At 41.7% G+C, this 131,398-nt stretch overlaps 2 protein-coding genes across 2 annotated transcripts; one reads left to right on the forward strand and one right to left on the reverse strand.

Moving 5' to 3' along the window:
* Window positions 1-7,259: 7,259 nt before the first annotated feature.
* On the reverse strand, window positions 7,260-26,884 carry Actr6 (actin related protein 6). The gene is made up of 11 exons (XM_051206297.1): window positions 26,783-26,884; window positions 24,600-24,717; window positions 23,231-23,299; window positions 21,538-21,661; window positions 20,527-20,662; window positions 20,366-20,422; window positions 16,775-16,873; window positions 16,616-16,694; window positions 12,057-12,228; window positions 10,136-10,274; window positions 7,260-7,833 (listed from the first exon to the last, which is right to left on the reverse strand). Exons 1-11 carry the CDS (start codon window positions 26,848-26,850, stop codon window positions 7,704-7,706), a joined length of 1,191 nt encoding a protein of 396 aa, XP_051062254.1. The 5' UTR covers window positions 26,851-26,884; the 3' UTR covers window positions 7,260-7,703.
* A 7,647-nt stretch (window positions 26,885-34,531) lies between these two features.
* Bltp3b (bridge-like lipid transfer protein family member 3B) lies at window positions 34,532-100,343 on the forward strand. Its single transcript, XM_051206337.1, has 21 exons — window positions 34,532-34,846; window positions 58,769-58,931; window positions 60,014-60,052; window positions 61,684-61,775; window positions 63,944-64,133; window positions 65,630-65,770; window positions 67,146-67,316; window positions 70,193-70,373; window positions 75,425-75,508; window positions 76,992-77,174; window positions 77,802-77,905; window positions 81,289-81,430; window positions 86,691-86,884; window positions 88,724-90,225; window positions 90,582-90,754; window positions 92,847-92,989; window positions 93,993-94,143; window positions 95,470-95,723; window positions 96,168-96,276; window positions 98,788-98,981; window positions 100,098-100,343. Exons 1-21 carry the CDS (start codon window positions 34,803-34,805, stop codon window positions 100,215-100,217), a joined length of 4,374 nt encoding a protein of 1,457 aa, XP_051062294.1. The 5' UTR covers window positions 34,532-34,802; the 3' UTR covers window positions 100,218-100,343.
* The last annotated feature ends 31,055 nt before the right edge of the window (window positions 100,344-131,398 follow it).

Raw genomic sequence — 131,398 nt, forward strand, 5'->3', positions numbered from 1 at the left:
ACACTGCATTGATGCCACATTAAAGAACAAAAGGACTCTTTGTCTTGGAATAGTTTAGAATACAATTTTGAATTCTCGGATTCTTTCTTGGTATCACCTACCTGTCTCTGTTTCTGTGATGTGTGTTGTGTCTTTCTTGCCTGTCTCTTGTATGGTCTATCTGTGCGTGGTATTGGGAGGGTGTTATAGATGGATGTGTGTGTGTGATGTATGCCTGCCTTTCTGTCTGATACTAACAAAGAATTTTGTTCTATATTTATGGAATAACCCAGAAATCAGTATGAAGAAAGAATGAGGAATTTCTTGCAGGAAAATTTTAACAGAATTTTGCAAGGGACTGACTTCTACTGACCCAGAATAGCACTCAAAACTTCAAACAAATGTTATTAACCTAGAGCCACGTGATGTTTCCAAAATTTATGGTGCATTTTGTTTCATTTCACATTGTTTTCAACCTAATGGCTGGTTTCAGTGAATGATTACCACAACACACACACACACACACACACACACACACATACACACACACACCTACCTCTATTCTGAGTCCAGGCATGTCAGAATAAATACATAGTTAAGCTAAATGTTTAGCTTAGGTTGTAAAAGCTGCTAGGCTGTAAAACGTGGCGTGTCCAAACAAGGCTGGTTACATTGTTTTCTGAAAGGCCAGTTAAACAAGTTGAATATACAGGGGGGAAACTGAGTACATAGTTTAAAATGGTTCCAAAGCTTCTTTTTAACTTGGTTGCAAGGTCTGGCAAAAGCTCCATTTCGGAGGGAAGAGGTCTTCTCCGAAAACCATCCCCACCATTTATTTTATGAAATACTGTGCATATGCATTTTCCTACTATCATCCAGATTATCAGTGGAAACTGGGATTGGACTAAAATCGACAATGTGGTCTCTTCAGAGATACAACAAAGGTCTGAACACACACACACACACACACACACACACACACATTTATATTCAAACATTGCCTTCAATTTGTGCATAAATTATTAATCTAATACCAGATTTCCATTACAATAAGAACATTAAGCTATAGGATTTCTGTGTTTCTTCCAACTTGAAAAAGCAGAAAACAAAGCATAATAATACTTTGGTAGTAAAAGATTAACCTTCCCTATGGGTGTGTGGTTCTTTTCAGAATCAGGAAGACTATTAGTACACTTCCAATGGGTCACCTGAGAGGCTAGCTCATGAGAAACCGGGAGAACATTGTAAATGTGCAGCCCTAGCCTCACCCTACCCCCCAAGGAAGGAGCAGGAATTGGTAGAAAATTGTTAGGCAACACTATGACTGACAGACACTTTGACCAATACCCTATGGTATCAGCCTGCCGTTGAATCCACTACTTAAAATATAAAAGCTTTAGGCAGATATCTTCTCTTTGAGCCTCAGTTTTGTATTTTCAATTTCTAAATTAAAATTACCCCAAATTTGATCTATCATCCCTGGGAGGAAAAAAAAAGTTCATAATGAATAAAACTAACAAAAAATAAAAATAGGGCTGCCCATCTTTAGTTGCAACACTTGTGAGGCAAAGGCCAGCCTGCTCTACATATGAGTTCTGTGACCGTCAGAATTATAATTAATTAATTAGTTAGTTCATTGAAATAAAAATAGTGATGATGGGACTGGAGAGGTGGTTAGGGGTGTCTACACAATCAGGATGGCAGGAATTTGAATCCCAGCACCCACATAATAAGCCGGGCATCTTGCACACACTATAACCCAGTTTCAAAGGGAATGAAGATAAATGGATCACTGGGGCTTCCAGCCTAGCTGGGAAAACACGAGTCCCAGTTCAAGGAGAGACTCTGCCTCAAAAAGAACAAATGAAGAGACACAGACACAAACTTACCAGACTGAAGCCTGTAAATCCCAGTCCTCGGGAGGCTAAGGTAGGGTTGCCATGAGTTTGAGGCCAGCCTGGGTCACGTGGTAAGTTCCTTGTCATTAAAGGCTGCAGAGTGAGCCATATTTCAAAACAGCAACAAAAAGTGGTGTGTGTGTGTGTGTGTGTGTGTGTGTGTGTGTGTGTGTGTGTGTGTGTGAGCACATCGATTTGTATACAATAGCAAAAGTACCAACATGGTTAGAATCTGAAGTGCTTATGTTCTGAACATGTTTCCCACCTACTTGTGCTATTGGGAGGAGCTATGGAACCTTCAGGAAACCAGGCCTGGATACGGGAAGTGTATCATGTTTTATATAAATGCAATGGTATTTAAACTTAATGATGTTGTGTAAAATGTCTAGTAATGAAACTCCAATTAACTTATTTATAGAGAAAAACTTACTTCTCCTGAGTGGTTCTTTTGGGTTCTTGGACATGATGCCTAGACAGAAATTCCTGGAACAGCAAGTCCTTGCCACTAATGACTGCTGTATATATCACTATTATTAGGCTTAAGAGGAATTAAAATCCTAAGGATAATGTCATTCAGTTTAAGACTAAATATTTTGGAGCAGGATGCTTAGAGCTTTTTCTTGTAAATTTTTTTTTTTTTTTTTGTAAATAAATAAGTATTGCATGATGTTTTGCTCTTTTGGCTTATTTTGCCTTTTTTGAGGGCATGCCACCCAGTTCCCAAATAAATATACACATGGAGGCTTAGTTTTGAACGCCCAGCCTTAGCTTGACTTGTTTCTAGTCAGGTTTTCTTATCTTAAATTAACACATCTATCGTTCCCTCTGGGCTTTTATCTTTTTTTTTCTGTATATCTTTCTTTCCTTCTTACTCCATGGCTCTCTGGGTGGCTGGCCCCTGACGTCCTCTCCTTGTTCTCTTGTTCTCCTATTCCTCCTTTCTCCTTCAATTTATCCTCTCTTCCTGCCAGCCCTGCCTACCCTTGCTCACTATTGGCTGTTCAGCTCTTTATTGGGACCACCAGGTGTTTTAGATGGCGCAGTAACACAGCTTCACAGAGTTATAAACAAATCCAGCAAAACACAAGTCACTCACCTTAAAATAATATTCCCCAAGAAATGAATGTTTCCTTCCTGGTAGAATAGTAAATAAGTTTCCACAAGAATTTATTCTGATTTGTAATGCTTGAGCAATGTTTAAACTGTGATTCACAGATCAGGGCATGACAATGATTCTTTGCTTGGTTAAATTTGAGATGTCTAAGCTTCCTCGTAGGCGCATCTGTGTACTTCCTCATCAAATCCCATTGTAGCAGATAACCCTGCTGAGTCAGTTTAGCAAGAAGGCCCCCTCTAGGTATGTGGTCAAGATTCTTATGCCCCATCATGAGTCAGATGTTTCTGACCACCTTGGTCTTGTCTGAAGACCCCACTTCCCAGGAGCACTTGCGCTGGGATTTGCTGGGATTTACACATAAGCTTCAAGAACACACGCAAGCCCCCACTTTCTTCTCTGCAGAACACCCCCCTTCCCTGTACCAGAGGCAAAGTTAAGTCATTATCTTTCTGCATTGCTAACTTCCACAGCACAGGTGCCTACACCTATCGCGATGGTCCAGGCAAGTCTCCTTTAACAAGTAACGAAACAGTTTTCTCTCTGCCGGGTAAACCAAGTAATGATTTTCTAATGAAAAGAAATTGTTTAGAGGTAAAATATTTATCCTTTCATATTCCTTAAATCATGCAGGAGACACTGATTCTCCGACTTTCTTCTTCTGGAAGCATCCCTCACCCCCCCCCCCCAAAACCTCACCCTGTTTTTAAGTGGATTGGAAGAGTTTTATTTATGATGATTGTGTGTCAGCAAGAACTTTGGCCTGATGATGGTGGTGCACACCTTCCACTTGAGCACTCTGGAGGCAGAGACAGGCAGATCTCTGAGAGTGAGGTCAGCCTGGTCTACAGAACAAATTCCAGCACAGCCAGGGCTACACAGAAAATCTGTCATGAAAATCTAGACCAAAACAAAACAAAAAAGAATATTGAACAGAAAAACCCAACATTGGAGGTACAAACCCAGCCCAACTCTGTCACTTAACTTGATGACCAATGATACTACCATTGTGGGTATAAAAATTTCACACTTCCCTACACCTGTAATGATGCTGGGGATATAAATGGTTGAGTCATGGTTCTACTCCTAGAAAAGTAAATCCAGTGGAAGAACCATGAACATGAAGTTACCAATATAGAGTTGTGACTACAACTCTGGAGATGATTGATTTCCTAAGACATCTGAAAGGCTTCAGAGGAGACACAGTATTCAACCTTGGGCACACACCTTTAATCCCAGCACTCAGGAGGCAGAGACAGGGGAATCTCTGTGAGTTCAAGGTCAGCCTGGTCTACAGAGCTGGTTCCAGGACAGACTGCAAAACAATATAGAGAAACCTTGTCTCAATAAAACAAAACAAGTGGTCTGAACTAGAAATTGGTAGAGAATCATTTGTGAGAGATTTTCTAGAAGTAGAACTTTAGAAGTAGTTCAGATGGGGAGCTGGAGAGATGCCATAGGGCACTGGCTGTTCTTCCAGAGGAACCAGGTTCATTTCCCAGCACACACATGGCTGCTCACAACTGTCTGTAACTCCAGTTCTGACACCCTCACACAGACACAAAACCTTAATGTACCTTAAAAAAAATAGTATATAAGATGGTGAGACTTTTTTTTTTTTTTTTTTTTTTTAAGAGAAGAAGGATTTATTTTGGCTTGTAGTTTCAAAGCATGCAGTCTACCATAACAGGTTTGCCAGCATGGTGGAGTTCAAGGCAATGGAGAGGTGCAACTGGGAATCTTCCCATCTTGGCAGATCAGAAATAGAAAAAGCCAAGAAAGAGCCTTGGGCTCTCCCCCGGACAGTACACCAAGAGCTTGTCTCAAAGGAGACACACGGGCACACACTGTCTGATACGAGGTAGCCTAGTTTAGGAAGTGCTTCTTGGTAGGTTAGCATTGTTGAAAGTGTGGCACCACAGTTACCTAGAATGCTAGTTATACAGTGAAACTCTTCTAGACACGAATCTACTCACTGCAATACAGAAGCTTGAAAATTATAAACATTGTGTCTCCAGAGTTGTGAAACACATAGATGAAGTTAACCTAGACACAAGAATTCTTTCAATTACATGAGCATGCCCTAACGTGAGTCTATAGCATGTTCTCTTGCATTAATGATTTGAAGCCACAATCTTGTTTTATTTTGTTTTGTTTTCAGAAAGGACATAGCATTTCCAAAGTATCAATGGACACACGAGACATTTTTCTAATTCTTAAAGTTCAAATCAATCACTTTAACCTAATCAATCACTTTAAAGATGGGTAGAGGAGGGTGGGGGAGATGACTCATCCCCTCCGGCGTCCAAGGAACATTACAAAAGAAGGAACAAAAAGGATATACGAGCCAGAGGACAAGAAGTACTACGACATGTTGTCTTCTCAACACAACATAGCTGATATACCCATGAACTCATGGCAGCAATGACTACCACACGTGACTGGCCATCTACATTCCATCATGGATGTGGGAGGGGCTCATAAGGCCTTCGTCATCCCCAAGGAGTTGTAGGCAGTTGATTGAAGGGGGACAGGGGTCATATTTCTGTGGTGCTGATGGACATCTCGGTTGTTTCCATTTCTTAGCGATGGTTAATTAAACAGCTGTGAAGGGGAATGGGCAAGTAGTTCTATATGATGATGTTTGCAAACAAGCTGAGTGTTACAGCTGAGCCCTGTGGTGGTTCTGTTTCTAGCTATTTCAGGGACCTCCATACTTCCATATTGGCTAAACTAGCTTGTGCTCCCACCAACGTGAGTAAGTAACATTCCTTTCTCCACATCCAGTCCTTGTTGTCATTTATTTTTCTTCTGTTGGGTTTTTTATCTTAGCCGTTCTGACTGTGAGAAAACAAAATCTCAAAGGAGTTTCAATTTGTATTTCCCTGATGGCTAAGAATGTTGAACAACAAAAAAGGCCAGCCATTTTTTTCTTTTGAGAATTCTTTTAGTTCCATGCCCCAGGTTTTAATTGGCTTTTCTGGTTGTTTAGGGTGTTATTTTTTTCTGGAACTCACTCTGGAGACCAGGCTGGCCTCAAACTCGGAGATCTGCCTGCCTCTGCCTCCCAAGAGCTGGATTAAAGGTGTGAGCCATCACCACCTGGCTTTTTTTTTTTTTTTTTAAGTTCTTTGCATTACTAGCTTTGACACTAACCCACTGTCAGACATACACCTGAAAAAGGTGGTCCCCCCCCCCCATAGGCTACCTCTTCATGAGATGATGGTGGCCTATGCAAACAGAAGCTTTTTAATCACACAAGTTCCCATTTGTCAGTGGTTGGTTGAAAGTTCTTTCCTATGCCTCTATATCCCTACTTTCTGGTCTTATGCTGAGGTCCTTGATCCATTTGTACTTGAGTATTGTCCAGGGTAAGAAAGAGATAAGCTTCTAGTTTGTTCTTCCTGTCGTTATCACCTTGTGTTAGGGCACTTGCGTTTTGTGTTCTCGGCAGTTCTGACCTCTACAGATACAAGACCCCACGTATTATTCTTGTCTGTCACACATGTAGTCCAAGCAACCTATCTGATCCATTTGTTAATGTCACTGTGTTGTATTACAGTATTTGGGAGAGGCATAAACAAATGTGTAATCACCCAGATAGGGAACGGACAACATATCAAAGTAACAACATTATCAATGTCCAACTTAGTGAACCAATGAATTTATTGGGGTTAATTAATTCCACTAACATGGGTGAGGAATACATACAGCAGCACGGATGTCTCAAAGGTAGCTGTGTCACTGGAAGCCCACCCCAGCATGACTAATAACTCATGAAAAGCTGATTGGAATGCTTTACATGACTTGCAGGTCAGAAAGTATCTTCTCAGCAGGCATTAGTGTTTATACATTCTCGGATGGAAGAGGCCTGGTGAATCTGCTAAGTAAAACTTGGAGTAAAACTCTAAAAGAGACTTTTTGAGACTTTTGAGTCGTTTTTGAGTCGTAATGAACCTCTTTAGTTATTGAGTTTTAAGGAACTTGCCTCCAGGATGGTATGTTTTAACTCAAGGAAACTGACTGCTCATTCCTCAAATTGGAAAGCAATTGCTTGGCAGTGCAGAGCCCACACCCAAGGCCTTAAGTATGGTAGGCAAGTGTAGGTCACTAAGCTTCGGATCCTAATATGTTTACTGTGGATCACATAAAAGAACTTCTAAAACAAAGCACTGTGTTTTTGCAGAACAGCGGTGGTGACCACAGATACCATGAATGTCTTCACTCTCTCAGACTTATACTAAATAAAAAAGAAACATATGTACATATTTAATACTGATCTTTCCAACTTTATTATGTACAAATAAGAATAACAAACTGTAAATAAAATACTTAGTTCTAAGATAAGAATCTTATCAGTCTGCAAACTCTTCAGCCAATCACAGTCAAAACTATACAAAAGTCTTTTAGGCAAAACTGACTGGTGAGATATTTAAATCTGTGTTTTCAAGTATGAAGAATTAAACATTTACTCTTCACTTTCTCATGACAACAATCTATATTGGTATAGTAGTCTAACTACTAAATGAAATGTGGGCTGAAGTACACTTGGCAGTATTAACCCACATTAGAAGCCTGTGAACATCAGCCATGGCTCAGAATATTTATATTAGTTTGAAGACTTTCTCTTACGATGAAAGGTAACACAATCCTCAGCCTCCTTTAAGAAACTTTGAAATCAACTTCCCAAGACTTTCATTCAGAAATGTTTCTTAAATATCAAATTTCTCTTCACAGACACTGTGTCCATTTTCTTCATAATCTTCTCTTGTAACCACCATATCTTCAAAGTCATCATTTTCTGATATCAACTTTCCACCTTCCCAGGAGTAAGTAATAGGGCTGAAATAGAGATCACACAAATGAACACAGCCGCCAACGTAACATTTATAGAACAAATGTCAATTGTGGACTGCTTCTGCTCATTTATGGTGTAGAGATAAACTCTTCCTCGTCAGTCCAAAGCAGTGAGTTCACTTTCCCCTTGCCCCCTATTTAATGGTCCCCCTACTTCTGTGAAAAACCCCAGAACACAAACAAAAGCTGGAGATGAGTAAGGGGGGGGGGGGATGTTCTAACTTTGGACCTAAACTGAAGTGAAGATGTTAACTTGATTCTCACAGCAAGCCACGAATAGCCATGGGTCAGTCCGACTTTGGAGCTGGGAACAGGAGGCTCCGAGGTTGCTCTGCAGCTGTGCTGTAGTGTGAACCTAGCAACTGTCTTCAGCACCACTCAGTCTGAACTGTTGCTGCTATAAGACACTGCTCATAGTCACATGGTAGGATGGACAGGAGGTAAAATCTGACCAAGTCAGGCAGTCGTTTTGGCTCTGCTGACTACAGTCCTGAGGGCTCTGTGCTGACTCAGCTCTATTCCCCCTCTCCCCAGCTGAGCCCAGAGGAGGTGGAGAGAACGGCCTTACCTATTGCGCTTGCAACCTTTTATTAACAGGGTTATTTATGTCTTTATATTTGTGCCTGCATTTTTCTTCGGAAAGAAAAAATGCACAATCAAGATTCATCGAATTACAGAACAAAAGCTATTTGTGTCAGCTGGACCTCAGACCTGTATGTGCAGGACAAAAACCCAGTGTTAAGAAGTATGTGTATGTTACTGCTGACCAAGAATAATTCCAGAAGTTACCAATTCTTTAATTCTTTTACCCAATAATTACAAATGGAAATTGTATAGGTGGTGCATGGGTATAATGATGCCAGTTTAGGGTCTGCTGGGACTACATAACACGCAACATTGGGTCTCAAAAAGCAAAAACACTGGAAAATAAAAAGTAATGTAGATGAGGGCCTTCTACTAACTACTACAGAGTTTGAAAATAGCACCTTAGTACAAAAAAAACCTTTCAAATAGGATCTTATTTGTAACTCTGTCACTTAACACGAGGCAAGCTTTGAGTTAGCCATGGTATAGTGGTGCAGGCTTTGAATCCTAGCACACAAGAGGCAGAGACAGAGTAATCTCTATGCATTCAAGGCCATCCTGGTCTACATAGTAAGTGCCACACCAGCTAGCAAGACAATCTTAAACAAGGAAAGAAAGAACTATTGTTTCGGAGAGATGATGTAGCTGGCTCACCAGACAAGTTTTTTTCTACCTCAGCCTGAGAACAGAGTTTAATCCCTGGGACCCAAATAAAGGAAGGAAAAAACCAACTTCATGGAGTTGTCCTCTGACCTCTGCACACATGCCTGTAGCATACCCCCCTCCCCAACCCACACCCTCCCCTCCACCTAAGAACAATAAAATAAAAGCCCTTCTGATTCAGGCAATATAACTGGGCTTTGCTTTGGCCACTGCTATGAACTAACCATAAGGACTCAGGGGCTCACAAGGCCTTTTCTCTCCAATGGCCAATGCAAAGCTCTGGGTAGGATGATAGTAGAACCTATTCCCACAGCTCCAGAATTCTACCGTAACTGCTTATGGTGAAATGATACTATCTGCCCTTTTTTCATAAAAACAGTTGTAGACATTAAAACAGATTTTTCTCAGTTATTTTTTTCTTTTTCTTTTTCTTTTTCTTTTTTTTTTTAAAGTCTCACATAGATCAGGCTAGCTTCAAAACTGCTATGCATCTGAGCTTAGCATAAAACTCCTGATTTTTCTGTCTTTAAATTCCCAGGCTGGGATTATGGCCAAGCACCACCATAACTGACTTCACAACAAATTTTAATAAAAATACAGCCTAGTAAAATCTAAAGGTTCACCTAAAATATTTACAACTTATAATTTTCAAAAGATATGAACTGATATACTTGATCTTAATAATTCCATCTTTAAACTTCTATTCTTGATAGAACTTTCACAAGGTGGTATGGCTAAGGTAAGTCCAGGAATAATTTGGCTTCTTTGCCTGTAAAAATCCTTGGAAGCAGAACTGACATAAACATCGAAAGAGCGGGTGTTACTGAGCACCTACCATGCGTCACACATGATTGGCATGCCACATGTCATTCCTTCCAACTCACTTAAGATTTAAACTTTCATTTTCCGGACGAAGACAGTGAGGATCCCATGGGGACTAAATGAGCCAGCATCTATACAGAGCCAAGCGTGGCACTCACATCCACCACAAGCCAACTTCCTGCAAGACGGCTCTGCTTCTTTATAAACCGACACTTACTTTTCAGGCAACACGACAGAAACATCATAATCTGTTGGTGTCAGACAGCGGACTTCTGAGTACACCCGATCTCTGAATCCTGGGAAGAGGGAGTTCCCTCCTGTCAAAACGATGTTCTTAAAAAAATGTGGCTGCATTTCTTTAAAGGAGAAAAAGAAGAAACCCAGTGTTAGGAAACCTACTTGCCCTGGAAAGACTCAGCTGGGCACAAAGGTAGGCAGCAATCATGGCTATGGCTGTGAAACACCTTGGGGTCCATTATCAGGATTTTCAATTTTTCCTTGTTTTCACTATTAAGGTTTTCTTGTTGCTGTTGTTGAGACAAAGACAGGATAGCCTTGAGTTGTAATCCCCCTGCCTCACTCTCTAGAATACTGGGATTATGGACATGCACCACCACACCTAGCTACACTTGAAGATTTGTGATAAGGCGACAGTTTACATGGGCGAACACACTAAAGACAGCAAAAAATGACCTCACAAATCTTTAATATAAAAATTAAGGTGGGTGAACTACTGACTACTGATTTTGTATGCATGGAAGCCACATGCAATAACTCTCTGCACCAGGAAGACAATGGACCATATTTATCATCTTTCTATCCTAAACTGAGGGAGTTTTGCTAGAGATGAGATTATAAGCTCTTGCTCTAAAATAGGCTTTTCTACGTATTTTTAACTTCAAGTCTAAATTTTCGTGTTCTCATAGTAAAACAGATATATCTATTACACAATACTTACCTTGACGGGGAAAATCTACAGCCTTTAAATGAAGAATCCAGGGGGTGAATGAACACACTAAAGGTATGCTGATGGTAAACACCAGGCATAAGTTGAACCAATATCAACCTACAGAGCAGCCAGGCATGGTGGCGCACACCTTTAATCCTAGCACTTAGGTAGGCAGGTCTCTGAGTTCGAGGCCATCCTGGTCAACAAAGTGAGTTCCAGGACAGCAAGGGCTACACAGAGAAACCCTGTCTCAAAAAACCAAAAACATAAATAAAACCCTATAGAGCACAACTTGAAACCCCACCAACAAGTAATGGACACTAGCCATCCCATACCTACTGTTTCTATTCATCAAAATAAAGTTGCCTTATATTACCACTGTATTGATATATGTATATGTCCTGACTGGAACTTCATATGAAATGTGAACCAGGAAAACAGTTGTGAAATATATAGCATTATTGACTTTCCCTTTCATTGTGTTTTTAGTGAAAGTACACTGTATGCATTAGATTTCTTCTAATGCCTTAACTGTTCCTTGTAATGTAGGAACGGAGGGCTAGAGAGACAGTTCAGTGATCAAGAGAACTTACTGCTCTTGCAAAGAACCTGGATTCAATTCCCATATCCAGCAGTTTGAAACTGCCTGTAGCTCCAGGGCATCCAATGTCCTCTTTGGCTCCTGAGAGCACCTGCATGCATGTCGTACACATGAGCTCACATAGACAGACACAGACACACACACACGACATGAAAGTATTCTATAACCTCAGGACACTAATTACATATGCTTCAGAAGAGTCCAGAAGTTACCATGAAATACTATACTCCACTCACTTTAAGTTTGTTTTTATTTATTATTACTCAGAATCCTGAAGCAGGAAGGTCATGAGTTCTAGGCCAGGCTGAGCTACATAAGAAGACTGTGCCTCAATAATAAAAAACAACAACAGACTTATCTAATATGAGTGGAGCAATTTAATACTTAAGGAAAGATATATTCATGCTTAATAGACCATAAATACAGTTTATGACCCAGAACAAATAAATCAAGAATTATTTAAGTGCATTATAGGATCTGGAAACTTCTGCCAATAATACAGTTGGCATTATTTGAAATTACTTAGGAAACAATATTATTATTATGATTTTTCAAAACTTCAGCATTTTACTCTAATCATTAACATACCTTCAGGCAGGTTTTGAATTGAATAGACGATAGCTTCCGGGATCCCCATCTCCTGAATGCCAATGTCAGAGGGGTTAAAGAGTATTTCTGGAACAGCAAACCTCTCGTTGGCCAGGCGAAGAATCTGTTCCCCAGACTTATAGGTCCCACTTAGCACCATCTCTTCTCTCGGCTTAAAGGAAAGGAAGACAAAGAGTATGAGCCACAGTTTCCTGTTCACACGACAAATAGTAGTTAGAAATATACAATTCTAATAGGATAACCATGCTCTTGATAGAAGTCTCAGGAATCTCAAACGTCAGAAAAATGTTTTCTGTCCTGTTGCCACAGCATACAAATCAAAATTAGCTCAAGAGACAGAGACGGGAGGCTCTCTGTGAGTTTGAGGCTAGCCTGGGCTACATAATGAGTTCCAGGACAGCCGGGGCAAGGGTGGGGTGGGGGGGCTGCTTCAAAGATAAAAATCAACGCTACTGTGGCCATCCAACCCTGCAGACAATCTACCAGCTTTACTCGTATTTTTTAAAAGAAAGGGAAGGAGAACACAGGAGAGGAAGCCATAGCTGACCTACAGCAGTGAGTGAATCCATTGCTACATAAAAGACTACGCAGAGACAGCATCTACTCTGCTGTGCTCCTGACCCACGTAGCTCATTCCTTCTTCACATGTTTCTTCACATGTGGCTACCTGTGCGCCCATGGATGGTCCTATGCCCGTGCACACATGGGAGCACAAGGTAGACTCGGCAGCTAAAAGAAAAAAAAAAAAACACACACACACACACATTCTGTTGGGAAGGAAAAGTGGCAGTGAGGAGCAGGAGAGGAAGGAAGGGGGTTTGAGAATGCATCGTATGCCTGATGAAATTCTCAAACAGTAGCAAATCAACCCATTCCAAGTAACTAGGCGAAGACTAGACTTTCATCACTGAAATGCTCCCTACAAAGCCAACTTGTATTGGGTCTACACAGCAAAGGCAAGCTTTACACGAACTAGGTCCATTCTCTTCTCCACGTTCTAGCCTGCTCCCTCCGTGAGCTGTGACCCTGAAAGAGTCTCCTTCGGCAACATCCATGTCATTAAAATGCAGTCCTGGTCAACCTTAGACTCATCCATTCTTCTCTAGATTCAGCTATAGTCCCTCACTTCATCCAGCCAACAGATCCAGTTTTCCAACGCAACAGGAGTACATAAGTATAAGCATACTTCACATGTGAAAATCTACGGATTACCAATGAGTAATATATGTAAACATTTGAACAAAAAAAAAAACGTGTGTGTGTGTTTCCTTACTACACATGTGGTACTTCCCAACCTACAGTGCTTATCACATAGCCACTACCTAGAATATGATAGCTATTCAATAAATTCCTGGACAATGGCATGCAAAATAATACATGCCATTAACTGTATTATTAGACATTTTATGTGTACTATTCCACAAGTTTCACTGTCATTTCATTCATGATATAATTAGGCTCAGGAAGGTCATGTGACTTGTTCACATTCTAACATACAAGCCCAAAGCATGCTAGAAATACTCCCTTACATCATAACCTGGATATGACTGAGTCACCTTGCTAACATTTAGGAACACTCTGCTCATAACACAAATTTTAAACAAAGCTTTCCAGATAATTACACAGTGTTCCTAGGAACTGTAAATATAAACCACTTCTAACCCAATGAAATAACTGCTATAGTAAGAAAAATAGTATCACTCTCCATAGAAAAATGATCTAGAAGGGAAAATATTCTTTATAAATTTACAAATTAACTTACAACTAACATTAAGTCTGGTATAATACATACACCTGCAACCCCAGCACTTGGGAGGCTGAAGCAGGGGAACACACACACACACACACTAGATTTAGTTTAAGAATAAATCATTTTGCCAGCACAGGAAAACTACCAGACCAATATAGACTAGAGGACGTGCAAGTGCCCAGCTTGTTTAAAGCCGACTGAGCAAACAGCTAGCCTGGGAAAAGAGCCAGCACTCGGTGTCCCTGTGAATGCCAGCACTCAGGCTACTAGTCAATGTGTAATCTGGAAGTACAAGTAGTTTCTTTCTGTTTACGAATGCAACTCAAAACTTTTTTCAGACACAGACACATGAAGAGATTTATAAGGCTGTGGGGAGCTAGTCAGCAAAACCCATGATTTACTGGATGACCCTCACACATTTATTTCTAGTACCATTAAAGCAGAAAGGGGTAATCACTAGTGCTAAAATGTATTCTCAATGTAGGTCGGACAATTTACACTTTAGCAGGCATCCTCTTTCTGAGAAGAGATACAATTAGAATTTCTGTTGTTCGCCTTCCATACTATTGATCTTAATTGCCCATATGTTGTTTCCCTCCTTCTATCAAGCAGGAGACTATCAAAGCTTCAGGTCTTCCAAGCATTCGTGACTAATACATCCCATCAAATGAACAATATCCTAACTGTGATGACTTAAATAGGAGCAGCCCCCATACGTGCATACGTTTGAATAGTATGTCACCCGAGAGTGGTCACCCGAGAGTGGTCCTACTGGGAGGCGAGGCCTTGTTGGAGGAAGCTGGTCACTGGGGGTGGGGGTGGGGTGTGGCTTTGAGGTTTCAAATGCTCAGGTCAGGCCAGTGTCTCAGGTGTAGAACTCTCAGAACCTTCTCTAGCACCATGCCTGCTTGCATGACACCGTGCTTACTGCCATGACAATGGACTAAACCCCTGAACTGTAATCCCGTCCCAATTAAATGTTTTCTTTCCAAGAGTTGCTGTGGCCATGGTGTCTTTTCACAGCGATAGAAACTCTGACTAAGACACTAAGTATGAAGGTTCAAAAACATCTTCCTCATTTCATGCAACAGTGTTTCTCCAATGTCATAAACATTTGTTTTCCTAGCAGGAAACAACAAAATAAAGTACTAAAGAAATTCAAATTTTATAATTAAATTTACTGTATATATAACTTTCATATAAATGACTAAGCATGACTGTATAAACTTTAACAGTAATAAAGAGTAAATAATTCTTTAAAAAAATATACTATTGCAATAGTTCATATAGCAAAAGTCTAATTCAACTAACTTTTTGTTCTCATCTGATAAAGTGCACATTACATATGACAATCACTAACAATTAGTATGGGGCCTAGAAAGCCCTGAGTGTGTCAAAAGCGGATGAAGCCTTGAGCGTGTACTGTGGAGATCAGACAGTCATGTCAAGATCAACGCCTCAGCACATGGGAACAGGCGACGCCTTCCCCATACGGGTCAGGGTTGGAATGCCAAAGCCTTCCTCTGACCCCAGCAGGAGTGTTTCCTATCGACTGACTCATGTGCAAAAACTAGCAAGTACAGCTCCCTCCCCACCAGTGTTTCCAGACCCCTCCCCCTGAGAATCCCTGTCTCCTGGCTGTGCTGTTCACACTGAGGCTCCAGACTGCTGCGGCAGTTGGTACCGCTCCATCAGAATGCGCAAGCCCAACTGACCCCAGCTACGTTTCTGCACATTCCTCACTCCCTTACCACCCCCACTCAGGCCCAGGCACCAAGCCCTACGGGCCACACACAGCACAGTCATCTATACGGAGTTAAAGGAGTAGACTCAGCTCACAAGGTCACAGGTCAACAAAAACCTGCAAACAATCCCATGCACACCCCATCCCCAGCACCCAGCAGAGAAAACGTGTAAAACACTGAGAGAGCAACCTCAACGATGCAGCCCCCCCCACCCAGGTTCTGGTAAAGGAAGAAACGGGCAGAGCTTAGATGATGTCTGATGACCTACTGCATGTCACTCACAGGGAGAGGGAGGAGAAAAGGTCTTTTTATTTTTTTTTTGGTTTTCAGAGACAGGTTTTCTCTGTAGCCTTGGATCCTGTCCTGCAACTCACTCTGTAGACCAGGTTGGCCTCCAATCACAGAGATAGACTTGCCTCTGCCTCCCGAGTGCTGGGATTAAAGGCGTGTGCTACGGGGGCCCCAGATCTCATTAGAATGGTTGTGAGCCATCATATGGTTGCTGGGAATTTAACTTCAGGACCTCTCAAAGACCGTTAGTGTTCTTAACCACTGAGCCATCTCTCTAGCCCTGACTAAAATTCTTAAAAAGAGAAAGATCCCTTCCTAGTTGTCCATTATCCAGAAAAAAAAAATTAAGTTTTTCTGACTTAGGAACTAAAAATTTGTAGCATGAAGAAGAGAAACCATACAAATCTTAATATTTACTTTTTAATTATGTATATATGTGTGTTGGGGAACTATGCACATGAGTACAGGTATTTGGAGGCCAGAGGTCTCTGAGATTCCCTGAAGCTGGAGTTACAGGTAATTCTGACATGGATGCTGGGAATCAAACTCAGGTCCTCTGGAAGAGCTGTACATGTTCTCAACCACTGAGCCATCTCAGCAGCCTTGACCATAGAGATTGTTAATGCCCTCCCGATCCCAGACAATCTGACCACTGTGGGCACTGCAATGTCTGCCATGCAGACAGGCATACAAGCAAAGCACCCATATGCATCAAATAAAAATACAAAACCAAAAAGAAATTTAAAAATTACCTTACAAAAGCCCTTCTTAATTGTACTGAAGTCAGGCAAAACGTAGTCAATCATCACCGTATTATCTTCTCCTTTTAATCTGAAAAAGGATATTTATAAAAATTTGTTAACATCAGCTGAAAATCAGCTTCCCACATAACAGATTGCCATTATACATACTTTGCGATATCCATGTCCCTGTAGAAATCCTGGGACACATAGCACACATCTTCTTTCACTTGATTTATCACATGAGTTTCATCCATAACATGCAGCTGCCTAACAGAGACAAAAATATGCATAACGTGAGGGCTGGCAAGGGTTCCGACATGTTATGACACTTGCCTTGAAGCTTGATGAGTTCCATCCCTGGGACCTACACGCTGGAAGCAGAGATGGGCTCCCACAAGCTGCCATCTGAATTCACGCTGGCATGCCCATGCATATATATCACCCACCCCCCAAAACAAAACAAATGTATTTTATAAATAGGTACAATCTGAAATGAGAAGCAACTGAACATTAAAGTACCATTTATATCCCTTTTAAAGTTTATCCCATGTATTATGCATGTCGCTTGTATGTATGTTTGTAAACTCATGTGCAGTGTCCACAGGGGCCAGAGGAGGGTGCTGGAACTAGAGTTTAGGAACAGTTGTGAGCCTACATGTGGGTGCTGGGAATCAAACTAGGGTCCCTTGGTTTGGTTCCAAATCTTGGAAGAGCAGCCAGTGCTCTTAACCACTGAGCCATCTCTCCAGCACCTACCTTATTTTTCTAGGGACAATAAACACACACACACACACACACACACACACACACACACACACACACACACCAATCTAGAATATAAAAATGATTTTTAAGAATTGTTAAAGCATTAAAGTACCATGTTTTTTGGTGTGTGTGTGTGTAGGCGTCCAAACAGTTTTAGTTTGGGTTTGTTGCTGTGATGAAACACCATGATCAAAACCAAGTTGGGGAGGGAAGGGTTTATTTGGCTCACACCCACTATGGACTAGGTGCTCCCCCACTGATCACTAAATGAGGAAATGCCTTACAGCTGGATCTCATGGAGGTATCTCCTCAACCAAGGCTCCTTCCTCTCTGGTGACTCTAGCTTGTGTCAAGTGCACACAAAAAACCCAGCCAGTATAGTACAGAACTAACTATGTAGCCCAGGCTGGCCCTGAACTCATGGAAATCACCCTTCCTCAGTCTTTTGAGTGCTAGCATTACAGGTGTAGCCAACAGTGCCCTGTTTGAAATGTAAAACTCTTGGATGTGTAAAACAAATCTTAACCTTACAAAACATTCTCACTTTGATTACCATATTACATCTGCACATTATTCTTTAAAGGGTAAGTGTTAGTTTAGCTACAGAGAAGGAAATTCAGAATGGGTGTTAGGTGGTCTTATCTGCTGACCACAGAGTGAACTGTCCCTCAGTTCTTCTGAACTGCCTCTCACCAGAATGTCTTCACGCCTTATCGTCTTTTCTGATTATGAAGTATTATGAATCAGCACAGTACACAAAATAGATGATTCGATGAGTAAATCAAAGAAAACATAGAAAATGGGAGTTCATTTGTTTGGTTTTGAGACAGGGTTTCTCTGTGTAGCTCTGGCTGTCCTGGAACTCACTGTATCATAGAACAGGCTGGACTTGAACTCCCAGAGATGCCTGCCTCCTGAGTGCTGGTACTAAAGGTGAGTGCCACCACTGCCTGGGTAAGGAATTTTTTATGAGGTATTTTTCTTTAAATATTTGTCTTTGCATAGATTTTATTATATGCTACATGTTTATTTTATATTTGCAATTAAATATTACCTCACAAACATTTTCCTATGCTATTATTCTTTTTTGTTTGTTTTCAGACAGGGTCTCTTTACATAGCTCTGGCTGTCCTAGAACTCATTGTACAGACCAGGCAGACTTGAACTCAGAGTCCTACCTGCCCCTGCCTCCTGAGGACATGCACCAGCTACATCTTTCTGCCGCCACTGGCTAAGCTACCATGGAGCCAATCTCTGGGAACTGCATACAAAATGAACCTCCCCGATTATGTTGATTATCTTGCATATTTTGTTACACCAACTCGAAGCTGACCAACACAATGTAGCACATTTGTTTCAATTTGTTTCTAAGATCTATAGCCAGCTCAGTCCTTTGTCTTTCTAAAGCCTTTGGCTATTAGCTGGGCGTTGATGGTATACATGAAGAGTAAAGCTTTTCTATACTTAAAAACCATCAAAATCTTTCCTGAGGACTATTAAGATGGCGCAGTGAGTGGATAAAGATATTTGCTGTGCAAACGCTACAACCTAAGAGCAATTTGAGATCATACACAATAGAAGAAACTCTGCAAAGCTGTCCCTTGACCCCCCCCTCCTCCCACAAACAAATAATAAAAACAAAACACCTATCCTGAGAGTGGTTAACAGAGCCTGGGAAGGGTATGTAGGAGTGGAGTAAAGACAGTTAATGGAGGTGATGGTGCAGTTGGGTAGGGGGAATAATTTCTAATGTTCTAGAACAATAGGGCGACTATGGTTCAAATATTTCAGTTTTTCAAAATGGTCAGCAAAAAATTTAAAAATTCCCAATCCAGTGAAACAACATTTCTGGTGATATCCTAACTATCCTAATTTGAAGTAGGGTGGTGTGTGTGTCTGATATACATGTATCAAAATAACAGTCTACCACTGACTATGTGTAACTACTATATATATATATATATACATATATATATATTATATATATGTATATTTAAAATTTAATAGCAGATAGCTATTATTTATTGATTGTGTGTGTATGAGCAGACACACCCAGGTGTGCCATTGCATGGGTGTGGAAGGCCAACTCTGTGAAGTCCGTCTTCTCCTTCCATCATTTGGTCTTGGGGATCAAACTCAGGTTCTCAGGCTTGGATTGGAGGCAAGCACCTTTTCCATCCGAGCCATCCTATTGTGCCAGCCCAAAATATATTATCTTACCCTGTTCTTCTGCTTTGACTACTTTCTGATCACACAGACATGGTCACGTTTACATTTTATTGCATCTTACCCATGATTTGCATACCTTACTGTATGCTTTTATTCAATTATTTCAAGTTGCTCATAGGAAAATATACACTTCCTTACTTTTACTTCAAATATTTTCCTGTGTGTGTATTTTGAAAGTAAGTGTTTTGTGGAGGATGGAGTTGAGACAGGACCTCACTATGTTGCCCAAGCTAACATTGAACTCTTGATTCTCCTGCTGGTCAACTGCTGGGATTATAGGTATGTGCCACAGTACTCGCCCCTGTCATCTGGAATCCTCCTTTGCCCTTTCTCCCCTTTCCAATTTGTTTCTCTCCTCACCTGATTGGGGAAGAGAATTCAATATCATAACATTCGGAAATCAAGCCCAGCTGACTTGGTTCAATAGTACATACACTTACATAAACAATATTGTGAATGCTGTTCACGAGGTTTGAGCTTTCAGGCTTACTTAAGCAAGGGAAGACAGACGGGGTTAATCATAGCAAAATTATGGCAGCTGGGTGGTGATGCACACCTTTAATCCTAGCACTCAGGAGGGAGAGGCAAGCAGATCTCCATGAGGTCAAGGCAAGCCTGGTCTACACAGTGAATTCCAGGATAGTAAGGGCTACACAGTGAAATCCTGTCTTAAAAAAAGAAAGAAAGAAAGAAAGGAAGAAGAAAACTAACCTCTAGCTGGGCATGTGGTACCGCACCCTCCCCAGGTTCAAAGCCAATGATTACCTGTAGGATATGATCTCTTTTAGATGGTTTGTTAAGAGTTTTCCGCCCACATTTATCCTAAAAGGAGAGAATTCAACTTTGATTCATTTGTCAGACATTTTATCCTAAGAACTAACATGAAATTGACGTAAGATGAAAAATAAAAACTACACATAGCTCACCGAATAATTGCTTCCTTTTTCTTTTTACTCCGACAGTAAGGAACTATGTGCGTGAAGGAATATCCACTATCTACAATGATGCAGCATAACTCAGAAGGGTTATCTCGGAAATACCTGTGTGCGCTGAGAGCACCGGCTGTTAGAAAGGACAAAGGGGAAAGTGAACACATTAAAATATGCCATTACTTTAAATAATAAAGGGAAGCGGCAAAGCGGGCAAGCACGAACAGCAACAAAAACCTCTCTTTAAGCCAAGTGCAATGGCTCAAAGTCTCAGCTCCAGCAAATGGGAGGCAGAGTTCCAGGGTAACAAGGACCAAAGAGAGACCTTGCCTCAAAACAAAACACAACAACAAAGCCACACAAATAAACAAGCAAAAAAGCCCTTAATTTTTAAGGAAATTGTTAACTCATACTGTGGTACTTATAACTCTTTTTTTTTTTTTAGGATTTATTTATTTGATTGGTTGGTTTTTGTTTGTTTATTTAGGTTTTTTGAGACAGGGCTTCTCTGTGTAGCCCTGGCTGCTCTGGAATTTGCTGTATAGAGCCACCTGCCTCTGCCTCCCCAGTGCTGGCATTAAAGGTGTGCTCCACCACCACTGGCTTAGCTCTTATTTTTAATTACTTGCATGTGATTGTGTGTGAGTGTATGTGAGTGCAGGGGGACACAAGACAGAATCTAATCTAACTACAGTCTGGGTAGACCTAGAACCCACTACTTGGCCTCTTTTTACTTTAGGGCAGACATCACTCAATTGCTTTGGTTGGTTTTGAACTCAGTCTGTAGTTGAGGCAAATCGTGAATTCTCAGTCCCCCTGACCCTCCCTCCCAACCTGCCACAATTACAGGCCTATGCCACCAGACCAAACTAAAGTTCTATGCTGAAAAGAAAAATTCTATGTTTTATTTCCTTCAGACCTAAAACCTGTCAGCTACTTCTCAGGATCTTAAGTTCTTTATCCCATTCATAACCACACTCTTAATTTAAATAAAACTTTTTAACTTACCATTTACTCTTAATACTGCTTGGAACTGATATTCCTCAAATAGAATTTCATTCATTGACTCTTGAATTGAAGTGAAGTTAAAATAGGGTTCTGTTATAATAATATTAGTATCTAAAAAATCAACCTGTGGGAGAAAAAAAAATCCCAAAAGTTTTATAACCTATATTGATCATCATCAAATTTGCTTTTATATATATGTGTGTGTGAATATATAATAAAAGAAATTATCTAGTCCTCATAATAATAATATTAACTATAATCCTCATTTAATATATGAACTGAGTCACAGAAAAACTGAATATATTACCCAGGTTTATATAGCCACTTAGGGTTAAAGCTAATATTTGAACTTGAAAAATCTAGTTACAATCTTACCTCAATAAAATAAAAACTAACAGAGGACTGCCAAAGTTCCAAACTCTTAAAGACAAAAGCAAAGGCTGATATAACCCAAGTAGTGGAGCCATTGCTACTTTGTCAGCCACAGAAAAGAGCAACAAGTTTCCAGAGATCTTCTGCAGAAAACCCAGCAGGATTCACAGAGCCATGTTTGCAGTACTGGCAATTCAAAGCTCGGGCTCTGGGACCAGGACGCCGCCTCCCCAGGGATGCTGCTCTTACGACAGCATCTTAGATAAGCTTAGCCAGGGCTCCTGAGCCTTCAGTGCTAGCTGAGGAAAGGAGGCTGGGATGCAACTAGACATCTCAGCTTCATCTTTCGCTTCGGCTTTTTGTCCTTTCAGCATTATATTCTTCTTCTTCTTCTTCTTCTTCTTCTTCTTCTTCTTCTTCTTCTTCTTCTTCTTCTTCTTCTTCTTTTTTTGGTTTTTCAAGACAGGGTTTCCCAGTGTAGCTTTAGACGCTGTGTCCTGGAACTCGCTCTGTAGAGCAGGCTGGTCTCGAACTCACAGACATCCACCTGCCGCTGACTGCTTCCCAAGGGCTGAGATTAGAGGCGTGGGCCACCAACGATGGCTAACATAAAATTCTTGTTAACTGCCATCTATTCAGATGTGTAGGCAAACACTCTCTTTTTGTGAAACAGAAAGGGTTTGGTATATATGTCTCAGATAGCTATATAGCTGAGACGAGGAAGAATCAATCACCTACCCAAAAAAAAAAAAAAGCCTCTGGTTTGATTCCCTAGCTTAAGGAAAGCAGAGTAGAAACAGGAAGTAAAAGTTTCTATTGAGCTTCACATAGGTTATCTGCAGTCCACTTAGTCTTCACCTGGATGTTTTAGTTATTTGCATTTTCTAAATATTTAGAAGATCATACTAAGTGTGGTAGTGCATGCCTTTAAAACCAGCATTCAAGCCAGGCAGTGATGGCGCACGCCTTTGATCCCGGTGCTTGGGAGGCAGAGGCAGGTGGATCTCTTGAGTTTGAGGCCAACCTGGTCTATAGAGTGAATTCTAGAACAGCCAAGGCTACAGAGAAACCCTGTCTCAAACAAACACACAAACAAAAAAACACCAAAAACCAGTACTCAGAAGGGAGAGTTTGAGGCTACTCAGTTCTGTATAGCAAGTTCTACCCCAGCCAGGGCTACACAGTAAGACCCTGCCTCCAAAATTAAATAAATAAATAAAATCTAGGAAAAGCTATATGGAAATTTATAAATGTAAATCCTGATTTTTCATTTGAATTAAGATACGGAAATAGAATTTTAATACATACTCTAACTTGTTACCTGATACATCTCTTTTCCAAAAAGATAATCCCAAACTTGTCGTTGGACATCCCAATTCACCAAGTAGCCCTAAAATAAAAAAATAAACCCAACAACAAAATCATTTAATTATCAAAACTATTTTAACGATTTTTAAACATGAGGCTAAAGGCAACGGTTCAGGGAGTCGAGGAGCTTGCCTCACGAGCCTGGTGACCCACGCTCTATTCCCAGAAGGGGCACAGACACAGAAGAGGAGGACCACCTCTACAAGGCCATCCTCTGCCTGCCGCACCCGAGATCTGGGGTGGCATGACGTCCTGCTCATGCCACATACTCCCCCATGCAAACTTACAAAAAAAAAAAAAAAAAAGATTTACATGTGTTAAGATAAAGCTCGAGGGGAACCTCGTGGACGCCATGTCGGGCATGCAGGGCAAGGGTGACTGAGGCAGGGGGACAAACATGCCAGGCATGAGCTTAAGTGAGAAGTTATTAGAAAGGAAAGGGTGGTGTTGTAGAGACACTGCCAGAGAGAGGACGAAGAGAAGAGGGAGACAGCAAAGTCCCGTCTGCCCAGGGGAAGGGCGGGAAAGATAGCAAAGGTGGGGAGGGGGGAGTCTTTCTTTTAAAGGGGTCCTTTCACCTGCACACAGACTGTGCAACCATGGAACCCTGGGCTGACCAGGGTACTGCCTGAGTGCATTCTGGCCGGTGACAGAGGCAGGCCAGTGTAATGCCTGAGTCCGTACAACATGTTCTAAATCCCTGAGCTCTAGCTCTGAATGGTCATCTTTTCCTATCTAGTGCCGTGTGTGGCTGTCAACCAGGTACAGCGGTGGTGATCTTATAAATACTCAAAAGCTTATGATGAACAACAACTAAGATGTCAGCACACCAACAGACGAGGACTGTGTACCACCTGTTTTAATACAACTAAAATCTAATACAAAGTCTCTTAATGAGTAACTACGTCATGGTTATTTTTACTAAAACAATTTAACTTCAGTTTGTCATTTTAATTAGATCCTAATTAAAATTGAAACAAACTTTTTCAGACCCTGGAGCTCCAGGGGCACTGAACCCTCTGACTGCGGCCAGCAACTGCCTAGCTTGCCCATACACACACAAGATAAAAATAGCAAGTCCGATCCCCAGAACCTGCAGTGGCCCACACACGTTTCTAGCATCCCTATTGCGGAGATGGGAGGGGGAAACAGGACAGTCCTGCCGCGGAAGCTTCTGAGTCGGCCAGCCTAGAGTCACAGCACAATGGTGGCAATGAGACCTGCTTCAACATGATAGAAAGTGAGAAGCTCGGAAAGCTGTACTCTGACCCTACTCCCCTCACACAGTTTATAATATCAGAAATCAAACGTGAGTGCATTACCTTTTGAAAAGGAAGAATGTAAAAGAGTCCTGAAGGGTCTTTTATTTCATCAATCTGGTTAGCAGTAAATGTTTTAAGACGCGCTGTTTTTGATCTGAACTGACAATTGGGAATAACCCTAGACAAAAAGAAATAAAGACTTATCTTCCAATACTTAGTTCCTAAAATGCACTAGTATTTAGTCATCACCCATGTGTTAAAAGATGACTATATTCAGCACTCAAGAAGCAGAGGCAGGCAGATCTCTGTGAGTTCGAGACCAGCCTGGTCTACAAGAGCTAGTTTCAGGACAGTCTCCAAAGCCACAGAGAAACCCTGTCTCAAAATAAATAAGAGCGAACTGAAGAATAACACATAAGTATATTTTAGTATTTTATAACTACAGCCAGTTAGTATAGAGGCTACCCTATATAAAACATCTGAAGATTCAAAAAGAGATGTTCTCGTAGCAAGACTGAAGATTTTGGTCTCTGGCAATACATATTTCTACCTTTTTTTTTCCCACCTTTAAAGTAGACATTCTTTAAAAAGATAAAACTCAAATTTTTGTTTCCAAGAAACTAGATTCTCAATCACCACCTATTCCAGGAGCCCATACTTTAGACAGGAAGACAAATTCTGGTCAGTATTTTACAAGTATGCATTCACTCATACACACATGCTGTGGAGATAATACCAGTAAAAGGTTGTGCCTACTTTCACTTACTATTTACTAACAACATTTTTTTCTTCATGTTTAAAGGTTCTTGGAAGGTATGCTTTTAAGATCAGCATGGGTTGGGTTCAGGAGTGGTAGGTCATGCCTATAATTCCAGCACTCAGGAAGCTGAGACAGGAGGATGGCCATGAGTTTGAGGACAGCCTAGGCTACACAATGAATTCCAAGGGAGATTGGGCCACAGTGTGAGACCCCATCTCAATAAAGAAATACAAGAGAAGCAGGCTATAGTTAAACGGTAAATCACTTGCCTCAAATTTGTTAGGTCCTTGATTCATTCTCTAGCACATTAAAAACAAAACACAACAAAAAGAATCCCTTTCTATGTGTATGCTATTTGCACTCATCTGTTTATTTGTTTATGTGTATGGCTATTCTTTCCTGGATGTGGGATGCCCTAGGACTGGGGTTACAGACAATTCTTAAGAGTCCATGTAGGTGCTGGGAATTGAACCTAGGTCCTCTAGAAGAGCAGAAAGGGCTCTTAACCACTGAGCCATCTCTCCAGCCCCATGTATCTGGTTCTCACCAAAAACAAGCAAACAAAAACCCAACGTACATAAAAGCCTTATTTTATGGTTGTGAGCCTAGCCTTTAACGGCTGAGCTATCCCTCCAGCCCAGAAGGCTTATTTTTTAGTGTCTTCATCAGCATTGAAGCTGTATGAATTCAGTCACATAGACTGGGCTAAGCAATGTAGTGCTTGCTCACCTACAAAGGTTTCAACACCTAGCTTTAGGAAAAAAAAAAAAAAAAAAATCAGTCAGATGCCTACTTAGGCCCTCAGCTGTAATCCTAGCACCCAGGAGGTGGAGGCAGGAGGGTGTGAAGTTTAAGGTCATCCTGAATTACACCTAGTGCTACAGCGCAGCTGGGGTGGTGGCTCTGTGGTACAGTATTTAACTATGCAAGGTCCTGGGTTTGAGCTCCAGAACCGAGAAACGTCTATTATTTATTCAAACATACATTTTATGAAGCCCATCTTGAGATGCCACGGCAGTGTTCCTGGTTTTACCAACCAAGTCATTCAAGCCTGCAGACTGCATGGGTTCTAATGCTGTTGTTGGCTTCACAACTCTGGCCGTTGGGCGGCACTGAACCTTTTGGGGATCCGATGAAAACCTGTAATTACGTTTACCCAAAAGGCGAGTATGCCCAAGACGCTGCCCACTATTTCTGAAACTTCACGAACTCTTGTCTTTGGATCCCTTACTCAATCTCCAGAAACCTATTTGCTGTTAACTAAATGAAGCACACACTCCAGTTCCGGAGCTCGCAGCCCTAAACGAAAGCCAAAATCACTTTCAGTTCAGATCTTCGAACCCGGCACCCCAGCCCCAAACGGATCCATCCATCCATCCATCCATCCATCCATCCATCCATCCATCCATCCATCCCTCGGCTCGCGCTGCAGCCGCGCGAGGGCGTCTGCGGGTCGGTCGAGGCGGGGACGACGGGCACTTACGAGACACTGTCATGGCTGTAACCGATCTTGGCGTTGTAGGCTCCGTTATCCAGAACCAAGGTCGTCATCTCGGCACCCACCAACGCCGCAGCCGAGCGGCTCCAACCCCCCGAGTCGCCTCTGCTCAGGCTGCTTCCGGTACTCTATGGTTTGTGGGGGCGGGGCCGAGCGTAACTTCCGGTTACTCTGGCAACGGACTACGCCGGAAGTAGGCAGCGAAGCCGAGATTTCTTGTCCCCGGAGCAAGCAGTTTTCAGACCCATCCTTTTTTTCTTTTTCTTTTTCCTTTTCTGTTCTTTTTTCTTTTCTTTTTTTTAACGGAGCAACGATTCCCAGTGATAGAAACCGCTAAGTACCTTCTCTCCCGTTTCTTGTTTTTCCGCACACTGGCGAGTGAAAGCTTTCTGTAACCCCGTGGTGCGCTGTGCGTGCGTGCCTGTGCCTGAGTTCAATTGGAATGGCGGAGACGCCTGTGTTCTTGAAGAAAAGTACAAAACCATACGCAGCGTGGGGTCGGAGATGGCCTTTCGCATCAAGTTGTAGGAATTGGTCACGATAAATTATATATTTGCTGTCTACTTATCTGTCTCGTTAGGTCACATTCGCGCTCCCCGGCTAATCCCCCCAGCCCACTGGCTCTCCGGGAAGCTCAGGATCATAAAAATAGGAAAATTTCTTTGAAATGTCTAAAGTTAATTTTGTTCAACATCATCATTCTATTTTATCTAATCCAACACAGGCGGAGGCAGGAGCATCACCTCTTCCAGCCCCAACCTGAGTCACATAGTAAGTTCAAGAATGGCACTGCGCGTGGAGTCCTGCTTTCGAAACCTAAAAAATAAAAACTCCCACCCAACAAAGGAGGGATAAGCTGATTTACTGGAATCGAGTAACACATTTCTTTTAAGTATTATATCACACAGCAGTCATCATTTCTATCTTTCTCATCGTTCAAGTCTGCTCTTCTAATCCTGTTTCTACCGTGCTTCAGCCCTTTCTCACTTAAACGTCATTCTGGCTTTTCTCAACATTTATGTGCTTCTTGATCAAGGTTCTTCTTGTTCTTGGCTTTAGTAAGCATTGAAAACAGATGCTTCCTACACCAGAATTCTCTATCGTACACATTTCCACCCTCAAATCCTGAGGCAGCCTTAGACACAGAACATTTAACACTAAATGCTGTCTTCCCATACTCGCTCCACCCGCTTTACTCATCTCCATTATTGGTGTTCCTTCAGACTCCACCCAGTGCTTCAAGCTAGAAACCTCAATTGCTGTCATCTTTGACTAGATCTCTGAAATCTGTAATTGATTTTACTTCATCTCAACTGACATGTCCTTATCTCTCACCTGAAATAGTTATGCCACATGGCCTTATCCATGCCTTTCCAGCCTCCACTCTTTGTCTCTTCTGAAATGAAAGCATAGTGATTAGCAAGCATTTTTATAAATCAGAGATCTGGTCAACCTCCTGCGGTGGTTTATATTGACTGCCAACTTGACAGTTACCTTGGAGACAAATTTCTGGGCATACATGTGAGGGATTATTTTAGTTTGGTCGTGATGTGAAGACCCATCCTAACTTCCAGACTGAAGTGATTGCTTTCTGGTTCCTGACTATGGGTATCATGTGGATGGGTATCATACTTACCCCCATGACCTGCCAACATGACTTTCCTGCCATGACTCTACCCTCCAACTGTGAGCCAAATGTGAACACTTTCTCCCTTAACTGGATTTTGAATTTTTTTCCCCCCAAGACAGAGTTTCTCTGTGTAGCTTTGGAATCTGTTCTGGAACTCCCTCTGTAGACTATGCTGGCCTTGAACTCACAGAGATCTGCCTGCCTCCGCCTCTCTAGTGCTGGAATCAAAGGCATGTGCCACCACTGCCTGGCCCTGAATTTGGAATTTTGTCAGTTATTGCATACAGCAATGCCAAAGGTAAGTAATACAGTGCCAGGGGAGGGCACCAGAGACCCTGGAACTGGAGTCATAGTTGCTTATGCATAGGGGTGCTGGAAATTGCAACCTGGGTCCTCTGGAAGAGCAACTGGTGCTCTTAACCTCTGAGTCATTTCTCCAGCTCAACGATTGAGCAAGGTGAACCAGCTTCAGCATAAATTGTTTAATAAAAGCCCAGTCTCTCCTCACCTTCACACTTTGCACACCCCCTTTAGGACAAATAATTTAAAGTCGAGAAACCCAACTTTTCTTTTTTGTGGTTTTTTACATTTTAAACTATTTTTATACACATTAATGTTTTCCTTGCATGTATGTCTTCTGTGTGGTGGTGCCAGATCCCCTGGAACTGGAGTCACAGTTATGAGCTGCTGTGTGGCTGTTGGGGATTAATCCCAGGCCCGGTGGAAGAGCAGCCAGTGCTCTTAACCACTGGGTCATCTTTCCAGACCTTTAAAAAATGTAATTTTTTCCCTGATTTTTCAAGATAGGGTTTCTCTATGTCTTAACTGTCCCGAAACTTGCTTTGTAATATGAGACTGGCCTGGAACTCAGAGAGATGTGCCTGTCTCTGATTAAAGGCATGTAAATCCAATTTTTAAGCATGTTTAAGCATAAACAGCATATGTTTATAATGAATTCATATAAGACTTAAGTTCTTGTGTTAATATTATTTAACAAATCTTTGATCTATGTGCCAGTTTTTGTCTACTTTGCACAAGAAGAGGGAATCTCAATTGAGGAATTGCTCCCATCACATGGGTTGATGAGCCCATATGTGCAGCATTGCTTGATTGCTGACTGTGGAATGACCCAGCCCAGTGTGAGTTGTGCCATTCCTGGGCAGGTGGACCCATATTGCATAAGAAAAGTAGTTGAGCAACCCAGAGGAAGCAAGCTGGAGGAAGGTAGGCCATAAGCAGCATTCTGCTTCCATGTTCTCTGCTTCAGATCTTGCCTTCAGGTTTCTTCCTGGAGTTCCAGCCCAAGCTTTATCAAGCTTCCTTCCCACAAGTTGCTTGTGGTCAGTGTTTTATTATACCAACAGAGAGGCAAATGAGGAGAATGTTCACTTTGAATTTATTAAGGCAATCATGCTTCCAACCTTTTAAAAATTCATACTCTTTCCTTTTCTTTTTTGTAGATCAAATCCAGAGCCTTATACATTCTAGGCAAATGCTCTGCCACTGAATTTAAAATTTGCAGTTTGCAAATTGAATGCCAATTACTAACCATGCTAATAAATTTTTAAGCACTACTAAATTTGTAGTAGTTTGAAGTACTGTGCATTCTCTCCATCAAGGAAGAGCAAGTGTGAAACTGTTATCACTTATTTTCCACAATGAAATTGTGACTGTAATCAATGACATGGGCTCTGTAACAGTTACTATTTTGAAAAGGGACTTTTATGTTGCTCTAAACACAACATTAGATCTGCAGCCATTTATAGCTATGACTTTCACACTTCAGTGTTTTGTCATACTTGTGTCCCATCTGCTTAAATCACTTCTAGCGAGTGAGTCACCAATAGCTGCCATTCTGTGGTGTAGGCAACTTTTCTGAGTGGCTTTGACAAGCTGTCTTTCAAACCCAAGTCTTTGATTTCAAAGTCAGTTATTCCCCCCCCCCCCAGGAAAATTAAAGTGGCTCATTCATCTTCTGAAATATCATCTCTGGAGGAAAAAGTGAGGGATGAGGACATGGTGGTTCCAGGAGAAAGTTTTATTGTAGAGATGAGGAAGAAAACAGCAAGAGGGTTCAGACCGTACTGGGCCTTGAGAGGAGACAGGGACGGGACGGGAGGGGGGGGTAGTCAAGGATGAGAGGGGGAGGGGTACAAGCAGACTACTTAGCCAAAATGGCTGAGGTGATAATAGAGCAGACGCTGGGGGAAGGCAAGCAAAGCCCAGCCCCTAAGATGGAGAGGTTTAGGGGAGGGGGAGGGGGAGAAGTGCCCGGAGGATCACCAGTGTGAGCGTGAGACTAGTCCTGACACCCAGCAACCTCTATTGTAAACCCTCCTGAATCTGGTCTCGCAATGCTTTGCTCTCTTCTAATAACAATAACAAATCGGAACACCATTGTGTGTTAAACTATGTGCATAGTCTCATTTGGGCCTCACAAATTACCTAAATTAGATGCTATTATCTCCTAACAAGTGAAGTAACAGGCTGGAAAAGCCTTTCAAAACAAACAAACAAACAAAAACCTTGGCCAAGTTTACACAACGAAAAGTTGAGCTACAGTCAAGCAACAGAACACTGGGGTCTTTGTCGATGACCCTACAATCACACCAGGACATTTACAGTTTTTACCCTTTCGTTTAGGCAACCCTCGTTTTGTTTTTAATATCCAAAACATGTCTTATGGGATGGTTTCCCACTTATCTCGGGGTGCTTTTTTAATCCTGCTTCCTCCAGAAGGAACATCCTGTCTGCCTTGCCCCTCCTCCTCGAGGCAGGCAAAGGAGAATGGAGGAGCCAAAATAGAAAACGTCCTTATTCAGGGCTAAGGGCTGTGATGACTCTCCAGCAGCCTAGGAATCTTACAGCCATGATCTAGGAGCTGGGGCTCTGCAGCAAGAGTTGGTCTTGTTTTCTCTCTCCTTTCTGGGGAGGGATGGAGGCATCCCTTTGGGAAGGTGTATTCTTATAGGGAGGTTGTCATCATCAGAAAGCCCCAGATGCTTGTAAAGGCCTTGTTTTATAGTATGTGATCAAATGTTAAAGTCAACCCGCATGCTATCTTTTCCATTCACAAGGGTGTACCATTCTGGCTCTCTCTCTCTCTCTCTCTCTCTCTCTCTCTCTCTCTCTCTCTCTCTTCTTCTTCTTCTTCTTATTATTATTATTATTATTATTATTATTATTCACACACACTTTCTCTCATTGTCCTCAAACTCCAGGTCTCACCTCACGCGGTCCTGCTGGTCCAACCTCCTCATTAGCTAGTATTACAGGCTTGTGAAGCCATCATAATTCCACATTCTCATGCGTTCTTCAAAACAGGTCAGGTTGTTAGATTATGTACAAACTATTCCCCCTTAACCCACATACCTTCCCTACACACCCTCAGGAGGTAGTGCAATTTCTTTTCCTTTTTTAGACATAGCTCTGTGGTCACTTTTGTCTCGGAAAAACACTTGAGTTGTGACTAGGTGAAAGGAGGCATAGAATGTAATAGAATGTAATAGCTTTTCCTATTTCAACAATTTCCTTTTTTTTTTTTAAAAAAAAGAGAAAATTTCAAATGTCTTTTATATGCTCATTTATTTAGATACAAAAACTTAACCAAGTAGACAAGCTGATATGATTACTCTATATCCTTTAGCTGCTTTTATATCTCAGCTGTATTTTTATAACTCCCTAGTTTATTTTTATTTCCCTAGCTTATTTTGAAAACAATCCTTTCTGATATGTATCCATATCTGAGTTAGCAGGAGGTGCAGTGATTACCTGTACCTGCCTGTAACTTTTAAAAATGCTGATTGGGAATGAATAGTTATTAAGTATGTATGGAGGGCAGCATTCTGTCACTGACATACACCCCCAGGTTTTGTTTTGTTGAGCCAAGATCTCACTAAATTGCTCAGTTCTGGCCTTGAACTGGCCTTTTCACTGGCTAGTTACAGGCATGTACCATCATGCATTTTCAACTTTCAAAATTAACTTTTTATACTATAGTCAACTTCTAGCTAACATTTGAGTTTTATGTCCACATAAAACAGCTGTATCAAGTAACTAGAAGATAAATGGTATATAAGTTTCCTTTTAGGTTTGTCTTTAAAAGGTCCAAAAAATGTTAAAGAGGCTAAAGATTAATTTTACCCGTCTCTTTCTTAACTTTTACATATACATGTGTGCACTGCGTGCATATAAACTAAAGCTTCTAACGTAGGCTAACATTGCTACAGTCAGAGCTGTTGTGACTCTGTAAGAAGCCCAGGGCAGAGAAAAGGGACCTATGGGTGTTGGTAGCTTGAATTACACTAGATCATCCAGTTGGTTCTGTGCTCCAAGTCTGACCTGGGCCTTAAGAATATTTTAACTTCCTTGCTTTTTGTTTTGTTGTTCTATATTTGTTTGTTCTAATAGTTCTTAATCAGTACAAGGCAAGAGGTTCAACTATCCTCCCCCCCAATAGCTTTTGTAACTTGTAAAGGCCAATCAAAAGTTGCTTTTAATGTTAATCTTCTGTAAATACAACTGGTTTCCACCTACAATTACTCTGAAGATAAGACAGGTACTGTGTCAGCTGAGGAAAGGTAGGGCCTGAGGACAAGGAACATTATCTTACTGAAGCATGGGATCTGAGAAAGGCGGCGTTCTGGGCGGAGACTGTGGATGTGTCACTTGGCCAGGGACAGGACTTGGCCAGCACTAGGTGGCCTTCTCCTGTATAGTAAAGCTCTGATAGGATCCATGACTGTCATGCCAGCCCCTAAGTAGGAGTCAGTCCCATAACAGGCATTTTTGTTTGTTTGTTTTTCAAGACTGGGCTTCTCTGTGGTTTATAACAGGCATTCTTATAATGAGTTGTTAAGGGTCATATGTCCAAGTAGTTCAATATTTGCTTTGTATGACCTTTGTCAACACACCCAAAGCTTGATTACTTTAAAATATCTCAGACTGCTTTCATCCAAACACATTATTTGTGGCAAATTCTTGTTTGCCAACCTGGCATGCTTCATGCATTGCTAACTAAAACACCGTTTTTCCCCACCTCAATGGGCTGCACTGTCTACCTGCCAAGCATCTTAGAGATTTATATCTTTTCCTAAAACCTGTTTCTGTAACAGGTGACCAGCAAAATGGCCCGGACAGACCAACAAGTGCCTGCCTACTTAGGCTCCTGTTCAGACACATGCAAGAGATGATTAAAAGTGAGGTGAACTGGCTGGAGGAGCGGGCTTGGACAACACATTTGTCCCACAAGCATGAGGACTAGAATTTCAATCCGCAGAAGCCACATAAAGCCAGGTGTCTGTATCCCCAGCTCTCTTTAGGCAAGATGGGAAAGGCAACAAGGGGTCAACGAGGGGTCAGTTAACTTGCAAGCAGTGGTTAGCAGAGATAGAAGGTGAGACCTGATGCCCAGGGCTTTCCCTGACCTCACTTCTGTGCCCAAAGTCATACACATATTCATACACGTACACCAAGTAAAGCTAAAAGTGGAAACTATCTTTCCAGGTTAACGCAGCTAGAAAAATATTAGAACCAGGACTTCAATGTGGGCTTTCCATTTAAAAATTTCTATCATGCCTGTGCATGTGTGGTGAGGTGGTGTGTGTTTGTTTAGGGATGTCAGAGGACAATCTTCGGCCATCAGTTCTCTCCTCCATGATGGTTCGGTTATCAAACTTAAGTCATCAGGTTTGCATGACAAGTGCTTTTACTGGCTAAGCCATCTCCCTGACCCCAGACCTTCTCACTTCTAGGACATGCTGTCAATTTTCCTCCCTTTAAGGCTAGAATAACTAAGGGAACCATTAAAGTACAGGTGTTGGCTAAGGGCACGAACTTAGCAGAAGGAAACTGAGTAATAAGCTGCGATGGTCCAAAGGGCTACGCCAACAGAGCTATTTGTGGAGCAGAAAGTTGAGTTCGGAGGAAAGGAAGGTAGACGAGAAAGAGAAAGTCAGTGATGGAGGCAAAGACACGCTTAGGGGGAGGTGAAGAAATGATCAGAGCCGCAGCAATGGGGCGCGGCTAGACCCCGGGAACCCCACAGGCCCCGCCCACCCGCCGAGCTCGCCCCGCCCCCGGCCCTCTGCCCGCCCCCGGCTCCTGGCCCCGCCCCCGGTCTCTTAGGTGATGCTGCAGCCAAGATGGCGCTGGCGGCGGCCGCGGCGGCCTGAGCGTCATGCTCCGGGCTCTCGGCGGCGGCTGCGGCGGCTGTGGCCTCGGCCGGGGCCTCGAGTCTCTCCCGAGAGCGAGCGCTCCAGCGCCTCTCCTCCGGCCCTGTCCCTGTGAGGCGGGCCCGAGGGGAGATCGCCGGCCGTGAAGAGAGGAGACCGTGAGGGGCAGCGGAGAGAGCGGCGCTCGAGCCCGCCAGGCGCCATGGCTGGGATCATCAAGAAGCAGATCCTGAAGCACCTCTCCAGGTCAGCGAGCGAGCGAGCGAGCGAGCCGGGCCCTCCGCACCCGGGCCGCTGGCGCCCCCGGCCGGCCGGCCGGCCTCCCGAGTCACGCGGACGCCGGCGGGGCTCAGCGGCCCCGGGTCTCGGCCGCAGTGACGTCCCCGGCCCGCCCGGCGTCACCCCGCTGCTGGCCGGCTGCGGGGGCTGGAACCCACCGGGTCGGGCTCCGAAGCTCCCGGGTTCGGCGCCGAGCGGTTCCGTTAGCCGAGGGCTGCTCGGGCGTGTGTGTGTGTGTGTGTGTGTGTGTGTGTCTGTGTGTGTGTGTAACTGTGTGTGTGTCTGTCTGTCTGTCTGTGTCTCTGTGTGTGTGTGTGACTGTGTGTGACTGTCTGTGTGTCTGTGTGTGTGTCTGTGTGTGTGTGTGTGACTGTGTGTGTGTGTGTGTGTGTCTGTCTGTCTGTGTCTCTGTGTGTGTGTGTCTGTCACTGTGTGTGTGACTGTGTCTGTCTGTCTCTGTGTGTGTGTGTCTGTCTCTGTGTGTGTGACTGTCTGTGTGTGTGTCTGTGTGTGTGTGTCTGTCTGTCTGTGTCTTTCTCTCTGTGTGTGTGTGTGTCTGTCTGTCTGTCTCTGTGTGTGTCTGTGTGTGTGTGACTGTGTGTGTGTGTGTGTGTGTGTGCACTCTTGGGGCTGAGGCTGCTTCCCAGTAAACGTTAACCTTGCAATTGTTCTCGGTGTCCCCTACCTGACGCTCCCGCTCCGCTGCACGGGAGGGTGTGCTTGTTTGCACAGTTGGGATTTGTTTTAGGTAAATAAGCAGAGTTCTCAGCTCAGGCAAGTTCTTTGTGGAGTCGTTTCTGTTCCCGCACCGTTCTTGCTGAAGAGTTTTCTGGTTTGCTACCTAGACCCTTTGGTTCAGGGAGTGAACGTCTCTGGTATTTGAACCCAAGACGATTCATTCTTTCCATTTCATAACACAGTTTTAGTCAGGGACATGACTCAGTAAACTGGCACTTTGTTTCTGCTCTGGGCTTCTCCATATTTGTCTCAAGACACAGGCTAAATGTAGGATCCCGTTCCAAGTTGGTGACAGGGAATTCAGGGCCCTTGGTTACGATGTCTTTCTCTCCTCTGTTATTTGTAAGTTAATGAATACTTTTAACTGATTAAAGGAAGGTACTCGGGTATAATGATAGACGTGTACAGCAAATAAGTCTTCATTCTCCCGATTTATTTATTTATATTACAGGTGATACATTGAGAACACACTGAACAAAAACAACACAGCAGGTGCTGCCCTGGCATTAGATTGAATAACATTTAATATGTAGTATATATACATAAAGTGTTGAACTATAGCAAAGTTTGTGACCACGTATTTGGTTCTTAACATCACTACTTAGAAAGTGTGTGTGTGTGTGTGTGTGTGTGTGTGTATTTGAAACAGGTTATGTAGCTCAGGCTGTCCAATAACTCATGACATGTCCTAGGCTACCTTCAAGCCGGGTGTTGGCCTGCCTTAGCTTCCTGAGTACTTTCTGAGGTCTGTGCTCCCACACCTTGTTGGGAATTTTATTTATTTATTTATTTATTGAAATTTTATTTTAAAACTGTATAGATAGTGCAATACCGAGCCACCTTATTTTGGAGGAAAGTTTTATGTCTTTAAAATAATGTTTATTACTTAGGTAAGTCTGATTTATATGAGATACACTTTACCCTTTCTTAGCTCTGTTTCTATATGAAAATTCAGATCCATAGACAATGGTTTGATTGCCTATTTCTTTCCCAAGGATAATGGTACTTTACCACTGTGTGCCTAGAAGGAAATTTAATTCAGTCGATAAGTGCCTTAGGGCATTATCCTTTAATTCTCTTATACAAGTCCATTTGGAAAGAACTCTTAAGATTAAGGGTGGGAATGTAATGGCTTCCTTTTATCACATAGCTAATATCCACATATGTAGAATTAAGTACTTAGGATTACGTATAATCTTCATGGTTTCTTACACCTGTGTGGGAAAATGGTAATGGATGTTTCAAACGAGAAAGTTTCTAGAATACTAGCGTTTCCTTTCTTTTTAGTGGAAAAATCATTTGCAGCTTCTTTTTTAAGATTATTATTTTAGTTTTACATTACTAGTCCGTGTGTGGACATCTGTATGGGTGTCTGAGGACAGCTTGCAGAAGTTGGCTCTTACCTGCCACCAAGTGTGTTTTGGAGATGGGACTCAGTTTACCAAGTTAGTAGAGTACTTGCATGTCATGCAAGGAGCTCTGGGGTCAGTCCCCAACGTTTTATAATCCGTGTGTGATGACAAATTTCTGTAATCTCAGCACTCAGGAGCTGGGGTGATCAATTCAAGGTCATCCTCAGAAGTTCAGGGCCATCCTTAGCGACTTACTGAGTTTGAGACCAGCCTGGACTACTGAGAAACATTGTGGGGGTGGGGGATGAGGTGTGTGGTTGGTTCCTGTCCTGTTATAGAAAAGAAGAATTAGAAAAATGTCCAAGTCCTTAGGGGCTCTTTTGAAGGGACCTGTCCAGCAAGGAAGAGATCTGTGTAGACCAGTGGTTTTCTGCCTTTCTAATGCTGTAACACTTTAACACAGTTCTTCATGCTGTGGTGACCCCCAACCATAAAATTATTTTCGTTGCCACTTCATAGCTGTAATTTAGCCACTGTTATGAATTGTAATGTAAACACATGGTATGCAGGATATCTGATATACCATCCCTAAGAAAAGATCATTTGACCCCAAAGGGGTTGTGACCCACAGGTTGAGAACCATTGGTTTAGAAAAATAGAATGCTTGCTCTGAATGAACCTTAAGATTTTAAGGTTGAAACTAGCAGTGTTGGAGGCTGGACAGTTCTTTTGAAGTTGGCTTATTGGAAAAGTGAGGATGAGACTGACCCACACTTTAAACTGGGCGATTTAAGTATTTTAAGTCCATATTTCTGTTTGTTTTCTGAGTGCCTCTTGCATTAATGAAATTTGTGTACTTGACTGATGTGAACCCCAGCCATGGGGAGTGTGATGAGAGAAAGGAAGAGGTTAGAAATGCTATATTTTTTAAAAAAGAGAAACGAAACAGGAAATGCCCCTCAAGAAGAGATTACCCAGATATTTTAGACTAGAACAGGGCATGTGTAGGAGGTCGTTACAGGGGAGTCTTTTTCCCCACCTCTCCCCCTAATGAGGGGATATGAAGTTCTTTAAAACGTTCAAACAAATGTAAGAAAGGAAATTCAAGCAGGAACTACCTTTCATTTCACTTTCAGACCCTTTTATTTGTGACTGTGTGTGTGTGTGTGTGTGTGTGTGTGTCCCTGTGTGCAGGTGTGTAGGTATGTGTGCAGGGACAAAAGATACGCATTCAGTTAATCTGGGACCTCAAAGTAATAAGAGAGGTCCAAGTACAAATGTTTCCTTTCTGTCACTTAGCCTTAGGACATAGTCTGTTATGCACAGATTTTTTCTGGAGATGAGTTTGCCTGGTAGATGGCACCTTTTCTGGGTGGGGCCTTTATCTTGTTCCAAGCAGTGATTGCCAATCCCTGACACTGTTCCTGGGGGACCTTTGGCAGTGTTTTTGATTATTATAACTTGGAAGCTGTTCTGTTGGTACCTGGTAGGTGGAGAAGCTAGACACTCTCACAGCACAGTCATGTAAAATAAACACGCATCTGGCCCACATACCATGAGCAGAAAAGCTGAGAAACTGGTTTAAAATATGTAGTAGACGTGTATCAAATAATCGAGCTGGGTAACTTGGCTAGCAAAGGCTGTTTTGTCTGCAGACAAGAGAAATGCGGCTATTTATGTAAAAAGGGAAATGTAGTTGAAGCTGTTGGATGGGTCACAGATTCATGAAGCTCTGACCACAAACGCTGAGACAGGCAGAAGCCAGTTTGGCTTTTTGAAGCCCTGGGCCTTTATCCTAGAGCAAGGTGTATCAGCTTTGGATCTCAGACCAGACACTTTTTGGCTGTGGAGACTATTCCACCAAGTGTGGGTGTGGGGCATTTAATATTTCTAGGAATTTCCAGAAGTTCCCGAGGGATAAGACTGCTCCTGGTTGAAAATTTCACTTTGGAGTGCGGACCTGTTTCTTAGAACTCTTATTCTCTGATCCTTCCTGCCAAATTTTAAATTCTTGGGAGAGAAAAATCTTTATGGCCCAGTTGTAGCTATTCATAGATCAGTTTGTGGTGACAAAGATTTGAACAGTGTCTCAGTTACCTTTCTGTTGCTGTGAGGGGACACCATGGCCAAGGCAACTTATAAAAGAAGTCATTGCATCGGGGGCTCACATTTCCAGAAGAGGTCCCTGCGACCATCATGGTGACGAGTATGGCAGCAGGCACTCAGACACACCACTGCAGTGGTGGCTGAGAGCTTGCATCCATACCTACAAGGAGGAGGCAGAGAGAAAGCTAGCTGGGAATAACAAGGGCTTTTGAAACCCCAGAGCTCACCGCCAGTGACTTACCTCCTGCAATAAGGCCACTCTTCCTCTTCTTCTTTTCTCGTTTTTCGAGACAGGGTTTCTCTGTGGCTTTGGAGGCTGTCAGCTGTCCTGGAACTCACTCTGTAGACCAGACTGGCCTCAAACGCACAGAGATCTGCCTGCCTCTGCCTTCCGAGTGCTTGGAGTAAAGGTGTGCGCCACCAACCCCTGCTGATAAGGCCACACTTGTAGCCCTCCCAACAGGGCCACCAACTGAGGACCAAGCCTTCAGATACAGGAGCCTGCAGCGGGCTTTCTCATTCAGACCACTGCTGACAGCAAAGATCTGGCTATGGAGAGAGTTTTGAATCAAGAGTGCTGCTCATTTTGATGTCTGTGATTGGCTTAACTAAATTAGATTTTCACGGCCTCATCGGCCACGTTAAGGAAAGTGAACCATAACCATACCTGGGGCTGGATGACTACTAATAATCCCAGCTAATAGAAGGGTGTAATGAGCCAAGAAGTCTTGTTTGTGGAGTCTAGGAACAAAATCTAAAGTGGAAACACAGCATCCGCAAACGGACTTGGAGTAACTAATGTATTGAAAGGGGGCTGATATCCTTCAGAACCTAGAATCTGTCTTTTGCTGTGTTTGGAGAACCAGGTTTGGGAAGGTTCTGGGTTCAGGCCAGCTGCTAGGATAGGAAGAGGGGAGAGCCTTCTATGAGTTGTTTTGTAAACTAAGGGGAGACAGTTTGAAGGGGTGATTGCGGGCTGGGGAGATGGCTTGTAGGTAAAGTGCTTGCTACGCAACCATGAGGATCTGAGTTCAAATCCCTAGCACCCCCATAAACACCTGATGGAGCAGCGTATGTCTTTGATCCCAGGGCTGGGAGGGTCGAGACAGGAGGCTCCCTAGAGCTGGCTGGCCAGGGAATCAAGCTGAATTGGTTAGTTTCAGGTTCAGTGAGTCAGTCTATCTCAAAAGATTAAAAAAAAAAAAAAAAAAAAAAAAAAAGGAGGTGGAGTGATTGAGGAAGACATCAGGTATTAACCTCTGGCCTCTACATCTGTGCACACATATGTATATTCACATACACATACATACGCAGAGTTACTTTCCCAAGGAATTTTATCACTATTCAAAGACTAAATTTTAACGTTTTTTTTTTTTGTTGTTGTTGTTAAATTTTGAGAAAGGTCTTATGCACAGCCTTGCTTAGAACTATTAACCATATTAACCATTTTTAAGTATTTGTTTACTGTGTGTGGGGTGCAACCATGCTATGGTGTGCATGTGGAAAGTTAGAGGACACTTGTATTTGTTTATTGTGTGTGTGATGGGTGCATTCCATGGTGTGCATGTGGAAAGTTAAAGGACACTTGTGGGAGTCGGATATCTTCCCTGTGGGTCCTGGGAAGGGTACTTAGGTCAGCAGGGTTGGTGGTTAGCTAGCATCCTTACTCACTGAGCCATCTGATTAGCCCTTGCTTGGAACTCTTGATTCTTGCCTCCAGTTTCCAAGTGCTGTGAATTCAGGTTTGAGCCTGGGCCTGCAGCATGCGTCACTTCTGTGATAAAGCTTGATAATTTGTGGGCCTATTTGTATCCCAGGTCCTGAGTACTTACATATACCACACGTTGAGCATTACAGATGCAAGGATACTTTTAATTGACTATATTCTGGTGTAGGAAGCATAAACAGCATTTTTAAAAGCCTATTTCTAAACTACGCTGCTGTATGAAATTTGTGGGAGTTGGTTTACTTAGATCAGGCAACTGAGAGAAAACTGAGTTACTTTTGGACAAATGAATTTACTTTTGTTAAGATTTGAGATTACTTAAAAGTAATTTTTTTTTGGGGGGGGATGCTGTTTTTTCAAGACAGAGTTTCTCTTTGTAGCTTTGGAGCCTGTCTTGGAACTCGCTCTGTAGATCAGGCTGGCCTCAAACTCACAGAGATCTGCCTGCCTCTGCCTCCTGTGTGCTGGGATTAAAGGCGTGGGCCACCAACGCCCAGCTAAAAGTATTTTTTTTATATTCATTTTAATCTAATCCTTTGTGATATGTATGTTGATATAAACTATACTAGTTTTTTTTTTTTTTTTAAACAAACTAATTACCGAGTGCCTGCTTTCTATGAAATACTGCTCTGAAGTACTGAGAATATGGAAGTGAGAAAGAAAAATCCCTGCGCTCACGGTGTTTGCATTTTAATAAACAGTAACACGTAACAGGGTGTGTTAGGTGCTGTAACGGGGATAGGGATGGGTTTCTAGTCTGGCTGGGCTGGTCCGCCATGCTCAGCTGGACTGTACTTGACCAGATCCCTGGAAGAGGTGGAGGAGCGGATGCAAACAGCCCGAAGGTGGCAGCTTGCTTGTCATTTTGACATATGTTGAGATCTCCAGTGAGGTGAACTAGAGTGGAGTAGGAAAGAAAGCACAGGCCGAGGCTTGGGGGAGCATACCTCAGTGTTGAGAAGCCTGTTTGACATGCTTCAAGCCCTTGGTTTGATCCCCACCTGACAGCAGCCAAGTCCAGATCATGTTGACATATGAATGTGAGAGATGGAGGACCCCCAACTTTGGATGTAGAATGCTGGCTGGTGTGCACAGAGCCCAGAGTTCTATCTAGGCTCCACGTTTGAAATGGGAAGGCAGGGTATGGTGGTGCATGCCTGTATTCCTCATGTGTGTGCTGTGGAGAAGGGAGCTCGGGAAGTTCAAGACCGCTTGCTACACTGCAGGTTAGAGGCCAGTATCCGCTAGGTAGAAGATGTAGGCTCTCATGCCCTTCATCTCTAAAGCTGGGTTCTCACCAGGGTTTCTCTGTCCTTTCTTGTGGGTCCTGGGAACCGAGTCCTCTGGAAGAGCAGCCAGTGTTCTTCACCACTGAGCCCCCTTCAGCTAGTTCCAGGTTTTTGTTTTGTTTTGTGTTTTTGGTTTTTTGAGACAGGGCTTCTCTATATTGCTTTGGGGCCTGTCCTAGAACTCACTCTGTAGATCAGGCTGGCCTCGAACTCACAGAGCTCCACTCACTGCCTCTGCCTCCCAAGTGCTAGGATTAAAGGCATGCACCACCATTGCCCGGCTTCAGGCTTTATTTCTGTAATTACTGGGGCAAAGTTTCCTTTTGTCCAGTGTCAGAGTGGGAGTTGGTAAGGACTGGTTTTTTACACTGAAGTGAGGTTGGAAACCAGTGGCAGGTTTGCAGCCAAAGGTCACCTTGGCAGTCATGTGAGAAACAGGGCAAGAGAAGAAACAAAAAACCAATGAAGAGCCTTAACTACCCAGGTTAAAAAAATATTAGCAAGGTAGATAGATGCTTGAGTTGCCAAAAGTCAGTTTCTGGATGTACTTTGAAAGTAGAGCCAGCATTGACCGCCAGATAAGATCCGGATTAAGAGGAAAGAACAGTGACAAGATGGAATTGTCACTACCTTCATTGGAGATGCCTGCTTCGGGGGTGGAATTGTCACTACCCACACTGGACATGCCTGCTTCGGGAGCAGGCCAGCAGAGATTGGTTTTGAATATGTTAATTTCGATGAGAGTTCTTTATGAAATGGAATGCCCCATGCCTTTTTTTATTTATGGCCTAATTTAGACTGCAACTGTTTAGTCTGGCAGTAACAGTGGAAGTGTTTTTGTGTGGTTATCTTTTGGTTTATGCGTAGATGATTATTATCACAGGATGATTGTGAGTTGAAGTTTGTTGAGGCCATTCAATTGGCTTGAGATTCCCCCCCCCCAACACCCAAATACTTCACTCCCCCCAACCAAACACTTCACTTTGCTACCCCACCCAAATACTTCACCCCACCCCCACCTCCACCAAGTACTTGAGTTTGTCCCTGCTTCCTGCAACTAGGCTGTCTATGTCCCTTTAGTAATGATCATCTCTACTCAAGCTGCACTTTACAAGGACACTTTCTGTGGGCAGTTTGAATGAGGCTAGCTGGTCTTTACTGATGCTTATTTCCAGACTTGTTTGGCATCTATGTATGTATTTACATACATACATACATACTCTCTCTTTCACACACACACACACACACACACACACACACACACACACACACACACACAGAGAGAGAGAGAGAGAGAGAGAGAGAGAGAGAGAGAGAGAGAGTTAAACTAGTTAAATTTAAAAGTTAGACTACTTTGACCTCCATAAAGCACACAGTATATAAATTGCTTGTTCTCAATATATTTTTGGTAGTTTTAAAAAATTGACTGACATTCAGAGAATTTAGATTAATTTTTTTTGATGATACATTGGTTCTCTAACACACTTATTTTTTCAACCTTTTGAAATTCTATTTCTTTTTTGTTTATGAGTGTTTTGCATCCCTGTATGTCTGTGGACCACATACCTGAAGTATTCCTGGAGGTCAGAAGAGGATGTCAGATTTCCTAGAACTGGAGTTACAGATACTTGGGAACCACTAAGTACGTGGTGGGAATTGAACCTGGGTCTTCTGGAAGAGCAGCTAGTCTTTTAACTGCTGGTGTATTTCTCCAGACTCTGTAATACATTTGTGTATGCAGTCATAGTCTATTACTGGAACACTTTCTGGTTTATGAGTTATTTCTTCTTTTCCCTCTCTTCCTCCTTTTCCCTGTCTTTTTCACTTAGAGGCAGGGTCCATCCAGTACCATACCTTAGGCTGACCTGGAACTCACTTTGTAGCCCAGTTTGGTCTTGAGCACAAACAGTAATTCACCTTCCTTTGCCTCCTGAGTACTGGCAGTACTGATGTGAGCCACCACACTAGTTGGATTATTTTTCACAGGTAACATTTATGCTTCAGTATCCTCTGAAATGAAAACTACATTTGTCATTGATTTGGGCAGTTAAACTGATATGATAATTTGTATTTTTAGGTTGTTTGTTTTGTAGAGTGAATTTATTTATTTAATGTTAAGTTATTCAGCCTTTATGTAACCTTTATATGGCATAACTATCTGGTTTTTATTAGTGTGTTTATATACACTAGAAGTCAACCTGGTCTACAGAGTGAGTTCCAGAACAGTCTCCAAAGCTACACAGAGAAACTCTTGTCTCAAAAAACCAAAACTAACCAATCAAACAAACAAATAAATAAAAATGGATGTAACCTGTTGTGGTGGCGCACGCCTTTAATCCCAGCACTTTGGAGGCAGAAGCAGGTGGATCTCTATGAGTTCAAGGCCAGCCTGGTCTACAAATACTGTTCCAGAACAGGGCTATTAAACAGAGAACCCTGTCTCAAAAGACAAACAACAAAATTATAAAACAAAAAAGCAAAACAAAGACAAAAAACAAAAGCAGGACATGACACAGCAGAGTAATGGCAGTGGTCCAGAGGCTAAGGGATTTCTAAGTGGTTAATTTGTTTTCAGATGTCAGCAGGGCCTGCCTGTAAGTAATCTGGTGTGACATAGATACAAGTGTGTTTGTAAGCACATCACAGCTGAATATTTCACTCCTCTCCTCTTCCTTCCCTTAAATTTGCCCCCTTCTGTGCCCCCTGTGTTCCCATTCCCTACAGCGACCCCTGCTGGCTGTGGTGGAGATTGGTATGCTGTGAATTGCACAATCACCTAAGTGAGTACCAGAAGAGGCTAAGAAGCCCTGGCAGCTGGCTGCTTGCTCTCACCAGGAATAGGGACCCTTTGTCTGAATATCCTGCCCAGGTAATAATTCTGTTCCCCAGTTTCCTTTTCCTTTCTATTAGCATGGATTGTGCCCCAGGTAAAGATAATTTCATTTTTTTTAAAACATAAAGATAATTTCATTTTTTGAAAGTAGGTAGCTATAAGTTATGTGAGTCCTCTTTTAGACTGTCTTTTTTTTTTTTTTAAACAAGATTTGGCAACTCAGAAATTTGTAACCATCCTTTTCTAATGTTGCAAAGGGAGCCTTATAATTTACAGCTAGCTATTTTGCAATAGTAATTAGCATTTGATTTTTTAATGGGCACAGCTTCATAGTTTAATGTGATTATTGAGGTCTGAAGACTTTTTATCATAAAAATGTTTGGACAACTTCTCATTCTTCACTGAAGGCCTTAAGAGTTTATGTTGTGTTTAATATTAATTGTAACCTTTAGCCTTTAAATAATCATAATTGTGAAATGGAACCAGTTTGCAGCTTTGCAGCCTTTTCAACTTTCCGTTCTTCTGTGTCTCTTTTGAAGATTCATTATCAGTGTAGGGCACCTAGTCCCAGCTAATTGGGATACTCAGATAAAAGGGTTGTGGAGTCAGGAGTTAAAAAAGGCTAGACTGGGCAGGGTTTGCATACACAGACACATGAGGTCCAAACAAATGACAAAAGAGTAGCTCTGGTGCAATTGTCCAGCTCCTTACATAGTTGCCATAGGGGTGATGGAACAGTTAGCAAGCTTGCTTCCATTTGCTGCCATTCAGCTGTTATTTTGGCACCATGGCCTGGCCCATTCCACATCCTTGCCCATCTTGACTCCATTTAGGCATTTAGGAATCTGGATCTCACTGCAAAACTGCCAAACTTTTAGACACTTTTGAAATTCACTTAAGTGTTTTGGTCATTGAGGTTTTTTTTTTTTTTTTTTGGCATTCAATGATGATTCTGATTTTTATATGCATATCTAGTGAATGGTCTGGGACCGGGCTCATGAAATGCAGTCACACTCACAATCCATTGCATTTTCTCCATTGTATCTCTTTAACTTACATTTGCTCTGCTCAGTGCTTATCTTATTGGAGATGAGGCATTATGATTGTATTCTATTTGTTGTTGTTGTTGTTAAGATGTTTTTATTTTGGGATCAATATGTAAAAAAGATGTATTTTCTTTAAATATGTATGAGGGTTTTGCTTGCATGTTTGTTTGTGAACCATGTGCATGCCTGGTGCCCATGGAAGCCACAAGAGAACGTCAGGTCCCTTGGAACTGGACTTACAGATGGTTCTGAGCGGTCACATGGGTGCTGGGAGTGAGCCAGCACCTTCTGTAAGAGTAAGCGGTGCCCTTGACTGCTGTGCCTCTCCCCACAGCTGTATTCTGTTAAACCACTTTTGTGCATCATTTCTCAGATTATTTCTAGGTTTAGTTCTTGTTCATTCACCTCCCTGGGTTTTTCTTTTCTTCCCAATCTGGGGATGGTCTCCAGGACCAAGTGCACGCTAAGCTTTACCAGTAAGCCCTTGAAAGTTTGTTTTTGTTTTTGAGACAGGGTCTCACTAAGTTTTCAGACAGGTAGGCCTCGAACTGACTTTGCATCCTAGGTAGATCTTGAACTTGTTAGCCTCTTGCGTAGCTGAATTACAGGCTCGGGCCACCAGACCCAGGTGAGCTCCCCCCCCCCCTTTGAATCAGTCATGATTCCTTTTTATTAAATGGCCTTTACATTTGTAAATATTTACTTATTGTATTTATGTGAGTGTTTTTCCTATGTGTATGGATGTACACTCTGCCTAGTGACTGTGGTCCCAAAAGAGGCAGTAATTCCTGGAACACCGTTGAGACAGTTTGAGCTGTCATTTAGGTACAGAACTGGGTCTGGGACCTCTGAAGGAGCAGCAAGTGTTCTTAGCCACTGAACATCTCCAACCTGATGCTGCAGCTTGTCTTCTGGGTCTGAGGTTATGACATAGCGGACTATTTAGGACACATTTAAATATCTGCTCTCTCTACCTAGATTTAATTATCATTCTTGTATCAGTTTTTTCTTTTTTCTTAAACCAAATGTTTTCATTTCCTTCTGGTTTTACAGTTCTTTGTTCTGTCCTTAGCACCTATTGTTAGAACTGTTTCAAATGTTAATCTTACTTAATTTCTTGCCAAATCTTTTGATGGTTCATGTTAAAGTTTTAAAGAAAAGCTTGTTTTATAATACGTTTCCCCGAAAGAATTTTTTCCCCCCTCTCTCTCCTGAAACAAGGTCTTTCTACATAGTCCTGAGTATCCTGGAACTCATTTTGCAGACCAAGCTGTCCTCAAACTCACAGAGATCCAATTTCCTCTGCCTCCTCTGCCTGTGGGGTTTTGCCAGGCTGACAGTTCAATAGTCTAGATACCCAGATTTTAATATATGGTCTATTATTTATTTTTTTAAGATTTATTTATTATGTATACAGTGTTCTGTCTGCATGAACCCCTGCATGACAGAAGAGGGCACTGGATCTCATTGTGGATGGTTGTGAGCCACCATGTGGTTGCTGGGAATTGAACTCAGCACCTCTGGAAGTGCTCTTGACCGCTGAGCCATCTCTCCAGCTCCAGGTCTGTCTATTTTTAATGTTAGAAACATTGTCTTTTTGTTTTGAAAAAAAAAAAAAAACAAAGCACACAAGCAGAACAGGATGTATGTGTGCATAGAACACAGCTCATGGTTTATGGGATGTATGTGTGCATGGACCACAGCTCATGGTTTATGGGTTGTATGTGTACATGGACCACAGCCCATGGTTTATGGGATGTATGTGTGCATGGACCACAGCTCATGGTTTATGGGATGTATGTGTGCATGGAACACAGCTCATGGTTTATGGGATGTATGTGTGCATGGAACACAGCTCATGGTTTATGGGATGTATGTATGCATGGACCACAACCCATGGCTTATAGGATGTATGTGTGCATAGAGCACAGCTCATGGTTTATGGGATGTATGTGTGCATGGAACACAGCCCATGGTTTATGAGATGTGTCGAGCGCTATCGCCTTGCCTGCAAGAACGATGCTCAACAACAGGATTCTTCTGCAGCTATGTTTATTGCGCGGCTCATTACAGCAAGTTGAGGAAAGACCCCGAGGAGGAAAAAGGGCTCTGCTTATAGAGAGGAGCTGTGTCCATTACTGACAGTTGCAGAGGAGCTGTGTCCATTGCTGACAGTTGCAGCCTGCAACGGTCGTAACGGTCACCCCATGACATGGATTGCACATCCGCGCCTTGCTGGCTTATGGACAGGAAACCGGCACCATCTTCGGAAATGGCACCGGTGGCTCTCTACAGAGATGTATGTGTGCATGGACCACAGCTCATGGTTTATGGGATGTATGTGTGCATGGACCACAGCTCATGGTTTATGGGATGTATGTGTGCATGGACCACAGCTCATGGTTTATGCCCCAGCGTCTTCAGTGCTTTAAGTACTTACACTAAAAACCTGGCTATTTTAAAGGTAAAAGATTTATATGATCTGAAGAAAAATGAGAGTAAACCTGGCTATTTAAAAATTGTTTGATTTCCCTAGCATTTCCAAAAATAGCCATGCTGAGCAGACCCTGTGAATTGTGATTGAAAAGCCAAGGGGCTGGAGAGGTGGTTGAGTGGTTAAGAGCACTGGCTGCTCTTCCAGAGGACCTGGGTTCAATTCCCAGCACCCACACAGCATCTCACAACTGTCTAACTCCAGTTCCATCAGTGTCAACACTGTCACATAGACACACATGCAGACAATACACCAGAGCACGTAAAAATAAACAAATTTAAAAACAACAACAACAAAAAGGAAAACCAAGTGGAGAGACATTTTCTGCCATGGTGTAGCCACTGGTAAGGTTCCATGCCCCTGTGATCGTCTCTCACAGTGTGATCGTCTCTCACAGTGTGATCGTCTCTCACTGTGTGATTGTCTCTCACAGTGTGATCGTCTCTCACAGTGTGATCGTCTCTCACAGTGTGATCGTCTCTCACCGTGTGATCGTCTCTCACAGTGTGATCGTCTCTCACAGTGTGATCGTCTCTCACAGTGTGATCGTCTCTCACTGTGTGATCGTCTCTCACCGTGTGATAGTCTCTCACAATGTGATCGTCTCTCACTGTGTGATCGTCTCTCACTGTGCCCCTGTAAGCAACCATTATTAAACTCACTGAGTCAGCAAAACGAGACGTGAAAGTAGAAGAGAGAATGGTTGGGAAGGGCAGGGAGTAGTGAGTGGGAGGGAAGCAAGCAGGAGATGTGAGGTGAGTAGGGTCAAAGTATGTTACATGCGTCTTCATGAAGCCCAGTGTGCTTAGGTAGCGCATGCTGCCTGTCTGCCTCAAGTGCTGGGGTTAAAGGCGTGTGCCACTGCACCTGCCCAGTTTTATTTTCTGTATGGCTAAACTTAATCAGTTTTCAGTGCAGCAGTTATTTGCCTTTTCCGTGTAAAACACTTAACAGTTTGCAAAAATATGGAACTGCCGTATGGAAAAAAGTTTAGTTAGGCAGTTGAATATGTGTTGTGAACTTCTCTGTAAAACCTAGGCTTTCATGCTGTACTGTGCAATACTCATACAAATGTTTGTAATTCCAGCTCTTACTTGATACGGTTTTGAAGATGCAGGAGCTCTCTAGAAGAATAGTGCAGGTGTGACCCTAGAACACCCACAACAGTCAGAAGCGTGCTGTATGAGCATTTAGATTACTTAAGAAATGCACATTCACTGATGTCATCTTAGAACAGTGTCTTGGGAGTGGGTTGTAGCGATGGGAGAAGATGGCAAAGAGAAGGGTGAGCTGTCGGAAGAGGGAGGGAGTGTAAGCCTATGTTCTAGGATTCTTTGCTTCGCTTTTTTCTCTTTTTCTTTTTTTGAGAGGTTGGCGGTGTAGACCAGGCTAGCCTGACATTTCTGATCCTTCTGCCTCTTATCTCCTAAGAATTACAGGCATCAGCTTCTAGATTCAACTCTTTTTCTTTTTTTTTCTGAGACAGGGTTTCTCTGTGTAGCCTTGGTGGTCCTGGAACTCATGCTGTAGACCAGGCTGGATTGAACCCACAGAGATCCGCCAGCCTCTGCGTCTGAGTGCTGGGATTAAAGGCGCGCACCACCCTGCCAGCTTGTAATATTCTAAAATTGATGCTGCACCCTCACATTATATTTAGCTAATATGCTTTGTTTCTCAAATAACAATCTCGTGTTGTTTTAGCAAATAAACACCTATATGATTATGATACTGGAAGTTTGTTTTGTGTTTGTTAGTTTTCATTTTTATTATATCTTTATTCAGGTTCATTCATGCTTATGTTGGGGCACACGTGCTCCTGGAGGCCAGAGACAACCTGTGGGAGTCGGTTCTCTTCTTATACCATGTGGGTCCCAGGGAAAGAACTGCCATGTGCTTAAGATGTGCTCCCTTAAGCAATCCTAATCTTTGAGTATGCCAAACTTTCCCTTGTTGTCCCTAAATCATTGCTTAATGCAGCATTTTAGAGTATAATTGTGCACTGATTATAAAATATAATTTAAATAATATTCACTTGCTTGTACATTTTATTGCTGAAGATTGCATATTTTCTTATACTACGAAGCTAGTAAATTTGTTTTCATCTATTTTGTGTGATCAAAGAAGATACTTATTATCTGCTTTTGTTTTTAAGTATTTTAAAAGTTTACTACATTAAAAATGTGGTAGGTAGGCTGGAGAGATGGCCCAGAAGTTCAATGCACTCCCTGCTCCTGCATAGGACCTGGGTTCAGTTCCCAGCACCCACTTGGTGGTTCCCAGCCATCTGAAACTACAGAGTTCCAGGGAATCCAGCACCCTCTTCTGTCTCAACAGGCACTAAGCATTAATGTGGTACACAGACATTCATGCTGACAAAACACTCATGCACATAAAAAAAAAAATCTTTAAAAATGTGATACATTTATATTAATATTTGTCTGTTATAGTGGCAGAATACATGACTTGTGTACACTTTATTTTAACAGGTGTGTGGGTGTGTGTGTGTGTGTAGGTTAGAGGACAATGTGGTGGAGTTTATTCTCTCCTTCCACAAGTGAGTTTCAGCTGCTAAACTCAGGCTGTCAGGCTTGGCATCCAGCCCTGTCACCCGCTGAGCTGTCTTACTGACCACACACTATTTCTTTTATTCCCCCTAATTTTTACTTTACATTTATGGCTGTTTTGCCTATGTGTGTGTCTGTGCACCACAGGCCCACAAATGTGCCTGGCACCCATTGGAAGCCAGAGGAGGGGGTTGGATCCCCCAGAGCTGGAGTTAGAGACAATTTGCACTGTCATGTGGGAATTGAACCTGGGTCCTCTGCAAGAGCAGCCAGTGCTCTTAACTACTGAGCCATCTCTTCAGCCTGGCCAGATAGTTTTCACGCAAGCCATTTTGCATGCTATAATGCTGACAAAGAAAAGGAAATGAGTAAGAGCTTTGCCGATTTTATCTTTATTTTATGGTGTGACTCCCTTCTGTGAGGCCATTCCAGCTTTGACATATTTGGGCCAGGCAATTTTCCTTTGAGTTCCTGGTAACATGCCTATTTAGGTTTTCACAGCCCACTCTTCACTTTCTGTCTTCCAAATATTCACAGGGTTAAGTCACAGGGCTAGGCTTCTTGCCCCTCCCCCATACTTCAGCTTTAAAACATTTATGTAGCTTTTCAGATATTTAGTGATTATTCAGTAAGCTAAAGTAATTTACTTGACTTGGAATTATAGTCCAGTACTATGCCCCGTTCATTGGTAATGTTCACGAGGGCTACTGTACTGTAGGGACCTCAAATGGAACTTAGGAAAGAGACTCAGCAGCAACACTTGGGAAAGTGTAGGCTGACATGTCACTCTTCCATACACTTATGGACATCTGCAGGTCCTCTTTCAGTCTCACTCAAATGTGGCTGAAAAACCATTTTCCTGAAGCATGGTATTAGCTTACTGGTAAGCATTTGTGTGTAAATGAGTTATATGTAAAATAAGCCAAATGTATGGGTACTAGAACACACATAGCTTAGACTACACACTGGTTACTTAGTGTAAGAAGCCAGCTGCCATATAACTGAAGTGACAGCTGCCTGTGAGTCTCCATCTTACTGACAATATTTAAAGAACGAGCAATATTAATGTCTTCTAGCTTAGCTTCAGAGCTCAGCAATTTTAAAGTCCTTTCGGGAAAGCAGGAGCTTCTGACTTTTCCCATTAAAACGGCAGTGGTAGCAGTCATAATTCAGCAAAGGCTGATGGGAAGACAAGGAATTCCTAACTGGGTATCTGTCTAGTACCAGGCGGTTTATGTAGCACCTACCTGTAAGCACTAATAAAGATCAATTTAGTTTATTTTCCATTCTACAGTTGAGCAAAAGGAGCGTCAGAAAGGCAATACAGTTGTAGCTGAACTGGGATTCAGACCTGTTTGTGTCTCATTTTCAGGCCCAGGCTCCTGGCAGAACTTTACCTTTATTATGAACCGAAGCAAAAACAGAATTTACTGTGAATTACATATATTTTGATCCTTTCCATCTTTTACCTTTTGCCAGGCTCTTCTTTTTGTGTTCTGTTGAAGTTTGTCTTTCTGAAAGTTCTAAATACTCCTTCCAGAACACTTAAACATACTGAGAAGTATGATCATGAAGAACTAAGCCTCCCCCCCCCAACTGTACGTTGTTAGTTTTGATGTGTGCTCATGAGTTGTTTGGGTTCTGGGTTACATAGTGAGTTCCAGGCCAGTCAGAGCTGCATGGTTCTCAATAAAAAGGGTGAGGGGCTTACTAGTTTTGTAGAGGGCCCAGGACCAGTTCTCTAGCACCCACATCAGGAGGCTCTCAACCACCTGTAACTCTTTCAGGCACCTGCACATACATGGTACATAAAGACTCATGCATGCACACATATGCACACATACAAAGTAATTTTTCTGGGTTAGCAAGATGGCTCTGTAGTTATCACTGGCTGCTCTTCCAGAGGACCTGGGTTTGGTTCCCAACACATGGTGGCTCACAACCATCTGTAACTCCAGTTCTAGAGGATCTGTATACCTCTAGAGTCTCTTTGAACACCAGGCAAATTCATAGTGCCCATACATGCAGATAAAATACCCATATAAAATAATAATTAAAAAAAAAAACCAAACCCCAGCAAACTACACTTAAAATGATTTCCAGAGATAAACAGTTTTTCCTGATTTAAAAAAAAACAAAACATGATTAGAGAGTAAACACTTAAGTGTGCCTGGTAACCCATATGTGTAATGTTTCTTGTCTATCAGGTATGCCACAGATCAGTTGATGATAAACTCTGAAAGCTAAGCATCTGAAACATATAACGGCATAGGCCTGAGTGTGTAGCTCTGTTGGTCTAGTGCTTGCCTAGCATGTGTGAAGTTCTGGATCCATTCCACATGAACTGGACATACTGATGCTTGCCTATAATCCTAGTATTCATTCAGGAGGACCAGCCTGGGCAGTATCAAAGAAATTAAGTTTGGAAGTTTTATAGATTGAGAATCTGCTATAGTCTAGAACAGTGCACCATAAAATAAGTGATAGGAAACTATTTCTTAGAAGTATTTGCTCTTAATGTATAAGGGAAAATATTTTTGTGTTTCAGAGTGTAAAAACAGACCTCTTCAAGTGTGGATGTGGAAATGCCATTTCCTCCTGTCCCTAGGATGCAGAGCTCTCTATTGACTTCCCGGACCCCTTAAAGAACTGGCATTTCCTCCCTCAACTATGCAAACACAAGCAGGAGAACTTACAACAGGCTCAGGGTGTCTGATCTCATGTGGAGGTCTCTGATCCATTTGGAGTTGAGTCTTGGGCAGGGCAATAAGTTGGCTCTATTTGAATTCTTTTATGTGTAGACTTCTGGTTTAACCAGCACCCTTTTTGAAGATGCTGTCTTTTTCTCAAGTGTGTATTTCTGGCTTCTTATCATCGTTAAAGCTCACAAACCGGAGTGCCTGATTTAGTTCCTGGCCGTAGCCCTTTGTATGTCTGTGAGCATGTTATTTAACATTTTTAAAAGTAAAAAAATACTTCATTATTTCATATGTATGGGTTTTTGCCTTCACGTGTGCATGCCTGGTGCCCAGTAAGGCCAGGAGAGGGCATTGGATCTCCTGGAACTGGAGGTGCAGGTGGTTGTGAATTGCCAGGTGGTTGCTGGGAATTGAACCGGAGTTCTCTGAAGGGTAACACCAAGCCATCTATCCAGCCCCTTATTTAACTTCCAAATGACTCAGTTTCTCCACTTAAATTTTTAAAAATTTGTTTATTTATTGATTTACTTGCTGTGTGTATGTATGTGCATGTGTTATAGAGTGAATGTGGCAGGTAGAGGACAGCGTGCAGAACTCGGTTCTCATCTTCCACCATGTGGCTTCCAGACATTGAACCCAGGTTCTCAGGCTTGGTGGCAATGCCTTCACCTGCTGAGCCATCTTGCCAGCCCAGCCTCTCCACTTTTAGGATGCAGGCTGTAATTATACACACTTCAGAGAGTTACTAGCTGAGATGAAGTCTATACAACTATTCAAAACAGTCCTTGACGGAAGTGTCAACTTCTGATAACTGGTGCTGTTGTTACAGTGCAAACCATCCGGAAGTAGGCTGACCGCTTGGAGTAGTTGGGAGTGTTTCTGAGTCTTTTAGCTGGCAGTCTGTCACTGTGTCAGAGAACCTGACACAGGCTACGTGGGAAGTACTTAGCTTTGAAGACTCAGGTCCAAGTGACTCCGGATTGATCCCTGGCTGCATCACCAGGTGCAAAGGCAGGAGAATATGTTGGGAACAAGCAATTGAACCAGGAGTAAGAGAGAGTGGGAGCGGGAACAAGAGAGTTAGCTAGATCAGGGGTGAGGGGAGCATGAATTAGTCTGTCACATGGTGGACTAACTGGCCCTCATCTCGGTTCTGGATTTTCCAGGGTTTAGAGAAGTCAATAGAGAGTAGTCCCCCCCTCCCACCCGACTTGGTGGGGGTAGAGTGGGAAATGAGGGTAAAGGGAGGAAGGCAGAATCACCGTGGAGCTGCCTGAAAATCTGTCTCTGAGTTCTAAGGTGACTTCAAGTTATGAACAAAGACCAGAAGCTTCTAGATGCTGCTCCAGGACAGGTAGAACCTGAGATAAAAAACTAACCTTTGAATGTCCTTGCAGATCTTGAAAATACTTTTCCTTTTATCTTGATGACCTTAATCCGGAAGGAGTTGAAAGAGGATGAGTATGTTTAAGGCTGATCAAACTTGTATTACCAGCTTTATGCAGCTACTCCTTAAATGATTGATTTGCCTGTGTGCAGATTTCAGCAGGGATCACATCTGAAATTTCAGACAGGCCAAACGAGAGCCCAGCTGTCAGGGTTTTCATGTTTTTAGCCTCTCTCTCTCTCTCTCTCTCTCTCTCTCTCTCTCTCTCTCAGCAGCTCTAAGTCATTGTGATGCTTCTGTTAGGCCCTGCCTCTTTTGTCGTTATTTTGTTTTGTTTTGTTTTGTTTTGTTATGTTGAGGCATGGTCTCTCTGTGTAGCCCTGGCTGTCCTGGAATTCTCTCTGTAGAGCAGGCTGGCCTCAAACTCACTGAGATCTGCCTGCCTCTGCCTCCGGAGTGCTGGGACTAAAGGGATTAAAGACCTGTGCACCACTGCCCGGGTAGGTCCCACCTCTTCAGTGTCTCAGTATCACACCATGGGAAACATTCACCATCCAGACTATAGTACCACACCATAAAAGAGAAGTAGAGGACTGGAGACATGGCTCAGAGGTTAAGAGCACTGTCTGTTCTTCCAGAGGTCCTGAGTTCAATTCCCAGAAACCACATGTTGGCTCACAACCATCTGTAATGAGATCTGGTGCCCTCTTCTGGCTTGCAGGCACACATGCAGACAGAACACTGTATATTAAAAAGGTAAATATTAGTAGAGTTTGCTTGGTGGAGGAAGATCTAGGCATTCTGGGACTTGAGATGGCAGCCTGGTAGGCAGGCAGCGGTGGTGCAGGTCTTTAATCACCTTTAATTCCAGCACTTGGGATAAGAGGCAGGCAGATCTCCGTGAGTTTGAGGCCAGCCTGGTCTACAGAGGGAGTTTCAGGACAGCCAGGGCTACACAGAGAAACCCTGTCGTAGGTAGGTAGGTAGGTAGATATCTATCTAGATAGATAGATAGATAAGAAAGAAAAGAATGATGTTCCTAGAAGCTGCTGTTGGTCAGTCTGGCAAAGCTACTCCAAAGGGTGAGATGTGCTTAAATATGTGTAACATGCAACTTTCCATCCTTATGTAATTATTCACTAGTTTCTGGTTGTTCTTGAGATTGAGTACTAAATTCTGAATGTGGAATGTAATACTTTTATGACAGTGATTATTGGTTTTGGTCTCCATGAACATTGACCTTCCTAGTGCTGACAAACAAATCACAGCTGTCAGGACCACGGCCCAGGTCACAGACTTAGGGTACCCCAAATACCATGTTCCAGCATGATGCAGTTTCGTGAAGCATTTGAAGTAAAGAAAGCAAAGAAAACCTTAAACCAAGACACATAAATACATTTGTGGAGACACTAGGTAGGCAGATTACAGCAGAGTGGAGGAGATCTCTGCTGTAGGCTGGGCATGATGTGTGATGACATGCTTAGTCTTTGGGTTGGTGGAACTGAGTGGTCTCTGTGCATTCCCATGGATTTACCCAAGAGTTACAGGGCATCAAGTGAAACACAGACATGGACAGTGAATGGATGTTAGGAGGCTTAGCTAGCCCAAGATAATTTTGCTCCCAATGGAATATTCCAGTTCTCCACAGTCACAGTCACAGGGCTTTAAAAATACTCATTCATTATTATTGTGTGTGATGTGTATGCATGGGTGAGAGGCGCACTGGTACCACATGCTTATATGAAAGTCAGAGGACAATGTCGTGGAGTCCTGTCCTGCCTCCTGTGTGGAACTGTAGTAAAGGGTCACAGCATTAGGAAGCTTGAGAGCTACTGGTCTAGAGAGATGGCTTAGCTGTTCCCAAAGACACTAGTTCAGTTCCTAGCAGCCACATCAGGTGGCTCACAGTTGTCTGTAACTCTCTCTCTCTCTCTCTCTCTCTCTCTCTCTCTCTTCTCTCTCTCTCTCTCTCTCTCTCTCACACACACACACACACATACACACTTTACAAAAGACTTTAATTTATGATTGTACTTGTATATATGTGAACTGTGTTTGTGTGAATGCATGAACACATGGCGGGGGTGTGCTTGTGGAGGCCAGCAGAAGGTGGTGGATTTCTTGGAGCCTGAGCTACAAGTGTTTGTGAGTTGCGTATTGTAGGTGCTGAGATCTGAACCCCACTCCTTTCTCCCCCATCCTGTGTAAACTCTTATAACACATTCGCTATTATATTAACTTGTTTCTAATTAAAAATACCAATAAAATGCACTGTTGAAGTACCTTAAGCAATATGTTAAGAAGCAGAGATGAAATTAAAAATGAAAATAGGAAAGGTCCACAGATAACTCGTATAGATGCTTCATTGCAAAAACTGTTGGTTGCAAAGCCATGTGAACAAATCAAACGCATGGTAGGCAAGCACTTGACCATTGAGCACATCCCCAGCCCTTAATACTTCAAACCTTTAAAGAAATCTTCTTAGAAAAAGAGATAATAAAGAGTTTTAATTACGGGTCAAGGTTTGCAGGGTCTTAGCCCAACCATAGAAGGCTGAGCTGGGTCTGAGGAAGGGTAAGTACACAGCTTGCCCGTTCCCCCGCTACCCAGGATCCTGGAGACAGTCAGTCAAGCAGGAATTCATTTATTGCCCCATAGCAAGCATCTTTTAAAGCAAAAAGCTGCAGGTCAGGATAACAGCCGGCTAATGGTTTTAAAGGTCAACCTATGATGGGCTTAGGCGCCCTATGCTTTACCTACTGAACAGGAGCCATTCGTTCATGCAGTGACCTCATTTGGTTTGACCTTGGCAACCAATCACCCTTTTTTGTAAACATCTCAGGACTCCGCCCTCTTGACTTCCCCTCGGCGCCATCTTTGACTGGTTCATGTGCCTTTCAAGGTTTATTGTCCTTTTCGCTTCTAGCACGTTCATAAGTACTTTGCATTTCCACTATCTGAATTCCTGTTGCTAAACCTAGAAAGGACAGTAGTGGGTGCTGCTACAGTTAACGCAGAGTTTAAAATGCTCGATTTTTAAAGAAGTTACCTCGAGGACACTGGAATCAACTTGTAAGTGGAACTGTGTAATTTGCTCCTGAGAAGCTTACAAACACTATGTATGTGCCAGGGTTTATTTCTGAAGTACTGGGTTGGTTTCCAATGCTGGGAGTAGCCAGGTGATGTGAGAGGAATACTGGGACCTTTGAACATTGCTCTGAGGACGATGACTGACATCTGCTGCCATGCCAGCTGCTGTTAGAAGGTCCCCTCAATTCCCTTACCTTGTATCTGGATTAATAGCATAGCATCGCCTCTCCTCTGTGATGGAGTCTACAGTGAACAAAATGGTAGGGCCTTACATAATGCCTGGAAACCAGTGGTATATACTTACTACATTTTCATCCACTTTGACAGGTAGTAAGAACCAGCTGTTTATAAGAATATGCCCCTAAATTGTAGACTTAATATCAGGGAGCTGTGGCTATGAGAGATCAAAGCAACAATGAAAGACGGTGGACATGGGTAAAATAAATCCAGTCAGTGTGGTCTTCTGGTATTTAGTGTTGCTATTCCATTTTAATATTCTGTATTAGCTAGGGTGTGGGGTACATTAACTAACACCAAAATAAATGTAACTTATGTTTTCTTTCAGATTCACCAAAAACTTGTCTCCTGACAAAATCAACCTAAGCACCCTGAAGGGAGAAGGAGAACTAAAGAACCTGGAGCTGGATGAGGAGGTGCTCCAGAACATGCTGGATCTGCCTACATGGCTGGCTATCAACAAAGTGTTCTGTAATAAAGCATCCATCAGGGTAAGGTGTCTGAGGAGACTTCTCCTCATGTTGTCCGATTTTGTTTCTTCTCTGCCCTTTAAAATAAACATTTAACCTCACATCATTCCATAAGGAAGCATTTTACTCCTAAAATTTACACAGAAAATAGCTGCCTAAATGATCATTTATCCCTTATGAGTGCAATTGAGGTAGTATATTAATAACTTGTTTTTATGTTTTGTTTAAAACAATTTTATCGATACTTTAATACAATTAATTTGTTATAAATTAACTACTTCACTTTGGCATAAATTCAGTGGTAGGCCTTCCCCCTCAGGATTCATTGTCAATTGAAACGATTTAAATTTATAATACTTCATTTTAAAGGTAAGATTGATCATTTATTACTGTAGACATCATGGTATTTTAGAGTGTTATTTCCTTTTATGAGTTTCTTTGTAATTTTGAGAATTACAAAGGATTTCTACTTACTTTATTATTGTTAACATTGTTCAAATTATCCTACTGACATTTGTTTCTAATCTTATGTCATTACGTATAACTTCTTGCTGTTAGAGACCAAGCTTAGGTTGAGAGGTTGCTTGGGAGAGACATTTCATGCGAATGTGTGTTTTTATTTTTTTTTAAAATAAAAATAAAGTTTGTATTTCCTTCAGAAAAGTGTTCTGTATCCTTTGGTATTCATTGTTAATTTGGGTCTATGACCCAAATATTAACAAAGATGTGACTGGGTATATTTGAAACATTGTCTCTTTGTTGTAGTTGGCATTTTCCATCAATAATTTGAATTTATTTTGAAAAGCTGCAAAAATACTGGTTGGAATTCTAAGGTTAAAACAATTAATAAGCAGAACAGTTATGCTTTACTGGAAAAATTTTAAAGTATGTAATTAAAATGTATCTTAAGGACTGTTAAAAATGTAAGTTATTTAGATAATTTCAATGATTTTTCCTATGTAACATAGATACTCAGATTTCAATAGTTGAATAATTTTTAGAGAGATGTTGCTGCCTATCTTCTATATACAGACATGTCTGTTGATTAGTATTTCATATTAATTTTTAATAATTCGTTTTAAAGAAAAAAATTTTATTTGTAGATTCCATGGACAAAATTGAAAACACATCCCATCTGTTTGGTGAGTACTGAAATTGTTTCAAAAATAAGCATTTACACGTGTAAATTAACTGTTCTATAAATATTAGTATTTTGTTTCTTGGACTTTCAATCTATTTTTGCTCTAATTTTGGGGGGATTAATTTTTTTTCTGCTGTTATATGAGAACCTTGAACTTTAAATTTAGAGGGATTTTAAAGTTTTTATTTCTAGAACATTGTATCCAGTTGGCATATTGCATCTTGTAATTCTTCACTGACGTATTATAGAATTACTTCAGTCACACTTTCTGTGTGTTTGCTCTCCTTGGTCCAGTAAGTTTAGTCATATGCTCTATAATGTACTTCACTGTGTAAAGAAAATTGAGTAAATAGATAGATCATTTAATCCTTTTTTAACGTAACTTGTTTATTGATTCTTTGGGCATTTCATATCATGTTCCCTAAGTGCACTCACCTCCCAGTGCCACCCAGATCTTCCCCTCAGCCTTGCAGGCTCCCCCAAAAGAAAGTAAAAAAAAATCAAATCAGATGAAAGCAAGCAAACAAACAAAAGCAAAACAAAACAAACCGCTTCTCTGTCTTTTTCGACTCTCCATCACGTTTGCCCTCGTGACGTTGGTCTTTTGTCCAATCAGCTTTACTAGCAGATTTTCATTGCGGTGAACCCTTTAAGTGTTGTTATCTGTGTGTGTGCCATGGCGGGCATGCGGAAGTTTCAGCTGGAAGCCTAGGCTGTCCACATTTTGTGGCAGGTGTTTCTAACTGAGCCATCCTTTTTACCAGTCATTTATTCCATAATGTTGGGGTGGTGTTCTAGACTGAATTGGTGTACTTGAACGTGTTAATTCCTACCCCTAGCCTAGCCTCATTAGATAAATATTGTTTATAAAACCACCTGTTTTGTTTGTTTGTTTTATTGTGACAGGATTTCTCTGTGTAGCCCTGTGGCTGTCTGGAACTCACTGTGTACACCAAGGCTAGTTGTGAACCCACAAAGATCCGCTTGCCTCTGCCTCCTGAGCGCTGGGATTAAAGGTGTACACCGCCACTGCCTGGCTGAAATCACATTTTTTTTTTTTTTTTTTTTTTTTTTTTGAGCTGAAGAAATGTGTATTTTAACAGAGGTTGACTGAACAAATAAACAGTAAAATAAGACAATTTCAGATAGTGATGCATGCTGTATTTAAAATATAAAAGGATGTTCTAGATAATACTCACTATTACAGGCATTAGATACATCTCAAGAAAATAACTATTTGGAAAAGATAACTCTCCTCTTATGGGAGTGTTTCCTCTGCTCATTTCATATTTTGTTTAGTCTCAGGATAAGACCTTTCGATGCAGTTCAGTCCCATTCATTAATATGTACTTTATCGGTAATGAGATGATACAAATGGGACTAGAGATTATGCTTCCATCAAACCTAGTGGCCTCATCAGTTAGTGGCTGCTTCTGTGTTTTCTCCCCCAGACCCTCAGAGTGTGTATGTAACCTTTCCCTCCAGGGTATCAGTGCCTCAGGGAGGACTCAATGCTTTTTTCCTGTTCGCATTTTTACAGTTGTTTGCTTTGTGCCTAAATAAATGAAAGAGAAAATGCACTTCATGCTTCCACAGTGCACATCAGTGTCTGACTCCTGAATTTCTTGTTAGTCTCTAGATAAAGTCGTCATGGAAATGAGTACGTGTGAAGAGCCACGAGCCCCTAACGGTCCATCACCAATTGCAACTGCATCAGGACAGAGGTAAGCCATGCCCTCTGCTCTGTGTGGCTGTCACAGTGTGTTCCTCTCTATGGCAGTGCTCTTATCTGCAGCAGCAGGACAGGAAGAATATAAATTTCTTTCACCTCAGATAGCCTCTGCTTACGCCACCTCCTTATTACAGCCTCCACAGTTAGTTAGTAGCAGGTTATTTTTAAGATTCATCATTTCTCTTGATTATCATATTGTTAAATAGTAATGAATAGCCAAGGGCAGTGTGGAAGAACTTAGGTATTCTGTAAGTCAGATATCTCTTAATTTTTTATTCCTATAGTTAATCGTGGTTTCACTTGCCATGTATTCAGTTAGCTGTGACTGGTGACAGTCTAAAAATACTATATGGAAAACTTTGGAAATAAATAATTCATAAGTTTGAAAATCTATTCCATTATAAATGTCATGAAAGAATGAAATTTAGCTGCAGATACGGATCATTCTTTTGTCCAGTGTGTTTGTGCTGTACAGGCAGTTAGTCCTTCGGCAGCTGCCTGGGTCATCTGTTCATCTGTCAGGTATCAGGGCCTTGTTTTACCTAGTAATGCTCACAAAAATCACAATATATAAGCTGTTTGTTTTATTTACTCTTATTGTATAAACCTACATATTTTTTTACACTGTTACTAGAAGGGTGTGCTAAGCAAAGGATATTTTGACTTGGGGATGTCGCTCAGTAGATGGAATATTTACTTAGCATGCTCCACGCCCTGGATTTATGCAGTATTACATTATAACATATGACTGGAATCCCAGCCGTCAGGAAGCAGAGGCGGAAGGATAAGGGGTTCAGGGTCACCTTGGCTGCCTATTTGAGATCCTGTTTAAAAACAAAATTATCTTAAGAATATCCATATTCTCATAACTTTTTTCCCCTTGGTTTTTCAAGATGGGGTTTCTCTGTGTAATAGCTCTAGCTGTCATGGAACTTGCTCTGTAGACCAGGCTGGCCTTGAACTCAGAGATCCACCTGCCTCTCAAGCGTTGGAATTAAAGGCTTGTGCCACTACTGCCCAGCCTCTCATAACTTTTGTTACCATGTGTTGTTATACTTGCTCTTTGATTATTCAGGCAACCACTAGGGGGTCTTAGAGTATTAATATTTCTTTGCACCTCATTTCCTATGAGCTTTTGTTATTCCTAAAAGTTAAATGATGTGGTAGGCAGAGGCAGGTAAATCTCTATGAGTTTGAGGCCAGCCTGGTCTACAGAGACCTTTGGGTGTACTATAAAATTGGTATCTTGGCTGGTACCAAGCACTCGAGAGGCAGAGGCAGGTGGATCTCTATTCTTTTGAGGCTATCTTGGTGTACAGAGTGAGTTCCAGAACAGCCAAGGCTACACAGAGAAATCCTGTCTCAAAAAACTGGAAAAGGAAGAAAGAAAGAAAAAAGATAGTAGCATGTGGACTATTTCATAGAGCTTTATTGAAAAGTTGAAATAGATTTTTAAGAATAACTTGTTTATGGGGCTGGAGAGATGGCCCAGGAGTACTTGTTGCTCTTGCAGAGGATCCAGATTAGATTGCCAGCACCCAAGGTCATGCCAGCTGTGCATGACCTTCTGAAATTCATGCTCGAACATTGTCTGGCCTCTGTGTACTTACATACATATAGGCAGAATACTCATATGCATAAAATAAAAGTACATCTTAAAAATATTACTTGTGTAGGAGCCGGTGAACTGGCTTACCAGATGAGGGCTCCGGGATGCACACGGGAAGGAGAGAGCCAGCTCAGGCTGACCTGTTGCTCCCCGCGTGGCGTGTCTCTATGATGTCATCCTTCCCATGCTGAGATGGTGGGGGAGCTGTGTTCATGGGCTGTAGAGCTTAGATTTGGACCGTAAGTGACAGTGACAGGCTGTCATGTTAACTTTATAATTTCTCCTCTGTCGAGAAACTTTTGAGATTTTATAGTATGGATTCAATGTTATATTTTGTAGTTTCTTTTTAGATTGGTTAGCATCTGAAAGAATTGGAGAAAGATGAGTAATACTTATGATTATTGAAAGAGGGAAAGAAAAGTAGAAAAATGTATATAGTAAGACTTATTTCTTTAGAAATGTGAGGTAGATATTAGGGAATCGCATATGTGGACCTGTGTGAGACTATTAGCATCATTTTAATGACTTTATTTTGTTTTTGTTTTGCCCAGTGAATATGGCTTTGCTGAAAAAGTGGTTGAGGGAATCACTGTCTCTGTGAATTCCATTGTCATCAGGATTGGAGCAAAAGCTTTCAATGCCTCCTTTGAACTTTCTCAGCTCCGAATCTATAGTGTCAACACACACTGGGAACATGCAGACTTGAGATCTACTCGTGTTCAAGACCCACAGAGAGGAGAGGTAACAGTCAGTGATTGGCAAGATGGTTCAGTGGGTAATGGTATTTGCTGCTAAGCCTTATGGCCTAAATTACATCCCTGGAGCCACAGGATAGAAGGAGAGAACAGTCTCCTGCTGAGGCACACACATGCACACGTAAGCACACATACACACAAAATCAATTTGAAAGACAACTGGATGGCTTGGCAGCTAATTCTTGATGCTGTTGCTGAGTTTGGTTCCCAGGACCTCCTGTATTGGGAGACTCACAGACACCTGTAACTAGTTACAGGGGGAATCTGACTTTTTTCTGGCCTCTATAGGTACATGCACATATGGTACACATGCTTATACTTAGGTGTGTATTTACTGTCTCTCTCTAAAATAAAAAAATAATTACATTTATGGTTGTTCAGAATCACATTGTAGTGGATTTTCTCTTCTGGACTTATAAGTATGCTTTCTATTATTCTAAATAATTTAATTATACAATGTTGGTATTCTAATATTTTACTATATACACCTTTCACCTTATGGAAGTAATTGAAAATTTGCGTGTGTGTGTATGCCTCTGTATGTATGTCTTCGCAAGCACGTGTATATGTGTGTACGTACATGTATGTATATGCATGTGCGAACATGTGTGACTATTTGTGTGTGTCTATGCCTATATAAGTGTCTATATCTTTGCAAGTGTGTGTGTCTGTGTGTGTGCATGTGCGTGTGTGTATGTATGTATGTGTGCACCATGGCATGCATGTGGAGGTCGTAGAACGACTTTGTGGAGTCACATGTCTCCTATATGTGTGGGTTCCAGGGATGAAGTTCAGGCCGGCATTTCACAGTAATTGCCGTTAGCTCCTTTTGAATTTTATTCAGACACTCTTTTCGTCATGATTCTAGTGCTGCTTGTTGTTTATGCTGTTTCCTAAGGGAAAGTGCCACTGCCATACAGGTGACTGTAACCCTGAATGTGTGTTGTTGAATCTGGTGAAGTCACTGCCGTACAGATGACTGTAACCCTGAATGTGTGTTGTTGAATCTGGTGAAGTCGCTGCCGTACAGATGACTGTAACCCTGAATGTGTGTTGTTGAATCTGGTGAAGTCGCTGCCGTACAGGTGACTGTAACTCTGAATGTGTGTTGTTGAATCTGGTGAAGTCACTGCCGTACAGATGACTGTAACCCTGAATGTGTGTTGTTGAATCTGGTGAAGTCGCTGCCGTACAGATGACTGTAACCCTGAATGTGTGTTGTTGAATCTGGTGAAGTCGCTGCCGTACAGATGACTGTAACCCTGAATGTGTGTTGTTGAATCTGGTGAAGTCGCTGCCGTACAGATGACTGTAACCCTGAATGTGTGTTTTTGAATCTGGTGAAGTATACAGGTAGCATGGTGAGTACTTTTAGAATGTCACAAAAATTAGTTGGGAAGCTACATTTTTCATTTGCTTTCATAAATGTACACTTCCTCATTTTGCGTAAGTATGCCCTCCTAATCTCTGTTTTCTCCTTAGGTTCTGACATTTAAAGAAATAAATTGGCAGATGATTCGAATTGAAGCAGATGCTACCCAAAGTTCACATCTCGAAATTATGTGTGCTCCTGTTCGATTAATAACCAACCAGTCAAAAATTAGAGTCACCCTTAAAAGAAGAGTAAGTGTGATTGTCTTTTTGGTTCATGTGTTAGTGTTAAAATAGGCAGGGATGGTCGGGTAGAACAGTGACACTGGAGGGATGTATCAGACAGTGTTGACAGATGGAGGGAGCCTGGCGGCACAGTCAAGTTTGCGGAAAGCTCGCATAGTTATTACAGCACTCCTCATCTGGTAGATGAGCATTTAAGTGCGCAAAGGTTTGGTTTTTATTTATGTTTTTAATAATTTATTTTAATTTTATGTGCATTGGTGTTTTACATATATATATATATGTAAAGCTGTGAGCTGCTGTGTGGGCGCTGGGAATTGAACATGGGTCCTCTGGAAGAGCAGTCATTTCTCTTAACCGCTGAGCCATCTCTCCAGTCAATTTTTTCTTTTTAAGATTCAGATATTTGTTGACTAATTATTATCTTACAGTTTCGTTTCACAGGCTGGGAGTGTAACTTGTGTAGAATGCTTACTTAGCATGAGTAAGACCCTGAGTTCAGTTCTCAAATACAACCAGGAGAAAAAAATGAAGACGTTGAGGAGGAGGAGGAAGAAGAAGAAATTTCTCTTACTGAGTTTTGCTCTACAGTGGTTTTTTTTATTGGTAGCCAACACTTTAATCTTTAAGATTTTGCTGGAAGGGAAGGTATGGTGGCACACACCTTTAGCTCAGCACTTGGAAGGAAGAGTTCCAGTTTTAGTTACATAGAGACTCCATTTCAAACAGACATAAAAGATGTTGCTGATAACTTAGATAAATGAAGAAACTAACATTCTGAGTATTGGAGCCTAAGAGTCCACTGGATATGGTGATGAAATTGAATGAGGAGGTGATACTTTCAAAAACAGGCCTAATTAAAGACTCTGCAATGTGCTTTGTGTCAGTATCCGGTAAATCGTAATTCCACTTTCTCAAGTAGAATGAGTTCAGTTAATAGAAGTGGTTATGATTTGTCAACCACACATAGAAATTATACACATGTTATATAACTTCAGAAACTTGTCAGTCTTTTTTAGCTATCATCTCTAGCTTTGGGAAATTTTCTATCTTACAGAAACTCAATAAATATTTGTTACATTTTCATTATTATTTATCTCTCAGGGATGGGCACACATGCCATGCTATGAGTGGAGATCAGAGGATGATTTAGGGATGTTGGTCTCTCCTTCCACTATGTGGGTTCTGAGCTTTGAACTCAGGTCATTAGGCTTGGTGGCAAGTGAGTTTGCCTGCTGAGCCATCTTGAAGGCCTAAATACTTAATTAAATGGAGGCAGTATCCATACCCACATTTAATCCTATTAAAAACTTTATGCTTTTAATAAATGTAAGTGTGTTATATTTTATTCTTGATTTAATTTTCAAAATCATTTTTATTACAGTTAAAAGATTGCAATGTCATTGCAACTAAGTTGGTTCTAATACTGGATGATTTGTTATGGGTTTTAACGGATTCCCAGTTGAAGGCTATGGTGCAATATGCAAAGTCTCTTAGTGAAGCAATAGAAAAATCAACAGAACAAAGGAAGAGTATGGCTCCTGAACCCACACAGGTATGCTACAGAGTCTCAGAAAAAGACAGTGTGTAACTCAGTATTTCCTTTAGATAATAGTGTAACACTGAAACCAAGTATCTTCTGTATCTAAATCAGTTACAGTATAATGTTATCTATGGCATTACTGTGTGTCTAGTGCTTGTTTTGTTTGGAAGTCTTTGTACAGGGCATAGAATGATTGGCAGTGGAGAAGTATTTGATGGTGTAATGCTTGTGTGTGCACTCCGTGCGAGCATGGAAGACAGCAGTATATTGGGCCTCCCGCTTCATGTCCCTGCACCTTATCTGCTGTGATAGAGTCTCTCACTGAGCTCACTGCTAGAGTGGCAGTCAGCCCATGTGAGCCCATCCCTTCCTTTCACGGTGCTTGTAGTTGGCAGTACCCCACGTTCATGTGAGTGCTGGAGAATTGAACTTAAATCTTTGTTCTTGTGTTATAGTAAGTGCTCTCATGCACCGAGTCATCTCCTCACCCAATAATCCTGTTCAGGAGGAGAAATAAAATCCGTTTAAATTTTTTGAGGTAAAGGGAAATAGAAATAAAACTTGGGTATCATAAGAGAAGGCATTGAAGGCTGGCAGCATAGATAGCTATAACTTTTTGGAGATACAAAGTTGAAAACAAAACTTCTGTTGGAATTTTCTGTGGACAGTGGTGGTTTGAGGATAGGGAATCAGAACTATCAATTTATCTGAATAAAAAAGCATTTTTTCTTCAGTCGTTACCAGTATTAAATTCTGATTGCTAATACATAAACATCTTAGTAGAAGGGACATGGAAAATTCTGATGGGTAGTATATTTGATTGTTTTGTTAAAATTAGAAATAAATTTCGTAACTTCCTGTTGTAAAATTTTATGAGCTGTTATAAAAGCATACTTCTATGAAGTTTTTTTAACAGTAATATCTTTCAGCAATCTAAGCTCATTGGTGATGGAGCTTGGTGCATGCAAGTGGCGTACATTGTAGGGTTTCAGTGGCGTTCACGTTGGCAATGTTTACTGCCTACCTCCTCCCAAGCGCACATAGGTACCTGTTTCAATGGAAAAAACAAATATGTGATCCTGCTTTCCAGAACCTCAGGATGTTACAAAGATAAAATACAAATACTTCACTTCTACGTAAGCATAAAAGGGAAGGACTGAAGAGAAGAGGTTGGAGGAATGATAGGAGCACACAAGTTTCAAACTGATGTTTTGCAGCATTTGGAGAGATTTTATAAGGAACATATATAAGGAATGGGATTGTGCCTTAAAGTGAAGAACCAAGCTTGCTGAACCATCTGTAGGATCCAAGTTTGGATCCCCAGCACCCACAAAAAGGCCAGATGTAATGTGAGCATCTCTAGTCCCAGTGCCCCTGTACCAAGCTTGGAAGTGCGGACAGGAGTGGGCAAGATGGAGGCAGAGACAGGAGAGTCCGGAAGCTTGTGGGCAGCTAGCTTGGCCTTCAAAGAAAGATCTTGTCTCAAATTAATTAGGTGGAAGGTGAGGTTATCCTCTGACCTGCACACACACTGGCACAGAGACCCTGTGTTCACACAGCACGCACACACTCTACACTCAGTTCCTGAGCTTTCTACCTTAATGTGCTTTTTATTTCTTCTGACCGCCTGAGAATGTGCTTGCTTTGGATGTTACACGTGTTCTCTCGTGCCAGAATTGCACTTACCCTACTTAAAAAATGGAAGGCACCCTCTTCCAGTTCCCCAGGCTGTGATCGATTTGTTCAGGAGGAACAAATACTTCTGGGAATAAGACAGGAGATTTGAACTACTTGCTGCCTGCCGGAAACGAATGATTCTCATGACTTCCATAAGTTTGTTTTGAATAGCTCAGGAGAGTTGCTAACTTACCTTAGGATGAACTGTAAATAGGACTGGGTTATTGGGAATAAGTGACAGCATATGGTGAAGCACATTGTAAATCATAGCATGTAATTTGGAGTGTGAAGTACTAAATTCCATTTTTAAAGCAGTCTCCTTATCCACTCTGCCTGTTGGAGTGAATAAAGTTTCACAGAGCTTATAGCCAGGAAAATAAGTAAGCATCTATAGAGCTAATGACGAGTCTTGTCCCATTCTGCCACTTTTGTAATGCTTATCCGTGTGGCACTTCCTGGGGAGCCTGATTCGTTTATGTTTACTTTTTTGTTTTTGTTTTTTAAAGACAGGATCTTACTATGTAGCCTTGGCTGACTTGGAACATACTTTATAGACTAGGATGGCCTCGAACTTATATAGTTCCACCTGCCTCTGCCTCCTGAGTGCTGGGAGGTGCGTGTCACCTAATTTTAAACGTGGGAGCAGCCTCCTGGGCTGCAGCAGGGCAGTTTTCCTGCACAGGTGGAATGGGTAGACAAGAGGGAATCCATATATGCTGGCATCGGGGCGCTAGTGGCATTTTGCTATGGGGACATTCAGTCAAACTTATGACAGCTAAAGAGGAGGACAGAGAATGGGGCCAGTCTAGGGGTCGTGTGAAAACGCCTTGAAAGACACATCAGTCCAGATTGAAATCAGTACCTACATCCCCCCAGAAGTTACGGCTAAGGAAGCTGAGGGCTTTTAATAACACACAGTTTTGTTAGCAATAAGAAGAAACAGAGAGGAGGAAGCAGCTTTGATTGAAGATCAATCACAGATCGATGACTGAACAATGTAAATGTGTACAAATATTTACTGAAATTTATTGGGCTTACAGTCAGATTGTGAATAGTTCTCCAGTTGTTTAATCTAGATTTTTATATAATTCAGAAGGCATTTTAAGGCAGCTGAGCTACTGATATGCTCATTTTTCATGAGTTCATTGCTGGAAATATTCAGGTCTGCTTGTGTGTGACCAGACAGTGATAGTGTGGTTTGGAATCTTTAGAGCTCTACGGTAGCCTCATCTGCCCAGCACGTCAAGACCCCACAGGCTGCCAATGTTCCCGATCTAAACGATGCAATTGTAAAATGCTTCAATGACTATGACGTTAAGGAAACCTCCCATCACCTGGTGATTTCTCATCTGGATCTACACATCTGTGATGATATTCACACAAAAGAAAAAGGTAATCATATCAAACTGTTTTGGCTTTTGTATAAATTGACTGCAAAACTATTGTTTATTGTATGTAGTATCTATTAAATGTCACTCAGGTTGGTATAGAAATGAAACATTTATTTTATTTGTCTTACTTAATACTGGTTTAATTAACTGTTGGGTATCAATGCTAACGGTAAAATTAGGTTTGGAAATAGGCCAGATGTGGTGGTACACACCTTTATTCCCAGTGCTCGAAAGGCAGAGGCAAACAGATCTCTGTGAGTTTGAGGCCAGCCTTCTAGTACTTCATAGATTTTCAGACCCTGTCTGAAAACAGCAACAATAACAAATGGCATCCTTAAATAAAATAACTTAGGATTTTCTTTTGAAATTATGTATAAATTTTATCCTACAGTCTGTTCATTAAATATTTACCAGTAGTGAGCATTGTAATTAACTCACCTGTCTCTGAACCTGTGTTGCATTGGTATTTTGCCTGCAAGTGTGTCTGTGCACTGGTGTGTGCCCAGTCCCTCTGAAGGCCAGAAGAGAAAGTGGATCCCTTGGAACTAAAATTACACATGGTTGTGAGCTGCTGAGTGGGTGCTGGGAATTGAACTCAGGTCCTCTGGAAGAGCAGTGAGTGGTCTTATCCTGTGAGCCATCTCTCCAGCCCTGAACCCATGTCCTTTGCACACATAGAGACAACTGTGCAGCGTTCTAACGTTGTGTCTCCTGCCCTGTCTCCCCGGCTTTTCGTACAGACCCTGACTCCTGTTCGAACCCTAACCCTGCATTTATCGCTATTGAGTAGACGAGGGTAACAGGGCCGGCAGGAAGGTGCTCGTGGATTTTGAAAATCTGAGTTCCACACTTTCTGTGTTTGGTGTTTCTGCTTCTCTGTCACAGTGCCAATGGCCCACTAGTGATGGGAGAGCTCAGCAGGCAGGCTTACCTCAGGGACAGTGACATATCGTTTCGGTGAGTGTTAGAATGAAGCGAAGATCCCTTAGAAATTGAGATATTTGACCCGAGTTTTTCAGGCCTATACTAGAGTATCCTTTGGATTTTATTGCTTTTAAAGCTGAGAAAGTATCCTAGGTACTTAGGGGAAGGAATTATTCCACAGTCATCAGAGAAATCGGGAGGAGTTGACTAACAGGTAAAAGGGTAGCGGGCATATATTATAATCCCAGCCACTGGCACCTTAAAGCAGGAGGGTCACAAATTCAGGGCCTGTGTGGGCCCCAAAGTGAATTCAGAGCCAGTGTAGGCAGGTTAATTAGACCCTCTCCCAGCTTTCTTTCAAGTCTGGGGGAATATATCTCCCGGATAGCTCACTTACACGGCATGTGCAGGCGCTAGGTTCAGTCAGTCCCCACTACTGCGAGAAAGGGGGAGGGTTGCAGAGTGGGGTGTGTAAAGGAATTTGTTGTCACTTTCTTTGCCCACTGTCGGGCGCTATCGCCTTGCCTGCAAGAACGACGCTCAACAACAGGATTCTTCTGCATTTATGTTTATTGCGCGGCTCATTACAGCAAGTTGAGGGAAGACCCCGAGGAGGAAAAAGGGCTCTGCTTATAGAGAGGATCAGTGTCCGTTACTGACAGTTGCAGAGGAGCTGTGTCCGTTACTGACAGTTGCAGCCTGCAACGGTCGTAACGGTCACCCCATGACGTGGATCACACATCCGCGCCTTGCTGGCTTATGGACAGGAAACCGGCACCATCTTCGGGAATGGCACTGGTGGCTCTCTACATCTCCCCCTTTTTTGTTTTATAAACGCAACAGGCAAGGGTAGTGGTCTGATCTCCAGTAATGAGATGGACATTGTAATGACCCTGAATCCTGGTAGTCAGCCAAGTCAGTGCCATACCCGTCCGTCATCTTTTCCCTGGAGGTGGGGCCTTGGACACCAACCCACATGCAACCAGACTTGCCCTTCTCGGAGCTGCTCATGGCTAGAGTCAACACGGAGTGCAGTGCTAAGCCAAACAACCTGAGCGTGAAGAATTTATTACAGTAGGCTAAACTAAAGAAGCACCTGTCTGCGTGCAATGGGAAAAACCCCCGCAGAGCATTAGGGCTGTTTCTGGTAAAAAAAAAAAAATGGATACCCTAACCTGGTGCAATGTCATAGAAGACTCAGGGTGCAAGGGCTGTCCTATTGGACAATTAATGTCCATTTTTAAACATGCTTAGCCACACAGTGGGAGAGGAGCCTATCTCCATAGCAGCTAGGGCTTGAGCGATAACCACTTTGTCATGTGTCTGTTGAGCACGTAGCTTACACACCAACCAGAGCAGGAGCACCACCCCATCATATAACAGCAGGCCAAACCCCATTACACCCACCCACTCCTTAAAGTGGGAAAAAGCAGTGGAGATCCAGGAGAACAATCCTTCTAATAGAGAGGCGTCCACACGGGTGGAATTGGACGATGGCCATTTGAAGTTGGTCCATCAGGCTATCAAATTCTCCTGTCCATTCACCTAAAAGATACTGAAAAAGTTGTTTAGAAAGGTTTGCAGCTCTTGTATAATTTTCATATTGTACACTGGTGACACATAAATTGGAATATTTCCATTGACAGCCCAGTTGGGCTAGCTACCAGAGTGTGTCAATTTGGTCCTGCACTAAATCAATTCTCTGACTACCATCAATCCTCCTTTTAATCGTGAATCAATGGAGGCCTGTGATTGGCTAAGATCATGCCACATGGCTTTCCATTCCAAATATTGCCCCATATTGAGGCATGCTTTTGACTTTTGATATGGCACAGAGGTCATACATAGCCCTGTCATCTTCCATTCCCATCCTATTTGTGCTGCCACAAAGTGTCAATCTGTTCCTGAACTAGATCAATTCGCTGATTTAAGACCATAATACCACCTTTTAATTAAGCAGTGGCTACTTTCGCTGACAGGTTATTTAAGGCAACTGCAGTCAACAATGGAATGCCTGGCAATGGCATCCTTGGTGGCTCCCACTACTCTAGCTGTAATGGCAACCACGATAGCAGCAGTGATTCCAAAATCTCTCCTCTGTCTAAAGAGGGTCATGGTGCTTGGCTCTCTACCGGAACGGGAACGTACCTGGGCATTCTGGTCACAAGGGCCAAAGGAAATTTTCCTCCATCCCAACATAAAGAATAGAAGCATTCTTGAGGTGTACAATATAGCATTCTCTCACTAGAGTTTGCAAAGGTGCTATTGCTTAATCACAAACACAAAAGGATTAGAGGCTCAACGTTGAGCTGGGTTTTGATTACAATAAGGAGCCCACCTGGGTTGCTGGGGAATAGTGGAGTTACCCCTCTCCTGGGCTCTAGGACATCAACCTCTAATCCAGGTGGCATTACTCTTCCAAATGGTTTCACCACGTGGCGATTAAGAGCTTTCACCTGCGCTATTGCAAAAGCAGTGGTTATTTCAGGGGGTCTGGCTTGCTCAAACCACATTAGTTTGGAAGGAATCCACAGCTTTTTATTTTCTGTGGAAACAAAAATAGAAATCCTTTTCCCCAGTAACTTGTTCTTGAACTTAAATTTTGGAGTCAAAACATTTTAAAAATATATAAATTGAATTAATCCAGCAACATTTCCTTTAACAGTTGTTTCCTCAGCAGTCAAACAATACAAAGACAATATAATACCGTACAGTATCCAGATTCTCTCCATCTGTGGCTTTTTTTATTATTCTGTTGCTTTTCTATTTTATTTTATTTTTATTTTTTTGATCAGTCTCTCGGGGCTCTTTGCTAGCCTTTTTCTTTTTGGGCGCACCCAACTTTTAGTCACGTTCTGCTTCTGACATGCTTTCCTGATAGCATGTCTACCAGAACTTACCTTATTTTCACGGTCTGCTTCTGACATGCTTTCCTGATAGCATGTCTATCAGAACTTACCTTATTTTGTTACCTGTCTGCCACAGTTCTGAATCCTCTCCAGCTGACTGAAGGGTCCCCCTTGTGCCGCTGATGTCAGGTTCCCAGGTTTCGGCACCACTTGTCCGGCGCTATCGCCTTGCCTGCAAGAACGATGCTCAACAACAGGATTCTTCTGCAGCTATGTTTATTGCGCGGCTCATTACAGCAAGTTGAGGGAAGACCCTGAGGAGGAAAAAGGGCTCTGCTTATAGAGAGGAGCTGTGTCCGTTACTGATAGTTGCAGAGGAGCTGTGTCCGTTACTGACAGTTGCAGCCTGCAACAGTCGTAACGGTCACCCCATGACGTGGATCGCACATCCGCGCCCGGCTGGCTTATGGACAGGAAACTGGCACCATCTTCGGGAATGGCACCAGTGGCTCTCTACAGCCCACTTTGTGTCTTTTGGTTTATAGTTGTCATTTTCTGCTTTAGTGCTTGAAAAGGAAAAACCAAAAAACGGTTGCAGCATAGTAACAAATGAGGTGGTGAAACTCAGCGTTTTTGCTTAGAATTTTCTAAGCTCTGGCATTTCTGCTATTACTCCCTCATAAGCACACTGGGTGAAGTCTCCCACACCGTCGTTCTGCAGTGACATCTCTGTTGTGAAATCCTAAAGGCTCGGAAATATTCATCAGTTTGCAAAAACCTCATCAGGTGGTGAAAAGTAATCGAGACACTTTTATTACCACGTTTGTGTCACCCATTTGGCAGGTTTTGTTGCAGAATCTATTTTTATGACAGAGCTCTACCTCAGAAACAACTCATGTTCTTTGCACGTACCATATCACTTTCAAATCACCAAAACAAAAGAGCAAAAATTCTGAGTACCAAAACAAATAGCTCCAAGCACATGGAGGTCAGAGGACAGCATTTGGGAGTCTGGGAACTGAACTCGGGTTATGAGCCGGGCTTGCTGATGCGTTTAACCTGCTGAGCGGACTCATGGGCTGGCTTCAAAGCTTCAGATGAGGACTGTGGAGCTATGCTAAAAGTTGCATTAATTGTTACAAACCAGAGTTAACAATTTTTGGGTTATTGCTACTTGGAATCTGAGTTTTGTAATGCTTTTAATGATAAATTCAGTGTTTCAAATATTTGCTTAGTGTTTCTTTCCCTCTCCTGCCCTCTCTTCTTTTTCTCTTCCCAGAGTCAAGTAGACGTGTTAGTGGAGGTGCTATGCAGCTCTCTTTCACACAGCTGACCATAGACTATTATCCTTATCACAAAGCAGGTATGTATAATAACTTTTTTAACATATGCAAATTTTGCTCTTAAAATGACACAGCCAGTTACTTTTTTTAAATTTAATTGTTCGTTTGTTTTAATTTATTAAGAAGAAAAGAGACCAAGATATTGTTATTATTTTTCTTCTGGCAGCGTTTTGCCAAGAATATAGAATTATCCTAGAAATAGATTAGAAACTATTATTGTTAGAAATTGACCAGTTGGGGCTAAGGTGTCACTCAACGTTTGGGAACTTAAATAACGAGTTTGCGACTGTAGGTTCGATTCCCAGCATCACAGAGAAATGGGGTGGGGAAGGAGAAGAGGAGAAGAGCATCAAACTTATCTAAATAAACACTAAGCATATGTTTTTAAACTTGCAAAGAACTAGAATATAGCAACACGTATTATTTTGTTATTTGTGACAAATCATTAGTCAATAATTTGAATTTTTAAATGATATTGGAAATTTCCCCCCTTTTCTATATTTTCAAATTCATTAGTAAATAAGATTTAATGGGCTCTTTGTCATCAAGTATTGATATATTCTTTTTTCCTAAATAGAATTTGACAATCACACCTATCTCTGAATTTTGGTAGTATTTGTTTTCATTTTGTAATTTACACTAATAAGAGAAAAGTGAAAACAAAATATAATAAAATTTCCAGGTGTTTTAAAAAGTAACAAGACTGTTATGTTCAGGCTCCTCTCTTAGTACCTATCACTTCTCTGTTGGCACAAGCAAATTTAGAAACTGCTGTTTGTCCCCTTGTCTTTTGGAGGGCTGTGTCTCAGGGCCTGTCCTATTCAGGAAGGTTTGCAGAACCTGTGAGCCCAGCACCAGGGGGATGCAGGAGGATGCCCAGGGGCAGGGGGATGCAGGAGGATGCCCAGCGATGCAGCCTCAGTCTCAAAGGAAGAGAAAAGCCTCCTAACTGTGGAGAGTATTCTTCTTTCAGAAGGGAAGACAGTCATAGAGCAGGTTTTATTTTCTTTTGTGTGTACCTGAAACTTCTGTAAATCATTACAAAGAAACCTGATCTAGATTTTGTTTTGTCCTCTCAAAACGTGTATCTGTTTATGATTGGAGCCTGTGTTGGGCAGTTTTGTTGTTTCCCTAAATGTTTGCTATGTCAGTCACTTTTTATAGCAGTCTTGATGAAAGGTTTTTTCCTTGGAATTTTTCTGAGATTCTGTATAGTTTTGCCAGGTAATTGAGCATCTACTAAAAATTGCCCAAATCTTTAGCTTTGAATTGAGCTTTGTTTCACCAAGGATAGGTTCTAGATAGAAAGTCATCTAGGTTATTTACTTTTGAGAATTTTTCCTCTGTCTTGCTCTGATTTTGTTAGAGAAGTAAATTATTATTATTTTTAATATTAAAGACTTAAGCCTGGTATAGTAAGCCCTCCTCTAAATCAAGACCCTCTCTCAAACCAAAAGTTTAAAATCAGGCATGCAATGAAGTTTCTCTTACTCATTTTTACAGGAGATAGTTGTAATCATTGGATGTATTTTAGTGATGCAACCAAAACAAAGAATGGATGGGCTAATGAGTTGTTACATGAATTTGAATGCAACGTTGAAATGCTTAAACAGGCTATGAAGGATCGTAATGCAGGTTCACCTCCCAAATCCCCAACTCATGTCTCTCCCCAGCACACACAAACAGGTATGTCACCAAATGATGGTCCCCTAATATTCTGATGGGGTGAGGAGGTGAAGGGAGCATGAGAATATATTTTTATGAATATCATTTCTAAGTATTGTTTGAAATTCAAAAGGTGTAGACTAACAGTTGTATAGACTGACACTTTAATTTTTTTTAATAATGTGAGTGTGTATATGTTTGTGTTTGGGTTTATGCACATGTGTGTAAAGCCTGTGGAGTGAGAAGAGAGCACAGGATCTCCTGGCATTGAAGTTACAGCTGTGAGCTACATAACATGGGTCTTGGGAACCAAACTTGATTCCTCTGCACAAGACCGTGAGCTCTTAACTGCTGAGTCTTAACTGCTACCTCAACACTTTGCAGATTAGTATAACCAATAGTAGTAAAATCCACTTAGAATATTTAGATTCTCAAGTGCTTTATTAATTTTTCATTTTTAACATCATGAGTGACTTAAAATATGATTCCTGTTTTAAAGATTAATCATTACAAAAGCAAACTTGTTGTATCCATATGTATTATCTTGTTTGAGAAATTTAGCATTCATCTGTAGTAGATTTCTCTACCTCAGAAGAGTGCTATGAAATAATTTCATAGTGATTTGAAAGGAGTTTTTGTGTCTCACAGAGAAAGGGACCCCTAAAGCATCTTCATTGTTACCCCAGCAGTCCAAAGCAAAGCTGATGTCCAGCTCTGTCGTTGTTAGACTTGCAGATTTCAATATATACCAGGTATGTATTAGGTCTTCTCATCTCAAGCAACCCAGGTAATTATTCCTACTATTTATCTTTAAAGCTCTAGACTAATTTTATGAGATGCAAATTATATGTGATAGAAAATATTAGTTCACTGACTTTTATTTATGCAATTATCTTGAATCAGACAAACTGAAGTCAAGGGAGAAATATGGCAGGTTGTTTCAAGTCCTGGGGCTCCTAATTACACCCGGGTTCAGAGCTGCACTCACAATACTCACTGGAATCTTGTCACATTCGCTTTGATTGTAAGGAAAAAGATACAAAGAAGAACCTGCCATAGAAATAATACACAGAGCACAGTCTGGAAGGCTTTTGGATGTCAACTTCAGGCTGTTGGTGTAGCTTAGTGGTAGTCCGCTTCCTTAGCATTCATAGGGCCCTGGGTCCCTCCCTAGCCCCTCGGTGTGAATATATACTGTAGACATGAAGTATTGCTTTTGTGGTTGGATTCATCTTGGAGTAGACTGAAGGCAGATGACCCAATGTCTTCCCTGACCTCTAACCATTAATAGGACTATTGAGTGTGACCAGCCCAACCTATAGTCTTCTGGTTTGCATACCTCCATCAGCTGACATTATGAGTAGGAAATTATAATTTGTGATTATCTCTGGGGAGCATGAACAAAGCCCAGAGCTCTTCATAGAGACCTAATTTCTTACAGCACAGTGGTCTATGTGGAAGAACCTGAAATGCCTTTTTGCTGTACTCAGCTCTTATAAACTGTGCTATGAGTTTATTTTTTATTTTTATTCTTTTGTGAATTTACTTTTATGTGAAGAACTCTGTCCCACATGTACTGTTTTATTCAAACTGTAGTCATATAGCCTACAACAAAATTATATTTGACCTTTTTTGAAGAATAAAAACATTTAGGTTGATGTAATTATTTATAAGTTGTTCTCATTTATTGTGGTTAAGTCTATTGCTTTATCTGAAAAGTTTTCTTTTAAGAATTCGTAAAGTCCTGATTATTTTCTCATTGTTCATAGCTTTCTTTACAAGCTATTTATAATGTAGCTTATTTACTTTTTACTGATTTTTTTTCTTTTCCTTTGCAACAGGCTCTCGTGTAGCACAGGCTAGCCTTGAGTTCCCTATGTAGCTAAGGCTGGATTTGAGCTGTTTTTATTCCTAACTCTTCCTCCTGAATGCTGGGGTTATAGGGATGGGCAACCACACCAAGCTTTAAAGTAAACTTTAAATCTTAACTTTTAAGTGAAAGCATAGATGAATGAGGGAGAGTAATTACTCATCATCTTAAGTTGTTCACAATTAATGTAATGAGGATACTCTATATCCAGAGACATTATAAGACCATAAAAGTGACAGAAAATAGTAATATCTCAATGTTAGCAACTTTTACAATTAAAAATATGCTTTTGTTTTTAAGTTGATATAATCAAGAAGTGTTTCGTGTCTGTATGTGCAGAAGAGTTTTTAAATTTCACATTGTAAATTATCTCAAATCTATGTTACAAAGAACGAGAAAGTTTTATTCTATCAGGAAAATACATTCTCTAAATGCTTCATATAAGATATAGATACATGTGGATCTGGGAGGATGGCTCAGCGGGAAGGTGTTTGCTTCCAAGCCTGATGACCTGGGTTTGATCCCTGGGACTCACGTGATAGGATGTGAGAACTGACTCCCTAAAGTTGTTCTCTCACTGCTACATGTGTACCATGGCACGTGTGCGTGCGCACATGCACACACACACATGAGCACACACACGCACATACACATGCACACACACACGCACACACACGCACACGCACATACACACACACGCACACGCACACACATGTACACACACACAACAGTAGTAGTAACAACAATAATAGTAATACATGAAAAAGAAATATGCACTTTAGTTGAGCAAATGAAACAGAACAGTTTCCAAGCCTACTTACTTAGCCTCAATAAAACGTCATCGGTTGCGAATTAGTGCAGTCTTTATGTTAGTGGCTGTCCTGTGCCCCAGTCCTGTAACTAAGGTTGGCATGGACTTCTGTTTTTCACGGTTCCACTCTCGGACCCTGGGATTGCAGGCCTGTGCCACCGTGCCCGGATTGTACAGTGCTGGAGATTGAACTTGGGAATTTGTACACACCCCTAGCCCAGTGTGTACATTTCCCTGATGTAATTACAAGTGAACCATAAGCAGAAAGAGTGACAACAGTATATTTGGGGCCTTAGAAATAATAGTTCTCTTGGAAATAATTAAGAAATCAAATTATTTGAACTATGTATACTTATATTGTGTTTTACATCAATTATTTCTGTAAAATTGACACACTTTTATTATTGTTATTATTTTGTTTGTTCAGACAGGGTTTCTCTGTGAAACAGCCCTGGCTATCTTGCAACTAACTGTAAACAGGCTGGTCTCGAACTCAGAGGTCCACCTGCCTCTGCCTCTCAAGTACTGGGATTAAAGGCATGTCCCACTACCATCCAGTTCATTATAATAATGATTATTTTTTAAAAGACTTATTTATTTGTTATGTACCCAGTGTTCTGTCTGCAGTGTATCTGCACATCGGAAGAGCGCACCAGACCCCATTATAGTTGCTTGTGAGCCACCATGTGGTTGCTGGGAATTGAACTCAGGACCTCTGGAAGAGCAGCCAGTGCTCCTAACCTCTGAGCTATTTCTCCAGCTCTCATTATACTTATTTTCAAATTACAATTCACTGATATTAAATACATTCACATTTTTTTTCCCTTTTCTGTATTGCAAACTATAAAGTGCTTTCATAATAATAGAGACTATGATGATTTATAAAGAACAGATTGGGGAACTGTTCTGGCCTAGATTCTACTCTGTGTCTTGAATCTGCCACTTATTTATCTATATTAACTGATGATATACAATTTTTGCTATTTTCCTGTCATTTTTAAGGCTCAAAATAGTAAGTTTACCAAAGGTAATATACAAAGTGAAGTTTTTTTCTTTTTGTTTTGTTTTTGTCAGAACAGGGTTTCTCTGTGTGGTAAAGTTAATGTTTTATTTGCGAAGATCTGAATTGATAGGAGTTTTCTGAGTGATTGGTGGGTATTTCATCTTGGATGTCATTCTTGTACATGTATTTACATGTTTGCATGCCACCCACACCCTTAATGCTGCACACAGCAGCGTACATACGCAGGGGTGAGAAGGCAACTTGCAGGGCTCTGTTCTCTTCCCCATGCGGCTTCCAGGGATCGAGCTCAAGCCATCAGGCATGGCAGCAAATGCCTTCACCCATAGAGCCTGGAAGTGATCTTAAGATTGGAAGTCGTGTGTGCGTACGTTGTAAAAATTCTTTAGAAGGAGCTTTATTCTCTAGAATCTAAGCAAACTTGTTTTCCCAGGTCTCTACAGCGGAACAATGTCGCTCTTCCCCCAAAAGTATGATTTCCTGCAACAAAAAATCCCTGTATCTTCCACAAGAAATGTCAGCTATCTACATAGAGTTCACGGAATATTACTATCCAGATGGCAAAGATTTTCCAAGTAAGAGAGTTTATTTTGTTATTGTTTGTTCATTACTGAACTTTTGGATGACAAGTTTGGGTTTTATAAATTCATACAGGAAAATTTACTCTTATCACGGTGCTTAGGACATACCTTTTATACTAAATTTATACACATTGCTAATAGTTGTTCGTGGGTTCTTTTCCTCCCTATTGTGGCCTTTTTGATGGCATGAATCTTGTGGCAGTTGTCACTGATTTTATGTGCTTTTATCCTGCTTTTTTGTGCTTATTAGTAATTTGTTTAAGGAAGTATGAATGAATGTTATTGGAGAAAATTGTCACTTTTTTTCTTTTGTAAAATTCTATTGGCAAGTCAGAATTATGAAACTGTTCTATTAAAAATGAAAAATTTAAGTTTCTTTTAGCTTCCTAAAGATAAATAGCTTTGTAAGCTCTTTTGGCTTCCTAAAATTAAAATTATTATGCATTTGTTTATTTGAATATTAAAATTATGTGTTTTGTGTCATTTCACTCTAATTCTTCAAATTAAAGTCTTTCATGTATTGTGGTCTTTGAGTGTGTGTGGTATGTGTGTGGTCAGGTATAATACATATGTACGTGTGTGGAAGTCAGAGACCAACTTCAGGTGTCAAATTTTTTCTGTTTTTCAAAACAGGGTTTCTCTGTGTAACCCTGGCTGTCCTGGAACTCACTTTGTAGACCAGGCTGGCCTCGAACTCTCAAGAGATCCACCTGTGTCTGCCTCCTGGGTGCTGGGACTAAAGGTGTGTGCCACCACTGCCCAGCCAGGTGTTATTTTTTTATGCTCTGTCCACTTTGGTTTATTTTGTTTGGTTGTTTTTGCTTTGGCTGTTTTAGACAGGGTCTCACTATGTAGTCTTAGCTGGGCTGGTACTCTCACTGTGTAGATCAGGCTTGCCTTGACCTCAAAGTTCTGCATGCCTTTCCCTTCTGAGGGCTGGGACTAAAGCCATGTGCCGCCATGCTTGATCCACTTGGTTTTTTGAGGCAGGATGCCTCACTGGCCTGGTGCTCACCAAGTATATTAGGCAGCTGGCTGAGCAGCCGCAGGGACTCCTGTCTAGTCTTTACCTCCCTGTGCTCAGGTCACAGATGGACAGACCTGGCTTCTGTTACACAGGTCCTGTTACTCAAGTCCTCGTCCTTGTAAAACTGCCTGTTTCTTTAATGCTGACTTATTTAAAAATTATTACTTTGTGTATGTGAGTGTTTTGCCTGCATATGTGTCTGTGTGTGTAATGTGCCAGGAAGACAGAAGAGGGTATCAGGTCCCCAGGAACTGGAGTTACATACAGACGGTTGTGTGTGGCCACGTGGGAGCTGGGAATCAGACCTGGGCCCTGGGGAGGGGCAGCTGAGCAGGGGCAGCTGAGCAGGGGCAGCTGAGCAGGGGCAGCTGAGCTGTCCACCCCCAGCAGTGTTGACTTTGGGATGTAGGCTTTTACTTTCAAGGATTGGTGCTCCTGAAATGGCTTTTGGTTTTATTATAAAATAAGGCATTCTAGACACCACTTTAGAGAAATGTCCAAGTATTTTACTGTTCTTTCCCTTTTGGGCCAAACGGATGGCATCTAATCCTTAGTTTCCATTCCCAGCATTGTCCTGTGGATGTGCGCTCATCACTTGTTTCTTCTCTCAACTCTTCTTCTGACTGTGGATAGGGCTGAGGCATTTTCTCAGCGGCTTGTAGGTAATGAAAGGGCACAGCTGAAACCCAAGCATGGTCCATCCGCTGCTGCTTCCCACGGTAGTGCACTGTCCCCAGGGCGTTCACGGCAGCCCTCCCTCAGTCCTCAGTGGTTGCTGTACTTAACTAAACCGCGTCATTCTGCAAGTGAGGCGTTTTGTTTGTTTGTTTGTTTGTTTTGAGTTAAGACTAGTTTCCAGGTTGTATGATTTCTTAAATTAAAAAAAAAAAAAAAAAAAAGAGAGACAGTATCTCACTGTGTAGCCTTGGTTGGCTGTCCTGGAAGTTGCTCTGTTGACCCGGCTGCCTCCTGTCTCTGCCTCCTGGCGGGCTGGGGTTGACGGTGTGTACCACTGTGCATCAGCCACACTGGACAAGGGCCCGCTCAAATGACTCACTTTGCCTTAATTCCTCTTCAGAAGCTCCGTCTCCAGATAGTCACTGAGCTGCCGAATCTGAAGACGCGAGGACTTGGGAGGCGTGGGGTAGAGCGTCTGTTTGGTGACGAGAGGACTTGGGAGGCGTGGGGTAGAGCGTCTGTTTGGTGACGAGAGGACTTGGGAGGCGTGGGGTAGAGCGTCTGTTTGGTTCATAGCGCTTGTGCCTGCTTTTCATGTTTGCTTTGTATACTGCCTCCTTCACTTAATACTATGAGCCCTAAGGGTTCTGCTAGCTAATTTGCTTACGTTTTTAGTGCTGAGATGTAACTTAGTATTAGAGGGCTCACCCAGCTGTGTCTGTGGTACCTGGTTTCCGACCTCAGCATCACCCCAGCCCCAGACAGGGTCACCTGGAGACCCTCTTGGAAATGGCACAGAGCCCTCTGCTGCTCGGTGTTGTTCCTTCTCTCTGTGCTCAGCTTGGGGATTACCTTTGCTCTATAGTCTTCTGGGTGCTGCCATCACCATCTTAAATTAGAAGTTCCCTTCTTCCAGAGTGAAGCATTCTTCTCTGCACTCCACATTCTTTTATTACTAAAGACAAACACCTTGGCGTCACAGCTGGTCTCGGAGAGGCTTGAATCACAACATTTTTCACTTAATATTTATCTCATGTATAGAAATTTTAATGGAATTGGACCATGCTTTATTTCTTTTATGTTCTGTGTCCTTAGCATAATGCAGAAATATAGACCTTCAGTGAATCATTGCTTTTGTGAATTGAGTAAAGAGATAAATGCAAGCCCCCAAATCAAATGGAGATTATGGTAGAATATTCATTCTTCTGGCTTTCTACATTTGGGATTTCTTTTTCTTAATTTGATCTGAACTCCTATAAAACATTTTTAAGACTCATTTTAATCCTAAAGTCACATACCCCATGTACCTATTTGTCTGCTTCATTTACTTATTATTTTTTAAAAGGTAGGGTTTCTCTATGTATTCTCTCTCTATGTATTCCTGGCTGTCCTGGAGCCTGCTATATAGGCCAAGCTGGCCTTGAACTCCTGCCTCTGCCTCTAGTGTTAGGAATAAAGGTGTGTGCTATTGCACTGGTCACTTTACTTAAATTCATGTTTTATTAAACAAAGACTCTAAACAAAGTATTTATCGTGTCTATTATGTACAACAATCATGAATACTTTTAACAAAAATGTATTGATCTCTCAATATCTCTGTTAATACAGACAGAAAAACAGTCCAACCCATTTTTAATGCTTCTAGTTATCAGCATCCACAACACTTGTACCTGCTGCAATTGGACAGTTCATGGTAGCTTTCCAGGATGGAGAGGACCCACCATTCTTGCCTCTTCTCGTTAAGATTTTACTTTTCAGAAGCATAGTTTCTAGCCACCTAATGTTCTTTGCCATGTTTTCACTTTGTGGACCTGAATTCAGTTTCATGCACTGCAGGTTAGTGTTTAAGTCACAACCCCTTAACAGGAGGAAGCATTATAATGTGTTTTCCTTCCTACCACCTAAAAACATAATGGGTGTATGCATAGTTATTATATCCTTGCAAAAGTCCAGGTCAGTTTTACTTGCTAGGATTCCTTTATGTAATCAAGACATTTATATACATAGGAGGTTGTTGATTTTAGACAAGTTTAGATTATTAAAATGAATTGTGTGCCTGTGGGAGTTTTGTATTTTCTTTGGACATCATTAAGATGTCTTAGCCCAGCATATAACTCTTTTTAATGTTTTTTTTTTTAATTTATTATTCATATGTTTTGCTGGCATGTATCCCTGAAGGCCAGAAGAGGACACTAGATCTCATTACAGATGGCTGTGAGCCACCATGTGGTTGCTGGGAATTGAACTCAGGACCTCTGGAAGAGAAGCCAGTGCTCTTCACCTCTGAGCCATCTCCCCAGTCCCCCAGAATATAACTTTAATGCTATACAAATTTTGCCATTTTGCTGACAGTGATGTGCTCTGGGCATCCAGTGTCCTGGAAGATTTGCTTCTTCCATTCATGCTAAATTTTGTTACAGATTGAACTGATGAAGGAGTGTCTGGATATCTAGTTCCTCATTTTACTTTCAGGCTATATAGTCTGTTCTTACTGTTTATCCTTGGACCAATAATCAATGTCATGTCTTCATCATCTTCATCATCTTCAAGGCCCTGGTGAACCATCTCAGTCTCTATTCTGTCTCTCTCTCAAATTCTTCCAATTACAGGGATTTTAGCTCCTGACATGTATGGGTTGAGGGCAGTATCAGAGGTTTCAGTCCATCCTCAGCCCACGCTATTGGTTTTAGGTCTGTGAGAGTAAGATGCATCACTGTGGAAAGACATTCATTTTATCTCTAAAGGGTCTTTTTCTTTGGAACAACAAAAATCTGTATGTATTCAACTCTTAAGAGCACGAGTTGGCTCTGTTGGAGGTAGTATCAATACATGGGAAGAAGAGTTCAACCTGCTGTTGAACTATTAGTTATGCTATGATAACTATGAATCATACTTATCAGAAACTGGGGAGCCTCACCTGGTGTGTCACGTGTTACTGGGAAAATTGGAGTCCTGTCTCAGGATTCTTAGTTTTATAAAGACCTTAGCAAGCTGTTCTGAAATGTGTAGCTTTTGTGATGGATATACCCTCTAATTGTCAGCAGTAGCTTAGTGGGAGGAAACTTGAGTGGGTGTTAACAGATTATTTGAGACACTAAAGTTACTGCTTTGACCCAAACCCTGTTCTGGGCCTTTACTAAAGAGGAAGTGAGTGTACTTCTTCCTCTTGGGCTTTCTGCCCTGCTCATCGCTTTCCTAGGAAACTGGCTATTAGAGGACGCAGAGTGTGATGCGGATAGGAAAGGCTTTACAGACAGGTCACAGGTCCCGATGTTGACACAGCGTTTTTCAAAGGTCTTAGAAGCTTGCTTCTGTGTAAATCGAATAGCACTTTCTGTCTATACATTTAATTCTACATTAAACTATATCTTGCAGTTAATGAAGCAGTGGAAAATGTCTTGTGTTTGTATTTGCTGTTAGTTACATATCTAACTTCATATGTGATATTTAAGAAAGAATGCTGCTTGTTAAGAATATCTTTTCTCGGGAAACATAACTGTCTATTAATGGTGCTTAACGTTTTTTGTTTTTTGTTTTTTTTCTCCACAGTTCCATCTCCTAACCTGTATAGCCAGCTGAATGCTCTACAGTTTACTGTAGATGAAAGAAGTATTCTGTGGTTAAACCAATTCCTACTAGATTTAAAACAGAGTCTTAATCAGTTCATGGCTGTGTACAAGTTGAATGACAATTCAAAATCTGATGAGCATGTTGATATTCGAGTTGATGGCTTAATGCTAAAGGTATTGTATAAACAAGTGGCTGCTAGAATACAGCTATTTTATTCTTTGTGTGAAAGAGAGACAGAGATAGAGAGACAGATAGAAGGGATCTCACTGTGAAGCTCTGGCTGTCCTGGAACTCACCTAGATCTGTCCACCTGCCTTTGCCTCCCAAGTGCTGGGATTAAAGGCGTGTGCCAATGCACCCAGGTAGTGTATTCCAGGATATAACACTGCGTTTAAATGTGAATAAATTTAATTATCTTAATTTTTATGTTGAAATTTAAGATTGAATTTTGATTTGCAGTTATAGAAAATATAGGAGACTGCTTCCCTCCATTTGTATATTTATGATTTTAATTTTCTTTCTATTCATTTGGAAGTAAGATATAGCAATAAAATGTAAATATATAGTTGGACGGCTCAGCAGTTAAAGGTGCTTGTAGCCAAGACTTATTACCTGAATTCAATCTCTGGGTCTCACATTATGAGTGAAAAATTGACTCCTGCTAGTTGTCCTCTGATTTCTACACTCTCCCCATGACACTAAATCAAACAAATAAATAAATAAACGAATAAATATTACAAAAAAAAGTCTTTAAAAATCTTTAGTGTCCCCCCCCACCCCCCCACCCCCCCACCCCACCCCCGCCCTTGACTACAGGGTTTAAACAGTTTTTCTCCTCAGCTAATCTGGGCTGTGTACATTCTTTAGTTTTTAAAGGGAAAAGATTAAAAGACAAAATAGCTTAGTAAATAGAGTAAGCTCTGCACATAACTGAAATCTTATTGCATGGTCTGTTGTTGATAGGTTATGTACAGTAATCTCTTTTAAGAAATTATACAAAGCCAGGTTCTGGTGGTGCATGTCTTTAATTCCAACACTCAGGAGGCAGAGGCAGGTGGATTTCTGTGAGGTCAAGACTAGCCTGGTCTGTGAAGCAACTTCCAGGACATCTAGAGCTATTACACAGGGAAATTCTATCTCAAAAACAAACAAAAAACAAAAAATTATACAAAATAATACTCCACATATCCTGGCATAAATAAAATCTTCTCAATTTGTCATAAAGGGACATGTTCTATGGCTGTTTGAGACAGATCTAAATAATGATCACTATATTTTCTGAGTATGAACAGTACCTAGAAACCACTCTGAACTCTTTGATATGGACACTCGAAGACTAGATTCAATTCACCCTTAGGAGTTATTCCACTGAAGTTTGACGCATCAGCTTAGTCGTGTTCTCTTAACTAATGTCCTGCCTGTTTTCTCTGGAGGGCTGGGATGACAGGTGTGTGCTGTTGGACCCAGCCCAGACAATTGGTTATGGTGACATCCGTTTGTCTAGTGATTTGTCCCCTAAAACACTTGGATTTAAAAATCTTAACAAAATATCAGTATTGCTTTTTAGACTTAGATTTTCCTCTCTGACCTCAAACACTTCAAGTTTTGAAGAATGCGTCTATTTCCTTATCTGTTTATTCATTTATGCACTGTGGTGCTGGACATCAAATCTAAGGCCTTGTATATAATGGCATGCGTTTTTGTCAGTGAGCTACATCCAACACACCTGCATTTTTTTCTGGTTATGGTGTGATTAAAAATACATAATCGTGAACATTGTTAATACACATGATGTCTCATAAGCCGTGTGTCCTCAGTGCTTAATTTGTTAACCGAATTTATTAGGAGGACTCAGCAGAGGGAGAAGAGGTGATTTATATCAGGAGAAGAAAGACTAGAAGGCTTGTAATTGTTTCGAGGGAAAATATCTGAAAATAATTACAAGCCTTTTTCATATTTTACCCAGGTGTAGGGATTTGTAATTGAGCTGTGTCAGTTGTTTTTCCTTGTAGTTTGTCATCCCTTCTGAGATGAAAGCAGGCTGCCATCAAGATCAGCCCCACACAGTGTCTATACAGAGTTCAGAAGTGACCGCCACCAACACAAGGCACTGCCCAAACTGCCGGCACTCGGACCTAGAGGCTTTGTTCCAAGACTTCAAAGACTGTGACTTTTTTAGCAAAGCTTATACTAGATTCCCCAAATCCTGTGACAGTTTCAATCTCCTCCATCCAATCTTCCAGAGACACGCTCATGAACAAGATACCAAAATGCATGAAGTTTATAAAGGGAATATTCTTCCCAAGTTGAATAAAAACACTCTTAAGACGTCTGCTGCCACCGATGTGTGGGCAGTGTACTTCTCCCAGTTTTGGATAGACTATGAAGGGATGAAAAGTGGAAAGGGACGGCCAATAAGCTTTGTAGACTCCTTCCCTCTGTCCATCTGGATTTGCCAACCCACGAGATATGCAGAGTTACAGAAAGAGCTTCAGACTTGTGATCAAGTGTCTCTCAATACCTCACAGAGCGAGTCCAGCGATCTGGCTGGCCGAATGAAGCGGAAGAGACTCTTGAAGGAGTATTATAGTACAGAGTCTGAGCCGTTGACAAATGGCGGTCAGAGACCTGCATCAGAAACGTTTCTACGGTTTTCCTCTTCGTCTTCAGATGCGGATGTTCACGTCCTGGTTCGTGTTCACAAACATGTCAGCATGCAGATCAATCACTACCAGTATCTGCTGCTGCTTTTCATACACGAGTCGCTCATTCTGCTTTCGGATGCCCTACGGAAGGACGTGGAGGCTGTGACCGGCAGCCCTGCTTCTCAGACCTCTGTTTGCATTGGCGTTTTACTTAGGAGTGCGGAGCTCGCCCTGCTGCTGCATCCCGTGGACCACGCGAGCACGCTGCGCTCTCCTGCCTCTGAGAGTGTGAGTGCGCTGCTTCCCGACTACCTACCCTCAGAAAATGGGGCCTTTTTGTCTTCAAAGAGAAAACAAGGTGGTAGTGGTATACATCGAATTAGAAACGCTACTCTTAATCACATGTCAGACAACAGATCGATGAGTGTTGACCTTAGCCATGTCCCTTTAAAGGATCCTTTGCTTTTCAAGTCAGCCAGTGACACAAATCTGCAGAAAGGCACTTCCTTCCTGGACTATTTATCAGACAAACATTTAGGGAAAATAAGCGAAGATGAAAGTAGTGGCCTTGTTTACAAGAGTGGCTCAGGAGAAATGATGGCAGAAGTAAGTCACAGAAAGGATGTGTCTTGCACAGACTCCAATAGTGTCCTGAACTGCAGAGAGGACTCAAATAGGCTTTCCCTGAATAACAGCGGAAATCAAATAGCACCTTCAAATGCTTTAGCTGGTAAAGGAAGTGGAACTATAGAGTCAATCTTCAGAGCTGAAGATTTCCTTCCTGAAGTCCCGTTAGTCCCGGAGAACCTGGAGGACAGTAAAGAAGAGATGCCCACAGCCAGATCACTTAAACCCCAGCCGTCCTCCAGGTAATGGCACTGTTGGGAATATAAGTGGTTTTGCTATGTCTTTGGCTTCTTTGTTTCTTTTGTTTGGGAGCAGAAAACCTCATGACAAGATGTGGCTTTCTTAGGACTATTTTCGGAATCTCAGGAGGCCTTTTAGCTTCTACCTGTTGGTACACTTCTGGATGCCGTGTGATGTGCTAGCTTTCCTATAGTTGTCTTCCTTGATGGCCAGCATCTCCGTGGCCTGGCAGGCTAGGAGTTGAGTGCTCCTGCAGACTTTGCCTCCCCCGTGCTGGGATTACAGGGTGCACTCGCTCTCCCCACACCTGTTGAGAGTAAACCTGCAGTAATTTTCTATTAATTTGGTTTGCCGACAGTGTAAAACCTAAGGAACGCTGCCCACCCACCCCAGCTCCACTCTGTGTTTCTTACAAGAACATGAAAAGGAGTGCCTCCCAGGTCTCCCTGGACGCCCTTTCACTGGACAGCATGGTGCTGGAAGAGCCCCTGGAGAGTGATGGAAGTGATAGTCACGCGCTGTTGGGAAAAGGTAAAGCAGTGTGGGTACAGCGCGAGAGTCCTCGCTAGAGATGAACACTCATACAAGAGCTGCCTGAGCGCCCACAGCCCCTCTACCCAGTGCTTGTTCATTGTACCGGGCGGGCGTCTACCCAGTGCTTGTTCATTGTACCGGGCGGGCGGCTTCCTTTCTGTATCCAGCCCTGCATCCCTAGAGGAGAACTTCCTAGTGGCTGTCCTGATGAGTCTCCTCACTTCTACCTTTGTTCATTTGCAGGTTGGTTGGTGTTTTTGTTTTGCACTCTATAAAGAGATTATTACTTCCAAATATAAATCTGGTCCCCTTATTTTCCAGTTTGATCTCAGGAACTTCTCGTGCTTTAAGACTGTGAAATTTAGAATCCTTAATTCTTTTTGAAATTGTCCTTTATGACTTGACCTCAGTTTATTTTTCTACAGGTCTGTTTCCTTTTTCTGTTGGAGTGTGGGTGACAGGTTAGCACGCATGTTCCATGACATGAGTGTAGAGGTCAGAGGACAGCTTACAGGAATTGTTCCTTCTTCCACCGTGTGGATTCCAGGGGTCAAACGCAAGTTTTTAGGCTTGGCTGCAAGCGTCTTTACTCACTGAGCCACCTTGCTGGCCCCATGTCTTATTTTCTTTACTGTGACAAATCTTTTTCCTTCTCAGAGTTTTATAGCTGTGCCTGGAAAGCTGTTTTACTTTTTGTACAGTTTAGCACAATTTTCCATCAAAGAATCTTACTCGCTGAACTGTGAGAAAGACTCTGAAATGCTCTGGCACCTTCATATACCACAGTTACCATCACAAACACCTTCTCTGGTGCTCATATGGAGCTGAGCATTCCACACTGACCAGCAACCGGGAGGAAACCAGATAGTTACGTAGGAGTTAATGACAGTGCTGAGTTGGGGCAGATTGTTTTTGTGTCTTTGATTTCTGTCATCACATTTTTATAATAGTCCTTCTTTTGTTTTGCTTCGTTTTTTGTTGTTGTTTTGTTTTTCAAGACAGGGTTTCTCTGTGTAACAACCTTGGCTGTCCTGGAACTAGCTCTGTAGGCCAGGCTGGCCTCAAACTCACAGAGATCTGCCTGTCTCTGCCTCCCAAGTGCTGGGACTAAAGGTGTGCGCCACCACCACCTGGTTTGTAATAGTTCTTTTATGGTATTTTAAAGTATTAATCCGTGATAGGCACAGAAATTGCCTTCTTTCACTGTAGGTAGCTTGAGGTGTATTGAATCGTAACGCACTGAAACGTTTAGACAGCTAGAAAGTGATGGAGAACAGTCATGTGGTACCCAGCCCTGTGAGAGGTGATTGGGAGGCACTGTCTGATGGAGAGGAGAGACTGGGGTTCTCAGACTGGAGTGACGCAGTGTGGGTAGAGGGAGACAGAAGCCCACAGGACTTCCCGACTTTCCGGCTACCACAGTGCTCCTGCAACGATAGGAGGGCTGTTTGCTTTCAGTGCTTACTGTCATTGTCATTTTACCAGAGTTAGGGCTTGGGCATCTTGTCTTAGGGTCTCTGTTGCTGCAATGAAACACCGTGGCCACAAAGCTGGCTGGGGGGAGGAAAGGGTTTATTTAGCTTTTACTTCCACATTATAGTCTGCACAGGACTCAAACAGGGCAGGAACCTGGAGGCGGGAGCGGATGCAGAGGCTGTAGAGGGTGCTGCTTACTGGTCTGCTCCTTTTGACTTGGTCAGCGTGCTTTCTTATCAAAACCAGGACCATGAGCGCTGGGCTGGCACCATTCACAATGGGATGGGCTCGCCCCAGCAATCACTAATTAAGAAAATGCTCTACAGCCTGGTCCATAGCCTAATCTTATGGAGGCATTTTCTCAATAGAGGTTTCTTTCTCTCAGATGGCTATAGTTGTATCAAGCTGACATAAATCTATCCAGCACAATATCTCTGACATTTTATTGTTGTGCCAAGGGACCATAATTTGTCTCTATTTGCTTTAGTACTATGTAAACAAGGCTTTGCTTGAAAGAGTTAAAGGGGGATAGTCCATTTTTGACAAATATAAATGTTGCCAGAACATCTATGAACAGACTTGAATTTATTAACTTACTTTGATATTATTTCAGCGATTAAAAGGAACTCAAATGCAAACTGCCAGAGCCCAACAGAGAGTGTGACCCCCAGTGCAGATGCGCAGAATTGTGGGGAAGCCTCTCCCGATGCTGTCAGTACGAACTCAGAGGGTGCACCAGAGAGCCGCGATGACCTGGTAATCATCTCCGAGTTCTATGGGAAGAAATACCAACTGTGCTTCGTGCTTGATACGTGCACATCTTGGGACCTTCATTTATAAGATGACAGCTGAAACACTGATAATTTACTTGGCTGCTTCTGCTCTTGGAAAATTCTTTTTGCTAATCACCCGCTGTTCCTGTGCTTTACTGTCTATTTTGTGTTTCTTTGTTTGTTTGTATTGAAGAAGGGAGGGGAGTAGATCTGTTCGTCATTTTTTCCATCTTCTGTCCCATTTATGTTTTGATCGATAGTTTACTTCCCTTCGAGTAGACTTTTTACGGGTTTGATGACGTAGATGGAAGCCAGTCCTTACAATGAAGATCCTTCTACAAAAGAAATAGGTTGCTAGTTTCTTTTAAACCTTTCTGACACAGTGAAATATTATGAGAGAATTTAGACTTACGCTGGTTTTAGTGAATAACCATTAATATGTGGAAATGTCATATTATTAGTCTTTGTAACCCAAATACTTTCTCTTTATGGCTTGGAAACAAAAGCAGCTAGAGTTTTTCTACAAAGATTGAATATCTTTGTCCAAAATTTTTGGGCATAGAGGTACTTGAGTACAGACGTACTCAAGAAATTATTGAATTTTGGAATCTTTACATAAAAGTATGAGATATCTTATGTATGGAACCCAATTCCAAACCCAAAGTTGGTTATATTTCATAGATTCCTTATGTACATATCCTATAGATAATTTTGTACAGTTTTTTTGGTAGACTTGTGAGACAGCCCAGTGGTATGGAATTTTTTACACATGGCATTGCATTGTTACTTGAAAAATAGTTCATTTCTGATTCTGAACTAGAGACACTTAAGCTATAAAATACAATAGCTAGGCTGTGTGGGCCATAAGGGCAGTTTGATTGATAAGTCAGAATGGTATTTGTAGAGCTTAACATTTGTTTATTTATTTGTTAAATTTTGTTTGGAATTACATGGTGTACTAACAACATGTATGCAATCATTGATAGATGTCAGTCGTGGTGTTTAAAATCACGGGCATTAATGGAGAAATTGACATACGGGGAGAAGACACAGAAATCTGCCTTCAAGTGAACCAGGTGACGCCAAGTCAGTTAGGCAACATTAGTCTGCGGAATTACCTTGGAAACCGTCCACTTGGTAAGGGTTATTTTAAAAACCACTTTTCACACAAAGTATACTTAAATACATTTTCATCTTATCTGGTGTTTTATGCATGGCACACTGACAGTCTTGCTTTATAGTAATAACTCAGCTCGAGGACTATATTCAATACCATGCCAGAGTGAGTTTTGTTTTTCTGTTTTTTTGTTTGTTTGCTATGTGTATGGAAGTCTATATAATACATAGTGTATAGGAATAAATATAATCTTATGTAGTATCAGAAAGTATGCTGTCATTTCCTATCCTGGAAAGTAAACATACCATTTCTTCTTCTTCTTTTTTTTTTTTTTTTGTTTTGTTTTTTGAGATCTGCCTGTCTTTGCCTCCCAAGTGCTGGGATTAAAGGCGTGTGCCACTACGGCATGGCTGCCCATACTATTTTTCCCTCCCTCCCTCCCTCCCTCCCTCCCTCCCTCCCTCCCTCCCTCCCTCCCTCCCTCCTTCATTTCTAAAAAAGGCCCCTGGCCTGTCTCAGTTTTTGAGTGACAGCAGTGGCCTTTGTCCTCAGCTTTGCTCTTCTTCTTGTCCCTGTCCCTGTGTGCCCTGTAGATATTGCTTGTTGCATCTGTTTATTCTGACATTAGTTGGCATAAAATAAACAAATTTCCCACTAATTTCTGTTCACATCTGCTTGACCTCAGTCTTTCAATTACTAGTAGCCTTTTAAACCAGATGGACATTCTAGAGAACTTCTATTGAAGTTTTAAAATTTGTTTTTAAACATTGGTGTTTATCTTGGGAAACCAACTCAAATTCCTTCTTGAAACAAGGTCAGTCCATCAATAACATCATGTAGTTATACATGAATTACTTGTATTCTTTACTATAATTTCAGTTTTAAGTGTTTTCAGGGTTGTTTCAATAACATCTTACCTATATACTTTTACATTGAGTCTCTAATTTAATGAGGAAGGTGCAAAGTCTAAGAGTCATTGTCAAGTGCTGTGGTGGCTTCACCACAGTCATCTGCCTCAGTGCAAAGACGTAGCTGGATGCTCACATTGGTGTTGAAACTGGAGAGTGTAGCCTTTCAGAGTTTATCATGAAGTTTCTCCTACTATTAAAAAGTAGAAAATGTAGAAAAGCTGTCAGTATTGTATTTGAAAATGACCCAGAAAAAGTGAAATTATGGTGCTTATGATACATCTTATTTATACTGTAGAATCCTTTAAACTAGTCAGTGTTAAGGCTGTTTCATGTATTCCTTTAGTATGAGGTCTGTTATTTTTACTATCATCTGAAAGGTGTATAATGTTCTTTTTAGTAGTGTTACAAAGTTACAGTTTTTATGTTTGTTCTTAGGTTCTGACCAGAAAGCTGTAATTCATCCCAAATCCTCTCCCGAGATCTCCCTGAGGTTTGAAAGTGGACCCGGTGCTGTAATGCACTCTTTGCTGGCAGAGAAAAATGGGTTTCTCCAATGCCACATAGAGAACTTTAGTACTGAGTTTCTAACGTCTTCTCTTTTGAATATTCAACATTTTTTGGAAGATGAAACTGTTGCAACTGTAATGCCAATGAAGATACAGGTTTCCAATACAAAGATAAATTTAAAAGTACGTTAAGAGCTAAGTTTTTATTTTCATAAATGTTTGCATTACCTTTTCTGGACTTCGATTCATGTCCAAAATCATACCTTCTCTAAATTCTCTGCTAGAATTTATGAAAGTGAATGTTAGAGATCCTTTTTAAGAAAGGGGAAAATTGTGCAGGCAATGTTTATGACATACTAACTAAAGTAACAGAGATAAATTTTTAATTCACTAAAAGTAGAACTAACTAAAGTCATGCTTTATTCCATGGCTGTTTTATTTTTTCCTTTGAGACAGGGTTTCACTGTGTAGCCTTGACTGTCATGGAATTCTCTTTGTAGACCAGGCTGGCTTCGAACTCACAGAGATCTGCCTGCCTCTGCCTCCTGAGTGTTGGGATTAAAGGTGTGTGTCAACTGTTTTAATACGTTAATAAGAACATGCCAGTATTTCGTCGCCTCCCTCCAGGATGACAGTCCCCGGAGCAGCACAGTGTCCCTGCAGCCAAGTCCTGTGAGTGTGCATATTGATCATCTGGTGGTGGAGAGGAACGACGATGGCTCTTTCCACATCCGAGGTACACTGAGGGTGACATCAGGAGCACCTGGTGCGCTGACACTCGGTCATGTGCGTGCTGATTGCTCCTGTCACCCGCTGTTCACTTTGTACCGATTGGCAGTAGTGGTGACTGAGGGATGCTTTTTGGCACATTAGTCTACAACATTTATGTGTAACTCTGGAAATAACTCATCAGTAGTTAGCTTGATGCCTTTTCTGCAGGTGACTCTTGAATGCAAATGAGAAAAGCTTTGTGGTTTTATGTGACCTGTGGTGTCTGTGTGCACATCCATGCTACCCACCGTCAGCATGTGAAAGTCTGAGGACAACCTCGTGTACTGGTTCATCCTCACCTTCCATCTTGTTTGAGACAGCTTCTTGGTCTCTTAGCACTCTTTACTGCAGCCTAGCTGGCCTGCAAGCTACGAGCTCCCCCTTCTCTGCCTCCCACTCCCCCATAGGAACACTTGGATTATATACTGTTATTCAGCTGTTAAGAAAAATGAAATTCTGAAACATGCAGATGAATAAATGGAGCTAGAAACGTACATCCTGTGCGAGGTGACCAGGACCCAGACAGACAAGCATTGCATGTTTTGTTTTATATATGGATGTTAGCTTTGTGTTCCATGTAGAATATACCCACAGAGGTTACATTGCTAGTCAGGGATCAGGGGAAGGAGGGGCTCTTTGAGGATATGAAGGGATAAAAGGAAGCCTGTGTTGGGGATTAGTAGGAATGGGAAGGCAGATAGAGGAGGGTGTATGGGATGGTGATAACTGAGACTCAAGGCCTTTTGAAAGCCATGTGACCTACTGTAGAAGCTTTCCGAAATATATACATATATAAAAAGAATTTAAATATAGTCACCATATAATGTGGAAGACAATACCCCAACTAGACATGATGTGTCACCAGGTAAAAATCCTCAGAAAGGGTTACGTTTTGAGTTTCTGGCCAGTGGAGTCCCACAACCACCTCAACATTATAGCATATTGCCAATATAGTGTAACCAGCTTGGTCACTCTCCACACGATGAAGGATAGATCCCTGTTGCTGAAGACACTGCATTTTGGTAGTACAGAATATGGAGAATTAGAGCTGGTTCTCAACTGAAAGCTTCACCCCTACTAGTGCTGGACACGCTACCAGAGGAGGAAAGTAGCCATCCATCCCACCCAGCTCCAAACCCTGTGAGCTACAAGAATGACTTTCTTGTGATATGTGCCCATTGTTGCAGTGGTAACATGAATATTATGGCAGTAACCAATCAATTTTTCGTTGATTTAAAGCCAGGTACATGAGGATACCGATACCGATACCGATACCGATACTGATCTGATCTGATACTGATCTGATACTGATACTGATACTGATACTGATCTGATACTGATCTGATACTGATCTGATACTGATACTGATCTGATACTGATACTGATCTGATACTGATACCGATACTGATACCGATACTGATCTGATACTGATCTGATACTGATACTGATCTGATACTGATACTGATACTGATCTGATACTGATCTGATACTGATCTGATACTGATCTGATACTGATACTGATCTGATACTGATCTGATACTGATCTGATACTGATACTGATCTGATACTGATACTGATACTGATACTGATCTGATACTGATCTGATACTGATCTGATACTGATACTGATCTGATACTGATACTGATCTGATACTGATACTGTTAATGAGGCCAACCCTAAGACAAGATAGCATGGGCCCTAGGGAAAAACCTACCCTAGCACCATTTTTCTTTTCCTTTTTGTTTTTCAAGACAGATTCTCTCTATATTGCTTTGGAGCCTGTCCTTGAACTAGCTCTGTAAACCAGGCTGGCCTTGAACTCACAGAGATCCACCTGCCTCTGCCTCTGCCTCCAGAGTGCTGAGATTGAAGGCGTGCACCAGCTTAAGTACCATTTTTCTTTTTTGTTTGTTTGTTTGTTTTTTTTTTCTACATAACCCTGGTTGTCCTTGAACTCATATCTGGAGCAGGCTGCCCTAAACTTTATAAACATCTGCTTGCTTCCTGCCTCTGAAGTGCAGGATTAAGGACATGTGCCACCATGCCAGCCCTCAGGAGCCTTTTCTATAGACTCTGAAGTCTATTACTCTGTACATGTATAGAATTACTTGAATTTAAAAAAAAAAAAAAAGTAAGGCAATTTTGCATTCCTTACTACATGCCCAGGGTCTACAAATATTTCATATGTGGTGTAGTCACTTTACTAATATTTTGTACAGGTTGTTTATTTCTCTCTCACAAGCATCTTGATCTTATTTTTTAGTCTCTTGGCATGTTGTTATTATTTTGGGATCTTTTGAAAGAGTGAGATTTTAATTTTGCTGTGTTTTTTCTTTTCCCTATTTTTCTGTCACACATTACTATCCTCATACTAACAGATATGCTCTCAGTTTATAAAAATAGTTTTTCATAGTAGAACTTAATGGTTTGTCTAATGACTTGGAATTGTTATCTGAGCGCTTGTTTGTCTGATCAGATTCTCACATGTTTAACACTGGAACTGATTTGCAAGACAATGCCAGCCGTGATTCAGTGATGCTGACCAGTGGGAAGTGTGACTCGAGGAGGCAACACAGTGTCACCCAGGCCACTCAGACGAGCCCAGAGGCCCCTTGGCCCTCTCAGTCTGTCAGCTGTCCTGAACACTCCTTTGACTTTACAAGGGAACAGGTAATAGGACATTACTACAATGCTAACAGTAAGACACCTTTGAAGGGTTTAAAAAAGCATATTGATAAGCATAAGGTGCTAAGGTTATTGATGTTGAGCAAGGTAAGAAACATCCCAAACCCTCTGTCTTCTTGAAGTACAGTCAGTAGTTTTGTCCTTTCAGAATCTTACTCATTCTTAAAAAATTAGTTTTCAAGTGTGAATACTGTATTTCACTTAGCATCGTATAACACGTTTCTCATATTATTACCACATTTGCTTCAAGCCTGTTTCAGTGTCTGGATATGGATGTAGTATCATTTCTGAACCTTCTGTTGATATTTCTTAACATTCAAGTTGCTTCTGATTGTTTGCAATTATAAATAAACAAAATGTTCTACAGAGTTTTAACTGTATGCAGGATGGTAGGAGTTGATTGACCTGTTCAAGGGTTCCCTGGGTGACAAGTGACTGTGGCGTCTGACACTGTGATTGATCTCGGTGCATAGAGTCCTTAGTTTTTATTTATCTTCATGTGTTGTGGCTCTGGGAGGGCAAAATCTTGAATAAGTCTTAGAAAGTTTTGTCCACTGGAAGAAAGTGCCTATTGGAATCCGGAGAATGTGAGTCTGGAGATGAGGAGAGAGTTGCTCGGGACCAGGCCAGCTCTTGTGTATGATCCAATCCAACCACATGGATGGAAGGGGCCATCTAAGAGAGTGACTTCTATAGAAGAGAAAGTGGCCGACTGTAATCTAAGCGACCGTGGAGACTCAGGGTTCTTAAACGAGATGAAAAGAGGAACGGGTGGCAGGTATAATAGCCAGAGGACAGAGGCTTGTGAAGGGGAAAGAGGTCAGCTGTGGCTGAAGACAGAGCCGCAGTATTCCAGCCAGACAGTATCACCGTTACGTTTGGAATTGAGAAGTTAATTAGTATTTTGAATTACTAGGTCAAAATTTAGGAACACGTTTAATTAATTGCATAGTAGGTGCTTTCAGATAGCGCCTGGAAGCAATTTCAGTGCCCGTGGACCCTCTCCAGACTGGGTGGTTCACTATCCCAGGTGACACACAGGAAATAGTTACATTTCTGGAAGTGTTTACAGCCTTTTGTTTTCCAAATGTGTCGTTTCAGCTCATGGAGGAAAACGAATCTCTTAAGCGGGAGCTGGCTCAAGCTAAAATGGCTCTCGCGGAGGCGCACTCTGCCAGAGATGCTCTTCTCCATCAAATGAAGAGGATGGCCCTTGAGTAGCTGGAGTGGCCGCAAGAACTCGGACTGCAGCTCTGGAGGAGGAAGGTGGTGTTTAAAACATGGCTGTAACCAGTTAGTGGGCGATTTTCTTTTCCATGAAAATAAAGCGAAACGGAGTGTGGTGAAGCGATGACTATTCCAAACCCGGTTTAGAAAACATTGCGCGCGAGCGGTACGGTCAGCTGGTCCGGTCAGGTCCGGTCGGGTGGAGGAAGCACACACTGTCAAACAGTGAAAAGCTGTCGGTTCCTAATTTCAGTGTCTCATTATAAACATTTACAGAAGAAAAATGAAGACCTGTTGTGCTCATGCAGAGTGCTGGATTTATTTCTGTCTTTGTTAATAATTTACTATTATTTGCAAAAAAAAAAAAAAATAAATCAGATGCAGATGATTTTAGGGCTAATGTAAAGGAAGGCTTACATTTTAAATGTTATTAAAATTATGTACTTAAATCTATAATTATTTAATTGCTGTAAAAAGTCCAATCAGATTAATAAATTATATAATTACTGAGTTTACAAACTGAAAACTCTTAACCCTACTGATCTTATAAAGTAACTTGAAAATGTGAAAAGAAGGACACCTTAACTGATGGGCAATGTTTCAATAAGGTACAAATGTAAAATAAAAAGCACAACTATTAGAGTATATGTGGGAAAATGACTTAAAAGCATTACTTGTACATTCCATTAAATGTTTATCATTAGAAGTAAAAAAAAAACAATTTATCTTGCTACATTTGGCAGTATTTGTAATTATAAAACTTTTAATTAATACTATTTTAATATTTCTTTATCTTTCCTCTTTAAAGGAGAATGTTTTCACAGAATTTGTTTTTCATACACATAAAACAATTTCATACCATTCCTGTAGCATCATATTACACATGTGTTTGCTCATATGAAAATATAAAGCTAGTTTTGATTATATTTCTGTGATGTGTGTCTATGTGTGTTTACATGTGTGCACACACATACACACACACAATCTTCTATAGGAGTCATTGGTAAATTTTGAATTCTATTTTCTAAGGGTTAAGGTCGAAAACAACATGAGAGAATCTTAATTATGCATTATGAAATAAAAGTACATGAGTATTTTAAGAAGCAGGCTTTTGAAGACAATATATTTCTGATAGAATTAAAGTTAGAATTAAAGTGGTATTTATTTTAAACCTCACATTCCTAAGTATAAATATATCTAAGATAAGCCACGGGACAGCTGGACTGTTCTTTCTTAAAGGTACTTGGGAAGCCCGGTCCTTGCTGTAACACTTAAAGGTGCTTTGTTGTTGGCACAACTTACAGCCATCCCTGTACCTGAGAACTTGACAGAAACTACATACTTTATTATTCTGTGTGTTGGACTGATTTAAATTTTATTGTGAACAGTATTTACCTTCTCCCTTCTCCATATCATCCTTTTCAGTTGGCATCATTTAAAAATACAGGCACTGTTTGGGAGCCAACATACAGCCAAGAACAAATTAAATTGTCGCTATCTTACCTCAGCGTATTTACACCATCATGTTAAGCTCTGTTACTATAACCTGTATGTAGCCTTAGAGTACAAACAAAGGTCTGCTTAGAGCTTTGGAATGTAGAGCCTGCTATCCTTTGGTGTCTAGGTATGTATTCTGTACAAGCAGCTCATACAAGAGATGGATGGGACATGAACTTCTGAGCTGACACTGTTTCTCAGGATTGACCTATTCTATATAAATATAAAACTTTTCTATGGTATAATGTTATATCATTTGATGTTACTAGACACTGAATGTTTTCCTTATTTCTTTAAATTGAAATGTACTTGGCCTTCCCAAGAAATCATATAAACAACAGAGGTGATAATGTTATGAGCATTCCAAATGCTTTGTCTGATTTTATTTTTTTCATAAAAGGGTACTGTTTTCGTAGTCGTTTAAGATTCAAGAAAGTCTCCAAATGTTTCGTGTTGTTTCCACTGAAGACGGTGACGCGTTGGTGGGCTGAGCTGCTGGAGATGTGAAAGCAAAGCAAACTGTGATGCTCAGAACAAGTTGACTAAAGCACAATTAATCCTGTGGTTTTGATTTAAAGCAAGCCATTATGTATTTTTATTTTACACAGTCTTTCACATGCAGACTTTGCCACGAAGGGGTAAAGGGATGAATCACTCACTGTCTTACTGGGTTTTCTCTATTACACACAGTTTCTCTGTGTAGCCCTGACTGTCCTGGAACTTGAGCTGTAGACCAGGCTGGCCTCAAACTTTCCTGTCCGCCTCTGCCCCCTGAGTGCTGGGATCAAAGGTGTGTGCCAATCTACCCCCCACTCCAGCTCAGGGATTCTATTTTTTAAACTTTTCTCTGTTTTTGGTGGACTAATGTCATAGAGCTTTCTCTGTTTTTTTTTTTCTTTTCCCCTAGCACTTTTATAGCTTTTGATTTTTTCTTTAAGTATTTTATTTACTTTGAGTTGATGTTTGAATCTAGTATAAGATGATAGTCTGATTTCATTCTTCTACATCAATTTTCCCAGCATAATTTATTAAAGTGGCTATTTTTTTCCATTGTATTCTTGGTATTTTGACCAAAGTTGGTTATAAATTCATAGGCTTATTTCTGGGCTTCCTATTTGTTTTATTCATATTTGATTTTGTGTCTTTTGCCAGTACCTCACTATCTGTGTCTCTCTGTGTGTGCACATATGTTTTGCTTTTTAATTTAACATGTCAATAACATTTTGTTGTATTTTATATTTATTGAAATACCACCATTTGATATTGGTTATGGGAGAATAGTATTGTTAGCGTGAAAGTTATACTTTGTCTAACAGTACTCTATTAACTTAGTCTGATCAAGGCATTTATTTCTTTTTTAATATAAAATATTTACTCTTTGAGAATTTCATGCATGCATACAATGGATTTTAATCATATTCACTCCCCACTCCTTTACCAAATTCTTCTCACATCTACCCCTGTATTAGTTACTTTTCTATTACTGTGATGAAACCCCATGGGTAAAAGGCACCTTCCAGAGAGAAGACTTTATTTGGGCTCAGGGTTCCAGAAGTTTCAGTTCTATGATGGCAGAGCAGAGGCAGCCGGCACAGTGGCTGGAACAGTCTGAAGTATAAGCAAGAAGCTGACAGAGCAAACTACAAACGGTGCTTGGCTCCGAGACCTCAAAGCTTGCCCTTGGTGACATACTTCCTCCTCAAGGCCGCATTTCCTAAACCCAGCCAAACAGCTCCACCACCTGGGGACCAAATGTCCAAACGTGTGAGCCAGTGGACTTCCTCATTCACACTGCCACAGCACCCAAGGAATGTGGTTCATTGTGCATCCATTCAGTCCTGGCCCCAGACTTCATCACCTAGGTCTCGAACCAAGACACCTTCCCACATTTCATCAGCAAGTCTTTATGTTTTGCCTGATTTGTCTGCCTCATTTCTCAAGCCCTCTCTCACCTGAGCTACCATCACCAATGTTACCCTGCATTGCTGCATCTGTCTCCTCACAGCCCTTGTTAGAGTTGCTCTGAGTCTCCTTGGATTTCTGGTCTTTATTCTAAATAGAATCCTCTCTTCCGTTTGATAATGTTTGTATTAATTCTCTGATAATTTGGTAGAATGTACTTTGATAACATTCATGCCCTTCCCAACCCCTCTCAGACCTCTTCCCACCTCCCTATCCATGCAACTTTGTGTTCTCCACCCATCAAGTGCAGTTTGTGTTGGCCAACTACTCCTGGATGTGGGACCTGTCCTGCAGTGTGGTCAGTATAGCAGGGTCACATCATTAAACAAAACTGACTTCCCCATAAGCAGCTTGGGACGGATCTTCACGGCCACTTCTTCCAGGCCCAAATTCTGTCTGGCTAGTGCACGCTCTCACAGTCACTGTGAGGTCATATGGGTATCATTGGGAGGGATAACGAACAGTAAAAGTCCCATATAGAAACCTACAAGTATAGGAGCTTCCTAAAATATATACATATTCTCATGTAAAGAAGAGTTTAAGTGGAGTTACCTTATAGTGGGGGGGGGGGGGATAATTCCCAACTAGATACCATGTCCGGACTTTTAAGCAATTTAAGTCAAAGTTGTTCTGCTCCTTAGATTAACCCTTTAGTAGCTTATCATCACTATTAAGATGATGTCTTTGACATCATGCATAAGTGTTGCTGGCCAATGAGTTAGTTCTGAGCATTCAAAAGCTTACACTGTACACTTAAAACACACGTGCAGTAGCGGTCAGCTGGTATTCTCATTAGCATTAGCACTTTGCCTCCTTTTTTTTTTTTTTTCTTGAAACCATGTTTTACTTTGTGCTCTGTCCTTGTGGCCCTGATCTAAGCATTTGGAATGAAAACTACATGCTTTGTGTACACGTGTTTCAGAGGCTTAAAATACATGACCTTTCTCATTGGCCAGCTAATTCTGTGTCATCTCTTGGGTCTTTGCCTATCTGCATTTCTTCAGGGAAACATCCTCTATTTTCTTTTATTAAGACCAGCTGTTGTCCCTTCTCACTTGACCACAGATCTCTACTGCTTTATGCCTTTGTACTTTTGGATGTGTCTGTTTGATTGGTGTCTGATTTGTTAGATTGTAAACCCCACAAGGACAGGAGGTGTTCCGTTGTCATCGTTAAACTTTGTATGTCTTGGGCCTCATACCTTGTATGAGACATACTTTGTATGTCTTGGACATAGGTGCTTAGTACATTTGTTGAAAGAATAAAATAAGACATTTCAGATGATTTTCAGATATTAGATTTTTCCTTAGTTGGATTTAAGGGGAATGGAACACGGTAGAGAGATAGTTACTAGAAGTGGAAAGGTGGGGATTGTGTCCACAGTGGGAAAATGTAAATTAGCAATGTGGGAATATGGGCCCTACTGTTCTCAGTATTTGGAATCTCTGAATTTCTGGTTGATTTGTCACAAGGTGGAAAATAAGCCCATCACTGTGGTACTGCGGCTCAAAGCATTATCTGGCTTTTGTTGTGACATATGGTGTTGTGGCTGTTGAGATCTGCCAAACCCATTTGCTAAACAGAGTGGAAATAGGCCAAGTGAGCAGCATTGGATGCTCTCTCCTTGGGGAGCGATGGTCCTGAGTCTCAGTTATGCCTAGTCCCTTAAAGCATACAAATAACCCTATTGTAGCTCACACGTAGAGGCACTACGAAGTGTGCGTGTGTGTGTGTGTGTGTGTGTGTGTGTGTGTGGTGCATGTTAGTATATGTACCTGCAGAAGCTGAAGTTAAGGGTGCTTGTGTGTGAGTGCTGGGAATCAAGCTGGGGTCTTCTAGAAGACCACTACATGCTCTTAACCGCTGAGCCAACTTTCTAGTTTCAATTTTCATATTTTAATATTTCTTTTTAAATACTAAATCATGTTTTTATGCAGTAGGTTTATTTAATTATGTTTGGTAATTTTTGTTTGGTTCTTGAGAAGTTCAAAGTTAACACAATGCAAAACATAAAAATGATGGTTTTTATGAACTATTAGATGTAATCTACTGAATTACATTACCATGACATGTTGGACAATCCATGTGAATGCTGGAATATTGGAATTAGCATATACATGGCCAGCACATTTGAGGTTTTGAAACATTTAAAGGTTCCTGAGAAGTATGAAAACAAAGTCTTTTATACCTTAATATGAAATGTGAAATACATTTTTAGTTCTAGGGAAAATCACTAGGGCTAATTTTTTTCAATTCTGAAATCTTTTATTAAAAAAAATTGTGTGTGTATGTGTGTGTGTGTGTGTGTTAGGTTTGATGTCAACTGAGCATGTACCTTTTAAAGTAAACTCTTTCCCAGGGATTTGCCATGAGACTAATTACACCTTGCTGAATGTAAATGGGTCACAAATCTGCCCAAGTCATCATTGGTCTAGAGTACTGGTTTTCCTTCAATGACATGGCCACATACAGTACCAGGAGAGACGTCTCCATAGGTAAAGACGCCACTGTCAAGCTTGACGACCTGAGTCAGATCCTAAGAATCCATGTGAGGAAGGTGGTGTTTGACAAGGCTTTTCCTGGGGAGACACAACACAGAGACCTACCATAGACCAAAGCACAGATACCGGTGTTAGGGTCTATGAGATGTCCCACAAAAAGACCACCAGTCGTGTATGCCATCAACAAGAGCATTTAATTGAGAACAAAAAATATCTGCATGCAGGGGTAGCAAAATGGCAACCCGAGGGAAGCTCTCAGGATCTTTTAAGCAATATTAGGGGGATTAGTCTCGGGGCTGATTGGTGGGTTTAAACACAAAGTGTACAGGCTGCTATGGGATTGGTTGGTGGCTTAGTGGTTAGGGTGGGAGAAGCTATCTTTAGCTTTTTCAAGCTTGCATAAGGCTGCCAAGTGCTTACTCAATGGTTACCCCTGAGTTTCTAAGACCTGCTTGATCAGCTTCCATGAACTAAAGCTGGGGAAGCCTGGCCCACGGCTTTAGTTATTAGGAGTCTCTAGGGTTACTTACAGGAGCAGAAATGGCTCAAAGGCAGCTGCATCACCAAGGCCCACCCCAGCAAGGGTGACAGCTGACAAAAGTTGAGAACCTAGAGCATGCTGTACAGCCTGCAGGCAGCTCAACAGGTCGATGTTAGGGTCCGAGAGAAGCCCCCATGAAAAGACCAACGGCCATGCATGTAATAAACAACATGGTGGGGTGGCAAATGGCAACCCCCCAAAGAAGTTATAGGCTCCTCTTAAGTAGCGTTAGGGGAAGTCCAGGGAGGCGGGATTAATCTGGAGCTGATTGGCAAGGGGTGCCTGTTGAGCCAGCAAAGGGGCTGTGGGGTGCCTGCTGACTGGTTGCCCCCTAGTTGTGGTTTCCTGAGAATTGCCTGCTCAGCTGTCCTATCCTAGGACAGGTCTCTGTTAGGGTACTAGGGGAGCCTGTCTGGTCTGCAGACAACCCCTCCCCGTCTCAGTTGAGAGTGTCCTTTCTAAGTAACTCAGTTGTCTAGTTGTCTACTGTCTTCCAGGCAGCATGGCTGGTTTCTGCTTCTTTCAGGAAGCTGGTCTGGTCTCAGTCTAATTTGAAGGTTTGTTCAAGAGTGAGGAAGCAGTCTTTGTTGCTTACTGTTGGGAGGGAGGGGCCTTCTGGATCTTGTCTGTTTCAGGAACTTCCTGAAGCTATTTTGACCTGTTTACCTTCTGTCTTAAAGAGCTTCCCTGCAGGAAGGACTATTTGAATCTCGATGTTGCTGAGGGAGTTGCTACACAAAGGAAGTGCCTGCGGTTGACACAGTGCTGCCCCCTGGAGGCCTGCCCCATCACGGCTGCTCTTCCCCCACCGCCTCCAAATAGATATAAAACAAAACAAACCAACAGAACCCGTAGGCTGTCCACCACAAAGACACGGAAGGAAATGCAGCCTGCTCACCACCCTCAGTGTTCAAAACAGTCTTCCTGATGAGGGATATAGTGGGATGTGACGTTCACGTATGCTTCTAACAGCTCTGTGGTAGGCAGTGGTGGTATGAGGAGCGCCATGCCACTGTGGATTCTTGTAGAGGAGGCGCTGAATGCACAATTTCAATAGGCCTCGATACGGCAAATCCATGTAATACAGTTAGGGGGGATTAAAGACATCGCAGGAAGTGGCACCGGAGCTGAGAAGCGCCACCTGCAGGCAGAAGGTGTGAGGCACAGCAAGGTGGACACGGGCTGCATGGCGAAGGACAAAGGTATGTATTTTGTGGGCTCTCTGCCATACAGCGAAGTCAGCTCTAAGCAACATGTAAATGAGCGATTACACTGTGTTTTGTGAAACAAACTATCTACAGAGAGGTAGCAGGCATCACCCACCGCTGGAAACAAATCCAGACCACGGTGTTTTTCCAGACCCAGGGTGACTTACACCCAGAACCAGAACCAGGGAAGCCATTTTTCTCATCATCCCTCTCAATCCTCTATTTGGAGTCAGTGGCCAGAGAAGGCGGTGATGCAGTTGATCTGTAAACAGACGATTTTGTTAGCCAATAATTATTGACCTTACCCAGTGGGTCTCAAGTACCAGCGGTCCACTTTGCTCATTTTAAAAGCAGCCTAATGTCTCTTGTGATCTGTTTATCTCCTTTAGCTTGAACATGATCCTCAACGAGAAGACAGAAGAAGACAGGCCTTGGGAAGAACCATACTAGGCATTGTCAAATATAATGAGAACTATTATGATCTAAAACCTTGGTTCTCAATCTTCCTAATGCTCTGACCCTTTAATACAGCTCGTCATGTTGAGGTGAGCCCAGCCATAAAATCATGTCATTGCTGCTTCATAACTAATTTTGCTACTGACATGAATCATAAATATCTGATATGCCACCCAAAGGGGTTGCGACCTGTAGGTTGAGAACCACTGATCCAGCTGATCAGAGCTATGTCTCCAGATTTTTCTGACCTGTTCCTTTGTTTCATCTTTTAAATCTACTCAGATTCTCCCTGGACCACCATACAAATTCTTCCCTTGATGATGTTATAATTGTCAATAGGAAAACAAAGGTCTTGCCTCAAAGGAAATAAGAGTTTGTTCTTAAGCCAAATATGAGCAACTATGGCCAGGGAACACTAATTTGGGTTGCCCCAAATACTGTGTTCCAACATGGGAACTGAAGTTTTTATAGTAACAGAACAAAAAGTCATAAATCAGGACACTCTCCAAATACATTGGACATCAGGTGGGGACATCAGGTAAGCAGGTTACAGGAAGGTGGCTGGATCTCAACTGAGTAGCAGACACTACCTGATGGCATTACCAGCCAGCCTTTGGGTTGATAGAAACTGCTGGTTTCGTAGTATGTATGGAAAGAGCTTACATAATATTCGCAATTATGTTAGGTCAAACAGAGATGGGCAATGCATGCGTATTAGAGAGACTGAAATAACTCAAGGTTGGAGAGATGGCTCAGAGATTAAATAAGAGTGCTTGCTGCTCTTGTAGAGATGCCAGTTTGGTTTCCAGCACCTGTATGGTGGCTCACAACTGTCTGTAACCCAGCTCCAGGGGATCTGACGCCCTTTTCTGGCTTTCATGGGCATCTGCAGGCACACATGCATGCACAAACACACACGATTGAGTTTTAAAACAACAGTGCAAGGTGATTTGGATTCTAACTTCACCATCCCAGAAGTTCTGATCAGCTCATCAATTGTGTAAAACGTTTTAACACAGGTGAAGCTTTGTGGGAGAAGTAAGAATTATAGAACGAAGAGTGATACCATGTTCTTGACTGCATTTTGCCCTTTCCAGTCCTGCCTGTGTATAAGCCCAATACTAAGTTTTCTTCCAGGTTATGTATATTATATCTCCATACTTCAAGTTGAAAGGTATTCTTTATACCCACTGGAGACATCCAAAACTAGACTACACTTCACTCTTTATTAATCCCTATTGTTGCCATAATAAATTACCAGACATTTATTTCACGGTACAATTTTCTGGTGCAGCGTGGCTCAGCTGGAACCATCTCCTAGTTACAAAGGCTCAAATCAAGATGACAGCAGGCTGCATTATTTCCAGGGTCCCAAGGTGAACTTGCTTCCAAGCTCATTCAGGCTGTTGGCTACAGTCAGTTCTGTTTAGCTTCAGGAGGAGGTTGTTTCCTTCCTGGCTGTGGAAGGCATCCCCAGCTTCTGGGGACCCAGGCGTGCCTTAGTTCTCAGCTCCTGCATCTTCGAGGCAGTAACAAGACACATTCTGTCACCTTTGACCCTTCTGACCTCATCTGCTCCCTGGAGAGTGTCCTGAGTGGTGGTTTCTTCACTTGTATTGGAACTAGCACTTTAATATATTTTTGAGCAAATTAAGGATTTTTTTAATGTTGCTTCTCATTTTCGTATTCCCTAAGTACACCAATTTCTTAGCATTTGCATTTATTCAACCATGAAATATTTTTTTCTTGTGAACATTTTCCTATATGATTGATTTCTTCATAATACTTCATTGGGTAGAATAGAATTTATCAATTACTACTATTAGTTCTGTGGGTGTTCCCGGTGGTTCTGTGCACACTACCCTGCACAACGCTAATGAACATATTTGTACCAGAACAATGTATGTTGCATTAAATTATTAGGATTGATTCTCAAATGCATAGTAAGTGCATCAAGCAATATTATCCTAAGAGAAGACTTTCCAGAAGGTTCATGAAGGTGGTTTACAGAAATGAGAAGGGTGGCTGAAAGAGGCATTAAAAGCAAAGAGAGTTTGTAAAATACTGATAACTCTTCAAGTTGCCCTATACATTTATTTCCCATCATTACCACTGAGGATAAGATTGAGACCTATTTTGTGAATGATTTGTTTGGGGGAGGACCTATATATTTTGCCTTTCAGCTGTATGAACTCTTACATGTCAGTATACACACCATCACTTTTACTAGACATAGCATCGAGCACATTTGATTCCGTACACACTTGATGCTTTTAAATTTCACTGAAGGGAAAGCAAAAGAAATCTGTGAAATAATGAGACGAAGAGCTGGGCACACTTTTGATCCCAGGACTTGGGAAGCAGAAGGAGGCAGATCTGAGTTTGAGGCCAGACTGGTCTACAAAGGGAGATCCAGGACAGCCAAGGCTACACAAACCCTGTCTTGCAAAACCATAATAATAGTGGTAATAATAAGGAGACTGAGGTATTTTTTCTTTTTCTTTTTTTTTTTTTTTATAACCCATTCAGTGCAGTTTGTGCTTCCCACATGAGCATGGCCGTGGGACCATACATGGGAAACCTACCAGAGGCATAGAGTGACCTTCCCTCCCCCAAGTAACCAGCAACCACTGGTGTGGCTTGGAGATCACCTATCCCACCTAGGAAAGGATTGTGGCTGACTTGATCTCATGCAGGTGAGCGTGCTGCTATATGCTCTTGAGTGCTGATCCCAGGCCACTCCCAGAGGACATCGTTTTCCAGCACCCCTCCCTAGCCTCCAGTTTCTATGATCCTTGCTCCTGCAGTGTTCCCTGAGCTGGAGTAGGCAGAGGGTGTGGGAACAGGTGTCCTGTATTTTCTCTCCAAGCAACCTGAGTGACACCCTCCAGCACTATGAATGCTAGCAAGAAGGGAGGAAGTCCCTGGCTGGTTTGATAATGATTTTTCTATGACCTGCATCCAAAGTGTGTGGTTTTTTCAGCAGCAGGATCTTAGTGTACTTGTGGAGGGTAACTAAAGGCAATGGCAATTGTGTGTGTGTGTGTGTGTGTGTGTGTGTGTGTGTGTCCTGATTTGGAGAACTCTGGGAACCCCCACCAATGCCTAGCATTGTGATTTTCACTTAACACCCTAAGTTTTCTAAGTCCATATTTTCTAAAAGTTTATTATCTACTCATGTGGAGTAATTCCAAGTCTACATTTTATAAAAATTTGTATTTTGAAGTTAGTTTGCCTAAGCTAGTGTGTTTCTGTAAAGCTGTTTCATATGTCCTCAGTTTGGTTAACCCACTAAATTCCCCTTTGTTTCCCACACACAGCTGCCACAATTACCGTTCAATCACCTCCTTCTTTCTTCTCACGTGTATCCTATGGCCTGCCCAGTTAGTTTTAAATTTGGTTTTGAGATAGTTGGTTTTCATATATCCTTCCTTTGAGTTAGACCTTCCTCCCATCTTCTCTCCCGCATGTTCCTGTAGATGGATTTTTATTTGGGCTTTAGCTTAGACTTGTTTCTAACTAGCTCTTATAACTTAAATTAACCCGTGTCTACTACCTCATCTCTGCACTGACCATCCTGCTTGCTCTGTGTTTCTTGGTGTCTCCGACTTTCTTCTTCCTAGAGCTTTCTCTGTCCGAAAGTCCCCGCTATACCTCCTGCCTGGCTTTTGGCTGTCTAGCTTTGTATTAAGCCAATGACAGCAATACACATTCACACAGTGTAAAGGAATATTCCATAACACATTTCCGGGCGCCTTCCTCCTTAAGCCTTCCCACTGCAATAGTCCAGATCTCTATTTTCATTTTACTCATAATATTTCATCCCTTAACATGTCACCAAAAAGCGTCTTGCCAGTTTCTTGACTTTTACTTTTGTCCAAGTTAAATACAAAACAAGATCTGAAAGCTAGGATCTGTATAGGAGAGAAAACATTTGTCTTTCTGGACCTTACTTTTATCAGTATATTTTTTTCCAGTTCTATTAATTTCTCTGTGAATTTCATGTTTTTCTTTTTGTTTACACATGGGTAAATATGACACATGCATCACATTCCCCTTACTGCTTCCCAAGTAGTTTGTTCAAGTCTGGATCTCTCTGTGTAGCTCTGGCTGTCCTGGAACTTGCTCTGTAGACCAAACTGACCCGGAGCTCAGAGATCCACCTGCCTCTGCTTCCTGGGTGCTGGAATTAAAGGTGTGTGCCAATGCCCAATTACACATTCATCTCTCAATGGACATCTAGGTTGATTCCATATTCTAGCTCTCTGAATAGAGCAACAGAGACTAAACACGAGTGTACAGATGTCTCTGCAGTTGGGATTATATGCACGGAAGCGGCATAGCGTTGTTACGTGACTCTTCTGATTTTCTAAGATTAATTTCCAAAGTGGCTGCACTGGTTCACACCCGCACGCACCATTAGGGTTCCCTTTCACTACACATGCATGTTGTTTGTGTTTCTGACATTGGCCATTCTTACCCAGATGAAAGTTTTAGTTTTAGTTGACATTTCCCTGGTGCCTAAGGATGCTTAGTACTTTTTAAAATTCTCTCTAGCCATCTACATTTCTCTTCTGAGTGCTTTCTGTTCCGTCCTGTAGCCCAGTTTTTAATTGTGTTGCTTATTACCTTGTTGTTAGTTCTTTATGCAAACACAATGCCACGTGAGTGGCTGGCAAAGCTTCTCTCCCATTTTGTGGGCTGTGCATTTATTTGCTTTGCACTTGCCTTTGCTGTACAGAAGTTTCTTGACATCCCATTTGTTGATTGTTGGTCTCCCTTCCGGAACTATGGGAGTCTTGTTTGGAACGTTCCTACCTGTGCCGGAAAGCTGATGCACACTTTCTACTTTTCCCTCCAAAGTTCCGGGTCTTCCAAGTTGAGTTTTGTGCACAGTGATAAAGATCTAGTTTCAATTTTCTGCATATTGAGATTCAGTTTTCCCAGCACCATTTGTTGAAGATGCTCCAGTGTATATTTCTTTTCTCCAGTTTACTTTTCTCCAGTGTATATTTTAGGCCTCTTCGTAAAAAGGAAGGTAACTACAGTTACATGAGTTTACGTCTGTGTGCTCAAACCTACCTCATTGACCTATGTGAAACAGAAGTATTTTTGTTATTAACTTTCTCATCTCTTCTTGTCGTCATATTTTTACAGTATGGTTGTTTTTTCATATTACTAAAATATTCCTATGATGAGCTTGAAAATTATTATGTTACTTGTTCTCTAATATTCTCCCCTTCTCCATAATAACAGAGTCCCCAGTACTTAGGTGGTTGTTTAGAATGTATGTTTGTATGTGTATGTATAATTAAAATGTATTTGAATGTGTATGAATGCAAATATGTGTGGGTATGTGTATTTGAACAACATAATTCCAGGCCTCTTGTGCTTGTGGGAACTTCCTCTAAAGGGAGGGGCCTGCGCTTCCCTATCCCTTCTCCCTGCCTACCAGCTGGCACACGGGTTCCTCCCCAAGTAACGGTGGAGAAAGTGGGGTAGCCATGAAAGCCAGTGGCTGGGGCTGAGGGGGAGAGGTTGAATGCTGCCCAAAGGCCAAAAGCGCCAGTCCCGTGTCACGGTGAGCATAGTTGATGACCTGAAAAGAGCAGTCGCTTTGGAGCAGCGGTGGGGGAATTCCTGTGGGTGCTTGGAGGATAAAAGTGGAGAAATTGGAAGGGAGTCATCAGCGAACTCTTTCAAGATGTTTTACGTTAAAATGAACCACATGGTTGCAGCCCCAACTGAAACATTTGAAAAGGGCACCATTAATAATTAAGCCATGAATTTATTAATTAAGTATAAACTGGAGTAAATGTCACCCCATGGAAGAAGGGGTTATGTGTGACAGGAAGGGAAGTAGGTTAAAAAATTCTTACTATTTTCTAACGTATTTGTTTTTTTTTTTAAATGTCAAATATTGGGTAATGGGAGCAACTCAATAGGAGACATTTTGTGCTAGAGAAGCAAGGGGAATTAGAGAGCAATTTCTTTAAGTCGGTATGAGAGGGTCACACAGTATATGGTACACAATTGGGAGGGTTGGTTTTAGCTAGGAGCACAAGCAGAAGGTAGACCACGGGAACTAAAGACTATAGGGGCTGATGTGGTTGTGGGAGCTTGCAGAAGAATTTTAGTGACATTTGTGTCCTTCTTGAGACAGGCTCTTACAGGGTTTAGGGAGTAGGTGCTGACATTTTGAGAAAGTGAAGAAACACTTTTATGGAAGAATAAATTAATGGAGAAATACAGTATGATTGCCAAACAGCATTAGACTCCCAACTGCAATTTCTCAAGTGTTTTAGCTGAAACCAATCAGCATAAGCATTTGTTTGTTCTAGGCTAGGTTACTGTGCAGGTGTCATTGTGGGAAGCCATGTTCCGGCCAGATCAGCCTTGTCATTCTTCATCTTGGGTACATCAGGAACCTGTCTGATAGAATCTGTCTACGTTTGATGTTGTTAGGGAGGAGAAACTTATACTATTTTCAGAGGAGTGTGTGAGAAAGTGGGGACCCAGGGGGACTCTGGGGTTGCTAGGAGCATTGTTTGGATGTGTGCATGTGATGTTCAATAAGGGGATTATGCGGCCAAGTGTGTTATTATAAATGGGGGTGTGTTTCTAACCCAAAGCAAGTGCAGTCCTAGGCTAGTGAACCATTTCCTACGCTTGCTTGTCTCACTATCGCTCTCAAACAGCCCAAACTCTGGGTCCTCGGTGCTATAATCTCCCAGTCCATCTCATCCTTTTACACATGAAATCCTAACGAGCCATTTACCAGTGTCCCTCCAGGTCCCTCCAGGTTTGCATCCCTTTCTTGTCAAAACCATGTCATTTCTCAACTTCCTCATGATGGATAGTCCTTTCAATCTGAAAGGACTCAGAATCAGTCTAATGGGCAGGCCTCTGAGTGTGTCTGTGACAGCGAATAGGGGATTGATTCCAGGAAAAGCAGACGTCTGTCTGTCTTTGTTTCCTTCTCGAGCGGAGCCTGATGCTAACATCCTTTGCTGCGGCCAGCCTCCTGCTTCTCCCAACACGAAATGAGAGTTTGAGGCTCTCCAGAATATTTCAGGGCCCCAGCTTTGTGGACAGGGCAGATACCAGGTGAAGACAGTCATTATTAAAATGCGCCGTTACTACTAGGCTGCTATAGGAACTTTTATGCAAAGTTTTCATGTGGAGACATATTTTCATTTCTCTTAGGCAAACTTCTAGGAGTAGACTTGCTCAGTCACGTGCTAAGTTTCCATTTTGAAGACAAACTCAACTATTTCATAGCATTTGTACCACTTGATATTGCCAGTAGCAATGCAGTGGCATTCCAATTATACCACGTCGTCACCAATACCTGCAAGCTCAGTTGTTCAAAGATATTCAAATAGGAGTGTGGTAGTGTGATGTGGATTTAATCTAAACTCCAATGGCCAATGAAGTTAAGTTTCTTTCTGCTGAGCATCTGTCCAAGTGTCCTGATTGGGTTTATTATTGTTTGGTTTGATTTGTTGTATCTTAGCGTTCCCATTTAACATTTAAGAAAGATAAATAAGGAAGGAGCTTAGCAGGTAAGAGCACTTGTAATTTTGATTTCCGACATCCACATGGTGGCTCACAGCCATCTGCAACTCCCAGTCTAAGGCATCTGATGTCCTGCTCTGGCCTCCATGGGCACTAAGCATGCACATGGTGCACAGACATACATATAGACAGAACAATCATACACAGAAAATTAATAAATCTTAATAATTTAGTCAGGTGATAGTGGCACGTGCCTTTAATCCCAGCATTCAGGAAGTAGAGGCAGGCGGATCTCTGTGAGTTCAAGGCCAGCCTGGTCTTCAGAGCGAGTGCCAGGACAGCCGGGGCTACACAGAGAAACCCTGTTTTGAAAAACAAACAAAATTTTTAAAAAAGATAAATAAGCATCATTAGGAGTGAACTGTAGCACAGCAAGAATACACTTTGCTCCTTGACATAAGAAAATCAGTCACAGAGATGAAACATGGGTATGAAAGTACGGGAAGATAGAAGCAGCTGGCCCGACAGCTAAGGTCACAGGTAAGGGATGGCTTGACTGAAGAGGACACTCGCGGGGCACAAGGCTGACTGACTAAAACACTCTAAAACTTGAATCTGGTGGTATTTGCACTATGATATATAAATTATATTTTAATGACACTTTGAAGGACTATATATAATATAAAATCCCCACATGTTTTTTTTTTAAATTTGGATTTTTAAAGCATTTTTAAAATTAATTTATTTTTTACATTCCAATCACAGTTTCCCCTCCCTCCTCTCCCCTTCTCCCATCTGCTCCTTGGAGAGGGTGAGGCCTCCCCTAGGAAGTCTACTAGGTCTGTCCTATCATCTCGTTGAGGCAGGACCAAGGTACCTCCCTATCACCCACACTCCTGTGTCTAGACTGAGCAAGGTATCTCTCTATATAGAATGGGCTCCACTAAGTCAGTTTGTGCATTAGAGTTAGATCTTGGACCCAAGGCCAGTGGCCTCATATATTGTCCCAGTCACACCATTGTCACCTGTATTAAGGGAGTCTACTTTGGTCTTGTGCAGGTTCCCTATTTGCCAGACCTGAGTCAGTGATCTCTCACTAGCTCAGATCAGTTCATTCTGTGGTTTTCCCCATCATGGTCTTGACTCCTTTGTTCACATTATCACTCTTCCCTCATTTTGATTTTACTCCAGGAGCTTGATGCAATGGTTACTTGTGGATTTCTGCATCTGCTTGCTTTTGTTTCTGGAAGAGGGTTCTAGCTTCTCTGGGGTTGTGGATTGTAAGCTGGTTATCTTTTGCTTTATGTCTGGCTTCCACTTATTAATGAGTACATACTATATTTGGTTTTTTTTTTTTTTGGTTCTGGATTCCTTCACTCATGATGTTTTTTTCTAGTTCTGTCCACTTGCCTTCAAATTTTAGGATGTCATTGTTTTCTTACCACTTTTTTTCTTACACATTTATTGTGTAAATATATCGTATTTTCTTTATCCATTCTTCAGTTAAGGGGAATCTAGGTTGTTTCCAAGATCTGGCTGTTATGAATAATGTTGCTATGAACATAGTTGAGCAAATGTCCTCATGGCATGAATGTGTCTCCTTTGGGTATATGCCCATCAGTGGTATTGCAGGGTCCTGAGGTGGGTTGATCCTTAGTTTCTTGAGAAATCGCCATACTGATTTCCACAGTGGCTGTATAAGTTTACACCCCCACCAGCAATGGAGGAGTGTTCCCCTTTCTCCACAACCTCTCCAGCATAAGCTGTCATCGGTGTTTTTGATCTTAGCCATTCTGATTGGTGCAAGATGGATTCTCAGAGTTGTTTTGAATTGCATTTTCCTGATGACTATGGATGTTGCTCATTTCCTTAAGTTTCTTTCTGCCCTTTGAGATTGTTCTATTGAGAATTCTCTGTTTAGATCTGTACCCAGTTATTTAATTGGCTTATTCCAACATGTTTTCTTTAAAAGATTGCTAGTCACAAAATAAAATTTACTGGATAAGCATCAATTTAAAATGCCGAAAAAAATCCATTTTCTATGAAACAGAATTGCCTTTCCCCTGAATAGAGATAATATTAAAAACATACACTCATATTTTAATAATAGCTACTTTGTGAGCAGTATAGACTGAAATGTAGGATTGTTAATATAATAATGTGTTACTATTACTGAAAGCCACTAGTACAAGTTCAATGGCAAGGCAAGACGCCACTGCAATAATGTTCCCAGCACAATCCCATTATTTGATGTTTAATCTTTTGGTAAGCTCATATGGCCGTAACAAATTTAGGAATGTGGAAATAACCAAAAAGCAAACTCAACAGCTGATTTTGAGACTAGAATTCCTATACATTGAAGTTACAATCATGTCAAGTCACTGTCAGTAACATAGAATATCATCTGCCGAAATTAAAAGCACACAAGGGATAATGATGTCTAAATCAATAATCCACATTGGACCGTTATGTTTTCTTCATCCTCGTCACTGCGTCCTTGTCACTGGCCATTAAAGAAGACAATTTTCACTTTTGATTCTGGATCAACTCTAACCCGATGGCTTTAGTGGAAGTTCAGAACAATGGCATTTCAGTTAACAAAGAAAGTGGTACACTCCCAGCAGTTAATAATACACTTGACAAATTGTTCTGTAGAATGACAGTACTCCAATTGTAGCCATTTAACAAGGAATGTAGCACTCATTTACAGTTTTAAATAAATTTCGGGGATAGATGTAAAAATACATTTTTATTCCCAAACTAAATACAATGGTTCTTTCTTTTTTCTTTTTTGTTGGTAAGTGTACCCTTAACATTCCAGTTAATAATACTGTGAATCTTGTCTTGGATGAAGTCATTGTTGCCTCTTGGGTTAAAATATAAAGCAAGCTAAATGAGTTAGGGAAAGCATGGTGTCTTTGGTCTTAGAATGTTGGTACTCCTCGAAAGCCTTCAAAATGTAAATGCTATGAATGGAATTATGTGCATCTTAAAATTCCTGTTGAAAATGGAACCCAGAGATGGGAACACAACAGTAATCAATCCCAGCACTCAGGAAGATCATGAGTTCAAAGCCAGCCTGGACTACACAGACCTCAGTGTTAGAGCTTAAAGGACATGGGTGCCCACATGGCTGTACCTAATACATAAGGCCTAAGGAGTTAAATGAACCGAGGTCATAGGAAGGGACCCCAATCTCTTAGTGTCCTTATAAGAAAAGATACAAGGGAGGTTGTCTTATTGTGAGAGAGAAATAGAACAAACAGCGAGGGTTAGCCCTGTGATGATCATGAGAATGTCTTTATTAGTCATGGATTGCTGGCACCAAGCCTTGGGGCTTCCAGGCTTTACAACTCTGAGAAAATAAATTTTTATTATTTAAAAACTGTATTTTGTTATTGTAGCTAGCCCATGGTGACTGATAAAATTAGTACATACAGCTTGTTGGATTAAGGGAAACTCTTAAGACTATATGCCAATATAGTGCAGATGGTTGTGCACACCTATATTTCCATCTCTCGGGGGGTTGAGGCAGTAGTATCATCAGTTCAAGGTAACTTTGAGCCATGTAGCAAGAGCTCATCTTATGAAAAAATGGAAAGGGAGAAACATTTCCTTGAATATGTTTTTATAGTTGGGCTTAATATACTTTTTCATTTGTTTTTTGACACAGGGGTTCTCTGTGTAGTTTTTGAGGCTTAATATACTTTTAAATTTTTATTTATTTATCTTGAGACAAGATCTTACTAAGTAGCCTTGACTGGCCTGGAACTCCTTATGTGGATGAAGCTAGCCTTGAACTCATAGACTGTGCCTTAACAAGTGCTAGGATCTTAATAAACTTTTAAATCACACGCCCCTACAGCCCTGTTTAGCTGAAAATATTGATGATTTCTGGTCCCAACGAGAGTATGCCGTGAAAGCAAGTGACTGTTATATCACAGTATTTTTTTGAAGTATACCTTGATCCATAGCAGAGCAGCATCCTAGAGACTGTCCCGAAAGAACAGTTTCTGTGATATGAATCTTTATTTCTAAACCATTGTCATGTGGGTATAGAACTCAGGGCATAAATTCAGGTATGGAAATGCAGTTCCTCCAGTTTCCTCTCCGAATAGGCATTCCCACCCTCAGCTGGCCCCTGATGTTTCCCCTTACCTGTGAAAAGTCCATCACCCTTTGGCGCTTGCTTCTTCAGGAGAAAGTTCCTATCTAAATGCCCAGCATTACTGACACAACAGACATCTGCAGGCTCCACTTCACCCTGCTAGGTGAAGAGGAGCCAGAATCATTGAAGCAGCTAAAACCTCATTTGCCTAATGTGGTGATTTGAATAAGAATGGCACCTACAGACTCATAGATTTGAATGCTTGGTCAACAGGGAGTGGCATTGTCAGGAGGTGTGGCCTTGATGGAGCAGGCGTGGCTTTGTTGGTGGAGGTCTGTCACCGGGAGTCACTGCCATGACAATAATGGCAGGAAACCTCTGAAACTGTAAGCCAGCCCCAATTAAATGCTTTCCTTTATGTGACTTGCCGTGGTCATGGTGACTTTGCACAGCAATAGAAACCCTAACTTAGACACCTAGCCTGAAACATGAGCCAAGGCCACCGTCTGTCTACACCTGGGCTATGCAAACCTATTTGCAGCTTTGCTGTTGTTTCCCTTTAGCTTGGTCTGGGTTGTATGCTCAACTCTGTATAAGTCCTTTAAAATATAGATGATCCCACCTTGTCAATTTAATATTTATCGTTAGAATTCTCTTTATTCATTATACCAGATATTGGTATGTGCTGTGACTTTAGAGGAGTTTGAAAAGGTAGGGTCTCATGTACCTGAATCTGGCCTCTAATCACTAAGTAGTTGAGGATGATCTTGAGCTGCTGACCCACCTGAAACTATGTCTTAGGTGCTGGGATTATAGGCATGTGCCACCTCACCTGACTTAGTATATTTTCACACATGTAATGTGTTTTGGTCATATTTGCCTCCCCATCATTGACCTGTAATCACATCTGCCATACATCTGCCATGGCTTCCTTTTTCCACCCAACAGTCCAGCATTCTAATTTCATGTTGTGTATATTATATGTCATCTTTATGTTTTCACTGCATTTCTTTGTGAACATTTGTGTATGTGATCATGCTGTCTTGGTTAGGGCGTCTATTGCTGTGAAGAGACACCGTGACCACAGCAATCTTAACAAAGAAAACACTTCACTGGGGCTGACCACAGTTTCAGAGGGTTAGTCCATTATCATCATGTTGGAAAGCAGAGAGACGTGGTGCTGGAGAAGGAGCTGAGATCTTCAGGCAGCAGGAAGAGAGAGAGATGCTGGGACTGGCTTGAACTTCTGAAACCTCAAAGACAGTGACACACTTGCTCCACTGAGGCCACACCTCTAATAGTACCACTCCCCACGAGTCTATGGGGGCCATTTTCATTCAAACCATCGCGCATGCCGTGCCACATGCACATATTGAAGTCAGAGGACAGCTTGTTCTTTCCTTCTACAACAGATGTTTTAGGGATTTAACTCGGGTCATCAGGTATAGTAGTAAACGTTCTTCCGAGCTGAGATGTCTTGTCAGGGACTGGATAAGGAGACGTTTTAAGTTTTCTCTCCACACGCTCTTACAAACATAAGTGATGAATATCTGGAGAAGACAGAGATTTTTAAAAATAGGGTCTCACTGTGCTCCTCAGGTTGGCCTGAACTCATTATAGAGCCCAAGCCTCCTGAGTGCTGGGATTATAGGGTTATGGTGTCATGAGCCAACATGCTTAGTTTAGAATGAGTCCTAAATACTTTATGTGGAAGGTATTTTTAATATCTGTTTCATAGTACTTAAAGATAAGTAGTTCAACAAGTTCCTACTTACCCTGGCAATTTGAATATTTTCTTACTCCCAAGGGTAAGGAAAATGGTATAGAAGGTTCATTGAACTGCTTAGGCTTTGGACCTGGTTAATTTTGGTGTGAGATCTTATCTTTGCAAGTTGCTTTTTTTATACAATAAAGTTTATGAAATTAATGTTTAAAACAATAACAACAAAAGCCCTTACTCCCAAGACACTGGAACTTTTTTGTTTCCCCATTTACCATAACCCCCTCCCACCCTTTTCCAGACACTGAGTGTTTGTGGACCTTTATCAAGTTGGCTGTGGTGAGCTACGTCTTATGTAGACCCTGAAACAGCATACTCCAGCTAATAAACAGAAAGTGATTTGCTTGCTTTTGACTGAAGGTTCTATTTATTACTTAATTTTTGTCTTTACACAACATAGTAGATCAGATTTATAGAGTCAGGTGATACCTGCATTTCTCCCTTTGGAAATGCCTGTTCTTTATTAGAAACTTCATAGCTAGTGAATGCCATTATAAAAACTGGCTGGCAGTTTTGTTTTGTGTTTAGGTAGAGTGTCATCTAGGCCTTGAACTTGCTATAGCAGCCAACGATGACCTTGAACTTGGGAACCCTGCCTACACCTCTGGAGAGCTGGGAGTGCAGGTATGTGCAGGGCTGGTATGCCATGCTGTAGGTCAAACCCAGACCTTCATGCATGCTGGGTAAGCTCTCAACTGACCGTGCTAATGTAAGGAGAATACATTTTTTTTCATCAATAAATTTTATTTAAATTAGAAATAATCTTATTTTACATGCCAATCTCAGTTTCCTTTTCCTCCCACCCTCCCATGCTCCCCTCTGATCCCCACATCCCATCCACTCCCCAGGGAGGGTGAGGACTTCCAGGAGGGATCATCAAAATCTGTCAAGTCATTTGGGGTAGGGCCTAAACCTTCCCCCGTGTCTCTAAGCTAAGGGAGTAACCCTCTATGGGAAATGTGCTCCCAAAGTCAATTTGTACACTAGGGATACATCCTGGTTCCACTACCAGAGGCCCCATAGACTGCCCAGTCCTAGCTGACACCCACGTGCAGGGGGTCTGGTTTGGTCCTGTGCTGGTTCCCCAGCTATCAGACTAGGGGCCATGAGTTCCCACTTGCTGAAGGTCAGCTGTTTCTGTGGGTTTTCCCAGTGTGGTCTTGACCCTTCGTTCATCACGCCTCCCTCTCTGAAACTGGATTCCAGAAGTTTGGCTCAGTGCTTAATTGTGGATCTCTGCTTCTGTTTCCAACAGCTACCAGATGAAGGCTCTAGGATGGCATTTAAGGAAGTCATCATTCTCATTATAAGGGAAGGGCATTTAAGATAGCCTCTCCAAGATTGCTTAGATTTCTAGTTGGGGGTCATCCTTGTGGATCTCTATACAATTCCCTAGTGTCAGATTTCTCTTTAAACCTATAATGTCTCCCTCTATTAATGTGTCTCTTTTCTTGCTCTCCTCTATTCATTTCCCCATTCAATCTTCCTGATCTCAAAGGAAAGTAATTTAATGACAGAATATCATTAAAGAGGTCACCTTCTTTTTCTACTTCTTTCTTTATCCTTATCATGAATAATGAATTCATTCACTAATATGTATTAATGTACTTATTAGTACAATTACCGTTTCTCATCTTTTGCAATTTTACTATACACAGTAGGAGCACACACATACACATTTATATATCTGAACTTAGGAGTCAAGCAGTCAACTTGGATGTTTATAGTTTGGGGCCGGTAATGCGGCATGAGCCTGAGGACCTGCATCGAGTCTCCAGGGTAACTGATACTGAAAGCTGTCCTCTGACCTCACGCATGGACCAATACACCTCTCTCTGTGTGTCTCTCTCTGTCTCTCACACGCTAATAATTACAAAAACCAAAAATTTGTAATTTAGAATAGAATGTAAGTCAGCTCCAATTACTAAAATTTTGAAAATACTCAGAACTCCCATGATGATAAAAATTCTTATGACTCCAACGAGCATATGAGCTTATGAATATCGAAGTGAAATAACTTCTCCTTGATTATGCTAAATCTCAAAAGAAGTGAAGGAATTATTTCAAGCATGAAATTGCTTCTGAAAACAAGATAGGAGCTGTGTATTCCTATAAGGATATGTTTTTTTTTTTTTTAACTTAAAATTCATCTTCACCACCAATTTATCCACCAAGTGGAGATATATAGATCACATTCAAGATGATAATAACTCTAAAAATGTACTTGTTTAGATTTAACTAGCATTTATTGAACATGTACTCAGAGCTAAGTAATCTTAATTAATCTGATTTGCAAGACAGCTAACCAGCCGGATGTGGTCTGCATGTCTATAACCCCTACATTTTAGAGGTAGAGATGGGAGGATTAGGAGTTGAAGGCCAGCCTCGGTTACATAGGAAGGTCACCCAGCCTGGGATACATGTGACTCAGTCACAGACAGGCAGACAGGCAGACAGACAGACAAAGACAAACAACAGTAAATCTGTCCTTCTGTTCTTGTGGGCTGAACTGTGTCTTTCCAAGTTCATGTTCATATGTCAAAATTCCAATCCCTGTTGCATCTGCACGAGACTTATTTGGTCCAGGTCTTTAAAGAACAAGTCTACTCCAATTAAAGCAAATGGAAGTGAGCACTGTGAAGGCAGGGAGGATAGTCAACCTGGAGATACTAACCCTGTAACATCTAGATTCCAGAGCTGTGGGGAAGCCGAGCTCTCCTCTGGGTTTTCCTAGCCATGGCACTTCTGAAAATGCACACTACAGTCCCATGTGTGCATAATGTCTCCCCAAGGTCTCCAGACCGAGGGCAGGCCACACCAGGGTTGAAATCCAGATGCTCTGATTCAGACCCAGGTTTTCTGGACACATCTCTGGCACTTTATTATATAATAGGAGCTGTGACTTGCAGGGTAATGGGAAATGCTTTGGGAAGCATTTGGTAGTAATGCAGAAGAAAACACATACATTTAGTTTGATGAGAACCACTGAGCCCAGAAAAATCTCACAATGCTTCCCTTTCTGTTCTTGGCTGCAAATTGAGTCCAGCTTGGTCCCCAAGTTGGCAGGTTTCAGTTTCAGCTGGGTAACAGGAAGAAGCCAGCCCATGAATATGTTAGGTGGGAGGGCTCTGTACTGCAGCAAATAAATAGAGAATTAGTTGCACATGTTTCTTTGTTAGTGCATGGGAACGAGAAAGCATATGTATGGTGGAAAATTATAGCTAGAATTAACTATTCATTTTTTATATTTAGCTAAGCTTTCTTTTCAGACTGTTGAAACTGTTCCCATTGCTATTCCCTGATCTGTAACATACATAGACACTTTGAAAAGTGTAATCCATGGTTTATTTACTCTGTTTTCCTTCACAGGGAGACTTCTTTGTGCAAATACAATTAAAATGAAATCACGGAGTGTAGAAGGAAACTCTTCATCTAGTCTGGTCCCACTGGACCAGGTCTCTCTGCCCATTGGGTCCCCATAGTTGCTTATAAGATAACCACTCAGAGACTTAATATATATTTGTAATTGTTTGGTCTGCACCTTAGGCTTATTACTCACTAGCTCTCTCTTAAAATATTAACCCACTTCTGTGAATCCGTGTATATCCATGTGGCTGTAGCTTAATGGCGATGCCCTTGCAGCTTGCTTCCCCAGTGACTACATGGCATCTCCCCTGACCTCATCTTCCATCTCTCTCTGTCTTTGTTTGGAATTCCTGCCTGGCTTTACATTGCTAAACCATTGGCTGAAACAGCTTTATTCATCAACCAATAGAAGCAACACATATTTGCAGCACACAGAAGGACCTCCACATCATCTTCCCTGGTCTGTCTAAATAAAAAGGAAGGTATTAACATAGTAAAATTATATATATCAAAAAAGTTATCAATAATTGCAGTTACAAAATTTAGTTCATTATATATATATATATATATATAATTGTTTGGCCAGTGGCTTAGGCTTATTACTAGCTAGCTCTACCTAGAAATAAACCCATTTCTAATATTTTATATTTTATCACGAGGCTCGTACCTTTTTTACCTCACATCTGGCTTCCCCAGTGGCTACATGGTGTCTTCCCTGGCCATGCCTTCCTTCTCTCTAGTTTTGTTTGGAATTTCCTGCCTGGCTTTACCTGGCTAAGCCATTGGCTGAAACTCATTAACCAATAAATGCAACGCATATTCGCAGCATACAGAAGCACATAGTACATCATGGGAGCACATACAAATGGAAAAGGAATTAGAAAAAGCTTTTTTTTTTTTTTTTTGGCCTGGAGTAGTGGCGCATGTCTTTAATCCCAGCCCTGGCAGGGCAGAGGCAGGTGGATCTCTGGGAGTTTGCATCTAGCCTGGTCTACATAATGAATTTCAGGACAGCCAGAGCTACATAATGAGACCCTGCCCGTCTGAAAAAAAAAAAAAAAAAAAAAAAAAAAAACAACAAGAACCAAAAACAAAACACACAGTGTTCATGGATGATGCTCTCTCTCTTCCCTCCTTTCCCTCTCTCAGGTGCCAGATTCAGCATCTTACCTGGGGACAGAGCTCCCATGCACCTCTCGGACCTGGGTGACCACGGGCCCCCCGCCGCCCTGGCCCTGCGTCACAGGGCTTTGCGCTTTCTTTCTATGGCCCATCAAGTTTGTTGTCCTTGCTCCATAGCGCTCTTCCTGAATAGAATGCAAGCTCTGTGTGGCTGCGATCACATTTGGCCGGTTCACTGCTGCATCGCCAGCGCTTGGCAGACTTCCTAGGACATAACAAGCATCCAGGAAGAATTGAATGAATACCCTGGGAAACCCATGCTCTTGTTACATCATTGAGGCAGTGTAAGTTTGTTTCTTAACACAGGCTTGCTGAAAGGAGAGCTGACTTCCAGGATGTTCTGTGCCTCCACTCACGTGATGGTCAATAATAATTAGCCAAAAACCAGTGGAACCAGGATGTATCCCTGGTGCACGAATGAACTTCAGGAGCACATTCCCCATGGAGTGATACTCCCTTAACCTAGAGACATGGGGGAGGGCCTAGGCCCTACCCCAAATGACTTGACACATTTTGATGATCCCTCATGAAAGGCCTCACCCTCCCTGGGGAGTGGATGGGGGATGAGATGGGGGGGGCAGTGAGGGGTGTGGGAAGGAGAGGGAACTGGGATTGATATGTAAAATAAGAAAAAATATTAAATAATAATTTTAAAAAGGAGAAAAAATTAGCCAATAACAAGGGATGGGCTATGCTTTTTTGATTACTGACATTTCTTATAACTCCTGATGGAAGCATTGCAAGGTCAGGGAAGACATTTGTTTCTTTTTCTTCACTGTATAATCTAGAGCAGTGTCTGGCAGACAGGAAGTTCATGATAAGATGTAACTCTTATAACAAAGACATCAAATATCAGCCATACAGCTACGGAAATGAAGACAAAATATGTCAAATAAAGAGTAAAGGCCATCATGTAAAGAAAGACCACAAGAATGCCGAACATTCTATTGTCTGTTTCCTAGGAGTCAGGATGAAAAGAGCAATCATCAATTGCTTTGTTGTTGTTATCAGCAAAGAACGATAAATTCCCTAGTGCTTAGCCAAACTTGCCTAGTTTAGCTAATTTACCTGCTTCATAAAGAGTTCACTAAACAGAGCAGTGGAGAAAGTTCCCAAGAACATTCAACCTCCTTCATGCTAGCAGATGTCATGGGGCTCATAAAAGCAAGAGGCATGGCATTAAAATGTAATTAATAAAGCTGAGCTCCAGTGGGTTGTCTATGAGAACGGACGCCTGGTGCACTATTCTTGAAGTTTCCTCCCGACAGATGTTTTACTGGTGTTCATGTGGCCATGGGGAACGGGGACTTCAGTTTCTAGATGCCACTTTACATGTACATACTTCCAAAAGTGTACGGATGGAATGAAACAGTCCATATTACATGTCTGGTTACATTCAATGCTATTAAATAGGCAATGGCTGCTATTCCCATGGGCTGATCACATACAGAGTTTACTTTGCTCAAACGTTCAGTACCATTGCATCTTAGTCCTCCTGCCGTATCTGATCAACAAAAGTCCAAGCCGGGGGCTGGAGAGACTGCTCAGTGGGTGAAGCCCTTGCTGTGCAAACACAAGGGCATGGGATTGGAGCCCCAGAACCCATGTAAAAGCCTGGCATAGCAGTGTGTCCGTAACCCCTTGCCATCTATGGCAAGATGGAGGGGGAAAATACATGGGAATACACGGGCCAGGTAGCCCAGCAAACACAGTGGTGAACAACAGACACTGTCCTAAAACAAGGTGGAAGGTGAGAGGCTGAGGTGTCCTCTGCCCATCACATGAACCGTGGCCAGTGTACACACATACACATATACACACATGCAAACACACACACATACAAACACATATGTCATATGTGCGTCTAGTGTTAGGGATCCCAGGAATAAGAGAGATAAAGTCTCTGCTGCTATGACCGCTGTTAATGACCTATTTTCCAGGCCTGGACTTGAAGTCTGGGGGATGGGGGACGTGGCAGAATAACACAAAAAGATGGGTGTATGAGTGGAAAGAAATCCCAGTCACACTCTTCCAGCAGAAAGGATGGATATTGATATCCAAGTGTGCTTTTTAAAATTATTTTTATTTTATGTATATGGCTGTTTTGTCTGTCTGTGTGTCTGTACACCGCACGCATCCCTGGTTCACTTGGAAACTAGAAGAGGGCACCGGATCCCCTGTAACTGGAGTCATAGGAAGTTGTGAGCCTCTGTATGGGTGCTTGAAATAGAATCCAGGTCTCCTGGAAGAGCAGCCAGTACTTTTAAACATCAAGCCATCAACCCTCCAGTCCCAAGGAGCGTGCTTTTTAAGTGCTACCAGGAGCTGTCACAGGACTAAGGAACACACAAAGTTTTCCATGAAGTATGGCGCTCTGGGAAGGACGGGAGTGCTGGTACCAGTCCTTGCTGCTCAAACCCGTGTGTTCTAAAATTTCACTTCCTGGTCTGTAGGGCACATACAGCCTTGAAACTTACAATATACTTAGATGTGACATTTCACTAAAGCACAGTTATTATACTGGGCCCTCAATATGCTATACTGCTAGCTAACTGAGAACAAAACAACCAATCAAAAATAAAACAGTGCATTTCAGAACCAGCAAATAAAGAAGTTGGTTTTTCCACTGCATTTTACTTATGAGGGCACCTTATTTAAGAGATCTGGGAGTTAGATACATATTGGTTAAAAATCCATGTAGAATAAATAACTAAAAAATACAATTTTTCCAAATTGAAGTTGCGATCTATAAAGAGCTCAAAAGTCACCATTCCCACCCTTACGAGGAAGATGCCTTGAAAACAGAAAACAGTGATGTGTCTTGAATGTACCAAGGAATTGAAGTTGCAGGGCAAAATTCTACCCACATCTAGGGAGACAGTTAAGTATGGAGAAAAAGTGTCCAAGTTATATATAACCTGGTACTATATATTATAATGTATAATGCATATGTACATGTTATATACAAATATTATAATGTGTGGTAGTTTGAATGTAATTGCCCCCCACAAGCTCACAGGGAGTGGCACTCTTAGGAGGTGGCTTTTTGGAGTGGGTGTGGCCTTGTTGGAGGACGTGTGTCACTGTGGAGGTAGGCTTTGAGGTTGAATATATGCCTAAGCCATGCCCAGTGCTTCAGCCATTTCCTGTTGCTTGCAAGATGTAGAACTCTGAGCTACCTCTCCAACACCATGTCTGCCTACACACCCCCAGGTCCCACCATGATGATAATGGACTGAACCTCTGAAACTGTAAGCCACCACCTAAATTGTCTTCTTTTATAAGGGTTGCTGTGGTCATGGTGTCTCTTCACACAATAGAAACCCTAACTAAGACAGTAGATAAAGGAAATTTATTAGAATGACATACAGACTTAGTCCAACAAGTACACCAGTGACTGTCTAGCAGTGGAAGGTCCACGAATCTAGTAGTTGTTCAGTCTACAAGGCTGATTGTCTCAGCTGGTCTTCAGTATACATTGGAATTCCAAAGAAGTAGGCTCCAATGCCAGCGCAGGAATGGACTTGCAAGGGAGAGGGAGAGTAAGCAGGCAAAGACAGCAAGCTTCCTTCCTTCTTCTATGTCCGTTACATAGGCTGTCATCAGAAGGTGTGGCCCAGATTAAAGGTGGATCTCCCCACCTCGACAGATCTGGATTAAAAGCGAGTCTTCCCACTTCAAATGATTTAATTAAAAAAAAGTTTCCAACAGACGCATTCAGTCACTTGGGTTTTAGTTAATTCCAGACATACTCAAGTTGCCAGCCAAGAATAGCCATCACAGAGTTCTCTAAAAATTAGTAATGATTTAGTAAAGAGGCAAATGCCCAGTGGAATAAGGGTACAGTCCAGACAGCAGGAAGTTTCTGCTTGCTTTCTTTATCTTTTTTCTTCCACTCACTTGCTCCGGTCTGCTCCCTGGCATGGCTTAGCTCAGAAACTTTTGGAAAAACAGGCTCTGGACTTCATTCTGAAAACCGGAGGTAGCAGTGCACCTTAAAAGCAGTGTTCACACCTGTCTAGAAGATGCCTGCTTAGTCTCTTTGTTACTAATTTAGAGCTCAGATGGCCAAAAGTAGAGCAGCTTAGGTCTCAGGCTGAGAGAGCCATGCAAAGCAGTGCAAATGGAAATGTGAAAGGCCACAGACTCACGGACATCTAGGGCAAGGGATAAGTGAGGAGTATAACACAATAGCTAAGGCTTCAATAATAAGTAAGGGAGAAAACCCAGACAATCAAGATATTCAGAAGCAGTCATCTGCACTGTGGGAGTCAGGAAAGAACACACACATGCACGCAACACACAAAACACACACAAACACACACACATGCACGCAACACACAAAACACACACAAACACACACAACACACACGCATCACACACATGTACACACACCACACACACACATTACACATGCACACAGCATACACACACAACATACATACATCATATACACACCACACACATATACACCACACACATATACACATATAACACGCACCACACACACACACATATAACACACAAAACACACATGCACCCCCCACAGTTAGACGAATAGAGAGAAAGGAGAGAGAGAAGGAGGAAAGAGAGAGAGAGAGAGAGAGAGAGAGAGAGAGAGAGAGAGAGAGAGAGAGAATGAGGGCCAGGAAAAGGCATGAGAGGACCATAAGGATTTCTATTAGTTTAATTAGCAAAGGACTTCCCTAATTCTGATCTTTAAAGATCAGAAAAAGTGTGGCTATGGCTGTGTCTTTTCAAATGTCCAACTTTTGATAAAACACAAGGCATAAAAAAAAAAAAGAACAACACATTTAAAGAAAGCAAATGTGCCTTAGAGTATGTCCTTACAGAAACATAAATATCAAACAGTAAAGGTTTTTAAACACCATCTTAAATATACTCAAATAGCTGAAGGATATTATCCACAAAGAGAACCAGGAAAATGACATATGAGCCGATTAAGACTATCAAGAAGGTATCATAATTTACTAAAAAGTAAACAGAAACTCTGGTACAGAAAACTGTAATAGCTAAATTGAGAAGAAAATTACAG

This window comes from Phodopus roborovskii, unplaced genomic scaffold (assembly GCF_943737965.1).
Source record: "Phodopus roborovskii unplaced genomic scaffold, PHOROB, whole genome shotgun sequence".
Classification (NCBI taxonomy): domain Eukaryota; kingdom Metazoa; phylum Chordata; class Mammalia; order Rodentia; family Cricetidae; genus Phodopus; species Phodopus roborovskii.

Excerpts from the sequence above, each read along its gene's own strand:
- Actr6 (XM_051206297.1), bottom strand. The coding sequence starts at position 26,850 with ATGACGACCTTGGTTCTGGATAACGGAGCCTACAACGCCAAGATCGGT. Across the intron at positions 16,874-20,365 it reads AAAGAGATCATATCCTACAG|GCAGCTGCATGTTATGGATG; the intron begins GTAATCATTGGC and ends TGTCTCTGTTAG. Across the intron at positions 10,275-12,056 it reads AATTCAAAACCTGCCTGAAG|AAATGCAGCCACATTTTTTT; the intron begins GTATGTTAATGA and ends TCTCCTTTAAAG.
- Bltp3b (XM_051206337.1), top strand. The coding sequence starts at position 34,803 with ATGGCTGGGATCATCAAGAAGCAGATCCTGAAGCACCTCTCCAG. Across the intron at positions 65,771-67,145 it reads GAGTCACCCTTAAAAGAAGA|TTAAAAGATTGCAATGTCAT; the intron begins GTAAGTGTGATT and ends TTTTTATTACAG. Across the intron at positions 90,755-92,846 it reads TCACGCGCTGTTGGGAAAAG|CGATTAAAAGGAACTCAAAT; the intron begins GTAAAGCAGTGT and ends ATATTATTTCAG.